At 40.8% G+C, this 144,179-nt stretch overlaps 1 pseudogene; it reads right to left on the reverse strand.

Moving 5' to 3' along the window:
• Window positions 1–34,760: 34,760 nt before the first annotated feature.
• LOC126455863 (dehydrogenase/reductase SDR family member 11-like) lies at window positions 34,761–112,120 on the reverse strand (annotated as a pseudogene).
• Between the last annotated feature and the right edge of the window lie 32,059 nt (window positions 112,121–144,179).

Consider the following 144,179-nt stretch of genomic DNA (forward strand, 5'->3'; position numbering starts at 1 on the left):
GACTGTACATTCTGATGTACAATCTTCAGTGTGTATTTGCAATTTAACTCTGCATCACATTTTTTTCTGATACAGTTTGTTTCCCTATAAAATGTGTTTCACTCTTTTTGTAAGCTATCGCATTTTTCTTTGTGATCCATTTGCCCAAAGTACTTTGGACTGCTTTTATACTATGCCTGTTGTGACTCAAATTTGCTTAACGACAGATTTCTTCAACTAAAAATTGTTTCCCACTGCGATTTAAATGAAGGCCATGGCTGGTATATATGGATCTGTCTAACATGCTTACATTTATTAATGTCACAAATAGAAATTTTTTACATACTTCATATATCTCTTTGTTTACTCTTCCTATTAATTTATTTACACATGACCAAGGAGGTAGGTCTTATCAGTGTGGTTGGTTTACAACTACATTTGTGTTGGCTAGTTTGCCTAGCACACTTTCAAGAACATTTATGAGTTCACAACCTCTGTCTCTGGCAGTATCATTTGCACCTGCACAAACTACGAGACTATTTTTGAGTGAAGCTTTTCACACGATTTCAGCTCTGTTTTTGTCACTTCTGCTATGCCTGCTCCTGGTTTGACAAAGGCGTTGACGATTGTTTTGGTTTGTGTATTTGCCACTTTTTCTACTATGTGACGTCCACGGTTATCGGCAAAAATTAAGATTTTTCGTAATTTCTTGCACACTTGAGGCCAGTCGACTGATTTTTTAATCACATTATGTTGTTTACGATGCGACACGCGCAAAAAATTTACAGTGCACGGCAGCTGTTGCTTGTAATTTTTCTGACTGACGTCGTCTGTGGATGAACGTTTGTCATTATAGCTACTTGATGCACTTACTTTTATATTTCCAAGTTTTGCGCTGGATTACACTGTCGTAGCCGGCCACGGTGGCCGTGCGGTTCTGGCGCTGCAGTCCGGAACCGCGGGACTGCTACGGTTGCAGGTTCGAATCCTGCCTCGGGCATGGGTGTGTGTTATGTCCTTAGGTTAGTTAGGTTTAAGTAGTTCTAAGTTCTAGGGGACTTATGACCTAAGATGTTGGGTCCTATAGTGCTCAGAGCCATTTGAAGCATTTTTACACTGTCGTTCTTCCTTTGTTTATATTACTGGAAGCCGATGTTTCTTTCAGGCTGAGTCGATGCTCCGTTTGTTGGGTTTTACAACCAAGACGTTGCAGGTATTTCTCCAATACGACTACAGTTCTTTTTAGTTCGCCGATTTCACTGTTTTTTTTTTAGATAAAATGTGACGGAAGTCACGAAAGCACAGACAGTGTGACATAGTTTTTTCAGTCAGCACGGTACTTGTATACTGTAACAATCCCATGATTTTTCGATAACGTTTAAGTGCGATAGTATCTTGGTTGGGTAATAGTTTCTCACTGCTTTCCGCATCACTGTGAGGTGGCGATGTATCTGTATATGAAATCTTCTGTGTTAAAACTGCCTTCTTTTCCGTGTCTCCACCAATATTGTCTCTATTGGTAGTTTTTGTATTTCTATTCATTTATGTGGCTTTCTTGCACAGGGCTTGCACTTGTTTTGTGTTTAAAACACATCAGATTATTTTCAATTTTTTGTCTGGGAATTGTTACTGCACGTTTTTATGGAGAGGATAATTTATCTGGGAATGCTATCTGTCTTGATTCTTTCTTTTCGAACCACATGTACAGCCTGCCTCGCTAAAATCTTGAGAAAAAATTACTGATGAGTTTGATAACGTATTTGGTGTGAAGTTTTGTCGAGAAATTACTCGTAGCGATGTTCGTCTAAGGTCATTATCAACCAGAAATCCGTGGTGACGTATGTCACTAGCTTTTTCATTTTCATTCTTACAGATCGTCACACAGCAGTAAGGGACCGGCACTATGTACCGCAGAAACGTAGTATCAACGTAATTTAAGTGCAAGTATTCAGCATTATCTGCAACACACAACCGCAGTACGAATTCAAGGACTACAACAATATTTTCACCTTGATATGGTGTCTCTATTGCTTACCTTGGTTAAAAGATGACTGCAGATTGAGGAAAGTCTTGAAACATAACAAATCCAGCAAATCGTATACAGTAAAAATTCGACCGACAAATATTTATGGGACCATGAAAACGATATTGTTATAACAGGGTTATTGTTATAATAATGGTTTTGTTAATAGTGACTACTACAGCACTGTAGCTTAAAAATCGCTATATTCAGTAAAGAAGCACCTATCTGATGAGAAATGATGTGAAAATAAAAATAATGGAATATATTCAGTTCACTCCATTTATCAGTGCAATACCTTACTTCTGCAAACAGAAAAATTCACTTATTTCCATGGGTTTCCTTTCATTATCAATTCTCTTGAAAATATTGGGTTTATCTCCTCTAAGGCAAGCAATGTTCCACTGCAACACGGGATTGAAGATGCTACTTGCTGAATATTTTCCAATTGACCTATCAGCTGCGTCAGGGGAGATGGATTCACACTTATCACATCACTGTATATCATCAGAACCTTTAACAGAAAAATTACCCTTTAATTCTTCGATGTTAGATTCGTCGGTGTATGCTACAAACACCAAAGCCTCATCGTCCAACGTTACTCAACTACTGATACAGCCATCATGGTTTTATCAGTTACTGCCTGTTCCAGGAACTAGCAATCACATCACAGACCTGCTTCACATTAAACTGTAGCGATTGTCAACTTTTCTTTCAATTTCTGCCATCACGTCTTGAACTAGACGTGCCGGCCGCGGTGGTCTAGCGGTTCTAGGCGCGCAGTCCGGAACCGCGCGGCTGCTACGGTCGCAGGTTCGAATCCTGCCTCGGTCATGGATGTGTGTGATGTCCTTAGGTTAGTTAGGTTTAAGTAGTTCTAAGTTCTAGGGGACTGATGACCACAGATGTTAAGTCCCATAGTGCTCAGAGCCATTTGAACCATTTGAACTAGACGTGAACGGTATTACGTCTTGAAGTTCTTAAGTGTCCCCATGCCCAGCGGTTGAAGGATGAAAGTACAGTTATCCACAAGTAATTAAATTTTCTTATTTTTCTTTACATCTCGTTATCAAGCGAAACCAGCTACTCACTAAAGGAATCAAACATCATCCATGCTTTTCGATGTGCCTTTTAATTGATTGCAATAAAATAAATGATATTTATAACAACGAAAAAATATAAAATTACTGCGCTAAAATAGTGTACTGTTTATAATCTGCATGCATACGCACGGTATTAGAAGTGAAGGTATTGAATCTACTTATAAATTAAAGAAAGGTAAATTAAAATGTATGTACTCTTGCCTGATAAGCTTCCTACGAATTTTAAGCACAAGCAATTTGTCGATCGTCTGGTACCTAGTGGTATCAACTTACGTGTCGCTGACGAGTTGCTGCACCTCAAAAGGCCATCGTCTAGTCTGGCACCAGCTGGTTAAAAACAAATCTCTTCTGCATTGTACATGTATTCAAGACTATATTGTTCCACCTGTTTACTCACGTTGTTATTGCGCCAGCACTCTGCGTCACCTAAAGGTGCCGATTTTTCTTTACCTGAGGTCACTTTAAAAACGACAGCATATCTCTGGTCAGATCTCTGCAACGTTGCGTCACTTGCCTTAAAATTAGAATCGGCAAGTAACTTACCGAAATCTAAGGCTCTTTGACTTATCAACTGGCCATTAATTCGTAGTTCTCTGCATACAACTCATTAAACCTTTAGCAGTAAAGCAGTGTACACATCGTCAACATCATCCGCTTAATTTTGTTGAAACGTTACAATTGCCACCTAGAAAATTTTCTTCAATTTCTTTTCTTTTTAAGGAATGAAGCTAACGTTGAATGTGCTATTCCACACCTTCCTCGACACGTCTAGGTATTTTGTTAGTTTGGCGATGGCTTTGAAAACCTGTATTTCAGTCTCTAACCTTATGTGTGTCCGAGTCCCAGCCAGTGTCCAAGCCTTATTAGCCAAACCAAAAGCGTATCTGCAACAACTTAAAAACATTCACACATTGCAAAAGTCACCGAAATAAACTGCATGTGAGCTCCACACAACATTCACGACTGTAACTCAAGCTCAGGAATGTACAGATCTAAACCTTTACCAGTGGATCAGATACAGCAGCTCTATGACTCTTTGTATTTGAAGCTCAGCACAGCTCGCCAGCGGCTATACGCTGTTCACTACCTGCTTACCGTTAGCGAAGCTTCCGAAAATACAGCGCCGAAGGTCGAGACGTTTAAGAAAAAATACCTGACCTTAGAGAAAATTCTTAGAAGCCGGAAATAGTAAGATCCCAGAAACTTCGACTCGTTATAACGAGGTGTTGGTAAAAATACTTCATTTTTAAAATGAGAGGTAATTAACACGGCAAAGCAGGAAATAGCCGAGACCGTATGAAATTATCTCTGTAGTCTGGTTTATCACTGCATCGGAATTAGTTGTATATGGTTTTGACCATACACTACCATTCGCATCCTACAAAAGCGAATCTGATTTTGACATTAACAATTCCACAACAGTGGAACGCCTAGTAAACCGTCTGTGTGTAGCGCCACGTGCAGAAAAAATTGTAAACTCCACCGACACGCTCACCCTCATTCGAATTCGTGAAGTGCAGCGGCTGTTAGAGCATAACAGTGTCCTTCTGCTAAACGGTACCCGTCTGATATTAAACTTTAAACAACCCACAAACTCAGTTCATCACTCTGATATTACAGTTTAAAGAATTGAATCCCCCACACACCAGCTACCTTAAGTTACAAAATAAAGATCTCACATCTCCTAATTTAAAAATGACGGAAAAATTCACAACATCGACGTCTTGTATGGTTAAAAGGGAGACAAATTCAAAATCTTTGCCCTGTAATGTCAGAGAGATGGGAAGCCCACTGATTATTACATAGCAGCATTTGAGGGAAACCTCACTGGATGTCAGAAGTATGTATCTCATTCATGCAGCCTGTATGGATGTCAAACACAAGTGATTATCGTGTGTAGTGGAGGAAAAGGAACAGGGGAGGTAGTTATTGTGTTGGCAGAAGAGTCAACGCCGTGTTACTAATGGAGGCCGGAATGCACGCGTTTTAGCTCACGCAGGCTGGCGTGAGTAGGGAAGAACTATACTGACGTGAGGTCTGGAACATGACAAGGAATTAGAATTCAGAAAGCGGACAAAATTAGTTTGATACTTACCTTTAATCCATTGATGATGATCGTCGCTCTTGACGGTACATGATTCACAACATTATCTGTTCAGAATAGTAACTGAATATGGCGCCTCGCTAGGTCGTAGCAAATGACTTAGCTGAAGGCTATGCTAAACTGTCGTCTCTGCAAATGAGAGCGTATGTAGACAGTGAACCATCGCTAGTCAGCTGTACAACTGGGGCGAGTGCTAGGGAGTCTCTCTAGACTAGACCTGCCGTGTGGCGGCGCTCGGTCTGCAATCACTGATAGTGGCGAGAAGCGGGTCCGACGTATACTAACGGACCGCGGCCGATTTAAAGGCTACCACCTAGCAAGTGTGATGTCTGGAGGTGACACCACAGTATTCACTTGGGTCTTTATTCAAACACCGCAGCCCCACGCCGTGCAGCACTGTGAGCGATGATCGCGGACACAGGCAGCACCAACCCAGCCACACTGGCAGTGCCGCGTCACGCCGTAGGCCTTGGATAGTTCCACCGCACACGCCGTACTCGTAACCGATCCGTTAGACGCTCCAGCGCCCGTTTTGTCTCCTGTAACCAACTGCTTTCACCCACCCAGTATGAGTCTGAAGTGGCCGGCGCCAGGTCATTTCGGAATGGAGGAAGATATTTGCCCGTCCACTATTTTTCAATACAGTCTGGATACCTCAACATGTTCTCTTCATTATTTCGCACTTAAGAACTGTATGGAGTCCTACTGTGCTTCACGATCATTAAGAGCCACATGCTACGACGATGACTGAGGTGAGTGCTTTGTGCACCCGCCTCTTCCGCTATTCAGAAACGAACAGTACATTCACAATCTATTTATCTTTTATGTGGTAGAGGATTCAGTACATTCAAACACAGTAGACCACGAAGCAGGAACTTAAACAGAGGCTTCCGTAAGGTCATAAACACGCCTCAATTTAGAAAGTTCACAGTAGCTTACGACGTCGAAGACCATCCAAAATGCTGAGACAAGAGTCAAAAGAAGAATAAGCTCCTCTCCAGGTGTAGTCTTATGCTTTTTACAACGTATAATGTAATAACAACACTGTATTTCGGTTGAAAACAACGAATATGGTACCGAAGTCAATTGAATTAATAGCCACTGTTAAGAACAATGTACTGCTTGCTAGAAACTCCTCAATCCAGTCATAAACCCGACATTATATTCCTTATGTTGCTCATGTGGTGAGATCTCGGAGCTATGTTGAACAACAGCCAGAAGTCGGGCTGTTGTTCTTGACTTAATCATCGAAGAGTGTTTTAAGAGATATCTGCCATAGATTGGGTCTCTCCATAGCAACCCATACTGCAGTGCAGGTTCGACGCTCTTGACAGAGAACACCAACACCTAATGCACAAGGGCTCCTAATCGTTCTCCCATTGTTCCATTTGTCAGTGGAAAAGGAAAGGAAACGACTAACAGTGATGTAAGATATACTCCACAATGTGTTGTATGATGGTTTGCAGAACCTACATAAGCGCTTTTTTTAAGGTTCGTAGCTTGAGAGATATGCTCCTAACACGGCGTCTGCGATTTCGTTCGATATCTGTCATGCACAGTACAGCTTATTGTACTACGTTACATTCGCAGTGCGTTGTAATGTACCTTGTTACATCTTTCAGCAGGGCATGTATCTGTAGTACAAGACCAGGAATCATGCTGCGTTGGATTGAGGCTGTATATACACTATGTGATCAAAAGTATCCGGGCACCCCCAAAAACATAGGTTTTTCATATTAGGTGCATTGTGCTGCCTCCGCCGGCCTAAGTGGCCGCACGGTTCTGGCGCTGCAGTCTGGAACCGCGAGACCGCTACGGTCGCAGGTTCGAATCCTGCCTCGGGCATGGATGTGTGTGATGTCCTTAGGTTAGTTAGGTTTAACTAGTTCTAAGTTCTAGGGGACTAATGACCTCAGCAGTTGAGTCCCATAGTGCTTAGAGCCATTTGAACCATTTTTTGTGCTGCCTCCTACTACTAGGTAGTCCATATCGGCGACCTCAGCAGTTATTAGACATCGTGAGAGAGCAGAATGGGGCGCTCCGCGGAACTCACGGACTTCGAACGTGGTCAGGTGACTGGGTGTCACTCGTGTACGCGAGATTTCCACACTCCTAAACATCCCTAGGTCCGCTGTTTCCTATATGATAGTGAAGTGGAAACGTGAAGGGACACGTACAGTACAAACGCGTACACGCTGACCTCGTCTGTTGACTTACAGAGACCGCCGATAGTTGAAGAGAGTCGCAATGTGTAATAGGCAGACATCTATCCAGACCATCACACAGGAATTCAGAACAGTGACCTTCTTGCTTCCCACTGTTGAAGAGCAACTCGGCAATGAAGATTGCTTCTTTCAACACGATCGAGCACCTGTTCATAATGTGGAGGAGTGGTCACACGACGCCGGCCGCGGTGGTCTCGCGGTTCTAGGCGCGCAGTCCGGACCCGCGTGACTGCTACGGTCGCAGGTTCGAATCCTGCCTCGGGCATGGATGTGTGTGATGTCCTTAGGTTGGTTAGGTTTAAGTAGTTCTAAGTTATAGGGGACTGATGACCACAGCTGTTAAGTCCCATAGTGCTCAGAGCCATTTGAACTATTTTTTTTGGTCACACGACAGTAACATCCCTGTAATGGAATGGCCTCCACAGAGTCCTGACCAGAATCCTATAGAACACCTCTGTGGTGTTTTGGAACGCCGACTTCGTGCCAGGCCTCACCAACCGACATCGATACCTCTCCTCAGTGCAGCACTCGCCCAGAAACCTTCCAGCACCTGATTGAACGTATGCCTGCGAGAGTGGAAGCTTTCATTAAGGCTAAGGATTGGCTAACATCACATTAAATTCCAGCATTACTGATGGAGGGCGCCAGGAAATTGTGAGTCATTTGTAGCCAGGTGTCCGGATACTTTTGACCACATGGTGTACTTCACTGCGATGGTAGTATAATGCGTACACCCGTGACATTTCTATCACCTGCTACGTTAACTGTGTGATATTTGGTGACGTTTCAGTTACATGGAGATGAACTGAATGGGATGCCGTACTGTGAAAGACCATATCAAACTTTTAAACAGCGATTCTAAGTCAGTGTCAGGAACTGGTGAGACTCTGACGGCAGAAAGAACACATTTCTCTAACCATGTGCTTGACAGTTATTATGAGAAAGAAATTGAGGTCAGCTAGCATCTTCTTCCGTTCGTGATGTTACTAGAACATCGGTAGCATACTGTTACGGTCAAACCACAAACGTTTTTCTCCTGTGTATGTCTACATCTGTCAGGGATTTCTCTTCATTTCAGTGGTCAGTGAGATGCTTATTCAAATGGTTCAAATGGCTCTGAGCACTATTGGACTTAACATCTAAGATTATTAGTCCCTTAAAACTTAGAACTACTTAAACCTAACTAACCTAAGGACATCACAACATCCATGCCCGAGGCAGGATTCGAACCTGCGACAGTAGTGTTCGCGTGGTTCCAGACTGAAGCGCCTAGAACCGCTCGGCCACACCGGCCGGCAGATGCTTATTCATAACAGCAGTTTTTATAAGAGCAACTGGCAATGGACTGTAACACAAGCATAAGATGATAGCGTACCACTTTCACATTAATGTTTTGTGAAAAGGAAGTTCACACGTCTCTGAATTGTTTCGCTGCCTTCCGTTCGTCCTACTGTATCGTTAGAAACCAACGCTGTATTTATATCATAGGTGATGGTGAAACTATCATACTTGACGTCACATTTTCCGAAAACTGTCATTGTAAAAATATAGTGACAAGTCATTAAATTACTGTCGTCCTTTCAAATTTTTCATTGGTTATAGGTACTGAGAACGAACAGTGTGTGTGTGTGTGTGTGTGTGTGTGTTTTTTTTAATGTAACAAACTGTGCAGTGGTGGCAAATTATTGCAGCCACAACGTCTAGAACATTTATAACGTCGAGTGCAAGTATTCGTATATTGAATTACATTCCAAGTCTACTGTCAAGTAGCTCCGTCTACGTTGCGAGGAAAAACGTCAGATATCTGTACAGCACTCACAAATGAGTGTACAGTTAACGCCAATGCTCGTCAAAAATATATATGAAACATTCAGTTTCAGAGTTATAGCGGTTTTGAGCCTGTGATAAGAGAGTGTACTTAACGTGATAATTTAATGGATAGTACTACCACATGCCAGGACTACACTTACAAATTTCCACATGTTCTGCGAGTCGAAGTTATAGGAAAAATGTACTGTAATGTACTAAGTATGAAATCCGTGAACACTGAGTATAGTGTCATTCTTGGGGCTGCCAGAGAAGGTGTACCAGCAATACGTAAACATAGTGTGCTCGAGAGATTTAGTAGCGCTAAATGTGCGAAATTATGTGAAATATATCATGAAAACCTGTAACAGTTAGAGTTGAGTTAACCTTTGGATCATAAAGTGTAGGAGAAGGTGATTTGCGACTCAGATTTCTTGTAAACATTAACAAGCTATTGTATCACTAGCACCAGTATATTCGAAAATATGTGTGGAACTCTCAGTTATCTTGCGTTTGTGGTTTTGAGTCTGAAGCAGAAATTTTTATCGTGATAATTCAGTGGATAGTACCGCCACAAGATAGAACTACGCATCTCTAACAAATTGCTTAAGAGTTAACGTCTGAGAAAGAAACTGTAATGATCTAGTGTTATGTTCTGTTCTTGTCAAGACATTGGTGCGGGCGTCTGTTTAAGTTCAGTTGTCAGGCGTTGCTGTGCTGCACACGTCTATTTCTGTGAAAGCACTCGCTTTCATTGCGTTGCTTTTATACCTGGTGGAATAACAACATTTAACGATAGTTCATTTGGTTTATAGTGACAAACTTGAATCGTTGTTTGACTTCGTAAAGTATAAGACAAATGGATGGAGGACTTAGATGTGCTGGAAATGACATGTCGTGTGAAGGAGAAATGGTACATAGGAACGTAGAACAATTAGTTGTAGAGTGCCTGACAGATATCGAACATAATCACAGATGCTGTGTTACGCCACGTCGTACGTAAGCGACCGACAGCACGCGACAGCTTCAGAAGACGAAATACCACTGCAGGTATGGTTACGGAAGTGTCTTACGTGGGCGACGTCCGTGGCGCTGCCTGTCCTCTGCTACTACTACCGGCGTTTGAATTCAAACCTGTCTGAATCTTGTCGCTGCAGCATGCGCAACAGTGAAAGCACGCGTCTTCTCGGCAAAGGAAGGGAGCGAGAGTGCCGGCGGTTATGACATACTTATTGACCGTTTTGAAGAAAACTATTCAGTGAAAAAATTAGATTCTTCCGCATCTTATAGCCTGATATCTCTGCTCGATAAAGATCTGAATTTATTTTCGCTATTCGTCATAGTTTCTGTGCTGTATGATACTGAGCACATATCTACACGAAATTTTTAACAGATTGCTGAGGTAAAATCACATTGCCTAGACTTTCCGTATAGTTCATTTTCGACCATACATAATTGTGCATGAAACGTAACAAATGTATCTAAATCGTGTTTAAGTTGAGAACGGAATGATATATCTTTTCATTCTTGAGATGTTGGTTGTAATATGCGCGGACGGGTCGCTGGCGGCGGGTCCGAATCCTATCCTGCGCTTCGGCAATCAAGTGGCCGTAAAAATCGTCGTATCTGTTAAACGGTTCAGGATATCGAAACTACGTCTTTTGGAAATGGTAGCACGCAAAATGGACTATCTTATCGTATAATTAACTCTTGATACGTTTTTGTCAAACGTGTGAGCAGAGCGAAAACAAAACTCCCTATAAATTACACCATGAGGTTTGTCTGAATTTTCATAGCCAAACAATGAGAAAGAAACAGGAAAATGGGGCAACAAAGTTACCAGAGTGAGGTCTAGTTTAGCACGAAAATATTTTTATGCTTGAAAGTAATCAGGGTAATAAAAGAATACTTAATTACAGAGTTAAGGAAAAATTGAAATATTTCACTAAAATCTTCTGCAAAGCTATGTAAATGAAGTGTCAAAAAATTCAACTGTTCTAGACCTAGCTATTTTGCACATAAAAAGATACATTGGTGCGGTATTCAAATGTCAAAAAGGCTTCCTTAGAATCAAGTAACAAAGTTACGATTTTCGAGACCAGAAGACTTTAGGAAGGAAAATGAGATGTCAGTGAGATCATGCTTTCTGAATAAAATTTGAAAATAAAAAATTAAAGACATCGGTCAAATATTTTGTGAAACGGTTTGTGTAAATCAAAGAAACAGATCAGAGAAACATTCTACGTGCCTTTGACTGATGCTCGAAATCGTGAACAGAAAATGAGGTGCATCAAATGTTTCTGTAACATTTTTTATTTCATACGTTTAGACAAATCATTTCACAAAATGATTGACGTACTTTTCAAAAATTTTTATGCAGTAATTTTACAGATTAGCTATATTAACGGGGATTAACACTGACTGCTGATGAATTACGTTCACAACACCAAATATCAGTAAAATTTCATGGTTGTTCATAGCATTTTATTAGAAACTTAATGTGTGTGATATACTGGGATGCGTGTGTATAGATTTAAAGATCAAATATGTTACCAAGACCTTAAAAATATTCTTAGTGATGAAGTGTGAACAGCGTACATAAACTTAGTATACAGAATTGTAGATGAGTCAGTTGAAATATAAGAAGCAGCCAGGACCGAACCCAGTCCCTTGCATTACCTCCAATTTTAAAGAGGGAGTGCTATCGTTGCAGAAAACTAGTTCTCGGAGGATACGCTCATTCTTTTGAATTTAAGATAGCCATATTCCGCATTTATCGGCTGTCAAAAGTGCTTGATCATGTAAAAAACATTCGTCTTTAATTTATTGATGAGTTAGTCGAATGCTCTTCTGCTCATTCATGTGTATTCGAAGAATTTGTCTGCTAGTCTTCGTAGCTGATTATCTAAATTATGAATTTCTCCATGAAGTTCCCCTTCCCCCCCTCTCCGTTTTTAAGTTTCGTGCAAAGCATTCATTTTCGTTTAATTTTCCTGAGGAAAGCTAATTTTGTAGCTTTACTCTCCAGCTACAGCATTTTACAGTTTAGGGGCGCCGTTTTATAGAAGCAGCTGGGAGGTTCTTTTGCCATTTTGTAGCGCGACATGGTCGCTCCCACGCGGAGCACCCGAACTTTTCGCCCGATGCTGCTGCTTGTTGTTAGAGTGTCGCGTATCCAGACGTCACTAATTGTCGGGCGCTTCCGACAGGACATGGCCTAATTAGTGTGTCTGCCAGGATTCAAAACTTAAAGAAGCGATTATGCAGGCTCTGCAAGCCATCATACAACACATTGTGGAGTACATATTACATCACAGTCAGTTATTTCCCTTCCTATTCCACTCACATACGTAGCAACGGGAGAAAGATCAAGTGTCCTTGTGTATTAGGTGTTGGTGTTCTCTGGCAAGTTACTTTAAAGCATACTAGTGCGTTGAACTAGCGCTGGAATATTGATCACTATGGATATAGTGACCGCTCAAAATACCTCACGAAATAAACTTCAAACGAAAAAACTACAAAGAACGAAACTCGTCTAGCTTGAGGGGGAAACCTGATGGCGCTATGGTTGCCCTACTAGATGGCTCTGCAATACGTCAATCGGATATCAACCGCGGTTTTTTAAACAGGAACCCCCATTTTTATTGCATATTCGTGTAGTACGTAAAGAAATATGAATGTTTTAGTTGGACCACTTTTTTCACTTTGTTATATATGGCGCTGTAATAGTCACAAACGTATACGTACGTGGTATCACGTAACATTCCGCCAGTGCGGACGGTATTTGCTTCGTCAAGCACTACCCGCGTTAAAATGGACCGCTTACCAATTGCGGAAAAGGTCGATATCGTGTTGATGTATGGCTATTGTGATGAAAATGCCCAACGGGAGTGTGCTATGTGCGTTGCTCGGTATCCTAGATGACATCATCCAAGTGTCGGGACCGTTCGCCGGATAGTTAAGTTATTTAAGGCAACAGGAAGTGTTCAGCCACATGTGAAACGTCAACCACGACCTGCGTCAAAGACGCTCAAGTAAGTGTTTTAGCTGCTGTCGCGGCTAATCCGCACATCAGTAGCAGACAAATTGCGCGAGAATCGGGAATCTCAAAAACGTCGGTCTTGGGAATGCTACATCAACATCGATTGCACCCGTACCATATTTCTGTCCACTAGAAGTTGCATGGCGACGACTTTGAACGTCGTGTACAGTTCTGCCACTGGGCACAAGAGAAATTACGCGACGATGACATATTCTTTGCACGCCATCTATTTAGCGACGAAGCTTCAGTCACCAACAGCGGTAACGTAAACCGGCATAATATGCACTATCGGACAACGGAAAATCCACGATGGCTGCGAGAAGTGGAGCATCAGCGACCTTGGCGGGTTAATGTATGGTGCGGCATTATGGGAGGAAGCATAAAAAATGGTTCAAATGGCTCTGAGCACTATGGGACTTAACATCTATGGTCATCAGTCCCCTAAAACTTAGAACTACTTAAACCTAACTAACCTAAGGACAGCACACAACACCCAGCCATCACGAGGCACAGAAAATCCCTGACTCCGCCGGGAATCGAACCCGGGAACCCGGGCGTGGGAAGCGAGAACGCTACCGCACGACCACGAGATGCGGGCAAGGAAGCATAATAGGCCCCCATTTTATCGATGGCAATCTAAATGGTGCAATGTATGCTGATTTCCTACGTAATATTCTACCGATGTTACTACAAGATATTTCACTGCACGACAGAATGGCGATGTGCTTCCAACATGATGAATGTCCGGCACATAGATGGCGTGCGGTTGAAGCGGTATTGAATAGCATATTTCATGACAGGTGGATTGGTTGTCGAAACACAATACCATGGTCCGCACGTTCACTGGATCTGACGTCCCCGGATTTCTTTCTGTGGGGAAATTTGAAGGATATTTGCCATCGTGATCCACCGACAACGCCCTACAACAGGCGTCAGCACATTGTCAATGCATGTGCGAACATTACGGAAGGCGAACTACTCGCTGTTGAGAGGAATGTCGTTACACCTATTGCCAAATGCATTGAGGTTGACGGACATCATTTTGAGCATTTATTCCATTAATGTTGTATTTACAGGTAATCACGCTGTAACAGCATGCGTTCTCAGAAATGATAGGTTTTCAAAGGTATGTGTATCATATTCGAACAACCGAAATAAAATGTTCAAACGTACCTACGTTCTGTGTTTTAATTTAAAAAGCTACCTGCTACACAACTGTTCGTCTAAAATTGTGAGCCAGATGTTTGTGACTATTACAGCGCCATCTATCACAAATCGAAGAAAGTGGTCCAACTAAAACATTCATATTTCTTTACGTACTACACGAATATGTAATAAAAATGGGGGTTCCTATTTTAAAAAATGCAGTTGATACCCGCTTGACCTATGGCAGCGCCATCTAGCGGGCCAACCATAGCGCTGTCTGCTTTCCCCCTTCAAGCTGGAGAAGTTTCGTTCTTTTCAGTTTTCTCGTTGACGCTTATTTCGTGAGATATTTGGCCGGGTCGCGATCAATGGACCACCCTGTATAATGCAGATACCCTCTAGAAACATTCTTCGATGATGACGTCAAGTGTGTGTTGGAACATAAAGTTCGTCTTCCCGGCTTCTGGTGATCAGTACAGCTCCGTGATGTAACCACAGGAGCAAAATAAGAAATATTATGTCGTATTTATGACTGGATTGAAGAATTCCTAGCAAGCAGCACTTCGTCCTTAACAGAGGGTATCAGTTCAATTGACTTCGGTATCACATATTGTTCGCTGTGAAGAGGAAAAGACTACATCTGGAGAGGTGCTTATTCTTCTGTTGGCTCCTGTCTCAGCGCTCTGGAAGTTCTTCAACATACTGTGAAACTTCAAAATCGATGAATTTTTAAGACACTACGAAATCCTCTGTTTGATTGCCTCCTAAGTGACGCACTCTGTTGGAATGTACTGCAGGGCCCAACATGTAAGAAATAAATACGACGAGACGATACTGTTACTTGTGAATACGGAAAGAGACGAGAGCACAAAGAACTAAAGGCAGTCACAATCGTAGCGTGTGGCTCTTAATGGCCGTGAAGCCCAAGAGAACGTTGAACAGTTCTTAAGTAAGAAATAATGATGAAGACTGTGTTTATGTATGCAGCCCGTATCGAACAGTAGGAGTTGGGCAAATAGCGGCGCGCACTCCGAAATATTGTGGCACCGGCCAGTACAGACTCATACAAGGCAGGCGAAAGCAGCTGGTTGCACCAGACCAAACGGCCCGCTGCTGCGCCTAGTAGGTCAGTTGCGAGCACGGGGTGTGTAGTGTAACTGTAAAAGGCTTACGGCAAATGGCGTGACGCGGCAATGGCAATGCGGCTGTGGCAGCAGTGTTGTAGCGACCAGCGTCCGCGATCATGCGGCACGATGCTGCACGGTGTGGGGGCTGCCGGATTTGAATAAAGACGCAAGTTAATACCTCCCCTCTACTACACAGGACGGTGGAATGTGGCTGACAACCATACAGGCTGCGTGAGTGAGTTATACATAGTTCTGACATCCAGTAGGGTTCTCCTCAAGTGCTGCTGTGTAACAATCAGTGGGCTGCCTATCTGTTTGAACTTACGGAGCGAAGACTTTGAATTTCTGTCCTTTTTAACCTTAGGAGAAAAGAATTTTGTGAATTTCTCCGTCATTTTAATCTTAGGACATCTGAGATCTTGATTTTGTAACTTACGGTAGTTGATCTGTGGGGGGTTAAATTGTTTAAACCGTAATATGAGAGTGATGAACCGGGGTTGTTCGTTGTTTACATCTACATCTACATCCATACTCCGCAAGCCAACTGACGGTGTGTGGCGGAGGGTACCTTGAGTACCTCTATCGGTTCTCCATTCTATTTCAGTCTCGTATTGTTCGTGGAAAGAACGATTGTCGGTATGCCTCTGTGTGGGCTCTAATCTCTCTGATTTTATCCTCATGATCTCTTCGCCAGATAAACGTAGGAGGGAGCAATATACTTGGTTGGTTGGTTGGTTTGGGGAAGGAGACCAGACAGCGTGGTCATCGGTCTCATCGGATTAGGGAAGGATGGGGAAGGAAGTCGGCCGTGCCCTTTCAGAGGAACCATCCCGGCATTTGCCTGGATTGATTTAGGGAAATCACGGAAAACCTAAGGAGCAATATACTGCTTGACTCTTCGGTGAAGGTATGTTCTCGAAACTTCAACAAAGGCCCGTACCGAGCTACTGAGCGTCTCCTGCAGAGTCTTCCACTGGAGTTTATCTATCATCTCCGTAACGCTTTCGTGATTACTAAATGAAAGTTTAGTGTCAGACGGATACTGTTTAAGCATGGGCCACTGGTATGCTCGAACAGCCTAGCATTTTCCGTAAACCAATGTGGCTGAGCGGGACGGTGGAATTTACGATTTTTTACGTCCGTGACCCTACACACAACGGTTTCCTAGGCATTCCTGGGTTGTAGAACTGTTAATGACAAAATCAGATTTGCTTTTGTAGGCTGCGAATAGTGAATATGTAGCATGGTCAAATCCATATACAATGATTACCGATATAATGATAAACCGGGCTACAGAGATAATTTTTTAATACGGTACTGGCTATTTTCTGTACGTACCGTGTTAATGATCCCTCATTACAACAATGCAGTAATTTTACCAACACCTTGTTACAACGAGATGAAGTTTCGGGGATCTTACTATTTTCAGCTTCTAATAATTTACTATAAGGGTACGTGTTGTTTCTTAAATCTCTCGACCTTCGGCGTTGTATCTTCGGAAGCTTCGCTACATAGTGAGCTGGCGGTGAGACATGAGATCACATTTAAAATGATGTCATGAATAAGAATCGGCACCAGTATGTGATTCCAGAATGTTGGTAATACAAAGGCATGTGCAAACATGTGGAACAATACAGTAAAGGAAAAATGTACAATGCAGATGAGACTGGATTGTTTTACCAGCTGATACCATAGGATGAAATGACTCTTAGAGAACCATAGTGTAAAAGAAGAATCTCATCTGAAGTACGCCTAACGGTTCTTTTCTGCAGCAACGCGTCACGGACACGTAAGTTGATGCCACTGGCGATCAGACGGTCAACAGATATCTGATCTTAAAAAAAAAACGTATGAAGCGCAACAGGTATGTGTGCATATATTTTAATTTCCCTTCCTTCAGTTTATAAGTTGATACAGTACCGGCAGCTGTAATGTTATGCGTGTGGATGAGGACTACAAACAATACAGTACTCTACGAGACAAATTTTATATTTTTCCGTTATTGTAAACGTGATTTATCTTATTGTAGTCAACTGCAAGGCAAATCGAGAAACATGGATGACGACTGCTTTCTTTAGTGACTGGCTGCTTTCGCCTGATAACGAGATGAGAGGAAAAATAAGAAAATTGCATTTCTGGTGGATAATATAGCATGCATATCAAAATGACAGCTTTTAAGAATGTAGAAACATGCTACATTCCCTCCCCTCCCCCCCCCCCCCTCCACCTGTAGCTCCATCCTTGAGACACCAGACATGGGGATGGTTAAGATCTTCAAAATGAAATAACGTTTATTTCTAGTTCAAGGCGTAATCGCAGACATTGTAAGAAAAGTGTACATCCCTAAAAGAATTAAAAATAAATACAAAAATAAATAATGAACATAATTTCCCAATATGAAGATGTTGGTGAGATTGTTGCTGCAGATGAAAAACTGCAGGATGATGTTCTCAGAGATCTTGAGACGTATTCAGCAGTAACTGGTAAAACTACAGGTCTATCAGTAGTTGAATACGTGACATGCATGATGAGGCGTTGGTGTTTGAAGCACTCAGTGATGAATCTATCATCGAAAACGTAAACGGTAATTGTCCTGTTGACGATTCTGAAAATGACAGTGATGTGGTAAGTGAGAATCCTTATCCTGTGATGGAGCCAACACGTCCATGGGAAAGTATTTAGCAAGTATCATTTTCAACCCTTAGTGTTTCAGCGGACAGATGATTGGATAAGCGAAAATAAAGACAATATTTTCAAGAGAATTGTTAAGAAAAAGAACCTCAGGGTGTGAGTTAATTCTTCAGAACACAAAAGTAAGATACTGTACCGATAAATGGAGTGAACAGATTGTATTTCATCATTTTTTTCATTTTATTTCTCATCAGAAAATTGTTACAGTTACTGTACATAAAGACTCTTTAAAGTACAGTACTGTAGTAGTCTTCATTAACAATACTTCATAAAAACAAGAACCCTGTTATAACAGTATCTTTTTTATGGTCTCATGAATACTGTTCTATCGAAGTTTGACTGCATACGTTTGAAGACTGTTCAACGACGTTATGCAACAGAGGAAGTATATCAGTTTGAAAATATTATTTTAGTCTTTGCATTCGTTCTACAGTTGTCTGTTGCTGATACTGTTGAATATTTGCGCTAAAACTACGTTGATAACACGTTTATGCGGTATATAATTGACTGAAATATACTCATTATTCGTTACAGATGCCTTACTGTTGTGTGTCGTTCTGTAAGACTGACAACGGAGAAAATAGTGCCACGGGTTACCACGGATTACTAATTGATAATGACGTAAGAAACACGTGGTTACGAGTGATTTCTCGACAAAATTTCGCACCAAATACACTATCAATTTAATCTGTCGTTTGTGCCGAGGCAGACTATAAATATGGTTCGACAAGAAATAATCTGAAAACAGGTAGCATTCCGAACTAAACTATCCTCTCCATTAAAAACCAGTAGCAGCAGTATCTAGGCGACAAACTGAAAATAATCTAGTGTGTTTTAAATACCTTCATCTATCAGTGCAGACACGGACAAAACAGCAACTTCAGTACAGAAAAATTAGGATACTGAACCATCAACACCTCACAGTGATGGGGAAAACGACAAACTACTTCTCAAAGAAGATATTATTGCACTTGGCCGTTATCGAAAACACGTGGTGATGTTACAGAACACAAGTGCAACATGACTGAGGAAGACGCATCGCATGGTCAGTGTTATCAGGACAGTTGTGTACACACTATCAACTCTCATAACGCGGTGACTGGCAATGAGCCGACCGAAGCGTCCTGACCAAAGTGTACAGTAACAATGTGGTTGACTAATACACCTAGATGCTTATATTGTCGACATACTACATGCAACGCGCGAAATACATGTCAGAATGTTTATAGTAATTGTTGACTACAGTTCCTACCGGTATTAAAAAATGATCCAATACTTCGTTGTCGCCGGTAATTAGCCGAGCGGTCTGAGGCGCTGCAGTCATGGACTATGGGGCTGGTCCCGGCGAAGATTCGAGTGCTCCCTCGGGCATGTGTGTGTGTGTGTGTGTGTGTGTGTGTGTGTGTGTGTGTGTGTGCGTGTTTTTCCTTAGGGTAATTTAGGTTAAGTAGCGTGTAAGCTTATGGACTGATGACCTTAGCAGATGAGTCCCATAGGAATTCACACACACACACTTCGTTCTTATACAGGTAAGATTTACATTTTCCCTAAATAAAACGCTTTTGAAATTATAAATTTTTTCCCCGATACGCATTTTACTGTCAATCTTTCATCAGTCATCTACGTCGGAGGATATGTCGTAATCGAAAAACTAAAGAAAATGTTCCGTTCAACTTGCCAACTCATTATTTCAACATTTCGCATTAACATTCATTAATGGAACTGATATATTGTCCCGTGACATCACAGGAAGTAGGGAGTGTTATCTGCCAGTGGACTTCGTGGATTTGTTAAATACAGTATCGGATTTTGTGGGAAGCGCTCTTTCGTTCTTATAAGCCTTTGGTGTAAGGAAGCTGTTGCAATTGTGTATTGTGTAAGGACTACAAAAAGCGTCATGTTCTTGTTGCAACGGTGGGGAAAACCATCCAACACTTATTAGTGATCTTATGTGTAAATATTTCTTACCAGTTGTGCTTAAGCAGTCACCTGCCTCTGCTTCAAAAGCCTAAGAAAAACCGAAGTTTTTCATGTGCAAACTGCTGAATCGGAAGGTGCTGCGTTTTTAACATCTTAGAATCACCACTCAGTAGCATTTTGAGACAGCCGGGACTCAGCAATTTGCGGCAATAGGCTGAACTACACATCCTGAGAAGCTCCAGTAACAATTGTCAAGGCTGGTAGAGCATACTAGGGGTAGTATGGAAATCTTCCCTTAGAAAAAAGTGACCAGTCATGTTACTTCAATTTGTCCTATCATCTGCATTCTGACGTCACAGAGATTGCTCCAATATCCCAGAGATTTCTACACCTAGGACAAAAGACCTTCGTCCACAGTGACATCAGCGGAAAATCCAGTGGCTATCTTGCAGTCTATATTTAATACAAGTGACCTACGTCCACCAATATGACAATGTACCAGATTGGATTTTTGTATTTCCTTCCAATTTATACTTGGACAACAGCACTGCTTCCAACGTGACGTGACAGGATTGGGGGAAAACATCCACATTTTTTTTGAATTTCCTCCTAATTTTGTAGCCTTTCTATAAAAATTCATCTGTAAATGAAAATACTCATCGCATTCAACTGCTGAGCAACACTGACAGTTGGTTAGCCCAGCGTTGCACGTTTAATCAATATTGTGAAGCAAAACTTTAAACTTAGTGGAATACTGAATTTGAAATAATGAAAACTAATCTAATTAAATGCCAAAATTAGCTAACTGTGTATTTAGCGCAAACTATTTAACTGAAACTCAATACTGAACTGCATTATGAAAGCTACTGAAACGAGGTGAAATTTTTGACTCTAAATGTCCACAAAATGATACCCTACTCAGAAGAAAATAAACTTTTTGAAATTACCTACGCAGTGCGATGTAAATTATCGTGTTGCTTAGCTCAGCATCTGATAATTCTGACCATAAACTGTTTCCTCATAAGAACGTGAAGTGAAATCTTCCCGGAAAGAAAAGTAACTTACCTCTTGCTCACCAAGCTACTTTACGTCTGACGTACTGTATTTCTGGCAATCAAACTGAAATCAGCAGATGGAAGAACAAAGGAACTACTCACCACTAAATTTGTTTTTGCTTGTGAGAAACAATCTATGGCGTCATGTACGGTAAGATGCAATGAACACACTACACAATATTCTAATGAATTTTATCCACAGTGGATGCTGTCGAACTCCGTGATTGTCCATTTATAGGGTGTAGGAAAATATCCGCTACCAGTCAGAATAAAAGGTTATTTATTTGTCACACGACCGGTTTCGGGCTTGCGCCCATCCTCAGTTGTTTACACATTCATTTACATGTTTATACTGTTGGAGATCACTGTATAAATACAAAAAAAATTATTTGCTGGTGACTATACAGATACAAGTGGGACAATTGTAAGTGGTAAGGCAGCATTTGACGAAAATATATATCTGTACTTACATAAAGATGAAGCACCGTTATTACAGGTATGCTGTGGTGACAGTTTTGCCACTTAGTTACACGCTTATTGTCATTTTCACGTCCATATTTCAGTTTTACCAAGTATAGCTTCACGGTTCACTATTATGATGTGCACTCGTGAAATACCCTGTGTTTGAATACAAACATGTGGGCTGTGCTCAAAGAACTTAGATGTAGCAGACGTAAAGATGTTGCTCATACAGAAACTAGTAGGTTACGGTCAGAGAACTTAGCCACAGGAAGTGCAAGAGTGTGGCTTAGTGCCAAAACAGGGTGAGTGGCAACGTAGGTTTACCACTTTGACACGCTGTACGAATTAAAGCAGCTGTCGCTGACGACGTCCACAGTCAGTGTCTGCAAACACTGCCCACTAGCGCAATTTACGAAAAGAGTGTCACTGCTGTGTAATGTAACTTCATATCATTCAGTTTTACACAACAGATTTCCTTCAAGGCAACTTGTTAGTAGAGGGTAATTTTAATATCAAATTTACATGCAAATTTGTTAATTATATTGATCGATTAATTACCAAACCCACCACACCATACCCAACGCACCTCTACCCCCAGATAACACCATCGGTTTTCCGCGGCCAACATATGGGTCCCAACACCCTCCCCCATCCCCCTCTGCCATCATCACTATTGGTGGCAATTTCGAATTTCGAATTTTGACAGGACATTTAAAAAGTGGGGGAATTTAAAAACCCGTGGGAATTTCTTTGACCCAGGGCTGTGCTGACGTCCACCCTACCCCTCACTCGGGGAATGGCCAGAAATTCAAAATGTCGGTGCCTTCTGTGGGACTCGAACCCTGGTCCTGCTGGGTGGAAAGCCCAAGTGCACCCTCCAGCACAGGGGAACTGTCTAGATGCAGGTGAGGAATGGCAGGTTGGTGTACTTTATTTACTTTGTGCGTAAAACTGAAGTAAATATCGGTCCTAATTACATAATTTATCATAAAGATTGGGACTAATTACGCATCTATATACATAGTACTACACAAGGAGCGCCTAAAATCAAAATACACATCAATAATTGATAATGTCATATAACTGGTGTTACCATACTAGGGAAAAAATTCACAATGCCACTCAAAAGTAGTGGCGGACATATTCAGATTCCACATAGGATGACCCCTTTAGCTACCTAGTGGCAGGAAAAAGGCTGGAGTGGAAGGCACTTTCTTTATTTTTGGTGAGTAATGTGCTCAACTGAGGAGATGTTGATGTTGAACAGAGAGGAGTTTAATAAGTGTATTACCTGCACGCATACCGCTGAGGACTGTCTATCACTGTTTGACGTTGGATTTCGCTACAGACGCCTCACGCTGCATTGCTCGACTGTCACCCTGCAGCCTTGGTGCTCGAAATTCAGGAAGGCTAATATACGCTACCAAAACTGATGGAAAATGCTCCAATGTTCAATTTACACATCGAAATTGTTGTGAATAAAGCAGCACTCGTAAACATTCGGTCATATTGCAACACATGTGCTTTGAATTAAGAGGACTAGGAATGGTTTATGAAAGCAATCCGCGACACTCGGACAGACACAGCGTCTGTAGCGAAATCCAACGTCAAACAGTGATAGACAGACCATATGCACTGAATTTGTAGAATATGTGGTTGCATGCGACTGGGTTCATTAAAGTACAGTGCTATACTATACTGTCCGACTAATGCATTGTTCTGTCTCATACATAAGAAAAATACTCGCGAAGGACTGTCTCCCTTCATTCAACAAGCATCTAGCACACAAGGTATCGGAACTGGGATGACATGTGCCATCATCGCGGACCTTTAAGAATATAAAAGAGGTGTGATAGGCACATGCTGTTGCTTTGTCGTTATTACTGGAGAATCTAGACAAATTTGTTACAAAATGTTAGTAATATATCTTGCATGGAAAATGTTACACTGTTTAGCAGGACGAATTTAAATGTGCTTACCTGCCCTCAGAACCGTTTTGCGACGAGTACTTCGCTATTTGCACAGCTGTAGCATTGTCGAAAATAAAATACAAGTGATTGAAATCGAGACTTCGCCATTGGTAATATGCAAGCAAAGTCTCGAAGTGTATGTGCGTGGGGGTGTCAGCGGCGGGCGGTGGCGGTTCGAATGCATAACTTGCTAACTGTTCGTCTAAAAGTAATGCTGCCGGGAAGACGAAATCTGAACATAGAGAGCAGGAAACTCTTATGGTCCAGGATGCTAAGTGTGATGGACGCAATGTCAACGAACGAATAACTTATTGCTAAGTTAAAAAAACTGAAATATACAGTTTGTAGAGGTCCTGACAGGGTTGTGGGAACGTATGAGAGCTGGAAGGTATAAATATAAACAAAAGTCGCGAAGCTCATCTGATAAGCAATTGACCAGATACATCTGAGAAAAACATTAGGGCAACAACAAAAATTAACTCTGTACAGATGTCAAGTTCCTGTTGCAGATAGAGTGGAAGTCAACTGAACATGTAGGACTGTTTCCAGCCTTTGAGTTTCCATCAAGTGAATCCCTACATGAGCCTGCAGACAAACTGATGTGTCTCAGCAGAACGTGGAATTGTTCCAAACTTCTAGCTTCCATTGTATGAACCTCATCTAGATACGAAGCAAGCTTTTCTATACTTTCCATGATCGTCCTATCCAAAACGCATGCATGTATATCCTCGGGAAGAGGAGAATTCTTCGGATTTTTTAGAATAAGACCCGCAAATATCCTAATATTAAACCAAACATCGCATGGGTATGTCAGCAATATGACCCTATACGGACAAAAAACTATCGACAAAAATATGAAAAATGACATAAAATCGGTAAAAACCAAGGAAAACCTTATATAATTATGACAAACTGATGGGATAGGGGAAATACGTCAAAATGTACAAAACTGCAGAAACCTCACAAAATTACGTAAATTGACTGTGTACTTAACATCAGAGAAAAAATACCCTGAAATGGGGGAATTGATTTGGATTACGGTTCAAATGGCTCTGAGCACTATGGGACTCAACTGCTGAGGTCATTAGTCCCCTAGAACTTAGAACTAGTTAAACCTAACTAACCTAAGGACATCACAAACATCCATGCCCGAGGCAGGATTCGAACCTGCGACCGTAGCGGTCTTGCGGTTCCAGAGATTTGGATTACGGGTACGCGATACATCAAGACCGACAAAAGTTTAAAAATTGTGCTCTGTTTGCATTCAGGTTTAATCTTCCCCCTCCTGTAAACTACGTAGGTTTTCGTAACACATACTTCAAGAAAGGCAATATAAGCATTACACAGAAGCGCTATATTAAAGCAGGCGAAATATATGCGTCCCATTTTGGGACAGCAAGATGGCGTAATATTCTGGATCAGAAACAAAGTGCGAATGTTTGGTTTTTCTGTGTATAAAAGCAGCCACATACCATCCAACGAACGTGAGTACACGAATAGCTAAGTAACAGCTCAATACATACCAAACACCTGCTTTCCACAACACTACCACAGCCCCAAGTTCGCTAAGTAAAAAAGCAGCAACAGAACAAAGAGCACAGAAAATACGTCGCAGACAGCGCCAATAATTGCTTAAAATATGCTGTAACATACAATTAAATAAGGTAGTATGAATGTATCAATAGAAAACTATATTTCAAAAGACGAATAGCAAAAATGTAATAATGTTTTACTGTGTTTGTATAACCATGCTATTTTCTGCATGTTTTAGGTTAAAAAAAACACTGATGATGGTGATATTTGTCGCCGAAACTAGTTTGGAATAACAAAGAAATAAAAGAATAACAAGGTGTTTTGCATCAAGGCGGACTCAATTTTTGATATTACTGTTAATCTGGGACAGTATTCTCACACGTGCAGTCGAATATAGATATTACCAAATTACGGTTGACTCTCTCAAGATACGTTATTCCATAAATATTAAGGAGATGAATCAGTATGTTTAATAGACTTGAACGATTACCTAGCGTGTTCTGCAGGAGAGTGGACTGATGCTTCATATACCTGTCTTAATAGTGTGAGAAGGATGCACTCTAGAGATGTGGTACTAGGACGAAATTGATATATTGTACATGAGAAAAACTACGTAGCATCTGTCCATGACTTCTATGTGGAAGAGGAAGGCTACCAAGGCCATGGTGATGTTACATCTCCTTTGGCTACTGATCGTGGTGTTACCTCACTCGTAAGCAGTCGCTGTTTCTTGGTGTGCATCTTTGTGCAACAGGGCGTGAGTAGTAACTCAATGTATCAACTATCGAAACTATTCATGTAGTTTCTCCTGGCTCTATTTCCATGCGAGGCATGGCCGCATTCGTCAAAATCGCTACCAGTACTACTAAACACGGCTGTCATGGGAAATGTGATTGACAATACTTACGTTTCCGACATGAAAAGACGTATAAAATCCTTTAGTTTCCTAAGAGACACAACAGCAGTTTCCCGTCTTCGTTCTACTTCGTTTTCAAGCAGTTCGGGCGGCGGGTGTTCACCGGCAATATCTTCGTAGTGAAGAACAGCTCTGTCAGTTCCTAGGACACCAAAGTAGTGTAGAAGGAAGTAGTTTTGTGATCTTCAAGTTTTCGCTTGAGTGTTTGGGATAGAAACCTTGCAGCACGGTTGTATGTCAGATGTTGGACATGTATGTCCTGCGTTAGTGTGATAAGAGCGTTGCATTCTACACGACGAATACTTTAGAAACCATATGGCTTTAACAATATATCGTTTTTAGTTGCAGAACCGTGTAGCCTTTGGAATGTGTGTGTTTATGCCCTATGATCATTTTTCTGTTGCCGATACCTTCTTGGTACTGACTCCACACAGTGAAATAGTATTATAGAATTGATAGCACGGTTCATTTACGTAAAATGTTTCAAACTCCATGTGTTTGGAGCTCCACCATGCATAAACCAAACGTTTTTTCTTAACCGCTTGTTATGTCGCCACATAACTTTCATATCGTAATATCACAATTAAATATGAACAATTTTATTAGTGAAATAACTGTCGACACTGTCCGATGTATGCAGGAATCTAAGAGGCTACAATCTTGCACAAAGATATGAAAAATACTATCATCTCTGATTTCTACATAATTTTGGTTTTACCTAGAACGTTAATTATTCTGACTATTGTTCTTTGGACTACTGTTCTCGATAATATTATCTTCAAACTACTACAGCTCTATAGATAAATTTTACTGTATCAGAAGACATAAAATAGCTTATCTTGGCTGATTAATAGGTGAGGCAGGAAACTGATTACTCTTACACAGTTACATTCTTATAAATATTTAGAGAGTTCACGATATCTACGTTGGCGTACGTTTGGAGAGACGCTGGAAACATGGCGAACCACGCAATTCCTTGCAGATTCAATAGCTCGCAGTTCAATAGCGTGAACTCTGCTTTACCAACATTTCGTAATTCAACATATTACGCAAACAACTAATTAGTTAACAGTACGTCACTTGAAAGCCAACAGTACAAACCAAAATCTCGTCCAAATAATATTTCAACTCAACATAAAACAATATAAAACTCCACAACAAATAAACTAGTATAATAGTGATCGCCAACAGACAGGACACGACATGATTTTTCATAGAAACACGATCATTATAACGTAATTAATTTTACAAATATTGTTTATACTGCTGTTATAAGGAACTAATATTGTATATCTTTCTCGTGTATGATTGCTCTAGTGCTATTGACGGAGATTCGTACTTAACAGAAGTCTGGAAAGCAAAGAATTGTAACACCACTCCTCTACGCAGCAGTCTGCTAAAAACAGGTGTACATGTCTATGCCTGCTGACTTTTCTGCTGCTTTTGTATTGAAGAAATAGGGGTAGGCAGGCACTTTCCATATTGTAGAGTAGACTTAGTTAGTACCAAACTTTATTTGTGTTATTTACCTGTGCGACATTATCGCTAAGTAAGCGATGTTGGATTCTTTCTGGCATGCTGTTGCCTAACAGCCAAACACGGTATTGCAGCATAGTATTGCGGACGAACCAACTGCCATTAATTTAAGCAATATAAACTGTTTCACACACTCTGTGTAAGATATTAATAATTCTATGGTCGGGACAAGGCAGCAAGCTAAAATGGCAGAACAGAACGAACAAAATGTCCTGTAGGCGAATGTGCAAGAGATTGCTGATCCTAGCACGTTTCTGTTAGCGAGTAATGAAGAAATGTCAGCAAAATTAGAAACAGAATTGAGGACAGAATTGTAGAACAGTCAAACAGCGCTAGAAATAGAAATGCAGAATAGTCAAACAGCTGCAGCGGCACCACCGTTTAGGATAGGGGAAGTTAGTTTTGTGCGATATTCTGAGCACAAGTTACAGCCAGGTGCAGGCCGCATTGCAGTATGTTACGCTGACCAGCAGTTTCGAGGTGGAATGGAGGCCACAGGGCTATCGAATTGCTGAGAAGAGTAAACGCAGCGGTTCGCATGGCTCAAGCTATGGGCAGAAGGGGCCCACTGGCGCAAACGGGGCGTGGTGCGTACATGATGCGAAGTGACACGTTAGTGAAACAGGGGTGTGCAGCCGAGTATAAATATGTGTTGTTTTCTAATGAGATTGATTGAAATGTGGCAGCTCTCCTGGATGGCGGCGTGTGTCACACTGCCGAGCTACACGCAGCAACAGATGGGGCGACAGCATCCCAGTCCATGGTGGGCAGTTGGTTCGGCCCTCTGAGGCATACGCGGGGTCCGCAGCTTGACAGCGGTGGGTCACTCTTCGGCTCGCTACCACGGGCAGTCGTCTAAGCTCCCAATATTCGCAGGAGACTCTCGAGACGAGGGCCACAGAGTCGGACGCCGGATCGCTGGCTGTCGTTACCGCCGCGTTCCCAGCTACACTAGCTGAGGAAGAAGCAGCAGTGGGGCCAGCCTACGGCTCCCAGCAGAGCGGTGCAGAGACAACGAGGACAGTGGTCGCTGAGTCGGCTGCTGGCACAGCCATCCTGATGTAAGCGAAACTCTGCAGCTAGCGAACAAGGCCGGCACGACATGGTGCTGCATTGCACAGGCAGCTGAGGTGCTACCTCAGCAATGCAGTGCTTGTGACACAGGCTGAAGTGAACAGAGCAGTGTTGTGGAGACAAATAAATCATTTGGAAAGTTATCGCTGAGTTTTAATACGGCACCTCCTGGCACCCATCCACTACATTTGGTGTCAATATGCCAGATTTCACGTCCAATACCACAACACAACGCTAAGAACTGCATTGCACAATAGTCATACAACGTTAGGATCTGAATTTCAAACGCAATTCAAAACAGTCAGGCTGAAATAAAAACCGATTTGTAGGGCACTAAAACTGCACTGCAGAATCTCGTAGTATAGTCGAATACTTTATTTAACAGTACTACTCGACAGATTCTTAATGCACAAACGTGTTTAGCCAATGAATTTGGTCACTTCTGAGATCAAGATAAGCTTTGTCAGGCGCATGTAATTCTTTAAAATTGAAATTTGGGATATTAGGTAACAGGCCAAGATGAGCTGTTGAATACTGTTGCTGAGCTGTCACAAGCAGTTGATAATGTGACTTTGGGTCAGAGTGACATCATAAAAGCACAACTCACTCAATAAATGGATCAGTTTACAGACTTTTTCCAGCAATGGTTAGGTGAGCAAGACACACAGCTGACTAATATTGTTGAACCAAAGGTTGAGTGTGTGGTAAAAGACGTCATATCAGACAGAGATTTAGCCTATCAGGTATTTGTGATCAGAGGCTTTCCCGGCATATGTGTTGTCTCCAGGGCTCTCAGGTGTTCAGTTAGATGCGTTCGGTGAAGTACCACGATATTTCAGCGAATAACCTTACCGCCATCGTCAGGTGGTTCCTTCACAAGCATCTGATGATGGAAGAAAGATTATTCGCCGAAATATCGTGGGACTTCAACTATCGCATCCGGCTGGACATCCGAGAGTCCTGGAATCACTCAGGAATTTGCTAGAAATTTTCACGAACTTTTCAAGCAGGCCGGAGATGTAAGCAAGCAAGTAAATGATTTATGCATCACGTTTGCCAGGATAATTATTCAACTGGCTTGAGCAATGATTCTGAACGAAAGATCTAGTCTACACGTACCGCAGTAAGCTCTTAGATCCAAAGAACAGTTCCATACACAAACGTTACCACTGGCTGCTGTTGATTACCACATATTGACTGACTGATACCACTTGTCTGAGAAGGAGAGTGCCTTGGCGAAACACTGGATATACTTGTCGCTTTGCAACATGGGTTTAGATGTGGAGGTAATTACCTTCAGATAGGTGTTTGGAGAAGTTCCTCATTGTTGCTGATTCATCCTATTTCAATATAGTGCGCGTTCCTCCACATTTTTAACCAGTAAGATAACAGCACTTCTGTTTTTTATTTCTACAATCCTATGCATGTTGTAAACAGCACCTTCAAGGGATGGCCAACAACGGAACAGTGATCACGTACAAGACTTCACAATGAGGAAACACTGCTCTTGGTCGCTTCAAAATGGAACACCGAGACCTCTGCTACCATGTCACAGTGGAAGATGAGATTAAATGTATAGGTCATCACCAGACAGCTATTTACAAACGCTCCACAATTCCGCAAACTCTTCCAGTGACCACATGTTGCGATGTCTTCCACATTTCTGAAATATAAGACTCGTCACCGCTATGTTTCACTTCAGCCATCCTGTGTGTTATGAGAGCAGCATAGTTTTCACCATGCTATGTCCAGCTTTCTGTGAGAGCCTGTGGACTCAAACGTGTTAATGTCGTTTTAGCATTGGACACAAACCGTGCAGTCATGGTTGGAAAACAAAATGTATATTTGTATACAAACCTTAATCACACACTGCTTAGATGTGTTACAGCTGAAAATCAATGTATAACGTGCTTATGAAAAAATAACACAGGGATCCTCTCTTGTGACTGATAGTCTGTGGGATATGGTCTTTGTTCAGTACTGGCGACAAAACTATATACACATTTATGTGCAGGCGACTTCGGTCACTGGTCACCTGCTGTTATGGACTAGTACATGTATATGTAATATGCTATATGTCAACACACAGACAGTATTTGTTTACCGATATATTGGTATATTGGCAGAGCGAGATGCGGTAAAACCTTATAGGGTGATAGTAGGTGGTTCTATTACAAGGAGTGGTATGACTGGTTAGAGTTTGAATGCATATAGGTCGTATTTTTTTTTTACCTGCTCTGGATGTTACAAAATAAGGATGAGGAGTGCTCCTTAATGTAATAAATGAAGTATAGATGCTGATCTGTATCTGTACTTCATACCTCTAAAATGAATGAATATATGTTACTGCCGGCCTGTGTCATTTCATACTTCATAACATCTGATTTTAAAGTACACACAACATGAATTATACTTCATTGTAAAACCTAGTAGTGATGGTGTTTTTCCGACATGTGAGTGCATCTGCTGCAATTCCGATTGCTGATCTGCTAGGTGACATTGGCTTTACAAAGGTCGTTACAGGCTACAATGTCAGATGACAGCACGTATATGGAATCTGTTTTCGATGTATCAGTGAAATGTTATAGGTTTTTCTAATAGGTGATAGGTGGTTCTGTTACAAGGCATGTTCTCACGATTTGTTTCTACATTTCGCAAACGCCAGCATGAAACACCTTTGCACTGGTAAAGAAGACCTGCTGTAGTAAACAAACCAGCAACATCCTCTTTAATTACATATTCTTGTTTCTGAACAAAAAATGATTGTGACATTTGAGTAGATAGCGTGAAGGACTCTATCCTGTAATGTTATTTCACATGTCTTAAATGCTTGCAATACACATGTGCATGACAGTTTACTTACTGAGACTGATTTGAAGCCCACGGATGCTCCCAAATCATGTACTGTGAAGTTTCAATTCTGGATTTTTCTTCACTCCAATGAAAGTTTCGAAGTAATGAAGATATTTTGTAGTGATCAGTACTTTTTGCAGTAAATAGTTCAAGTTTATTTTCGATTTTATGGAAGGTGGACATGTACAGGAGATGTGAGATAAGTAAAATCACATGTCAGATGTATCACTATAGAGCTTCGATCTGTGCAGTTTGATCATTTGTAACTGGAGACAGTGCTATAGTCTTTTCTTCACTGTGTCAGACATCACAAAATAATGGGTAGCAGGGAGAGAGATTGAATTGTATCCTGCATTCGAATGTAGGAGAATGACTATAATGATAGTTCAGTCACCATAAATGAATGTAAAGCCATCATGCATGACAATTTATAATTTGGATGAAAGCTCTCAAACTACATCGATTTTGCTCATTAAACTAAAAGAAAAGGGAAGGCACCATTTCTGTGGAAAGAACACTGTTTTTTATGGTCATCGCTATTGTGTTTTTTAATAAATGCTTGCTTATAATAGCTAAACACAACTCATCCAATGAAGTGTTTCCTCTCTCATAACAGCGAGTGCTTGTGGGGGCAGCTGTAGTGAACTAAAATGTCAAACAGTGGTAGACACAGTCCTCAGCTGTACACTTACAGGTAATACACTTATTAAACTCCTCTCTGTCCAATATCAACATCTCGTCAGTCGAACACATTTCACCTCCAATATAAAGATAGTACCTTCCACCCCAGCCTTTTTCCCGCCACCTTTTACATGAAGGGATTATCTTATGCAGAGTTCTAGTACGTCTGCCGCTAGTTGCGAGTGGTATTGTGAATCTTTTTCCAAGTAGGAAACACTGACATTGTCAACTTTTGATCTGTATTGCGATTTTAGGCACTCCATGTGTAGCACTCTGGATATAGATGTGTAATTAGGCCCTATATACACGATTAATTATGTAATTAGGACCGATATTTACTTCAGTCTCCCATCCAAAACAAAGAACACTAACCTAATCTTCACCTCGTGCAAGTGGTTAGTTTTCCTGTGCTACATGCGCATTCAGGCTTTCTGCCCAGAGAGACCAGGGTTTGACTCCCAGAAAGGGCACTGATGTTTTGAATTTACCGCCAGTTCCCAGTTTTGGGGTGGAGTGTGCTGTCAGCACAGCCCTGGGACAAAGAAACTCCCACCATTTTTTAAATTCCTATCATTTTTTGAATTTCCCGCCATAATTGGAAATTCTCTCTGATAGGGCAGGTGGGGAGGGGGTCAGGTGGTGAGCAGTGGCGAAGGAGAGGGTGGGTGCCTATATACCGGCTGGAGAAATACATGATGGCATCAGGGATGGTGATGGGATGGGGTGGGCTGGGTGGTGTTATTAATTTGATCAATTTAATTAATTAGCATATCATGTTGATATCAAAATTGGGGCAGTGCCACCATTACCCCACTACTCATGTTCCAGTCAAAAACTAGCTGTGTTTAGTTGTAAGGATTTATATTTCATGATTGGACTGCATCTAAAACGCCCTCATGTTGGACTAGACTAATTTGATATCCATAGCTAATGATAACTTCATATGAAATACATTTTGAACTATTATATTTATGTATATGTTTGGTTTTTATGTTCTTTCTGCAGTGCATGGAAGTCGTTCAAGAGTTATAGATAATTAGGGGAACAGCGTGGATAAGTATCCAAATCATAACTGGTTTGGATTGTAATGATCTTGGTTAGGAAATAAAAAGAAAGTCTTGAGAGTTTTTCTGTATGAAGCTTGCAACATGGCTGTTAAGTGGGACAGTCAATGTCTGTTACGTGATTTGTAACTACGTTCAGGCGAAGAAGAGCTGCATTGAGGCATCTCGCTGCAGATATTGCTTTAGGAAGAGCACAGGTCTGTTTGTAGAGTGGGTCATTTAAAAGCGGAGGTGTTTCCCCCGATAAGGTCGACAACCTAAAGAACTATATTTTCGGCCATGCTACTCCTGTTTTGAGAAATAAAAACTTTAAATGAATGTTAAGAGTGTGTAAATTGTTTTTTCGGCAACTGACCTCTTAAAAAGCTTCTAATACATATTTGTCAATACATTAATTATTTCTTAATGTTTTACTTATATTCGACATAATGTTTCTGTCGAGTACACAGGACAATTTATGCAAATATAGATTTGTTAGACATCACCAAATTACATTTCGTTTGAACATCAACTATCACATGAAAGGAGAAGTGGGAAACATTGTAAGTGCCTAATAACTCATTTTTCAGGAGGGTAAAAAAAGAATCACTTTTTTGTACATAACTTACTTCTATTCTCTCTCTCTCTTTTTGTTAGAAGGAAATAACAGAATTAAGTTCATTATAAAGTCCCTCGGTGCTGACTTCTGTTGCTTCGGTTATTGCGATCTTTCACAAGCAAACTCCCTGTGCTGTTGAGGAAGAAATGACAACTTAGTCAGCTGCAACTGATAAACTTGGCTGGTCCTTCACGTAAAGTACGGCATGGAATGGATCTGCCATGGTCTTTCTTCTTTTGAAATCTATGACATTTTTCTATTCTTCTATGTCAGAGTAAGAATTTTTAATATTGTTTCAGATTTATATGAAACACCTCGATGAGAGTGCATTTGGGCATCCTACCGCCTGCACTGACAACAAAGTTTCAGCAACGTCATTATATTTAAAGAAGTAAGTTATGACGATCCACTTCATAAAGGAGACTGGTGTTTATAAAGTTTTTTGATATACATCTGAGTAATTAACCCATGACCTTCTGAAAATTCACAGGCCTGTTTTACTCAGACAGACTGCTTCTATTTTCCGTGATGTAGTGTGTGCGAAGTTTAATTTGCACTGTGTACTTTTTTACTGTGTTACTGATGATACAATAGATGTAGTTTCCCGCTCGGGAGCTCTCTGTGGTTTTTCCAATCTTACCATTGTTGTTGATGAAAGCTGAACGTTTAACAACAAGCTACGATCTGTAGGAGTCCATTACCAAATACGACCCAGATAAACTATTTTCTTGGCTCTTTGCACAGGTGTTACGCACTTGGATTTTCTATTACGTTTTGTCTCTTATACTCGAGTATGGCGCCTGTAAGAGAACTCCTAGTTTCCTCCGTATATTTTATGAAGCACTTAAATTTTCATCAGCAAAATAAATCTCCTGTTGGACGAAGGATAATATCGCAGACCTGCAACAGAAAAAAGGTTAATTATTATTATTCGCAAATGTACAAGCAGACAGACAAGAAGACACACACGCAAACCACTGAGAAATGAAAGTGCACCAAAGCAATGATATAACACAACATTTTAATAGAATAATTTTGGGGTGCAATGTTAATCAAGTGCAACAGTTTGTCATTGAGTCCAGTCCCAAATAAATACTTTCTAAACTCAAGAAGGTACTTATTGCAGTGCATTACGGATATTGTGAGTCCATCATCAGTAGCTTCCTGTTGCCTCAGCTTTAGCGCTCGGTTCAGTATTTCGTCAATCTACCCTGTGGCCTATCAGTAACAGTAAAAGTTAAGAACGTTGTATAAGTTTGCTTCTAATTTGGCAATGACCTGAGACTATTACAGCACGGCAGGACGTGTGATGTCATGCCCGATGTCAAGAAGTTAGTATCGTTGCAGCAATATAGTATGCAATAATTCGTTCAATATAAGAGAGTAAAAGATTCGCTCCTATCTTGGTTGCTACAACTGTACAGTGAACGAAAAATCTGCAGGCAGTATCAGTAAGTTTATGGTCATTTATAAAGTTTAATTTAGTTTCAATTTGTGGAGTGTACATCATCTTATGCAGGTGAGTAACTACATAAATATAGCAAACACAGTAACTATCAAATATGTCCGTCATAGGCAGTAAATAGTAAAGAAACATATTTAAAATGCTTCATTAGAAGCAAATACGTATTACTGTATGAGCACAGGTACCAAGGGGAAGGTCGCTGTAACCTTGGCCGAGAAGTCGCTTATATCCTCTCGCGAAAGTTCATTTAAAACACACTGGACAAAAAAGTTAGCCTCGCCCAGAAGACGCGGTGACGCCCATACCGAGTAACGCTTCCTACGGCCTTAATATCAGCCTCACCTACCCTGACATGGATGCGTTCACAGATTCATTTAGGAAGTGTATCACAAAAACGTAACCTACCCTGAAGCAAGCAGGCCCACAACCGTTGTAACGGGTACTCGATACCATAGGAACTCGCACTGAGACGAAGTTTACGACTGAGCTGGCCCCACACGTGTTCTATGCAGGACAGATCTAGCGATCTTGCTGGCCACAAGACTAACTCAGTATCCCCTAGACACTTCAAGGACAGATGCCAGGTGTGGAAGAGCAGTGTCGCATTAAAAATGTCATTACGATTCTGTTGCGTCAGAGGAAACCCTTCAGGACGCGCGACGTCTCTTACATATCGATCTGTTGTCATGGTTTCCTCGGTGTCTTGACTTCAATTCAAATCCAATGGCCTGTAACACCAAGAGGTCAGATGTAAAACAACTATGCCTCTCTGAATCGCTGAAAAAAGTGGGACCTCTCCCCAGGTAGCCGCCATATCAGCCGACGATGGTCGTCAGGGGTCGTGGAGAACTACGTTTTATCGCTCAGCACAGTGCGACGCCGTTCACCAGCAGCCAACGCTCTCTAGTCACGTTATCACTCCAGACACACCCTTCTGTGTCGTGTTGGCGACGTCATGCTACGCAGGGGACGGTAATTCCCTAGTCTACCAGCTGGTAGTCTCTGACCAGTGAGTGTCCAGTACATTTCTTGAATGGTAGGCGCGGAAGTTAAGAGGTAGTATGCACATAGTTCAATGATCTTCCCTTTTCGTGGTCAGAAGTAGAGGACCAGAATCTTGATAATAAGTATGCTTGATCACACGTTCCCGCGCATTCCAGCATAACGCCGAGTCGCATATCTGAATATTGCACAATTCGACCTAGCCGCCAAACGGAGAAATTGCACACGGTGTCAAGTGCTGATAACGCTGTCTCAGTCGAGTACGTCGTATCTCTTTGTCCTTCATAGTGATCACTGAACATCTGAAACTGTTCTAGCCCTTTGAATAGCATATGAGGACTGGTGACAACACTGATCATGAACAACACTAGTGGAATCCAGTGCCCATTCTACCGCTTAAAAACAGTACTCTTACTGTGTGCACAGCCACACGTGATAGATTGTCAGTATCGTGGATATATAGAGTATCCCGACTAGATTTCTGCAAAGAAGAGTGAGTCTGGCTTCGGTACGTCAACCAAACGAAAGGTTGTACCGAGTGGAATACATAACCAGCTTTCGCTTTGATCGGACAGATAAGTCTATATCGAGAATGAACACACCGAAGGGGACAACATATTCTGCTTTAAATGAGTTGAAGATTTATTGGGATATAAATATTCAACGAGTTGCTTTTTAGGATTTTTGATATGGCTTACTGTACTATTAATCAGTTTTCGAGCAATTGGAGGCTCATTATCAGATGTAGGTGTTACAGAAACATTATATCAAGGACCATGTGTATCTAGACACTGTGGTGATGGTGCTGGCAAATATAACGGAGATTCTGTAATCGGTAACGACACGTTGCTATGTTTGCTATGTTAGGGTACTTACAGTGCACTGCTAGTAATTCCGTTCTCATAATGCATATAATCTTATACACACAGTACTTACTTATCTACACCTAGTTTTACACTTATTCACAGGAGGAAAACACTGGATGTAATTATAAAGAATTCGAAAATGACAAATGTCAGACTTTGCTACATCATGATCTTTCTCGCAGAATGCACTGCATTAACGAATACATTTTAGCAAGTGCGGATAAAATATTTAAGTCAATCTTCCTAGCTGCAGGTGTGTTTCTAAACTGGCAATGTACATCTACTATGTATTAAAGAGCTACAAAAGAAGTACACAATGTGAAATACTTAGTACGTAATTAAAGTGCAAACAGGTTACAGAATGCCATATTTGTTATCTGACTAGGAGAATATAATTCATGCAAGAGGGTGAACTGTTTTGGCGCCGAGATATCATAGCTAATTCTGCATTGAATGACTTTGTTGGTTAAGGATATTTTTGAGTTGCTTTTAGCTTATGAATGCAAATCTCTCATTGTTCAAGGAGACCCACCTGTAATCCTTTGTGTGCAATGTGCAGAAGACAAATTATCATTGATATCACTAATGGAGTAATCATGGTGGGCAATAGATGACTTAAATCTGGACATATATAAGTTTTCGAGTCGAAAGGCATCCATATGTTCTTTGTAGTATGTTGCAAAATTTTTCCCCGTTTGTCCTATAAAGTAACAAGGAAAGGTTCATGTCAGTTTATATCAGCCAGGCTTTAGCTCCCACTCTCCAGTGGATTATTGTGAACAGTTTTTATTATTAAGTTTACTGTCTGTTGAAGCGGTATTTTTAATTATGTGGTCTGAAAGGATTTGTATGCTTGTATGACACATTGCCAAGGAATTGAAGACTCGCCAATTTTGTCATTTATTTCTTGGCTTTTAGTTGTGAGGGTAGTTGCTTCAGTTTACTTTGGATTTCTTAACTAGAGTGTTTATGAGGGAATTATTACGTATTTGGGGCTATAATTTAAGTACGGCATTTATTTACACTCATGTGCTTTGCTGACAGTAATGCATATCACCCACTTAAAAGATAACGTGAATAAAGAAACATTATGTTGGTTTAGGTGGGATGATGTATTGTTAATTGCAGTATTAGTGGTAGTGGATTTTCTATATATTTCGAAAGTAAGCTTGTTCTTGTGACTATGAATACTGCATACAGGCATATTAAGGAAATAAATTCCTTCATTTAGCTGATGTTCAACTGTGACACTGATATATATGTGCCTTTCATTTATGTGATCAACTAAGTTACTTAGTTCTTCTTTTGGACCATTCAAAAGCATTATTGCGTAATTCGTATATCTCTTATAATATACGATTTTGTCGTTAAATTGTGGATGAGTTAATGACTATTGTTCTACGTTATGCACAAATACGTGAGCAGGCAAGTCTACGATGTTACTGTCTATTGCCAGACCAGTGTTTTCTGCATCATACTTACACTGATTAAAAAATTGTTATGTAATAATATTAATTCAAGCAACATCTTGAGTTCACAAATTTCTGTGCTGATTGACTTTTCTGTATTTGATTAAATTCTCTCGTATTTCTGAGAGACTGTCTTTGAAAGGCATATTTTTGTAAGGGTTTATCATGTCATGGGAGGAAAATATGGCTGTCTCTAGAATTATTAGACCTTTAATGTTGCTGATTAACAAAAACGTTGTTAACAGAAAAGCAATTCGCAAAGGTGTAATGTTTCTTCATTATATTATTAAGGTTTCTGGTAATTTTATGTTCTGGGTTGTATATGACCTCTACATTTGGACATATAGGATAACCTGGAGGTCTGTGGTTTCATAACAATGCAGTACTAGGCTTCATTAATGGTTAGTAGAAAATTTATATTTTAAGAAGTTTTTTCAGCTTATCTTAATTGAGCCATGGATGGCTCATGTTATGCATTGGATTAAACCTTGGTTGCTATTCTCTGTTTCATTTCCCATGGTTATCGCGATTATGCTGTTATCCTCTCTCTCTCCACGAGTGGTAGCAGTGGTGTGTATCGATATTCGCACCTTGTACTATATTTGGCCTGGCGCTGATAGTTTCCAGTTGTGTTGTGTGCGACCGGTTGGCCGGTTGGCGTGGAGCAGTGAGGAAATCTCCACAGTGCGTAGTTTGGCCGGGGCCGCTGGCGGCGTCTAGGCACGGTCACAGTGTGTGGTCCTGTTCCCATTGATAAGAGGTCTGTGGCTAACCGATCCTCGACACGAAAGTTGACTTCTGACTTAATCTACCAACAAGTCACGACTGTTCACGTTGTGTCGTCTGCATTTCGTTATCGGCTGCTGGGACATTCCTGAGAGCAACAACGTTTGTTTCAAGTTGGCAAGTTTTAGCCAACCTCCAGAGGAGTTTAACTGTACTTGGTTATTTTGAATTGAAGTGCACCAGGAGAATCTTCTGCCTTGTGGCCGTTAACGTTCCGGTTACCTGCCCCGGCTATTGACGTAAATTCAGACAGTGTATTTCCCTCATTGTATTGTCACTGTCCATCATGATGTGTAGTTTGACAGCTCAATGTGTAATTGGTTGTGGGCGCCAACACTATCTAAATTGTTCCATTGAACTCATTGTTGTGTGCTGGTCAGTTGGCGTGAAAGTTACCTTGCTGGTAGGTCCATTGACTGTCTGTCGGTTGGGTTGTCGTCAGATTGAGAATGGTTGGGTCAACTGCCTGTCTGACCTAAGTGAACATTAGTGTTTGAATTACAGGCTGGCCCTCGGAAACTTCTGAGCGCTGTTGGGTATACCACCTTTTCTTATTTTTTCTTGCTGTTTGTATTTGTATGGTTTCTAGCCGATTTTTAAATTAAGGTTACTTCGCCCTTAAGGCGTAAGAATGTTTGGCCCTTAAGCCTAATTTAAAGAGTTGTTTTAAGTTGGCCTTTTGAGTTTTAAAAGTTTAATTTTGGTTTGAGTCTTAAGAGGTGGGCCTTCAGCTGATTTTGTTTTAAATTAAAGTTGTTTTGCTCATAAGGTGAGTGATGGTTTGGGCCTTCAGCCTAATTGAAATAACTGATTTAAGATAAGGCCATTAAATTTCTGATTTTGGTTTGAGTTTTAAGTTATTGGCTTTCAGCCGATTTAAAAAAAAGTGGTGTTGCCCTTAAGGCATGAGATTGTATGGCGTGATCAGCCAGTTATTAAGTTCCAAAAATTAATGCTGTGTTTTTTTGTTAATTTTCTGTAATGTTTGGTCAAATAAATAAAGTTGTATGTTTGAGTGTAACTGACCGTCGCTTATTTTGTCCCCTTTCCACAGTTTAAACTACCTGTCCTATCCTGCAGGTTGAGCAGGGCGTCTCACTAATAATTTTGGAGTTCAGTATATACATACATTAATCCCTGTTCCATAGATCATGAATACGTCATTTCATAATGATTTGGAGCATGTCACTTCAACATAAATTTTCTTTAGACAAATTAATTAATTAATTTTTTTAAAGTTACTACTTCATATTGAAGAACTCCTCTATTGAGTAGAAGGAGTTGTGATTGAGAAATTCATTTAATATGCTTTTAAATGTTGGTTGGCTATCTGTCAGACTTTTAATACTATTTGGCAAATGACCAAATATTTTTGAGGCAGCGTTATTCACCCCTTTCTGTGCCAAAGTGAGATTTAATCTAGAATAGTGTTTATCATCATTTCTCCTAGTGTTGTAGCTATGCACTTCGCTGTTATTTTTGAATTGGGATGGATTATTAATGACAAATTTCGTAAGTGATATATGTATTGCGAAGGTACTGTGAATATCCTGAATTCCTTAAATAAATGGTTGCAAGGTGATTTTGGGTGGGCTAAAGCTATTATTCTGATTACACGCTTTTATGCAATGAATACTTTCTCTCTTAATGACGAATTGCCCCAAAATATGATGTGATATGAAAGCAATGAATGAAAATAGGCATATTAGGCTAATTTACTGATATGTTTCTCCCCAAAATTTGCAATAACCCTAATAGCATAAGAAGCTGAACCTAACTGTTTCAGCAGATCATCAATGTGTTTCTTCCAATTCAATTTCTCATCAAAGCACACACCCAGAAATTTTGAGTATTCTACCATAGCAACAGACTTCAGTTCATAGTCTGTATTTACTAATGGTGTTACGCCATTTACTGTACAGAATTGTATAAATGGTGTTTTCTCAAAATTTTGTGAGAGTCCATCTGCAGAGAACCATTTAATGATTTTCTGAAAGACATTATTTGCAATTTCCTCAGCTGATTACTGCTTGTTGTGTGTGATTTCTATACTTGTACCATCAGCAAAAAGAACTAACTTTGTATCTTCATGAATATAGAGTGGCAAGTCGTTAATATATATTAAGAACAATAAAGGACCCGAGACTGAACCCTGTGGGACACCATTCTTGATACCTCCCCATATAGAGGACTCTGCTGGTTTTTGTCGACTATCTGTACTGTTAATTTCAACCTTCTGCATTCTTCCACTTAAGTATGTATTAACCAATTGGTGCACTGCCTCACTCATACAATACTTAAGCTTATCTGAAAGAATTTCATGGATCACACAATCAAAAGCCTTTGAGAGATCACAAAATATCCCAATGAGTGATGTTCAGTTATCATTTCATTTAATATTTGGTCAGTGAAAGCATATATAGCTTTTTCTATTGAAAAGCCTTTCTGAAAACCAAATTGACTTTTTTTAGTACTTCATTCTTACAAATATGTGATGCTACTCTTAAACAGACACTGAAGAAACTGCAAAAAGGTGGGAATTTAAGGAGATGGGACCTGGATAAACTAAAAGAACCAGAGGTTGTACAGAGTTTCAGGGTGAGCATAAGGGAGTAATTGACAGGAATGGGGGAAAGAAATACAGTAGACGAAGAATGGGTATCTTTGAGGGATGAAGTTGAAGTAGTGAAGGCAGCAGAGAATCAAGTAGGTAAAAAGACGAGGGCTAGTAGAAATCCTTGGGTAACAGAAGAAATATTGAATTTAACTGATGAAAGGAGAAAATATAAAAATGCAGTAAATGAAGCAGGCAAAAAGGAATACAAATGTCTCAAAAATGAGATCGACAGGAAGCGCAAAATAACTAAGCAGGGATGGCTAGAGGACAAATGTAAGGATGTAGAGGCTTATCTCACTAGGGGTAAGATAGATACTGCCTGCAGGAAAATTAAAGAGACCTTTGGAGATAAGAGAACCACTTGTATGAATATCAAGAGCTCAGATGGAAACCCAGTTCTAAGCAAAGAAGGGAAAACAGAAAGGTGGAAGGAGTATATAGAGGGTCTATACAAGGGCGATGTACTTGAGGACAATATTATGGAAATGGAAGAAGATGTAGATCAAGATGAAATGGGAGATACGATACTGCATGAAGAGTTTGACAGAGCACTGAAAGGCCTGAGTCGAAACAAGGCCCCCGGAGTAGACAACATTCCATTGGGACTACTGACGGCGTTGGGTGAGCCAGTCCTGACAAAACTCTACCATCTGGTGAGAAAGATGTATGAAACAGGCGAAATACCCTCAGACTTCAAGAAAAATATAATAATTCCAAACCCAAAGAAAGCAGGTGTTGACAGATGGGAAAATTACCGAACTATCAGTTTAATAAGTCACAGCTGCAAAATACTAACGCGAATTCTTTACAGACGAATGGAAAATCTAGTAGAAGCCGACCACAGGGAAGATCAGTCTGGATTCCGTAGAAATGTTGGAACACGTGAGGCAATACTGACCCTACGACTTATCTTAGAAAATAGATTAAGGAAAGGCAAACCTACGTTTCTAGCATTTGTAGACTTAGAGAAAGCTTTTGACAATGTTGACTGGAATACTCTCTTTCAAATTCTGAAGGTGGCAGGGGTAAAATACAGGGAGCGAAAGGCTATTTACAATTTGTACAGAAACCAGATGGCAGTTATAAGAGTCGAGGGACATGAAAGGGAAGCAGTGGTTGGGAAGGGAGTGAGACAGGGATGTAGTCTGTCCCCGATGTTACTCAATCTGTATACTGAGCAAGCAGTGAAGGAAACAAAAGAAAAATTCGGGGTAGGTATTAAAATCCATGGAGAAGAAATAAAAACTTTGAGGTTCGCCGATGACATTGTAATTCTGTCAGAGACAGCAAAGGACTTGGAAGAACAGTTGAATGGAATGGACAGTGTCTTGAAAGGAGGATATAAGATGAACATCAACAAAAGCAAAACAAGGATAATGGAATGTAATCGAATTAAGTCGAGTGATGCTGAGGGAATTAGATTAGGAAATAAGACACTTAAAGTAGTAAAGGAGTTTTGCTATTTGGGGAGCAAAATAACTGATGATGGTCGAAGTAGAGAGGATATAAAATGTAGACTGGCAATGGCAAGGAAAGCGTTTCTGAAGAAGAGTAATGTGTTAACATCGAGTATGGATTTAAGTGTCAGGAGGTCATTTCTGAAAGTATTTGTATGGAGTGTAGGAATGTATGGAAGTGAAACATGGACGATAACTAGTTTGGACAAGAAGAGAATAGAAGCTTTCGAAATGTGGTGCTACAGAAGAATGCTGAAGATTAGATGGGTAGATCACATAACTAATGAGGAAGTATTGAATAGGATTGGGGAGAAGAGAAGTTTGTGGCACAACTTGATCAGAAGAAGGGATCGGTTGGTAGAACATGTTCTGAGGCATCATGGGATCACCAATTTAGTATTGGAAGGCAGCGTGGAGGGTAAAAATCGTAGAGGGAGACCAAGAGATCAATACACTAAGCAGATTCAGAAGGATGTAGGTTGTAGTAGGTACTGGGAGATGAAGAAGCTTGCACAGGATAGAGTAGCATGGAAAGCTGCATCAAACCAGTCTCAGGACTGAAGACCAAAACAACAACAACTCTTGAATACATTACTTTTTCAACAAATTTGGATAATGCTGTCAGAAATGATATTGGTTGGTAGCTATCCCGTTTTTATGCAATGGTTTAACAATAGCATATTTCAGTCTATCTGTAAAAACTCCCTGTTTCAGTGAGCTACTACATATGTGGCTGAGAATCCTACTTATTTGTTGGGAAGAAGCTTTTAGTACTCTGTTGGAAATGCCATCAATTCCATGTGACCTTCTACTTTTGAGTGAATTTATTATTTTCCTGATATCATTAGGAGAGGTGGGGTGAATTTCAATTTTATCAAATTGCGTAGGTACTGCCTCTTCCATATACTGCCTTGCATTTTCTAATGAATAGTTGGAACCTATTTTCTCTACAACACTTAAAAATGGTTATTAAAAATATTTTCTACTTCTGACTTCTTGCTAACAAACTTCTCATTGTGTTTGAAAGAAACACAGTCTTCCTGTGCTTTCAGTTGCCCAGTTTCCCTTTTCACAATATTCCAAATTGTTTTAATTTTGTTACCAGATGTGCTAATCTCAGACATAATGTACATACTTCTGGGCATTTTAATAAGTTTTCTCAATACAGTGCAGTAGTTTTTATACTGTTTCATTGATTCAGGGTCATTACTCCTAGCTATAAGATACATTTCCCTTTTCTATTTTCAAGATATTTTTATCCCTTTAGTAAGCTAGCTTTTTTTTACATACTTTCTTAGAATTATATTTCACCGTTTTCTTAGGGAAACTGTTTTAGCTCAATGATACTATTCAAAATATTCAAGAATTATGCTACTGTAGGGAATTGTACAAGATTAACTCAAAGAACATCCAAATTGGAAGAAGCAAAGACAACATAAGGTTAAATTGTCTAGGATGTGCTGATGACCTCGCTCTCGTGTCCAACAGTATTCAGGAAACCAAACAGGAAGTTATCTCAATACAGAAAATAGCACAGAAAATTGATCTTGGAATATCCTTTGAACAAACAGACATCATGTTAACTGACCCACCACTCATAAACAAAATTTCCATAGGAAACCAAGAAATCAAAATTGTAGATAAATTGTAAATATCTGGGAGAAATCATAACATGTAACATCAATGAAAAGTCAACACGGCATAATAGAATAAACAAACTGACTAAAGCACAATATATCACCAAGAACACCTACAGCAAAAACAGCCTCTCAGTAGCAAGAAAACTAATACACTACAAAACAGTCACTCAACCAGAAATAACATATGTAAGTGAAACCATATTCAGAACATCTAAGACTGCACGAACAGACAAAATTCTCAAAATAGAGAGAAGAATCGTCAGAACATGCACCAAGAAATCGTACCACAAAGTTGGACACTGGAGAGTAGCTACAAATGAAAAAGTCTAGAAAGAAATAGAACCAGTATTGCGTAAAATCAGGAAGAAACGCATTTCATTTTTTGGACATCTAATCATAACAGCAGAGAATAGGATCATCAGGAGAATAATAGAAAAATTGGGGAATGGTAAGTGCAGCATTAAGTGCATTACAGAAATCAGGGAAGGTATGAATGAGTACAGATTGCATTGGAACACCTAAGAAACAAACTGACAAAATCAGAAAACTCACAGACAAAGAAACCAGATTGCAAACGAGAATCAACAAACAGAAAATAGGAAGGGTGATTTCCAATGAAGAAAGAAGGATGAGACCTGTGAGAATGAAGAAGTACTGGGCTGACAGCATACGAAAAAATTCTTTCTATAAAGTTGGCTAGAGTAGTCCCATGAAGGCTATAAAATGTAAATAATAAATAAATAAATAAATAATTGTAGTCTCTTTGATACATAATAATTTGTTGTGGTGCTTTTTCAGAAGGACCTCATACCTGTCCAGTTTCTTATTGATGCCTTTATTATCTGTTTACTTTGGATTGATACTGAAAATTTGATTTTCTTTAATGATTTCATCTGCTTTTTGAGCCACAGCGTTCTGTGGATTGTGGTTAAATTTTGCTGTGGCCCAGGGTATTTTGGTGATAATAATTAAGTTATTGATATTATCGAGTAAATCGTCTGGTTATTTTCCCTAAGCTATAGCCTAGGGTGAGCCCTAGACAGCTTATAATATTGCTATTTGTTCAAGGACTGTAATTCAGGAAACCACGAAAAACCGTGTTGTTATGTAATTAGATTACCAGTTGTAGGGCTGGCCACTTCCGTTATTTCTGTTTATGGTGAATTGTCAAAATTGTACCCATATGTCCCTAAGATAATATTCTCCACGAACTTATAACCGTTTCTCAATGTCATTATCTGTTACAGAGATCCAGAGGTTCAAATTAACTGTACTCATTCATGTGAAATATTCACGTAATATCTGGACTGATGGGTAACTGTAGTTTCAACTGAAGTAGTGTACAAATGTCAAGGATTCTGGAGTCATTGCAATGTTTCTGAGGTCACTGGTCACTTGACACGTCTACTGGTTGTCTTGACCTGGAAAGTATTTGATGGTGCAACCTGAAAGCCTATGCACCTTACAAAAAATTATTTATCATACAACATTTTTTGTACTTGTAAATCGAACAACACATGGTTTGGTACACGGTAAGTGTAGCGTAAGCATTTTGTGCATTTATATGTAAAGCAGTACAAAATGAACTTACTTTGGACAGGAGACGATTTTGTTTTATCCTTGCATTAAGTGTACTTAACTTTGTTTGAATATGTAAAAGTATGTAAATATGTCATAGTATATATATAAACTATCAATACTTTACTGAGCTACAGAATTCGTCTTATGTAAGGAGCGGAATCCACTGTAACACGAGAAAGAATGCAGCTAGCTGAAAAATGCTCCTGTCGCAAGAGAGAGAGAGAGAGAGAGAGAGAGAGAGAGAGAGAGAGAGAGAGGTAGCTGGGGGAGGATGTGGCAGCAAAAAAGAATGAGATCGACAAAGATAATAAAAGTTGGAACCAAGTATAGAGGAGTCAGTGGAAACGAAAAATAGAGATGAATGGGTCCATATATATATATATATATATATAGGCTTGGGGGTGTGGAACCTGCCCACACCCCCTCCTGATCAGCGAAAGTTAACATGAAAAAAATTTGTCCCGTCCACCCACGATTTAAGGTTTCCTGATCTGGAGACTAATGCCCCACGGAAACCAACCTCAAGGACACATGTGAAGAGGAGACAATGGGGGTTGAAGAGAAAGATAGCATATCGTAAGCGAGAAAGAAAGAGACTTTGACATGGGAGAGAAAAAGGGGGGAACAAAAAAATGGCAGTCGTACAGAGAGAGTCTCTGAAAGCCAGAGAAGGAAACAGTCATTAACAAGAGCGAGAGAAAGGCATGAAGAAAATGACAGTTGGAGAGAGACACATAGGAGAAGGTCAAATGGGAGAAGAACTAGACATTGGGAAGGAAGCATACATATGCAGCCAACAGCAGTGAGAGGGGGATGATGCATGTGATGGCATCGGCACTTCTCACGCAAAGTCTTTTAAAGAGGAACATAATCGCCTTCTCTGTGCCCAAAACAGTGGTGTTTTCCAGCTGGTGCACACATTCTGCATTTAACAAGAAGTAGAAGTGTTTCCTATATGATCACTGGTAATGTCGTCGAGTAAAGTATTGTTTTCATACGTAACCACAAGAAAATTCTAATATCTTATTGCTCATATCCTTGTTATACCCTCCTTTATTTCATTTCAATTACCTAAACTAAATTTACTACTACTATTTCGTAGCAACCACTTGTTTCCAATTACATCAATAACATCTGTGTCATATAAATTCTTCGTGCCCATTACTACACAGCCAATATTCGAAAGCCTACTATCGTACTTCAAGGTGACTATTCAGTTATTATTATTTCTATTATTACAATATAAATTTAATATTTCTGTAAAATGGGGTATGTACGTTTGCATCCACCAATGTTTTATTATTAACATTAAAATACGTAATGAAACCTTTATGACACTTCTAACATCTATTTTTTTAATGTGCAAAATCTGTGCGACCAGTGATAGAAACCATATCAGCAATTTTCCTAGGAGAAAGAAATGTCTAATTAAATGATATTTTATACACAGAAAAGACTATATGCATCTTTTATGATGGTTATTTGTACGTACTTGAACACGTGGAGGTTGCGATAGCATATAGATAACTGCATCCGCCATGTCCTCAGATTCCATCATTGGCAATCGCATATTTTCCAGCGCTTCTGTCGAATGCTTTTGTAAGGTATTGAATATTCCTGTTTTCACAAGTCCTGGTGATATTTGCTAAAACAAAAGTCATACGTTAATAAACATGTTTCCGATTTTCCAACTTGTTTTATTTCCCCTTTGAAATCTATTATTTATATAAGGAACATTTATATAATTCTCGAACTTATTATCCTAGTTCAACTATTTTACATGTACGAGGTCTATTCGGCAAGTAAGAAACGATCAGTCACCAAATGGAAACAACAGTGAAAATAAAAAATGTTCTATTTGCAACAGATAGCTACATCTCTACATAGTCGCAGCTCCGAAGTAGACATCTGTCCTAGCGTTGTGCCAGCTCTACAATACCCTCGTCATGGAAGGCAGCCTCCTGTGCTTTCCGTAATTTTCTGTGCTGGACTGCAGCTCGTTGTCTGTGCCAAAATGTTGTCTTCATAACCGGCGGTTCGTTTGGGCCGAGATGAAAAACAGAGGGAGCAAGTCGAGGCTATATGATGAGTGATCAAACACTTGCCATCGAAAACGCTACAGGATCGTCCTAACCGCCCCTGCAGTGTACGGAAGAGAATTGTCGTGATGACGGAAATGCGTGGCAGTTACTTTATGTGGAATTGCATTAAGTCAGGCGAAACCTCCAGACAGGCAGCTACATATTGCGAGAGAGAATATTTTCTAGGCGTTTTGCACCATCACAGCGCCCTCAGAACTAAAATGATCGACGTGACGCTATATGCCGGCATATTAGGCACACTGTGCAACACATCTGAGACTTTCACTGTGGTTTCCATTCGCGACTGATTGCTCCTTACTTTCTGAATAGCTTTCATACAATGAGCGATAAAGGTTTTATAGCTACGTTACAGGACTTGTACAGTCTACAAAATATAACATAGACTTGTTAGTAATTTTCACTGTTCAAATAATATGAAACTCATAAATCAAGAACAATTTCTATGACATAATTCATTTAGTGTTCCCTAAACTTCTTACATAGGACGCCATCGAAAGTATGCAGTTAAATTCACTAACTGTCTTCATTTGGGTGATGGTGTCAGTCTAGAGAAGTTCTTGGATAAGTTTGACAAGTACAACGTGTAAATTCTTGTTTGACCTTCCTTAGAGTCGCCTATGTTTGTCATATGAACACTACAGTTCAAGGCTGGACTCACTCACTCACATTAAGAAGCCAACTATTTTTCTAACCGTACATAAGTGATTTGAGACAGATGCTTCCCCCTAGTTGTGTAACGAATTTATAGAATGGCGTGTGGTCCTAGATAATGGAAAAACTTACATACACATTACTCAGCCGGAAGTCATCAGAAGTTCGTATTTACTGGTTATGTAAAGTTACATGAAGCCTCTTTTTGCTAACTTTAGACACTTGAACTCTCAATGTCAGTTTCCCATTACGTTCTGTTACACTGAAGAGAAGGATCTTTGTTAGCTCTCAGTCAAACATTTTGAAAATTTCTACGAGTATCCTTTGGATAGCTGATCTGGCAAGAGAGTGAAATGGAAATAAGGGGACAGACCTTTATGCACTCGTGTGCACACACACACACACACACACACACACACACACTCACACACACACAAACACACACACACACACACACACACACACACACACAGTCTCCCAGGAACACTCCAACCACCTTCGTGGGTGGGGGTGGGGGGGGGGGGTTGGGTTGCTGAAAGTGTCTTCAAGAACAAAACGAGGATAGGAACCTCTGTCCAGAAACAACAGCAGTAGCTGAATGCAGTAGTGTAAAAACTAAATCAGTACTTTTTAAAATCTTAATGTGGATACAAAATTCAGTACAAAATCATATGTTTCCATCTATCAGCAAATTAAAATTCTTCTCTTCCTGATTTCTTTTCTCTTCAAAATTATACTGCATAAGTTCAACAAAATCTGTTTGAAATTCTGTCTGGAGACAATGAATCAAATCTGGAAGACCATCTAGTTGGACACAGTTTCTTCAGAGTCTAACACTTCTGTCAGTTCATGAATTTGTTTTATTTATCACCACTGAACAAGACAACCACTAAGGAACACGTAAGAGCAAGATCTTCTCTCGTAAAATTGTCGCAGTTCCAATACATTAATTCTGTAATCATTTAGGTCAAAGTTTTGTTGTGTGATGAACAACAATGTACGCCCGTGCTTCGTTTCATGATTACAAACCTTAGTATTTGCCATTCACAGATACTGCATGATTATATCCTTGACCACTGCATTTATCCAGCTATATTTTCATGTGAGATAAATAATTTTGTTATTTACTTTTTAATACTCTCAGCATCATAGCCCCTTACCTCACGGAATTGTAAAAACGATTTCAAACTCATTACTATTTGAGTTACTTAAATGTAGATGCAAACATCTTAACGACACTAAATTTAAATGCCGCCCAACAGCGGTCAATCTTACTGCCTTTCGAATCGCGAGAGCTAGGGCAAGCCATGTCATTAAAGAGAGCAAATAAAAGGTCATGTCAGGAGTTCCTGGATTCCGTCGACAGTTCCACTTGTTCCACAAAAGTATGGGAAGCCATCCGGGGGATTACCGGTACACGCAGCCGTTTACCGATTGCAGCAGTACTGACACAGGGGTGCCTCCAAACGGCGCCCAGAGACATTGCTCAGACGCTGGCAGAGCATTTTGCGCAAACTACTGCCAATGCAAGCCAGGATCCCGCGTTTTATCGCTACCGTGCAACTGTAGGGAGGCAAAAGTTGGACTTCAGGTCCAGCGGTTCTGAGGCCTACAACTCCCCTTTCTAGATGTGAGAGCCGAGACTGCTGACACTGCACCCGCTCACGACCACATCCGGTATTGCATGCTTCGTCATTTGCCAACAGCGTCCCAGGAAATCCTCCTCGACTGTTTTAATCTAATATGACAGACAGATAACTTCCCCAACTCGTGGAGGGAGGCAATTGTGGTCCCTATGCTCAAACCAGGAAAGTATCGCCCGTCTCCAAGTAGTTATCGGAGCATCGCCCTAACGAACTGTATAGGGAAGACCCTGGAACGGATGGTTAACCGTCGTCTGGTCTGGCTTTTGGAGACCAGGCAACTTCTTAGCCGCTCTCAGTGTGGATTCTGCAAATATCGGCCCACGGTCGACAACCTGACTCTCCTAGAGGCGGCTGTTCAGCACGCTTTCCTCCGTCAACATCACTGTATCGGCATATTCTTTGATATCAGTAACGCATATGATATTACTTGGAGACACTGTATTCTTGCACAACGGCATGAATGGTGCTTTCGTGGGCACCTCCCCATTTTCATTCGGTCTTTCCTGTCTCAGCGGCTTTTTCCGACCAGAGTTGGTAACACACTGTCTGATAGATTTGAGCAGGAGAATGGTGTCCCCTAGGGCAGTGTTTTAAGTGTTGCCATAGCCATCAACAGTAACGTCTACAGTGAGGAGTTCAGCACAGTGCTCCTTATTTGTGGACGATTTTGCTGTTTTCTGTTCCTCCTACAGTGTTGCAATAGTAAGCCATCAGTGGCAACTAACAGTGCGGCGGTTAGAGGAGTGGGCTGCAAAGACGGGTTTTCAGTTTTCTGCCGATAAGTGTGTTTGTGTTCATTTTAATCGTTCTCGTCGACCTTTTATTTTGTCTGCCTTGCATGTAGGGGATACTGTCCTACATTTTAGAGACACAGTGCGGTATCTGGGCCTAATTTTTGACTCCAGGTTGTCATGGCTGCCACATCTACGAGACTTGAAAGCCAGAATCCTGAAGGCACTGAACATCCTCAAGTGCCCCAGACATTGAGGAGCGGACAGGGCGCGTCTCTTCCAATTTTATCGGGCTTTTGTGCGTTCACGGCTGGACTACGGGTGCACAGTGTATGGGTGAGCGAGGCATTATTATTTGCGAATCCTTGACGCTGTCCACCATCCAGGGATTCGACTGGCCACGGGTGCCTATAGGACCAGTCCCATACCCAGCCTCTGTGCTGAGGCCGGGGAACCGCCACTTACCATCCGGCGGCAGCTCCTACTGGTGCGCCAGGCTTGTAATTTTCTTGCAACTTCAACCTCGCCTGCTCATGATATTGTTGCTCATCCGCCTCTGGACCGCCTGTTTTCCCGCCGCCCCAGGCTACGTTGCCGTTTGGGATCCGTGTGCAACGTCTGCTTGCTAGTGACCCTTTGTGTGCAGTCTGTACGACCCCAAATCCAGGGTTTTAACCGCCTGCCACCCTGGTTACTGGAGAGGCCCCAATTTGATTTTGGATTTGGTGCGGTACAGAAAAGATAGCACTCCTGCTTCCGTGTTTAATCGGGTCTTTTGTGCCGTTTTATATGAGCACGACGACCATGCAGCTGTTTTTATGAATGGGTCTAAGCAGGGTGACTGGGTTGCTTTGTCGTCTTCCCGGATCGTGTCCTCAAGGTCATACTGCCTCCTGATTTACCATCTTTGATGCAGAATTGTATGCCATCTTGCGGGCACTGGAGCAGATGAGACTTTCTCCCAGTATTAGATTTCTCGTCTGTTCAGATTCTTTGAGCGCGCTTTACTCTCTCCAGCGTTTGTATCCAGCAGATAAAGGAACCCACATTATCCACGACGCCCTCCTCCAACTAGAGGGACTGGGGAAGCAGGTGTCTTTGTGCTGGGTACCAGGGCACGCGCCGGCCGGAGTGGCCGAGCGGCTCTAGGCGCTCCAGTCTGGAACCGCGCGACCGCTACGATCGCAGGTTCGAATCCTGCGTCGGGCATTGATGTGTGTGATGTCCTTAGGTTAGTTATGTTTAAGTAGGTCTAAGTTCTAGGGGACTTATGACCTCAGATGTTATGTGCCATAGTGCTCAGGGCCACTTGCACCATTTGAACCAGGGCACGCGGGAATTCTGGGGAATGAAAGTGCTGATCAAGCAGCCAAGGAGGCGTGTCATGACCGTCAGGTCTTTAAGTGTGCTATCCCACTGCATGCCCTCACCTCGCTGTTGAGGTATAAAGTCCTGTGTCGATTGGAACATCAGTGGCTCGAAGTGACCGACAACAAGCTCCGTGTTATCAAGCCCAAAACTCGGCCATGGCGTACTTCCTTACTCGTCTTTGCATCGGCCACAGCCCTATGACGCATGGATTTTTACTCCGGCGAGAGGACCGTAAGATGTGTGGTGCTTGTGGCGTGCAGTTCACGGTGCACTACCTTTTATTGGACTGCATTTTATTTGCTGACCAGCGGACTGCAGCGGATTTGCCGGCGGATCTACAGTCTATTTTATGCAATGCTCAAATGAATGTGGTTCGGGTTTTAAAGTTCTGTGAATTGTTCCACATTTTAACAAGATTTTGGGGAGGTATTTTTAATGTGTCAACGGGGTGGCTGGCTCACCCAAATTTTTTCGTAAATGGTCAACCAGTTTCATTTCCCTGTGCTGTTCTTTTAGATCTTTTGTGGTTTGTTTCCCCTGTTTTACTTTCTTAATTAGCTATCTTGCCTCCTCATTGGTTTTAATACATGTGAGAGTGTCTGTGCGATAGTCATTGTGTGGTCGTTTCGTGTGCATGCGTGTACGTCAGTTTTCGTTCTTATCCACCTTTGTTTGTTTTAATCGATGTCAGGGCGCTGATATCCTCGGCGTTGGGCGCTCATACGTTCCCAAACCACACACACAGACACACACACACACACACACACACACACACACACACACACACACACACGACGCTAAATTGGTCCTTTCTAGAAGTAGTAGCGCAAGGACAGAACGAGACAACCTTGAACCCAACCTAGAAATCATTATGGAAAATCACATGCAATTGTTCATGTCATATTTTACTGATGCCATCATCAGGATTTCCTAATCCCCGGCCATTTGAGGACTCACGACATCCTGCCATGTGCCAAGGTCGAGGATGGGAGAGCCTCCTCATCCCCACTGCAATTGTGCAGATTTTGCATTAAGGCCCCACACCCTGAGCACCCACTGAATTCGTGGGTGCGAATTTCACATGCTTGCCATATTTCGTTGATATCAGCACAGCTACGCACCCCCCAGTAGTTCTACAGATTTTGCATGTAGCACCCCCCACCCTGCGCCCCAACACTACCGCGAACCTTGTGCTTCCACTCTGCAGATATTTTTGCAATACTAACTCCAAATGTTCGTTTAAGGACTTACTAATTAGTCCTCACATTGGTAACTTTGATTTGAAGCTATATATCATGCGACATGAATACTGGAACGAGTAAATTGCATATTTCTCAATATACAATTAAAAAACAACATTTGCTATAAAATATAAGTGACGAAGTAGGAATTCTTATTCACTAAAAATTAGTTTTGTACCATAAACACCTTCTCACAAGCTCTGAAAACGTAAATAGACGCAAGTCCACTTTCTCTTCCTTGCTCCTGTCACTATCAGATGGCTGCACTGGAAAATCAACATTTCTCTATAAATAGTTAAAAACCAACATTTGCTTTACCTTAAATGCCATCCCACAAACCCAGAAAACGCGAAATAATAGCAAATCACGGTTTCTCCAGTCGCCAGCAGATTACTACACAGTTGATCTCTGTACCTCACCTGTAGATGGGTCCAGTACCAATTAAAACCCACAGCAGATCGTAACTCAATTATTTTATGAATCTAAAATGTGGCAGATATTCTAAAATGTCTGTAAAATATGGCAGCAACAGCATCAGCAGCACAAAAAAGGCGAAGTTTGCATTGCTATTTGAGGTTAACACATGGAAATCGCTGTCTGATGTCACAAAATCTCAAGAAAAGTCGGCACTGTAAAAATTAGCGTCGGTTAACTTACACATGTACACATAGTCGTCAAAGTAGTTGCCAAATGCTGAAATATGTACCCCAATGCTAGAATTCAACAATTCAGATTTTAGATATTAGGCCATAAAATTCGTTGTTATATGACTACCCTGAGCAAACTTATTACTGCAGAAAAATGTGTTAGCTAAGCATTCAAAGAGAGAGGCGGAATCTAACTACCCACAATGTACCCTCAAAGTACATATTTTAACATTTTTGATTAGCTATAAGTCACCGATCTTGGAGAGACAGCGATAATGCATCGGGTTATATACCAGAAAAATATAAACGAAGTCACTACTAAATTCTATGTAAATAACTGGAGTTTGCAATCAGAGGGCTTTCTGAAAGCTTTATAGACCGTATTTGCTCGATATTATTGTCCGCAACTTCTAAAAACTACGCCTACAGCACTTTTCACGTTGTTAAATACTTACTTTGAATATTCGATCTGAGCAGTTCCATTTCCGCAACATAAGCTTTGCGAATATAGATACCATTAATTCTCCACCACAAACACGAGCATAACATAACTGTCTTATTAGAAAAGAAAGAAAGAATAAGTTGTTTTTCATTACCAAAACTCTTACTTAGACAATAGAAGAATATACAAAAACGCAGCCGAAGGGTGTGTGCGCGTGTAAATTCCTGAGGGACCAAACTGCCGAGGTCGTCGGTCCCCAGACTCACACACTAGTTAAACTATTTTCAACTAACTTATGCTAAGAACAACACACATACCCGTGCCAGAGGCAGGACTCAAACCTCCCGCGGGAGGGGCCACGCAATCCGTAACATGGCGCCTCAAATCTCGCGGTCACTCCACGCGGAAACCAAAGAAGGTAGCACTGGAATATGAGACAGTTCCAAAGACAACGTCAGAGTTGATACCTCGGAAAAAAACTGTACACGATAATATACCGCGAGATGTCTCACACTTTGTAAGCGCAAATTAAATATTGCCGCATCTTAATTGACTGTGTAGTTCATTAAAGTACATGATTATCGTAACACAAACAAAATCACCAGGAAAATTTGCTTTACTACTCGTTACAGAGATAAAGAGGTATCATAATACACCTAATGCAAGGCTTTGTGTGTCTATTCTAGATTGATGTAAGGCCTCAACAAATGCCACACGTCTTGATGTGATGCTATTCTCTTTAACATACAGATATATAGATGTGGAAGCCGTCGTGTTCTATAAAAAAAATTGCGAATCACAACCGGAAATGATGTTAGAGAGTCTACGAGACCATGAAACTGCCTCAGCTAGAATATACGCTTAATATCGTGCCTTCAACCACTTATCCATATCAGGACTTCACATACGCAAATTTTAAACAAAATAGCTGCAAATATTACGAGGTATGACCCTCAACATTGGAGTATGGCAGCATGGCAGTGCCAGCGTGCAGGGACGAAGATATCAATGCCGTGGTACACGAAAAATAATGTGATTACAGTGTTCAAAAGTAGAATAGGATAGACGATTCGAAATCAGAAAATGTAATATGAATTTTAAAACATTTGTCAGAGATTTTGTGATATACACACACACACGTACAGTTTACCAATTACGGAGCGGAAGCATAAAACGACAAAGAATAGAGATTTGGCAGGCAGGAGCAGAGTTGGAAAAGGCCATTAGAATACAGCAAAGTGGGATGTAAATTACGTGAATCTATGCTGTTTACAGTTGGATACGATTTGATGTCGAGTACAAAAAACGCATTTAGCCAGACTTCATTAACTAAAAGTTGTTTGATCATTATCGTTCGACAAAGTATTTAGCTTTGAAGATGACTTGACAACTACTGTCAACAATATGTATCCTTTTTATTCTATGTAAGATATTCTGTATGTGACTGCAGAGAAGTACATTTGAACATCCCGAAAGTAACGTTCAAATGGTTCAAATGGCTCTAAGCACTACGAGACTCAACAACTGAGGACATCAGTACCCTAGACTTAGAACTACGTAAACCTAACTAACCTAAGGACATCACACAGATCCATGCCCGAGGGAGGACTCGATTCAAACCCGCGACCGTAGCAGCCGCGTGGTTCCGGACTGAAGGGCCTAGAACCGCTCGGTCACAGCGGTCGGCCTGAAATAACGTCTTTCGATGTGTACTAAAAAGTAGACAACGCTCTGAACAGTAGGGTTCCAGTTAAGCCACACTTTGTTATCCTCAGACCTCCCCGGCAGTCACTGAAAACAGGTAATGGCGCTCTGCTTCACACTGAAAGGAGTGTCCTGTTAAAAGGCTGACTGACAGTTAGTTAATGGACGCCATCGAGTTTCGAAGTACCTGAGAAACTTGAGGGGGAAGCTTAGTGGCCTTTCCAGTACAAACGTACGGACGTTCTGTTGAGCCGTTGTCCCCTAGGCGACTCTGCAATGCAAAATACGTATATCTGGAGGCATTCAGGAAAATCTGTCTTGTGAGCGTATAGGGAACTTGGTGCTGACAGTGACTGGTGCCTCGAGTTAGGCTGCCATGAGAACACCGTTAGAGGTCTTATCTCCATACTGCTCGCCGTGCAGGGATTCTTCAGAGTGGAATCGAAGTGTCTGGAAGTTTGTAACCAAGACTGTCATGGGGGAACTAACAGTTTTGACCAATCGTTCTGGTATAGTGGAAACTGAGTCTATCAATGACAGGATGCTACTATGAGAAATTCTGTGCCATGAAGAAGAGTATTGGGGGGAAGGAGAAGAAAACTGAGTACAGGCCTTCGAGGGGTTGCATTTGGTTCATTTGAGGACATTGTAAGTGATGAGGTGATACTCTTTCTGAGTGGGAATTCTGATTTGGCACTCATGGGTCATTTCAGTCTGTCTTCTGTTCAGTGTTCAGACTGAATGAGAATTGTATTCATCTCAAGGTCATTTTGTGACTTCATCAGCTTCCTTATCGCATGATTTTTCGTTCAGAAGAATATTACGATTGTGTTCTTGCTATCTTACCTACAACTGCAAAAATGTAACTTGAAAGCAACCTTAGCAGTGAAATTATTGCAGATAAAAGAAATGACACGAGCAATGAGTGACAGCAAACGGCCGATGTGAATGGGAAAACAGCTCTTTGGTACCTATCGCGTGACGGTTTTTACCTGCAGAACGATTAAGAGGGAAACAGCGGACATGAAGTGGATTAAACTGTTCTGGGTGTCGCCTATAAAGCAGCGGGTACACAGAAATGCGAAGATAAAAGCCACCATCTGTCTGTCAACAGCCACACGGCACCATGCTATCTCAACTGCAAACTGGCGAGTCATGTCAGGACACTTTTGACTTCCTGTATCACTGATTTCGTCATGGGAGATTAAATGATTAATTACCCGCTTCAAGTCTAATTGCTGAGCAGAGTCTACATCATACCAGTCCCGGAAATTCGTATTATTTGTGGAATACAAGCAAGGAGTAAACAATTACTGTCACACGTTTTTATTGTCTGATTATTTTACTACATATTAGCGCCCAACATATGTCGTTTCATTTCATTTCTTGACAGTATTCATTCTTTCAGGTAGGTCAGTCAAGCAAGGTACCCCTAGGGAGCTTCTGTCAAGGTTGGATAGCGGGAGGGGATTGAAGGGTGAAGCGAAGGCGTGAGGTAGTGGGATTGTGGAACAAAGGAGACGGGTTCCGTATGTGAAACTCGGCCAGTAAGAGCTTTGCTGCAGAGGTCAATTTTCTGGGTGAGATCCTGAGATCGAAAGTCTGAGCAATTTATCAGAGGGACAGTAAGTTTTAGACGTTCACGCAGTCTGCTGCATGGTGGATGATTCGTCTGTGGAATTGTGTTAGCGGTGGTTTCTTTAATTAACCTCCTATTTCTATCACGACGCCTGAATTCCTATGACGTGTTCTTTAACGTTGTCTTATCTGTAGAACCATATGCCGTCTTGACATAAATCAAATTTATAATTAGATTTTTCGTGTGTAATAACTATTAGTTTTTTAAACCACTCAGTTTCCTTTTCTGAAATTTCCATGCCCTTGCTTGAGCAGTGCATGTACCTGCTTAGAAAATTCTGTATGATTGAAAAGTATATTTGCTTAACCACAACATCTACACCATCATTTCTGCTCAGAGTCTTTGAAATGTAGTAACGTAATGCATATGAAACTTACCCCACATCGTATCTTGCTATTCCTGGCAACCAAGTCTTTCCGCAGCCCTTCAAGCAGAGTCTTGACAGCATGCTTGCTGGCAAAGTACATCGAAATCAATGGATCGAATGGCATAATGTGGCTAGATATACTGGAAACAAGAAAAAGAACTTTTAGATACAGATTATATACTGTGCAAGTCGGCAAGATTTAGACACCAAACATGAGTAATTACGACAATTCATGTTTCATTTCCTTAGTAGGCAGATGCTGGGCTATCGAAATATTAATCATTTATTGGTTGATACTGGGTAGCTTTATCTGACATTTCTATACACCACTTTCTGTAGACCACTATGAGTGTAATTTTGCGAATGTAGGACTTCACGGTCCCCGTGATCAACATAGAACAAATGCTGCAGGGAGGGCAATTTTACCGCTCTGAAAAGAGAACGCAGGACGTTTACCACTTAATGGTGCCTCCCCGCCGTGAAGCCGGTGGAAAGACTTCTCGAGACTGGCCTGTGGTTACTTGGGAGTCGGGGACGAGATAATGCTGGAAGCGTGTGTTCGTAGTGATAGCATCTTACAAAGCCACGTACAGACTTTTTTAACACGAGAAATGCAAATGGAATGCCTGCCGCAAATGCGGGCTAGCGGTCGCAAGAAGTTCCCATGCGAAGTGCAAAGCCGTGTTCCTACCAAAAGACAAAAGATACGGAAACGAATTTGGTTGGCTGCATTGTAGGTGGAGGTGGGGTCACAATTTGTTCTAGAAATTTCTACTGGACTGAATATGAGCTGCAGGTGGTATTCCAATTTTAAAGGGGACTGTGATTGGCTGTAACGAGAGTTCACGCTTATGAGACGAGGTTTGCTCTAAAGTGGACTCTTCGCGCCAAGGGGACATTGGTGTCGGTAGGACACAGTTGGCAAGACAGATATTTTGAGAGCTCTCTGGCGGCTGTAAATAGGATCCACGTCGCTAGATAGCGTTCTTAGACATTGCTAGGAAGGTGTCGGTAAGTCACACTTTGCTGGACAGCGTTTTGAGACATTGCTGGATGATGTGAGTTAACAGTCTCAGAATTAAATTCGAAAGTGCGGATGTCGCCATTAGAAATGGCATCATTCGTGTCCCTATGAACAGAGAGGCAACCTGTGCTTCTTTGTGGTGCTTCTTTACTACCGCACACTTAAGACAAGTCTCTGCTCCTGGCTTATGAGCATGCTGAATTTTTAATTCGTGTCCAGTATTGTACGGAAGTAGCTTCCATCCCAGCAGTTTTAGCGCCCTTTCTGTAGTCAGAACATTCAGCTACGCAACGCACTTCGTCTGCACGACCAATGGAAGCAGTGCCCAGATCACCGCTGTAGAATTGCTCTTCGCTGCACTGAATTTGGCGATATACGCGCCACGGGTCGGCAGATAGGTACTCTTTTAGGGTACATGTGTTAAGCTCCATTTGCTTGACCGCAGAAGTCTTTACTCTGAGTGCCCGTAAGTGCAGAAGCTTTCTTGAATTCGATCTTAGTCAGTACCAACCACTTAAATGTTTCCGTTGTATAATGGGGTACGCGATTTAGAGTCACGTCAAACGTTTTGCAAATCTCAAATTTATACTAATGACTGGGATTTAACGTTCTATGTCAATAATGAAATTATAATGAAATCCAGATCATGAGCTGCTTACAGGCGTCGATAAATACGTATCAATGGCGACAGTTGAAAACTGTGTGGCCCGACCAAGAGTCGAACCCGGGACCTCCAGCTTACAGGGCAGACGCTCTAACCGATTTTTTATCTCATTTTGTTCTAAGTTGTTCGTTGAATTTGTTCGGAGCGGACGGCCGATGACACCCGTTCAGGTTCTTCATTGATACGTTCACTCAGTTTTTTATTACAGAGGGTAGCTAACCCTCTGGCCGAACACGCCGAGCTACCGTGCCGGTAACTGAGCCACCGAGGACACAGAAAGTGCTGCGAGTGCAGGGACGTATCTCCGGCACGCCCCCCGTGAGTGGTCACTTTGTTTTGTTTCTTTGAGAGTGATTTTTATAATAAAAGTATTATCAGTACCCAGTTGTTCTACCTTTCCTAGAATTACAGTCTAAGTATTGATATTGATCAAGTTAGAGGGGAGTATTGTCACGGGTACTAACGCAAGCGTTACTTCTGGCTGCAGATTGTCAATGTAGGGCTAATGTAAGTCACATTTTAGGCCCGAACAGGTAGTTGCGATCACGACATTGACAGCCATCACACATAAACACGCGCACATAGAAGGGCAGTGTTGGAAACGAAATGACAGCACCTTTATCAGCACAGGTATGTATCAATAATTAATTCCTATTCTTAAAATACATAAAGTTCAGTGTGATATTGAACGAGTTCCAGAATTCTTCCCTATTAACCATGGGAACGAAACGGAGTATTAAGTGTGATAGTGCTTTTGATAGTGCTTCTGATAGATTCTACACGCAGTTACACCAGTTCTGCCGTAGATTCAGTTCGTCCTTGGAAGTTTTACGTTGCCTAATCTTACGAAAGTTAGTTTGAACCCTGCAGCATGCTGTTAGTCACAACAGTGAGCTACTCATAGTTTTTCGTACTACTGGGCAATGGTTTTCGCAATCGTCACGTCAGTACACAGATATAACAAAATGCATGGTGTTGTTCAGAGATAAGGTAATGAAGTTCTGAAGGTTGAAATAATAACTCGCCTCCGTTTCTATAGTTCGACGAATACGAAAGATTGTGTTCCGTGTTTTGTCATGCTGAATGGGCCAATATAGGACAGCGAAGGTGCCCTGTATTAATCTCTTCTCTATGTATTGGACTTGATACCTTCTGTCATGACCGAGCGATGTGGCGCAGTAGTTAGCACACTGCACTCGCGTTCGGGAGAACGACGGTCCAAACCCGCTTATGGTCATCCTGATTTAGGTTTTCCGTGATTTTCCTAAATAGCTACAGGCAAATGCCGGGATGGTTCCTTTGAGAGGGCACAGTCGACTTCCTTTCCCATCCTTCCCTTATCCGATGGGACCGATCACGTCGCTGTTTTATCTCTTGCCCCTAATCAAGCAACTATCAAGTTCCGTCATGCACTTCGCCGGATGACAACTTTCGAAGTGAAAGAACTTTTAAAGCCTCGTCGATATCAGGGTTACTAGGGACAGAACACTTGATCAATTTAATATGGATTATATTTGGAAACCTGCGGTGACCTTGAAGGAATCATTGTGAGCTGAGAATTAAAATAAAGCAATAAACCACAGGAAATTTTCATGGGGATCGCTGAACAGGGGTCTAAAATCCACAACTCTGGCATCTCGCTCAATACGAATTTTTCCGTTTCGGCAGATGTATGAGAATTCGACATGGTAGCAGGATGCTATATTACTTTCACAGACGCTGTCTTTTAAAAGGGAGTGGAAGTGGAACGTTTTAACTATTCCCTCATTCGGGAAAACCACATATATTGCACCAAATGTTTTTCTGGCAATGAAACGTCTTATCTAGACTGTCGAGCAGAGCGTCGGTTTTCATGTTCGTTAATAAAACTAACCGTAAACTAGAGCATGTACATGTGATTCGAACTTTTGGTTAAAAAAGGAAAACTGTTTTCAGCAATACACGCACAAATTCATGAACTCTTAGCCATTCTCGAAACATGAAACGTTGATTGGAAATTGAGAACGAAAACGCCCAGCAACAATAAAATATACTCTTAACGGATCTTTTCTAAATTGCGCAGTTGTTTAACTTTCCATCAAGTGCAAAAAGAGCTAAAGTTCAGACAAGGTTGACTACCATAGACAGCATATCACACATCGTGTCACACACACACACTTATACACAAACGCGCACACACATACACACATACACACACACACACACACACACACACACACACACACACACACACACACACCGCCGACGGCGACGTCGCCACCGCCGCTGCCACCACCTCCACCACCACGACTATCATTGATCACCACAACCAACAGCAACAACAATAACACCAGCAGATTAACAGTAATGATTAACACGGATGTCGATCCTTAAGTGAAAATGAAGGCTATAAACATTAAAAATAAAACATCAATTGCAAACTTTGAAGTAAAATCTTAACACAGTAAACATTATGTTGCTTATGTAAAGTGAGGTAAAATGCGTTGTTTTGGCAGCTGTAAATACGTACCAATACCTCGAGAAATAGGTATTCAAAAATCGGAAGTTAATTTACGCACATCGAAACAAGTTTTGCATCACCTCGATTTCGATAGTTCCAGAACCTGTACAGAAAACTGGAATCAAAAAAATGGTTCAAATGGCTCTGAGCAGCATCAGGTCATCAGTTCCCTAGAACTTAGAACTACTTAAACCTAACTACCCTAAGGACATCACACACATCCATACCCGAGGCAGGATTCGAACCTGCGACCGTAGTGATCGCGAGGTTCCAGACTATAGCGCCTAGGACCGCTCGGGCACTCCGGCCGGCACTGGAATAGAGATCAACATAAACATCATATCCGAGCTTTTTATTGCTCACGAAAATCAGACATTGCATGTTGTACCACCATACAGCGAGACCTTCAGAAGTTGCGGTCGAGAATGCTGTACACACTAGTACCTCTTGCACTGATGCATGCCTGTATTCGTCGTGGAATACTATCCACAAGTTCATCAAGGCACTGTTGGTCCAGATTGTCCCACTCCTCAGAGCGATTGGTGGGTCACGTCGTGCATAAACAGCCCTTTTCTATCTATCCTAGGCATGTTCGAAAGGGTTCATGTCTGGAGAACATGCTGGCCACTTAAGTTGAGCGATGGCGTTATCCTGAAGGATGGGGGCGCGAATTGTCGTCCATGAAGACGAATGCTTCGCCAATATGCTATTGATGTGGTTGCACTATCGGTCGGAGAATGGCATTCACGTCTCGTACAGCCGTTATGGCGCCTTCCATGACCACCAGCCGCGTACGTCTGCCCCACATAATGCCACCCCAAAACATCAGGGAACCTTCACCTTGCTGCACTCGCTGGACAATGTGTCTAAGACGTTCAGCCTGACAGGGTTGCCTCAAAACACGTCTCAGACGATTGTCTGGTTGAAGGCATAAACAACAAACATCGGTGAAGAGAACGTGTTGCAAATCCTGAGCGGTCCATTCGGCATGTTGTTGGACCCATTTGTACCGCGCTGCATAGTGTCGTGGTTGCAAAGATGGACCTCCCCATAGACTTCGGGAGTGAGGTTGCGCATCATGCAGCCTAAAGCACACAGTTTGAGTCGTAACGTCCTGTGGCTGCACGAAAAGCACTATTGAATATGGTGGCGTTGCTGTCAGGGTTCCTCTGAGCCATAATCCGTAGGTAGCGGTCATCCACTGCAGTAGTAGCCCTTGGGCGGCCTGAGAGAGACATGTCATCGACAGTTCCTATCTCCTCCATGTCCGAACAGCATCGCTTTAGTTCACTCCGAGACGCCTGGACGATTCTCTTGTTGTTCTTCCCGGCACAAAGAAACAATGCGGAAGCGATCGAACCGCGGTACTGACCGTATAGGCACGACTGAACTGTAGTTCAGTCGTGCCTAACACGAGTCATGTACCTCCTTCCTGGTAGAATGACTGGAACTGATCGACTGTGGGACCCCCTGTGTCTAATAGGTGCTGCTCATGCATGATTGTTTAGATATTTAGGCGCGCTTAGTGAACACTTCTTAACAGTCAAAGGGACTGTGTCTGTTATACAATATCCACAGTCAATGTCTACGTTTAGGAGTTCTGGGAACTGGGGTGATGCAAAACTTTGTTTGATGTGTGTATTACCCTTCAATGGCAATACACAGTCATTTGATCACCTGTAATTGTACTATCCGGATTGTGAGGAAAGTAGCTAGTTTTCTACCAATGACAACTGAATGCGGTGTAATGTCAAGCCTAACAGTAAAAGAATCGAGCATGTTTACAACCCTGTAAGTAAATATGTAAGATTGTATTTACGAGATCACGTTCCTCTGTTTTTTCAAACCAAAATTCAATTTTTATATGACGATAAAAGCATTTCTAGGTCTGTAACTAGCTAGATAATCCAAGTATCCTGAAAATAAATAGTTTTAAATATGTCCTACTTTTCTGCTCTGAGAATTTGATGAACGTGCCTTCGGAAATAGTTATGACGGTCATCGCAAAACAAGAGTGAAAAACAACGTACTAGACTCCATGATTGCAACCTAACAACTAAAGCCAAATTAGGCGTAGTGGAAACAATAGATTTTAAACTGTTTGGAAATAGTAAGGTGGTTTAATATGTCTCGCAAGAAAACATGGAAAAAACTTTGCTAGGTAAACAGCTCACCTTACTTCTCGACGTTGTCTCCTTTGAGGCAGTGACCTTCCAGCTTTTTCATCCCATCCGAGGAAGAGCCTCTGTCAACCTCTGCGAAATATTCGTTGACTGAATATAATGTTTTCATTTAATGAAAATTTCTTCCCAGCAAGGTAAAGTTTCAAGTTAAGGAACAGGAAGCAGTAACCTGGGGGTGACGCCACTAGGAACTGATGAATAAAGTAGGTGATGAACCAGTTCAGAGCTCAGTTCAGTCTATTGTTATCGCTTATGTGTGGGATGGTACATTATACTGGTGAGAGAGCACTTTTTGTGCGCCACAAGTTTCAAGCGATCCAATAATAAAGCATAATGGCGTCCAGGTATGGTTCTACCATTTTCCAAGTAATCTATGAGGATTATTACTTGAGAATCCCAAAAAACGGTAGCTGACACCTTATCAGCAGAAAAATAATATTTTAATGTGGTTAAAGGGAGTATAAAAAAGTATCATCAAAATAAAATGTTGGTTCACTACCAGAACATCATTGTCATAATCTCGGATTTTAACATTTCTGGAGATTTATTTCACAACGATGGCCCTACGCATGTTTTGCAGCAGCTCCGGCATGTAGTGTGTATACACAGAATGCATTCGTGTACATACGATAGTAAAAATATATATTTCAGAAATAAAGGAATCAATCAGAAGCCAGAGATAGAAATATAGCCAGTTGCGAAAATTAGCAAATAATAGTTGATAGCCAGCCGCTGTGGCCGAACGGTTCCAGGCGCTTCAGTCCGGAACCGCGATGCTGCTACGGTCGCAGGTTCGAATCCTGCCTCGGGCATGGATGTGAGATACATCCTTAGGTTAGTTAGGTCTAAGTAGTTCTAAGTCTAGGGGAATGATGACCTCAGGCGTTAAGTCCCATAGTGCTTAGAGCCATTTGAACAATTTGAATAGTTCATATTCCTGTTTATGACGAGAAAAGATGTCATTCTGCTAAATGGATGAGAAAATTAGATAACAGACATTATCAAGAAGCAGAAAGAAAAGCAATACTGTCTCAACTTACTGTTATTTGTAACATCGTTGTTGGGATGAACTGATATAAATGTAGCAGGCACCCATATGGAGCAGTCTATTTATTTTTACTGGGTGTTAAAATCCTAACAGTGCTTGTCTAAAACATTCTGAGTCGTCGTGTCTAATATCTACTTCATGATCCTAAACAATGAAGCAGCACTCAAGAATAATTAGTCGGACTAGCTTTCCACCATCACCAGCCAGCCATCCACAATCACCACAATTCGCCCCTCTGTATATACAGCGACGAACCAAAACGTTATGACCACCTGCTTAATAGCTAGTTTGTCCGTCTTTGGAGCGAAATACATCTCTGAATCCGTGCATGAGAGATCCGATAGTTTGTTGGTAGGTTTGTGGACGTATGTGGCATTCGTAGATTTGCGTAGGTGGTGATGGCACCCGATAGCGACCCAGATGATTTCAATAGGATCTACATCAGGCGCATTTGGTCGCCGATACATAAACTATAATGCTGCTCAAACCACTGCAGCAATGTTCTGGCTCGGAGACATGGACAATTATACTGCTGAAAGATAACATTGCCGTCTGGAAAGACAAGCATGATGGGATCCAGGTTGCTCGCAGCTGTCGGAATCTCTTCGATTACTAGCACATATACCATGAAACCTAAGGAGACTGTCTCCAATAGCATAATACCATTCCCGGCAGCTTGCGCCCGTAGCGCGCTACACGTCTAGAGCCGCCGTAACCTTGATGACGATGTTTGTGGAAACGATCAGCGAAATAACGTAGCAAAAATACGATTCAGCCGAGAATCCCATACGTCTTCTTTGATGGAATCCAGACTGTCTCGTGCCCACAGCGATAGTAATTGAAGTTGAGACAACATGTCAACACGTAGGAGAGGTTTGCTGCGGAGCTCCATGTTCAATAATGTACGATGTGCGGTGGGCTCCGAAACACTTGTACATGCTTCAGCATTGTGCTCTTCCGGCAGAGATGGAACAGATCACCATCTTCCCTAATTTACAGAGCAGACAAGCCACCAAACCCCCCGTGCTGTGAAGAGTCATTGAGGTCCAAAAATTAAGAGCCTAGTGGTAATTTCACCGTCATTCTACCTCACTCCGTAGGTGCCCACGACAATAGCACGCTTCCGGGATACTCGTTCACAGGCTCTGCGTAATAATAGTCTGCCTTTTGTCAAGATCACTTACCTCAATGTATTTCCCCATTTGCAGCCCATATCTTCAGTGGGGTGATTCCCCATACCTGCCTGCTCCGCGTAAAGTCTTTTGTTTCCGCGTCACGTGCCCGCAACGCCACAGGTCGGTATCCAATGTCGCGATGGGAAGTGGTCATAGTGTTTTGTCTGATCAGTCTCTGATTGTGCTTCCAAAGCTATCTATGGTGAAAAGTATCACAAGCAGCTAGCGGTAAAAAAGACTAATTCCAGCCTGTAATTCACTAGAGGAATCCGAAGGCAATGGCCCAACCACTGAAAAACGTAACTTACGAAGACGTCCACCGGTTCTTGGGTATTGCTTGTCTGTCCAATACGACTCTTACCAGTTTCGTTAAATGAAAAGCAAAGAAAAAACTAAAAAGAGTGTCTCCTCTAGACATCAGTGAATTTAGTCAGCACGGCAAAGGAGAATTCTGATCCAGACTCACTGTTGTACATAGCCACATATATTTAGCACATGATGAAGAGAAGCGCTGTAACCCGGGAAGAGTCAAGAAACTTACTACTTCCTGCCTAAGCTATCTCACGAAATGATCTACACGTCAGATCTATTGCAGGTTTGAGTGCAGAATTCAGGCTTAGGTCGGTTCAGAGTCACCAGAGGTAATCATTCTCGCGCAGTGACTAATGTCGACGTTTATCGGAAGCTCAGAAGCCTAACAAAGCACTTCATTTTCAGATGCTACATGGCCGTATTTTGAAGAATGCATATATACAGTATCATAAGACGAAAAAAAAGTATCGCTATAAACGCTTCGAAGCGTACCTGCATATGTGGATGATGAAGCCGTCGTCGACTCCCCTGTCCAGCATGCTCTGGACGGCCTCCCTGGTGCAGATGGACAGCCCCAGCACGTTGACGTCCAGTATGCGCTTCCACTCGGCTGTCTGTCCAGCTGGTGTAACATCCACGAGATAAATTTTTGGCTACAGTGCGACGAGAGGAATTTATGTCTCTGACGGATATAAACATTATGTATTCGACGTATGAAAAAACAGTGAAAACTTATAAATATTAATTATTTATATAATATACTATGATGTAATTAGACATATCGATGTGTATCATACAAAGACAATGATAATTGTAAATTCCTTTTATGATCTGCGTTTGTCTTCCTTTGTTTTTACCTTTTATTGGTTGGCTTATGTAAGTTGCGGACGCATATCAAACTGAGGTCTGTTAAGAAATTGTAATTATTTGTTAATTATTACTCGAAAATAGAGTTCATTATTATTATAAATATGAATGAATAATTATTTGTAACTTTAATTCCTGTCTCAGTAAGCATTATCTGTGTTAATTATTTCTTTCCACTGCAACGAGCGCAGCCATTGATGATAGCGATATGTATCGCGTTTTTGTCTGTGTTTTCCTTAGAAACAAATCAAATGTTTGCTTGATGAAGTCTAAATAGTGAACAATACGAAAGTAGAGTTTCTGTAAAGTTTAATAAGCATTTAAAATACTTATTTGCTCTAAAAATAGAAAGTCTCTATCAATTGTCTGCCGCCATCTTAACAATTGTCTCAGCGGCAAATTCAAATTACGCAACTCTGCAGACATAAATGCCGAACGTAATACAAATGTGTAAAAATAAATGTGCACCCGTGGTCCCGAACTCATTCGAATGAAAATAATTCGAGTCAGATTGGTTCTTTAAAAATAGTGCTCATAGCACAATCGTTATAACAAACTTTTCTAGCTGATGTATGGAGCCGAAATTAATTACGCACGAGTTGCGAAGAATATTGTTTCAGGTAACATACGTCAGTGTTGTGCGCGGCTGATATTCGGTGGTTTTAATGATCATTTTGCTGAAGATAACTGCTTCGATCTTAATAAATAGTTGTAAGGAATCTGTTGTATGAACTGTGATTTAGTGACACTTACACAACTTACAGACAACACTTTAACACGACGTTAAGTTGGAGTTCTTTAGCAACTTGATCAAATCTTTAGCCGACAGAAAAATTATTTAGTAATTACTCAATGTAATGAAATAAGATTATCATTTCCATTTACAAATTAGTTAAATACCAAACCACCCAATAACCCAGCGAAGGCCACACTGGGAACAGAGTATCCCACCACGATCAGTCAGCAACAAAGCGAAGGACTATTACTGTACTGAAACCCTGTTCACTGACACAACATTCGAAGTGCTTGTGTCATTAAAGTTACTGTGCCTGAATGCAATGTTGCTATGCACCACAGTCAACATTTTAAATGTAGTGACTGATTACCACCGTTGAAGCTTATTCCGTGATTGTCGTTTAAAGAACTCTACTTCTTCACAGCCACTTCACCGCGCCAACATTATCAAATCGCGGACGTTGAAGACTGTCTGCCATAGGATATAACATGTAGAAGTTGGAGGGTTCACATTTGGACTGTGCGATGGATAACTGACGTTGATCCAGTCCAAGAAGGTGCCAGTTTCGTTGCCAACGATTCTTGCGGTTGACCATTATCAATATAAATTTTGATCACTATCGTGTTCGTGTGTAATCTCTTCCTTCTAATGACGTCTTTTATGCTTGTGAAAGGTAAATGTATCTGTCACTATTTATGAACAGCTGCGATTAAGAAAATCCAGAACCGTGTTCTTCTCATTTCAAAAATAGTCACAATGTGTTTTTCTTCCGCTGGCTGATTCTTAAACTTGTTTAGCATTCGGAAGTAAATACGTCGCTGGCACCTGCACTTTCATCATATATGTGGTGCTTAGAAACAGTCCGAAAAACTTGCAGGGTAGGCTGAGGCGAGAAATAACTGATAAGAAAAGGACTCGATACGTTGTGCCGTCTCCGAAATAATAAGCATTGAAGTAAGCGAATCAGGCCGCGAGCGCGCAACGTCGAGCAGCCCGCCAGATACAGTTTGTGTCAGTTGTTGTAGCATAGATGATAACTTACGAGACTGCTCAGCCTTTGACTCGGGTTCGAACATTACCACCGTCCCATGTCCAGCTGTTGTGCCGCTCTCTTTTTCTGTATTAGGGAGCCACACGTAGAACACGTTTGGTGACACTGTCTCTAGCGGGCCTCTTGATTTGCGCGCTGGAGTCGCAACGGCCTGACTTGCTAACTTCCATTTTACTTTACTCACACAAGGCGCAACGTATAGCATTATTTCGCAGCACAACGTACCCTGCAGCATTACCAACTATTCACACTTTTTCTGACCATTCTGTACGTCCACCGGCCACTGGATGGGGTGCAACGATGTCTTTATTGGTTTCCAACAGTTCCAAACCTCTCTTTACCAATTTCACACCAGTAGGTTCAGACTTTCCAATATTACATATTTTATTCCATTCCATGTATTGCTTCTGAAATGCAGACCTTGTTTTTAGAAAGCTCTCAGGTTTATAAACCATTGTCAGCGTAAATAGACATTTCCTCTCGCTGAGGATTTGTATCAATGATTCTATTTTAAGGTGTGCCACTTTTTACACTGTAAAACTATAACATTATAATTCTTTTACTGGCAAAAAAATAAAGTTCATCATTTTTCATTCCGTGATTTTTAATTTTTCAGTTTCAATGTTGCATAAACGTTTTAAATGAATCATCATAAATGAATTTGTAACTGGTGTATTATCAGAAACATGCCTAATAAATAAACGAACGTGCAACAAATTTGTGAATTTAAATTACAAAGCCCACAGGTAAAACAAAAAAAAAAAAACAAATAATACACTTCTAATTAGAAGCTCGAAGAAAAATAATTCATAGATGAACGCTGTAGACTTGTGTCGTACTGCAGGGATGGAAGGTGCTGCCTAACTGAAACGACTCACCTTAAACCAAAATTACTGAAACAAGCTCTGTAGGTGTAAAATATCTATGCAACGCCGGCCGATGTGGTTCAAATGGCTCTGAGCACTATGTGACTTAACTGCTGAGGTCATCAGTCCCCTAGAACTTAGAACTACTTAAACCTAACAAACCTAAGGACATCACACACATCCATGCCCGATTCAGGATTCGAACCTGCGACCGTAGCGGTCGCGCGGCTCCAGACTGTAGCGCATAGAACCGCTCGGCCACTTCGGCCGGCTAACTAACTTAAGGACATCACACACATGGATGTGTGTGATGTCCTTAGGTTCGCTAGGTTTAAGTAGTTCTAAGTTCTAGGGGACTGATGACCTCAGATGTTAAGTCCCATAATGCTCAGACCCATTTGAACCATCTATACAACAACAAAGGTATGCATAATTGCTATGTTAGAGAATGGTAAATAGAAACAATATTAATGAAAGAAGTTAACCAATGCCGTATCATAGTGGTGAACTGCTAGCACACAACCTGAACATCCAGATGTTTGACCCGCCTTTGTCCACTGTCTGGTAGGTGAAATTTCGTTCGCCTCACTATTTACAAACAGCGTTTGAGAATCAGGGAGGTTGTACCAGGCTTATTCTACTGAATGCGGCAGGGAATGATTTCATGGTGTAACACTGGTAAAAAAGAATAAAAGTTGGAGGTTAGATGGACAAGCCTTACCTCGCACTCTGGAATCAATCCAGGCAAGTAAAACGGTACTAACTTCGTCTCTAGTCTCTCTCTCTCTCTCTCTCTCTCTCCCTCTCTCTCTCTCTCTTTCTCTCTCTCTTTCCATTTGCTTAGATGTTTCCGACTCTCGGTAGACCATGAACTAAAGCACGCTTACTTCTTTTGCCCTGCATCTTTTCTTCTGCAGACTTCCCAGGTTGGAATCTATCACTGCTGAGATGCCATCGATCTATGTCATCCTTAGTCGCCCTCTTTTCCTTCTGCCTTCGATCTTGCCCAGCATTAACGACTTTTCCAGCAAATTATGTTTTATCGTTATGTGCCCAAAGTGGGTCTGTTTCTGCTTCAGTGTAGTCGTCAAATGTGAGGTGTCTAGGAAACCTGCTTTCTCGGATCGCTAGACAGCTTACAAACAAATCGTATTAACGAATTTTATTATAAAATGAAATTTAAAGATACTTAACTTAGATTACACAGATATGTCGCAAGCAAAGGGCAACAAGCAAAATAGTGTTCTTCAGTATAGACGATCCTAAGTGTCTGCGTCCTCTTCACCTGGGGCCGCTTCTGTCACGTTGTCGTCCTGGAGGGAGGTTCGCTAAGCGTGCGATTGATTGACTTCTTCTTACAGTCTTCTCTGTTCTGTCCTTCCCGAATGACGTGGCAGCTCTTGGCTTTACGCCATGAAATATCTCGTAAGGAACAGTCTGGTTTTATTTGCTGTATTCGTTCTCTTTGCAGTTCATGAAACTGTAAGAAGTTTCCAGCAATAGCACAATTCAGAGGAGTCTATTCTACGCCCTTCAGCCTTTCTTTCGGTCCAGGTCTTATATCCGTACATCACAATTGGAATGACCATAGCCCTTACAACACGGATTTTTGTTTTTAAAGTAGCGTCTCTACTACTTAAAACATTGTTAGGGTTGTACGTCACCTTTCCGCTAAGTGACATCAGACTCTTGACTTATTGGCAGCATTCATCATCACAGAAACTACCTACTTTCCTTCTCCTCCCGTATGCCATGAAGTGATAGGTGTAGTTGCATAGTTTTCGTTTACTTTACGTTCACCCTCGACTAGCATTTCTACTTTCTTCTTTCACCCCCAGTAAAAGGATGTTCAACTCTTTCTCACCTTCTGCGATCAGTACGGTGTCATTTGCATAAGTGAGGTTATTTATATTTATCTCAGCTACTTTAATTCCAGTTTCTTTTTCATCTAGCCCTGCATTCCTCATAATGTCCACTGTTGAGACAAGTGACTTTGATCCTTGGCCCACTGCGAGAGTGAATTCCGCCTGGTAGTATTGCTGGCACGTGACACTGTAAGTAGTGTGTAGAACTGGAGCAGAGACCAATGAAGAGTCATTGCAGCGAAGGTGGCAACGCCTGGGCACGAGATTAATCCCGGCCCTTAAAATGTTAACGGTAAGGGCCGGCAGCTGGAATAAGCGCCATCTACTCCGCACGTAAGCGGCTACCACAATGACTAAAATCTTATTTAACACGTTAATTATCTTTCAACTTTCTTATTCTTTATTATGTCAAATTTTTTTATTATGATATTCCACTAACAATAACTGCGAAAATGAACTTATTTTCAAAATTACGCTCAGACAATGCAAAATACTCAAGTATTTTGTAGTGTAGCAGTTCCTTTTATTATGCTAATGACTGAATTTCAAATAAAGTGCATCCCTTACGTATAGCAGAAATTACAAGTTTCTCTCGGATGAGCTGCCACTTTTAAGGGCCAAACTTAAAAACCCACTGCCTTATGAATTAACTAGCACAAAAATCATTACTGGGTGCCTACATCATTACACGATTGTATGTGAAATATACGTATGAAGCACTCGAATACGTAAAATAAATGTATATGCGTACCTGTAATTTACTTCGTTACATAAAATTTCTTCTTTTCTCCGTTATGAAATAACCTGGACTGTCAAACCGAATAATCTTATTGTATCGTGGCCACACCTCTGGAAGTATCCGCAAGTCATATCTAAATTTTTTTAACAAATGAAACTAGCTGTCTCCATTTCTTTCTTCCTCATATTTTCACCTTTTTCTTGTCTGATCTCGAGCTGTGAACAGGTAATCGGCATTCAGGGAGGGAGGGGGTGGGAAAGTGATCCGGTGATCTATGGTGCTGTCCAGGCGGCAAATTTTTGAGAGCGGCAAAATCGAAAGTTTTAATATGGCTCTACAAGGATGACTTAAACCAGACAGTGAAAGTTTTACACATATGAATAAATGTGAGGGTAACATGGTAATATAAATCATTCACAAAATCTAATGTTTCACTATAAATTATCTACGTAAACAAAAAACTAATGAAGCGCTTAGCTGATCACCATGGGTGCGTCTTTTAAAATAGCAAATATTGCTAGTGCCAATGTTGCGTGCTTTGTTTCTCCCATGTCACTGCAAAACATCTGAAATGTACCTACGTCAGCTTGAAAGCCACTATAGAACCACCCATAGCAACATCGCTGAGGAAAGCACTTTGTAGTAAATAAATAAGGAATAACTTACAAATGCTGTGCCCGTGACATACTATAGTCATTTGAATAAATACATCCTAATTAAGTGGTGTTTACACGGGAATGATGCGTGGCAACCTTCCCCTATCTCTCCATCATCTTTAGATTGCCATGTATACCATTTACATTAATCTTCCTCTTACCACGGTGCTCAAAAGAAGTTTGCAAACAAAGCAGGAAAATATAATTTAAAATTTTCCCTCATTCCCTTTTCCTTTTCGATTATGAATCCAGAAGCAGCAGATAATGTTAATATAATACGGAAGAAGCGTATAAAATGTTGTTCTGGAGCTAAACTGCTTTGCACAGATTGTTTATATAGTTTCGTCGTGTTTCATACTGTTCGCATTCAGACAACTTCATTTAAGATTTTACTCGTATTTTCATTACAGTAAATGAAAGTGCTTTCGACACTTCTGGTTTTGAGTCATAAATCGAGGACGAGTATGTCGCAAAGCACTCCTTCGCGATATCCGATTATAGCCGTTTTTCCTTTATGTGCTACGGAGATACTAAATGGGCACTGAAGATTTATACACTTTGCTTCAACAAGTAAAGCATTTATATACAAGCCGCTGTCCTATGTCCTCACATTTTGCATAGCAGAAGCAACAATGCAGTACTCAGCTCTTCTGGTTGCCACCTGTCTCGCGATGTGGTTGTCTACGGTACTACCCCTGCTTCCCCACGGCAGTTTGCAAGGGTGCAGTCGTTCTGAGAAAATGGTTAATTTATTCAAAAATTTCAGATTATGCTTCTGTTTCTGTTACAAACATTTTCCGAAGATTAAAAATGTTATTCACTACAGGTGCCTACAATAACTGGCGGCAGATTTCTCAGATATTAGTCAGCTGCGGTAGGTCCTAAGTGCACTCAGAATCGCACAATAAGTGGGTGGAGCTCTCCAGAAAATTGAAATCTGCCAAAAATATTGCTGTGGGAGTCCTGCAGATATTAACTGAGAAAATCCCACATCGGAAGACCGTAATAAAAATCCTTAGAGCTACTGTTCACTTTCCTTTCTCTTTTCCTTTTTTGGAGAGGAAGAGTCTTCCTTTAAGAGAAAAATCAAACTTTTTACTCACAGCTACGAGAGTTTCTTTAAGTTGGTCGAATTCTTTCGAAAACTTGATTCAGATTATTTGGAAAACTTGATTCAGTTCTGGACAAACATACAAGGAAAACAAAACCTGGTGAGAATAAGTCTTGTCATTATCTCGGGAAAGTCACACAAAGCGACACAATTCCCACCTTCCCTTAAAAAACTAAAAACAAAATTTGGTATTGCTAAATATTACAGTATTGGTTTGGGCTGTACGCCGGATATTTCTAGTCCTGACCAAAGGACAATGATAGTTTGTGTATGCTGATGACATTTGTGATATGAATATTGTAAACGTTTTCTTAGCACAGTACCGGAATGGTGGGATACATCATTTTGGAGCTTACAGAGGTACTCTTAAAACACAAAGAAATGAAAATATCTCTGGCGGACGCGAAGCAGCAAGGCAATGATACCGGCTGTAATACGAAAGGCAAGAACATAGGAATGCAAACTCGAATTTTAGATAAATTCTCAAGCATTTCATGTTAACTGCAGTAGTCTTTCTCTAATACTAATAGTGAAGGATGCTGCAAACGCATCGGAATAGCAGTTTCATTCCTTTGTTTGGTGAGAAAAATATTTGTTTGCTTTTATCCGTCAAAGCGACGCTGAGCAGTCTTGGATGGTCACAGACGATGGGCGTTCAATAGGTAATGCAACCTTTTTTCTAAAATCAGGTCGCTTTTATTCAGGATTCCAATAAACCTTATTATTCCCCACTCTATTGGGTACAAACCCGTATCTTTCAACATTATCTCCGTTCAATGCGACCGTCTCAAACCTTACGGGGAAAGTCTGTATACTGACATGGTGCCATTCTCTGGATAACGTCGGTACCGACGTCTTGCTGCTTCAATAACTTCCCCATCATCAGCTTATTGCATCCCGCGGAATGCATTCCTTAATGGGCCAGAAAGACGTCGGAAAGGGCCAGGTCCGGGCTGCAGGTGGATGAGGAAGAAGAGTGCAATGAGGTTTTGTGAGTTCTCTAGGGTGTGCATACTTATGTAAGGCTCTGGGCTGTCTTGGATGAGCACCTCGTTTGTACTTTTGTGGCGACGAACACACTGAAATCGTTTCTTCAATTTCCTGAAGGTAGCACAATGCAGTACAAAGCTGGTCGTAGCACAATGAGGGAGGACTGGTAACAGAGTCCCAGTCATGATTTCACCGCCTGGAGATGCGTCTTGAACGTCTTCTTCGGAAGACAGGTAGTGTGACGTCACTCCATGGATTGACGCCCTGTTTCCGTTACGAAGTGATGGACCCATGCTTCATCGACTGTCAGGATGTTCAAGAAATAATTCTCACGATCAACCTTATAACGCGCAAGCAATTCTGCACAAACGATTCTTTGTTGCTATTTTTTGGTCTTCTGTTACTTGTCAAGGAACCCAACGGCCACACATCTTTCAGTATCCAAACTGGACGACGAGTGTGTTAGCACTACCTACAGAAACGTCTAATTGAGCAGCGAGGTGTTTGATTGTGATCCGGCGATCACGTCGAATGAGAGTGGCCACAAGTTATAACACATGAAGAGTGCGCCGTGCGGCCGGCAGGAACGCAGGAGCTAGGACGATTTGCTGGACCTCAACCAACGACTCATTAAACTTTTGTTCACTGTCACGTCTTCATGTACATTCTGCAAGCCACTATAAATACCTGCCATATTCTGGTTTCCCGCCAAAAGAACCCCAACAACAACTCTCTGCTTGGAACACACCCCTCCTTACAGACGCCATTTTGAATGCTACATATAGCGTCGTCACCTACTGAAACTTCTTGAAACTACAAGGGCAGAAGCGGGAATATTCCACCATGTCCCGTATCAAATTCCGCATTTTCTTAATCGCAAATGACTGAGCAAAAATGGTGTTGCATTACTTATTGAATGACCCTCGCATCAGTCCTAACGTTGAAGCTACTGAGTACTGAAAGATGGGGAAGGCGATATGACAAAGACGTTCATATTTACTATGAGAGGCCTAAGAAGCACGGATTGAAATAAGCGAAGACGAAAGTACGAACATAACGGCTGCAGGTGAGGCTGGAGTTCGGCAGTTTCGTGCCTTTTGCAACTTCTACCAAAGTATACCATCTACCAGTGTTCAGCGGTGCAGTAACAGTCGTTCAGTGGGCAACTAACAGGTGTGCGTTCGTTTCTTTGTCTTTGTGGTGTGATACGAATATGTACCACATGTGAAGATAAACGTCTACGTAAATAGTGCTTTCACAAAAATTTTCTCTTCCTCGCATCGTTTGCATCACAGCAAGGAATCGGTTGGAAATGCCGACCGTGCGCTTTGTAGGTAATACGAGAATTCTTCTCACCTCTACTCTCCGCAAATTCCCCCCCCCCCCCCTCCCTCCACAACAGCAGGCGTGGTGCTGCTCCCTCCACACTGCATGGTCGCCTTTGCTCAGGCAACGAGAAAAAGTGAACAGGTTTTAGTTACACGCATTTCAAGTGACATAACTTAAGTCTGATTGACATAGTAAATTTTGGAGTAAATGTAATGTAAACATTGCAATTCTGTTTCAGGGACTGGTGCTCCATAGTTGGATCTGTTCTGAAATACGTATTCACATCAGAAAGATCTATGATTGAGTGTGGCATGTGGAACGAAAACGTCAAGGAAGAATGACATCGTGAAATATGTTGCCTACTCCTGGAAATAGAGGGCGGGGCGCCTTGTCTCTTGTTCCTTGGCCACTGTTCCGCGCCTCGACCACGTATACAGGGGTATCACATAGTCCCAATACCCCATATGTATTACAGATACGTCAATCAACTGTTATCTAATTGCTGTAGATGCTGATATCTATCCAAATCATAACAGATTAGTCCACTTACGCCGTGAAGGGACAGATCGCAATGGGCACGTGAGTTCACGAACGATCCCATACAGCAAAATCAATGAGAACTGTTCGGCTTAATTTCATTGAAATGCTTCATAAATCTTCCCCACTAAAACCAAAATTTTCACGGTGGGAGAAAAAGCTATGTTCAGCTGAATGCATAAAAGGTAAGTCCCACTGAGGACGGCCATCAACACGACTGGAAACCTGTGTGCAGAATGCAGCCTCTGTCGAAGGTTCGCCAAAAGGAGTCGATGCGCTCGGATGTGGTTACTGGAATTGTATGTTCCGTACTCGACATCACAAAAACATATAAAGTATAATTTCAAGCTACAGGCATGTAAACCTTCGTTTGCGAACGAACTGATTGACAAAGACATGCAAAAAGTCATCAAGCTTGAGTGGACGGATGATCGATGTCTTCATAAATTTTCCTTCAAGGGAAAAAGGATTTTTTCGGACAAATGGGCAATATATCGCAGTGCTAAACCAGAAACTTTTCTAGATTAAAGAAAACTCACATTTATGGCGATCGTGAACACAACCTACCATGAACTTAGCTGCAATGTCAGGAAACCCACTTGATAGCTCCATATTTCTTCATGGGTGCTGTGAATCACATTGCATATGTCACCATATAAGGTGACTGGTTTCTTCCACATCTGCAAGATCGGGAACAGCTCGATCGTATATGATTCCAGCAGGATGGGGCGCCAGTCCATTCTGGTATCGCCGTTAAAGAATGCCTCAATGAGGTATTTCTTTATAAATGGACAGGATGTTACTATGTCCATTTGCTTGCAACTCTTGGAGTAGCCACTCCCAAGCCCTGATCTGTCATCTTGCGAAAATGCGTTTTGGAGTGTTCATTAAACGGAAGGTTGTTGCCACACGTCGCAAGACAGATGTACGTAATGATTCTGTTCGAGGTGCATTTACTGCCATCATGCCAGCAGTGTTGAGGAGAACTTCACATGGTACATGCAGTAGAACCATACTCTTTTGTGAAAACGATAGCGTATGCAGACACTCTGGAATCAACAATTAATAACAGTAACACATCTTCATAGTTGTCGTCTGTCTTGTTCACATGTTAATGCAACCATATACGAAGATGTGGACACGGCATGGAGGGTAATGGGACTTTGTGATCACTCACTGGTCGTCCAGATACTCCATGCCCCAGAATTCGTGGCTGAAGGATGGCTCGGAAGTTCTTTGTTGATGAGAAAGAGAAACATTTGTACAGGAATCATTACTAAAAAGTATTTTCGTTCACTTGTGAACTTCTACAATCACGAAGCAACAATTTGGAATTAATATTTTTCTTCACGTATGCTAGAAAATAATAGTTGAGCGGGGAAAACCTCTGGAAATTTATCATGGGCTCGTACAATACATTGCAGGCAGAATCGCTTCTATATTGCCTTATGAATGTAGACCAACAGGCTTTTAAGTAATCGATCATTATGTTTTGCCTCATCAGTGTAAATAAAATACGTGATTTTTATTTAATGATTTTAACAACTGTTGGGGAGGAATCGAGGAAAGCAATACCTATCTGAGATCAGAGATAATCAAAACTAAAATGAGATTATTCTGGCTATAGTAACGCTATATTAGTCGGTGTAGTCTCACAGCCAGACCACAGTCAGGTCATCCCAATGTCGCGCTGCTACTCGCTGTTGAACAACGGTCGTCAGTCTTCAGTATCTCGAAATGTATTCGCAATTTCGAATATGGACAACCATCATTTGTCTAATGGAATGACTAAACTGTCGTAGTTACGGAACTATTACAGATCAAAACAAAACATACTAGCAGAAATTCTTGCTCTTTATTTTTCGTTCAATTCCGCGAGCTATGAACAACAGTTACGTGTCCTATAGCTAGTCTCAACAGCTGGCTTATCTCGCATTGTGTTTGCCGTTTCAACATGGCACTGCTTAATCTGCCGGCCTGTGAACAGCTATGGCTGTTGGTTTGCTTTGGAAACGTGATCTGTAGCTGGTCTTATGATCTGGCTTATCACGCACTCTCTGTGCTGTTTCATCATGAAACTGCCTCATCGGCTATAGACTACAGGTTTGACTTCGCCATTTTCACAAGGCGGCCTTTGATTAATTGTTGTATCATCTGCCTCTTTTGTTCTTTCTAGATTGACTGAGCATTTCATACTTTGTGAACTAAACGACGCTTTATCGAAAATGGCGTCAATATTTTTTAACAACTTTGCTTCTTGTGCTACACGCAGTTCTTACAAGAACATATTACACGAGACAAACAAGACATCCAACAGTGGCAAGAGAAAAACAGTAAGTGTACAAGAAGTCTTTTCAACGCGGGCTATGTCCGCAATTTACCATCTGTCCATATAAACGTTAAATCTCTTTTCCGGTTCTTTGTGCATCATGACTTGTCATGTATATTACTTCAATGGAGGTGAACTGTGGTTCACTTACTTGTGGGAAGGCTCTCTCCACAAACGCCAGCGCTGTTGATAAGAACATCGACTCCTCCTAAATTCTCCTTTATCCACTTGAAGGCGCATAAAATACTCTCCTCGCTGCTGACGTCACCTTGCAATGGATACAGCGTTCCTGGAGCGTCCTTCTGTTCTTGAGCCTGCAAGAAATAAACGACAGATTTGTAGAATCTGCACGGGACAGCAGGACAAAAATCTTTCTCATAACGAGAAAGGTCAAGTTTGCCATTTAACTAACTTCCATTCTGCACATCGGAGTGTCGTAATTACATGAACAAAGAAGGTGTTGCCACGAAAGGTAATAATATTTTTGTTTCTTTCCCGAGAACCGTGAAATTTATGAGCACAGTTTGCCACTCATAACTTTATCGTGTATATCAAGAAACTTAACGCAGTCATACAATTTTAAACTTTTAACACAAACTATTCGAATTAAAGCACCAGGCATGTACGAACCAAAAGCTTATCTTTTCGGAATTCTTCAAAGACCGTAAATCAAATGAAAATGAGAAACCAAGAATTTTGAGAACTTCTACAGCTACATCTACATCCATACTCCGCAAGCCACCTGACGGTGTGTGGCGGAGGGTAACTTGAGTACCTCTATCGGTTCTCCCTTCTGTTCCTGTCTCGTATTGTTTGTGGAAAGAAAGATTGTCGGTATGCCTCTGTGTGGGCTCTAATCTCTCTGATTTTATCCTCACGGTCTCTTCGCGAGATATACGTCGGAGGGATCAATATACTGCTTGACTCCTCGGTTAAGGTATGTTCTCGAAACTTCAACAAAAGCCCGTACCGAGCTAGTGTGCGTCTCTCTTGCAGAGTCTTCCACTGGAGTTTATCATCTCCGTAACGCTTGCGCGATTACTAAATGATCCTGTAACGAAGCGCGCTATTCTCCGTTGGATCTTCTCTATCTCTTCTATCAAGCCTATCTGGTATGGATCCCACACCGGTGAGCAGTATTCAAACAGTGGGCGAACAGTTTTACTGTAACCTACTTCCTTTGTTTTCGGACTGCATTTCCTTAGGATTCTTCCAGTGAACCTCAGAACACTCCTATTGCCTACTCCCAGATAATTTATGGAATTAACTGCTTCCAGCTGATGACCTGCTATATTGTAGCTAAATGATAAAGGATCTTCCTTTTTATGTATTCGAACCACATTACACTTGTCTACATTGAGATTCAATTGCCAATCGCTGGACCATGCGTCAATTCGTTGCAGATCCTCCTGCATTTCAGCACAATTTTCCATTGTTACAACCTCTCGATATACTATAGCATCATCCGCTAAAAGCCTCAGTGAACTTCCGATGTTATCCACAAGGTCACTTATATATATTGTGAATAGCAACGGTCCTACGATACTCCCCTGCGGCACACCCGAAATCACTTTGCGTTCTGCTCCTTGTTGTGTCTTACGTATTTATTCTTCATACTGCAGACATGTACACAATCGGTGCTAGGCATCCTCAGACGGTGTTGCTCCCACCAAGTCTCAACAACAAAAAAGTGGTATCCACGCCAGTGGACTGATAGGATGGAAAAGAGATTGTCGATGTGGGATGATGCACCGTAAAAAGCACCACAGTTGATGGTGCGACCAATTTTTGCAATTTTACCAGTTTTCCAGTAATTTCAAAGCCAACCAATAACATGGCAGCATGCTTCCCAATCTTTGTATCATCGATAAACCACCGTTCCACTACTTTGAGAGTACCATGTACTATTTTGAGAATGTAGAGACTGCAGTACGTCCATTTATGATTAGTTCTCGGACATAAATACTAAAGTATACAAGAGAGCGTCCTATACCAACGCAGTTAGATTAAGTACATACTTCTAGCACTTGCATCATAGTGCAGAATATACGGTTACGAGTGTCCATCTTTCCGTATGTGAGTGGTAGTCACAGAGTATTCTCACATTCATAACGTAAATTTGGAGAGTGAAACCCGCACATTGTCTTCAACCAACCCTTCCTGCAACAATATCGCCAATTTAATTTGCAACTGACCAGGAGGGTACTGTACCCATGACATTCCGCAACTGCTGTAACTGCTGTTCAGCGAAGACTGTTCCACACCAATCTTACTCGCGGCACCTACCCAAGTGCTTAAGATCTCTCCACGTGCGTGCATGTTGAGGAGGTTGGCAGCCCTTATCGACGTATGGTAGATATGAGAGTGTTAGAGTGATATAACACACAGCTAAGAAGAAAATTATGGTTTATGCATGCTAGAGCTCCAGACAGACGAAGTTTGAAGCATTTTACGTAAATCACTTGTGCTACAACTCTGAGGTATTTTTCTAGTATCTGGAGTCAGTAAAAAAATGGTTCAAATTGCTCTGAGCACTATGGGACTCAACTTCTGAGGTCATCAGTCCCCTAGAACTTAGATCTACTTAAACCTAAGTAACCTAAGAACATTAACACATCCAAGCCCGAGGCAGGATTCGAACCTGCGACCGTAGCTGTCGCGTGGTTCCAGACTGAAGCGTCTAGAACCGCTCGGCCACCCCGGCCGGCCTGAAGTCAGTAGCAAGAAGGTACTGGCAAGAGAGAAATCATCATGGAACATAAACAATTGCACACCTAACGCTACACAGTTCTGCACTTAAACACACTATAATGTTACAACTATGTGATTTCCGAAATATTAGCCATGTGGTGTGCAAAGCACTTAATACTCTAACGCAAGACATATATGTCCAACATACATCTGTGTGATATAGGTCCACCCTGAAAATTTCTTATTTCACTGGCTATGGTGACAAACTGTAAGGTGACAGAACTAATTCCTTCTGCATCAGAGAAAAATATAGTCTGTGATACATGCAAAATATTCAAAGGTGAATAGCGCGCAGTGCGCACACCTGGTTGCGGTCAGAAATTATGCTAGGCTCGCATCAGGCCGATAAAATGTTCGCCAGCAATAGAAAATATGTCTTATGGGAAACATACAAATTCATAGCAGCGGTGTTTAACGTGTGAAAGTACACATCAAACTTCACTGATCTCGTAAACAGGTCAACTGTAAAGCAAAAGTACCCACACAAGGTTTGCAGTACCACAGAAACCTCTGTCAATGACCGAGATAAAGAGTTTGAAACATTTTACGTAAATCACTTGTGCAGACAATTGGTTCAAAATGGTTAAAATGGCTCTGACCACTATGGGACTTAACATCTGAGGTCACCAGTCCCCTAGAACTTAGAACTACTTAAACCTAACGAACCTAAGGACATCACACACATCCATGCCCGAGGCAGGATTCGAACATGAGACCGTAGCGGTCGCGCGGCTCCGCACTGTAGTGCCTAGAACCGCTCGGCCACTCCGGCCGGCTGCTGACAATTCTGAACTATTTTTCCACTGTGTGGTATCCGCACGTGAAGCAATCGGAAAGAGGGAAATGATCGTGGAACATAAACACATTCCAAAGGCTGCACGGTTCTGCACTTAAACAAGCAAAATGCTACAGCTGTGCGGTTTCCGACCAATTAGTCATGTGAAATACAATATAAGAAATGTATTCCCAGCGTGTGACACACATTCTTCCTGCAAGTTTCCCTCCTTACGATCATAAAACAACTACCATAAACACCTTCTTTGTAACACAAACACTACACAGTTTTCCCGAGGTATACGACACCTGCTGTTTAAGAAATTCAATCCTAATTACGGTTCAGAAGCTAAGATATGTTCACAACAGTCCCATAAAATGATTCTCAGCAGCTGAAAATGCTTACGAAGAAATAACGACATCTTACAAGGAAATAAACACAACGATCAGTAGCCAGGAAGATGTAACAGTCGTATCGCAGTTTACAATCGCCCCTGGTAACTTTCCTCTTGCACACTGATGTCATGCTCCGATGTTAGGTTGAACTGCTCATGGGCGGGATACTATGGGCATTTCACCTTGACACCACGTCTCTAGAATGCCTCCTGTTTCCAATATTATGGCCCGTATATGTACCATCAGTCCACTCTCTTCCAGAACACGAAGTTATATTGGTTTCAGTCGGTACTCATTTCATGATATTTTTTCTCTAATTTTATATATTCTCAGTTAGTTTGCGTGTTGTTTCTGTTTTCTTATTTTTGTCAGGTGTAATTTTAATAATATTAAATTTCATTTTTAGCTTATAACATCAAACCGCATCTTAATTATTTCTGCATCCAGTAATTTGACAAATACAAAGAACATATACTCTCGAATTCTAATACATATCAAATTATCTTCCTACTGAAACACGTATGTAACGCAGCAGCGATGGCGAGGCATTGTAGCATCTGTGACCAGAGAGTATGCGCTTGACCGCGCGAGTGTTGCGAGCGGTTCTCAGTCAGTAGTAGTCTTGGCGAGTTAGTTGTCGCTATGCAGAGTAGCAGTCAGTCAGTCGTTGCGAGTCTGTAGCTCTGTCTCGTTGAGAGCAGTACTCAGTCTGTAGTCGTCATGCAGAGCGGTCGGTCAGTAGTAGCAGCCCAGTGCGGTTGTGTGATGTAGGCGGTCGGCAACAATGGTCAAGATGAGGAATAAGGTATACTGTTAATTAATATAATCATTAGATAATGAAAAATTTTATTTATTGTAATTATTCTCCAACAAGTCTCCCAATAATAATTTTTATTTCAAAAGCATTTTCTCAAAAATTTAATTTTTTATTGAACTCAAGATTTCGTCGCACTTCCCATTTCATTCCACTTCTTTTGAAGAAAAATTCCACTAAAATCACAAAAAAAGAGAATATTATTATTGGCAATGCAGTTCCTCCAAGCGGTGCGCAACAACAAGAGCAGATATGTGACATCCATTTATTCTGAGGTAAGACTTTAATTCTGATTGTTTTACACAGGGCCAAAGACCGATATTTCGGTTTAATTGTATTTTCTTGTCACTGAACGGACTTTAAATTTTGTGAAGAAATTATATTTGAGTCAGATTGCGAATTTCACATTTTTGTTGCCATTGTCAGTACATTTGATTGTGGGCAGGTTACGCTTAGAGCAATGTCCATCAGCATTTCTAATTAGTATCGTTATTTTCTTTTAAAATTTTTGTAGGGAGGTTACACTTGGCTCCCATTTCTATTAAGTATTGCAATATTTTCTTTCTTTAAAAAAATTACGGTGGGGAGGTTACACTTGGCGACACCCAGTCCAGGATCGTATTTCGTTGAGAGTCTTTTGAGCAACAGTCAGATATCTGCTCTTATTTGCTTAAGTATAATTAGGATTTAGCGCAACGCTTTTAATAATATTGTGACTTTCTCTCTACAGGTCAACGGCAGTTTGTTGCTTTGTTGTATTTGTGTTGTTTTTGCACTGTGTCGATTTGTTTTGTGAAAAATTTTGACTATTGTAAAAATGCCGCGAAAGACTGTGAATAGCGTATCGCGAAGTATTGTGAATGAAATTACCGACTTAAACAATGTGACCGATAGTAATTGTGATACGCAACGTAAAGATGATAATCCTGCGTTCACTAACAATCAGTGCATTCCAACCACTAATGATGACTTTCACCTTAATGATGAACAAACGAACTCAATTGTCTCGTCTGTTAACTTGACGACAATTGATGACGCAGAACGCTCTATTGTAATGAGCGCTGCAGAGCTTAACACACCCGATTTGGAAAACCCAAGTAACGAACAGACAAATTTGTCTAATGAAAATGAACAGGATACACAAAGTACGACGGATTTATTTAATTCCGAAATAGTGAGTGACAGTGTAGGTCCGACTGATAAACCTTTCTGTAAATTACAGAATGACCAAATGGTCACGCAAAACGAGAAAATTCCAGATCCACCACTAAACAGCACAGAGAATATAAACGCTAGTTTTGACTTGGTACGAATTATGAGAAGTTTGCTACAACAGCAAAGTGAGAAAATAAACAACAGTAATAAAGATCTCAAACAACAACTTAGTGCAGATATCAAACAACAGAGTGAGAAAACAGACAACAATTTCAGACAACAGAGTGAAGATTTTAAACAACTTAGGGAACAAAACAGACAGCTTAGTGAGCAAATTAGAGACGTTGCCGCGCAGTGCCATGACACTAAGGAACAGTTGCGCGTGGAAATTGAGGCTTGTTCTCAAAAAAATAGCGAAGAAATTAAGACTGTAGCGCAAGAATTAAGGGAAATGCAGACAGCCGCAACAGAAACACTCAGAGACGAAATTAGCGGAGTCGCCAAACAGTGCTCTGAAAAAGCTACACAATTACGGGACGAGTTTAGAGCAATGACGGTAGAACTTTCGCGCACTATGGACGCAAAGATAGACGCGAAATTCGAACAGCAGAACACTCAGATTAACGAGCGCTTTAGTCAGCACATACAGAACAGTAATACGCGTTTCCGCAGATTTATTCAAGATCAAAACAAAGTAAAACGACAAGTCATGGAAACAATCACTGCACAGAGACAAGAGGACAAACGTAAAATATTCGCGAAAGCGAAGACGTATGTAGACAATAATATTACTACAGTGTCCGACAAAATTAATACCATAGAACAATTGAACGCGGAATTACGGGATGAAATTTCTGATCTTAAAGCAAAAACGGATACACACACAGTAAATATTCAAACAGTGACAGATAGATTCGAACAACTAGATCTAACACAGGATTGCGATGTCATCAAAGCTGATGTTAAAAAACTGAGCGAAACTACGCGCAAGTTGCAAAAACAGATTAATGCGTCTGATTCTAAAACCGATGATCAGGTTAAAATACTGACTGAAAAATGTGATGAATTGGCCAGTCGTATTGATGTTATCGAAAATACTAATGACAATAAATCAGACGATACTGCACCGGTTTCTTTTATCCAAACACCTGAATTTCAAAATTTACAGCTGACAATTAATGAAATCGATTCATCTAACAACACGTTACGTCGGAAGTTATCAAATTTACAACAAGAAGTAACAGAGATGAAAAACATGTCAGTTAATAACATACCACAACAGACGCCACTTTATGAACATGTGTCAGACTCACGCAGCGCGTATAATTTGGGTAATCTACAGAGAGTACGGGACTTAGATTCCGATCAACCGCAGTTCAATAGATTCTCTTACGATCCTGAACCTGTTTCATTACACAGAGATGATAATTTCGACTATAAACATTTTCTGTCAGTAAGAAAGTTCAAAATATTTAAAAACGATAGAACGCAGATTCACCCACTGGATTGGATTCAACAGTTTAGCTTTGCTCTTCCACCGACTTGGCCTGTAACACATAAACTTGAATTTATTTGCAGTTTTTTGGAAGGCGAACCGGCAACTCGTATGAGACCGATCGCGAGACAGTGTTACTCGGTAGAGGAATTTCAGAATGCTTTTCTGTCAGCGTACTGGTCGAAGACGACACAGCGCGGAATTAAAGATCAACTAATTAGTTTGCCAAACTATGAAAACTCAAATTTTCCCAGTGTAACGCAATTTTTTGAGCACATGGTACAACAAAACCAGTACCTAAGTGAACCGTACAGTGAATCCGCACTTATACAACTATGCATCTCTAAATTACCACGGTCATTACGAGTGTCACTTCTAACGGGCCAGCAAAAAGAAAACATTTCAGCATTCAGAGATCTTTTACAGCTCTTGGAAGTACAGCAATCCGATTATTCTTTTGTAAACAAAAACTTTTCGAGTAACAACCAAGGTCAACAACAGTACTGCAATTATGATCAGGGACGTAATTTCAATCGGAAAGATAACAGACGCTTTAGGAACGATAACTACCAGAAATTTAATAACAGGCAAAATTCTAATTATCAATACCGTCAAAATTTTCAGCAACAGGAACAACACTTTAGTAACAATAGAGGTGTTTCACAACAACAACATCAAAACCAGCCGATTAGGATACCTAACCAACAATGGAATACACAAGGTCAACCAGGCTTTAATGTTTCGCCGCGTGGACGCATAGTCCCTGGTCCAACAAATAGTAACGTACGTCAGCAAGGAAACAACTACGTACAAAGAAGACAGTATTTCAATTCCTATCGTAATGCACCGTATAGGAATGACTATTACGACAGACGTAAAAATAATGAAGACAATTTTCAGCGAACGCCTAACAACAGTCGGTCATACCAACAGCAAAATCATACGCAAGAACATATTCTCATGAATGAACCCGACAGTAGGTACCATCCAGAGCGTAACACGCCTGGAAGAAGTAATAGGACAGTTCAAATAGTCGAAATGCCACAGAATCCTCCTAATAATAATAACACGTCAGATAGAATCTGACTAGATAATGTACAGGACGCATCTTGCAATAATACAAGCACTACCTTAGACACGCAAAATGTTGTTCACGAAAATGTAATTACTTTTGACGACATCAGAGACACTCTTTTACAGGAAAGACCAGTTATTCAGAAAACCATTTCACATCCTGTTATCGAAATTAAAATTGGTTCATCGAAATTCTCAGCAGTAATTGATTCCGGATCACCTATATCAGCAATAAATGAGGAGACTTTTAATGAGTGCAACAAAGAGAATACTTATCCGACATTACCTTTAGGCAAAACAAAAGTGAAAGGAGCAGTATCGAGTAAAGGAGTAGACGTTAAATTACAGACACATTTATCATTTTGTATCGCAGGTCACACGTTTCACTCTAATTTTTGGATTGTTCCTTTATTGACAACAGACGTTATTTTAGGCACGAATTTTCTGGTACAACACGAAGCAGTCATTGATTTTCAGAATTCTTATTTAATGTTAAAGGATGAAAATGTACAACTTGCTTTAGAATTTCAGCACTCATTATCTGCGGAAGAACAAACAATTAACCGCACAGAGGTCATTTCCGCAACACGTGACATAGACTGTAATCCCACATTGTTAACGGATACGTACGTACACAACTATAATACTCCAGACGAGATGGACTACGACGTAATACAAATGATTTCCGATAAAGTTAAAGAGAGTAGTGCAATTACAGACGACGAACGAACGCAATTACACAAAATTCTTTTACAGCAAGCTCCAGTTTTTGACAACATTCCTGGTACTATGTCCGGCTTTATGTATGAATTTCAAGTCAAACCGCATGACACATTTAAAGGAAAGCATTATCCTATTCCATACATTCACAGAGAACAGGTTAAAAAAGAATTGCAGGATATGCTCGACCAAGGAATTATAGAACCAGCAGTTAGTCCGTACATAAACCCGCTACATATTGTTAAGAAAAAAGATGGCTCACTTCGCCTTGTACTTGATTCACGTCACATTAATGACATTATTATTAATGAAACAGATCGACCACAGACATTAGAAGAACTTTTACAGAAATTTCACGGTACAGCTATTTATTCCACATTAGATTTGAAATCGGGATTTTGGCAAATTCAACTTCATCCGAATTGTAGAAAATATACAGCTTTTCTCTGTTTCGGCGACTGTTATCAATTTTGCAAACTACCGTTCGGCTTAACTATTTCTTCTGCAGCTTTTATTCGCGGTTTGAACACAATACTTCCGACAGAACTTAAAGACAGAATTACGACGTATGTAGACGATATTCTTATCGCAGAAGCTAACTGGTCTGAACACAATATGATTCTTGAACAACTGTTACAAACCTTTCATGCACAAGGACTTACAGTTAATCTTAGTAAATCGCACTTTGGCAAAACTTCTATAAAATTTCTTGGACACGTAATTTCAGCAAAAGGCATTGCACCTGATCCGGAAAAACTTCAAGCTCTACGTGACATTAGTGTTCCTACGACGAAGAAGCAATTACGCAGTTTTTTGGGCTTAATTAACTTTTTTCGTAAATTTATTCATCACTCTGCTTTAGACACGCCTAGACTATGCCAATTAACGGGTAAAAACAATATTTGGTCTTGGGATAAGCAAGCACATTCTGAATTTATGAACCTGAAATATGCTCTGTTGAATGCACCACTTTTATCGCACCCAGATCTTACTAGAAATTTTTCCATTGCCACCGACAGTTCCAACACCGCTTTAGGTGTACATATTTTCCAGGAAATAGAAGAAGATGGTTCTATAGTAATTAAAAACATTGCATTTGCAAGTCGCATTTTGTCACCTGCTGAGCGAAATTATTCTGTTACAGAACTTGAAACATTATGTGTTGTATGGGCTTTTACGAGATTTCGGCACTTTCTTTATGGCAGACATACCACCGTTTACACAGACCACAGAGCGATACAATTTTTACTTTCGGCCAAATTCACGCACGATAGATTAAGCAGATGGAAACTTTATTTACAGGAATTTAATTTTACAATAGTTCACATTCCCGGCACACAAAATGTTATAGCAGACGCACTATCGCGTTCTCTCGGCAACAATCAGCAAGACGTAGCAACCAACTTCTGCAAAACAAATTTCAGTGTCATGTACATTCAGCAAGTTGCATTTGAAAACTTTATTTCATCGTCATTACAGGACATAGCACAAGAACAAAATAAAGACAACGTGTGGAAAGAAATTAAACACCTTTGGCTAGATAAGAATAATGTTACGATTAGAAACCACTACACTGTACGCAATGACATTCTGTTTCGCCGTTCTCATCCTGACAGCAACAATTGGTTATTATGCATTCCTGACGAACTGGTTAACAAATTAATTTGGTACACTCATTTAAGCTACGCACATTACGGAGCACGAAAATGTTTCCTTATACTGAGACAGAACTGTTATTTTGCCAACATGGAGAAACGTATACGACGAGTTTTAGCGTCTTGTAAAATTTGCCAGAAAGCTAAATCAGACACCACTTCACATATTCCTCCATTATATCCCATTATACCTGTTAAACTAAGACACATGGCCGCAGTAGATATTTTTGGTCCGATTCCGAGAACTAACAGAGGTTTTTGCTACATTTTTGTCGCTGTTGAGCTCACTTCAAAATTTGTTACTTTCACTCCGTTACGCAAAGCTACTGCTAAAACTGTTTCTAAAGCATTTGTAAAACATTTTCTATTTCATGTAGGGCATGTAATGAAAGTAATTTCTGACAATGGATCTCAATTTCGTAGTAGTGTATGGACACGCATGTTACGAGCTAGAAACATTTCTCCGATTTATATATCCAAGTACCACGCTTCTTCGAACCCCTGTGAAAGATTAATGAAGGAAATTGGTAAGCTGTGCAGAATATACTGCCACAAAAGACATATTGATTGGGATACACACATACTCTCATTCCAAGATGTAATTAATTCCATTCCAAATGAATCCACTATGCTATCTCCGACTGTTATACTGAAAAACGTTGAACCACCGAACAAAATTAAAGAATTAATAGAATTCCCCAAAAATCGTCGCCTACGACACCACGAAATAATTGACATTGCGCTGAACAACATCAAACGTGCCGCAGAGCGCCGGAGAAGACAGCAAAAACAGGTTTGTACACGCCGCGACTTTCACGTTGGACAGAAGATACTAGTACGTACACACTATTTATCCAGTAAATTAAAAGGTAAGTGCAGTAAATTTGAACTTCTATACGCAGGTCCGTATCGGATTCGTAGCATCCCTCACCCCAATGTTGTACACGTCGAAACTTTGAGAACCAGAAAATCGAAAGGCAATCACCATATATCAAACATTAAACCGTTTATTGAGTGAAACCACTGTATGATTCAACACACTATGATGCCATTTACTAATGCAATTATTTCACGTGACTAATTACTGATGATTATCGTATTTTTTCTTGGCAAGTGCCCGGCAAGGTAAGGTTAGCAGGTCGCTCTTCTTGTCGTTACACATCAGACCATGCATATTTTTCCAGATGAATTTACACATTTATGACTATTTCTGCAATTATATTTATGTGACTAATTATTGATGATTATCGTATTTTTTCTTGGCAAGTGCCCGGCAAGGTAAGGTTAGCAGGTCGCTCTTCTTGTCGTTACACATCAGACCATGCATATTTTTCCAGATGAATTTACACATTTATGACTATTTCTGCAATTATATTTATGTGACTACTTATTGATGATTATCGTATTTTTTTCTTGGCAAGTGCCCGGCAAGGTAAGGTTAGCAGGTCGCTTTTCTTGTCGTTACACATCAGACCGTGCACATTTTCCATTTTTTTGTGTATATGACTGTACTCCAGTTTTGTTTGTATGCACTATGAAATAGTTAAGATATAACACACACCAGCCGACTTTGACATTTTTTTTTTTTTGCCTTATGACATCTCAACATCGTGACTGTTTCACATTTTTTTTGCTACTACATTGTATTATTCTGTGTACATTTTTTCGCATCCGAACACTGTCAATGTCTTGGACATATTACGTTTTCTGTCATGTTATGCTGTATGGTTAATTGTGTCACCATAAACCAGTCATTATTTAGTGGGTATAGGATTTAAATGCAAGACATTAATCTTTGTTCATCAATTTCAGAAAGGAATGATGATTCTAAGAAATAAATTTAACATAAATGGGAATTTCACCTACGGAATAAACGAAAGGAGATGCAATAACTTTATGAGGAAGAGTAAAGGGATCAGGATTAACAAGCATTAACAAGACTATACTATACTCATCACAGAATAGCAGTCTTAACTAATTTTTTCTTTCAGAATACAAGGTGATTGATGCAGGCTGTCAGAGAGAACTACACATCTTAGTTTTAGTGATGAAATATGCTAGAGATAAGGAATAGTTAGGTAATGAGTAATGAAGTGATTTTTTGCAGATGATAGTGAATACTGATGAATAATGATGAAGGAAATGGTATTATGAATAATGAAGTTTTTCTTTACAGGTGATGATAATGGTGAAGTTATGATGATATGGATAATGAAGTTTTTTTCTTTATGCCACGTAGTTATTTAAGTATTTGTTGCGGTTTGCTTTGACAGCAGGTGTTACATTGCATAGTAGGATGACGGAAAGTTTTGGAAAGGACAGCTATGGAACACATTTTATACACATTTCACTACTTGTTAATTCGAAGTTCACTACTTTTCAGCATAGTGTGCGTTTCTTCTTTCAGGTCAATAATCCGTTTTTGTATTTTTTCCAGGAGAAGTTTTTCATGACACTTACTAAACCTGTTACTTATTATACCTGTTCTAGTACTTGCATTTTTATATTTTTTACCCATTTGTGTTTATCATTTATAAATGTGATCACATGTACCGCCTTGTTACATAATCTTGCTACAGCTGACTCATGACGAACGACGTTACCTATCCTCATTTGCAGCAATAGGTCAAAAGCAAAAAGTATTATGCCTCAGCAATTAATTATCGATCCCAACGCAATGCATTGCTACCAAAAAAAAATGTATTACCAGTCCCACATAATGTCACTAGTTTATGATAATTCTGAATAATACTGATCAACTCTGAATAGCATGTCACTCGAGTAATGACCTCTTAATGAGACTATATTCAAAATAATGCTTTGTCACTAGCTAATAACTGCCACTGTTTATTGTAATGCCTGTGATTACTAATGATTTGACTGTAATTAACTGATTTTTAATAATGACTTTGTAATGATCTGAATAATACTGAATGATGAACTATGTTTTATTCTATTCAATACTTGATGGCCACTGAGTGCCAATAATTAATGTCACTCCACGAATTGTTATTAATTATGCCATTGATTAGCTCTTGTTTCCAATGTTGATACTTTGTTGTTGGAAATGAATGTGACTGTTTCATAATGCTTTGTAATTAGGAAAAGACTAATGATTCTTAATAGATTGGAATGACACATAATTAATTAACTATGGTACTGTTTAATAATGCTTTGTAATTAATTAAGGCTAATAATTCTTAGTATATTGAAATGACAAATGATTAATTAATTAACTGTAATTAGACAAATGATTAATTAACGACAAATGATTAATTAACTGTAATTAGACAAATGATTAATTAACGACAAATGATTAATTAACTGTAATTATACAAATGATTAATTAACTGTAATTAGACAAATGATTAATTAAAGACAAATGATTAATTAACTGTAATTAGGAGAAGGTTAATGATTCTTGATTATACTCTGTAACTGAAAAGAATGCGATTATTTCATAATATTTTGTAACCAGGAAAAGAAGGCTACTGATTCTATGTAAAACAATTAATGAACATTTTTCTGTAATACTACATACTTGGTACAGAAATGTTCAATAACTGGGCTATGAATGCCACGAACTATCAATGAAGACTGTAATTGTCAATATTATGTGACTTGATGTCCTTCACCTCATAAGCTGACTACCCTGAATTACTGCAATGTCCATTTGTCCTGTTTATCCCAGTGATCATGGAGCACTATATTTGGTTTTGCACTAATTCTACGTTGGTGTGCCTTGTAAGAGTGTGGTGTTGACACGACATGCTGTCCACCACCATGAGCGATGAAGACATTACTATGGTCCCACTGTTTGGTGTACCTAATGTACTGCCAAAATGAAAACATGGAACATTACTACGACAGTTCAGTGTCTTGGCTACACTGATAAATTCTGATGGGAAAAGAACTTCAAGTTGTGTCACTTGGTGTTGTACTACTGTGGAAAGATATGGACTTTCAGAGCAGCTGTGTGCAATCTAAAGTGCTACAACCATGATGCAATCCTTCCCTTTCCTATCCTGATTCTTGTCACATAAAGAAAAAATTTTTTTTTGGTAACATCATTTATGTTCATAGGTTATACATTTTTCGATTCGCTAAACTCCAGTGTGAGTACACTTATGTCACTGGTCGACATGATGTTTGCCATTATGTTTATTTGTTGTGAAAATACTAAAGACATTTTTCAGTGCATGTGCACTTTGGACATGAATTTTTTTTTTGCCATTATGTTTATTTGTTGTGAAAATACTAAAGACATTTTTCAGTGCATGTGCACTTTGGACATGAATTTTTTTTTTGCCATTACGTTTATTTGTTGTGAAAATGCTAAAGACATTTTTCAGTGCATGTACACTTGTCAACATAATATTTTTTGCCAGTCTGTTTATTTGAAAAAGAATTTTTTCAGTGCCTGTGCACTTTATCTGTCAAAAAGTTTGTATATACTTTTTTCTGATTTGCTACTATGTTTAGTATTCACATTTTGTCCTTGTCTGATATATTTTGTACTTAGTGCGTGTGCACAACATTTAAATATTCTGTAAGTTGTAGGATTTTGTTAATTAAAGAAAAATTTTGCCGCGCTTGGCAAGTCCAAATGACTCACCATCGCTGCCAAATTTTTGCCCCCCGAGTGGAGGGTTATGAAACACGTATGTAACGCAGCAGCGATGGCGAGGCATTGTAGCATCTGTGACCAGAGAGTATGCGCTTGACCGCGCGAGTGTTGCGAGCGGTTCTCAGTCAGTAGTAGTCTTGGCGAGTTAGTTGTCGCTATGCAGAGTAGCAGTCAGTCAGTCGTTGCGAGTCTGTAGCTCTGTCTCGTTGAGAGCAGTACTCAGTCTGTAGTCGTCATGCAGAGCGGTCGGTCAGTAGTAGCAGCCCAGTGCGGTTGTGTGATGTAGGCGGTCGGCAACAATGGTCAAGATGAGGAATAAGGTATACTGTTAATTAATATAATCATTAGATAATGAAAAATTTTATTTATTGTAATTATTCTCCAACAAGTCTCCCAATAATAATTTTTATTTCAAAAGCATTTTCTCAAAAATTTAATTTTTTATTGAACTCAAGATTTCGTCGCACTTCCCATTTCATTCCACTTCTTTTGAAGAAAAATTCCACTAAAATCACAAAAAAAGAGAATATTATTATTGGCAATGCAGTTCCTCCAAGCGGTGCGCAACAACAAGAGCAGATATGTGACATCCATTTATTCTGAGGTAAGACTTTAATTCTGATTGTTTTACACAGGGCCAAAGACCGATATTTCGGTTTAATTGTATTTTCTTGTCACTGAACGGACTTTAAATTTTGTGAAGAAATTATATTTGAGTCAGATTGCGAATTTCACATTTTTGTTGCCATTGTCAGTACATTTGATTGTGGGCAGGTTACGCTTAGAGCAATGTCCATCAGCATTTCTAATTAGTATCGTTATTTTCTTTTAAAATTTTTGTAGGGAGGTTACACTTGGCTCCCATTTCTATTAAGTATTGCAATATTTTCTTTCTTTAAAAAAATTACGGTGGGGAGGTTACACTACAAAATACTTGTTTTATGGTTTCAACTATCAGCTCTGTTCCTTCCTTCAGTTCTTCTAGGCGAGAGCATTCAGGGATTTTACCTTTTCCTATTACCTCCTACATGACTGATGTTAAAGCATTTAACATGTGTGTATATGGACAACTTTTCTGCTCCACATTGTTGCGAAATTTCTGTACAGAACATTAGTAATGGGGTGACCTTAGTTATGACACACATTTGATATGAAAATTAATTAAATTATGACAGCTTATTGATTTATGACTTTGACCTATTGTTCTGCTAGGTGGTTTTTCATGTAACCTGTTCCCCCTCCCCTTATCCTGTTGTTCTGTTAACTGATTTATGATCCCTCAGGGTTGTTTTATGGCCCTTCTATCCTTCTGAGAAACCCGCATCTCTCCCCCTTCCCCTCCTCCTCCCCCGCCCCTCTGGTACCTCCCTTAGCAGTACAAACCCAGATTTAATACTAAATTAATTAACTAATTTATTAAATTGAACAATTAATTAACCCTTCCTCCTCTGTGAAATCTTCCAGATTCGTCCGCTTCCCCACTTCCCATCATCTCCCCCATCTGGAATTGCCAGAAAAAGGACTCAGTTGATTGGATTTTTGTTATTTGATGGGGAATTGATTGGGGTGTATGGGATATTGTTTAAATAATTTATGGTAAACAGGGGAATGTGTGGAATATAATTTATTTGTTTATTTAAAGATTTTGTCTGGAAATTGACTGCAGTGCATGGAATACTGTTTATTTAAACAATTAGTGGGTGATAAGGCCATATGGAAAATTTAAAGAGCTTTGGCATTTTTTTGTTCCGATCATGTCACTGACTGGCGGACTGATCACTCTTCCCAGTGCAGGTCACTACAAACAAACTATCAGGTAGTGGCATCCTTATCATACTTGATACAAGACTAACTTCCTGCATCTCTCTCTCTTTCTCTTCCTCTCTCATACCAAGATGTCTTTCCCACCCCTCCTCCCTTCCATCCCCCTGTTCCCCTCCTCACTTATGCTTACCTGAAACTGGTTGTCACTATATCCTTTTCTTCTCACAATTTCACTTCTATGGAAACCTGTGCCATATGGAGAAAGACAGTCAGAAGAACAAAGTAATGGATAGGTGATAAACCCCCAGGTTTGCATGGTTTGGAAATACTCTCTCATTCTATCTGATTGATTGACTAATTAGTTAAATCGATACTCTTCGTGAGTAGTCAGTTTTTCCTTGCATGCTATGGTGGATACTAGGATTAGTATATTTAATGCGATTAGATCCCACAACTGCCCAGTTCCCAAATCTTTCTGGTTTTTTTTCTGTTGCTTTCTATTGGTGTGCCAGCCGGGGTGGCCAAGCGGTTAAAGGCGCTACAGTCTGGAACCGCGCGACCGATACGGTCGTAGGTTCGAATCCTGCCTCGGGCATGGATGTGTATGATGTCCTTAGGTTAGTTAGATTTAAGTAGTTCTAATGACAGTCTGATGACAGAAAGCATGGGTCACATTTCATTGGTGTCAGTGGAGTCTATCAGCAGGACGGGTTTCACTAGACATGGCCTGCACCTCAACAGGTATGGGAAGGGGAGGTTGGCAAAGCTTATAAGTGGGGTTGGTGGGATCACTCATGGGAAAATTCCTGCAGTAGTGGGTGTTAGAGCTGCACCTTTTTTAGACTGAAGTCAGCTGATAGGTATTCCTGCTTAAGGGAAGTCTCTCTAACAAGGGAATAACTTTTGACAAAGCTTAGGTATCCGAGTAATGAGGGAATTAGTATATTTCATCAAAATATACAAGGTATTAGAGATAAAGTTAGTGAACTGCTTATAGATGTTGACTCTGAAATTATTGGTATATCTGAACACTTCTTAAATACGGAGATAATTCAGAGGCTTCCTTTACCAGGATACAGGTTGGCTGGTAGCTTTTCGAGGAGCTCTTTGCGGTGTTGGGGAGTAGCCATGTATGTGAAAAATGGCATCCCATTTGAGTCAATTGATGTTTCAAAGTACTGCACTGAAAAGGTGTTTGAACGTTGTGCAGGTGTGGTTAAATTTAACGGAGCTAAACTTCTAACTATTGTTATTTATAGATACCCAGACTCCGATTTCACAACATTTTTGTTAAAGCTAGAGGAGGCTCTTGGTTCACTTTATAGGAAATACAAAAAGTTAGTTATATGTGGTGACTTCAATATTAATTGTATAAGTGATTGTGCAAGGAAGAGGATGCTGGTAGACCTCTTTAATTCATATAATCTTATGCAAACCGTATTCTTTCCAACGAGAGTGCAAGGGAACAGTAGAACAACCATAGACAACATTTTTGTTCATTCCTCATTACTAGAAGGGCATTCTGTTAGCAAAAAGGTGAATGGCCTTTCAGATCATGATGCACAAATTTTAACTTCAAAAGATTTTTGTGCTGCAACACGTGTTAAATATAGTCATCAGCTGTTCAGGAAAGCTGATCCAGTTGCTGTAGAGACCTTTGTAAACCTTATAAAGGAACAAGAGTGGCAAGATATTTATAGTGCTGATACAGTAGACGATAAATATAATGCTTTTCTCAAGACTTTTCTCATGCTCTTTGAAAGTTGCTTTCCGTTAGAAGGTTTAAAACAGGGTACTAGCACAAACACGCAGCCTGGGTGGCTGACTAGAGGGATAAGAATATCTTGTAGAACAAAGTGGGAACTATATCAAAACGTTAGAAACAGTCAAAATCTAAATGCAGCAGCCTATTAAAAACAGTATTGTAAGGTGCTTAAAAATGTTAGGAAGGCAAAAAGTATGTTGTACGCAGATAGAATAGCTAAGTCTCAGGATAAAATTAAAACCATATGGTCAGTCGTAAAGGAAGTTGCTGGTCTGCAGAGACAGGTCGAGGATATAGAATCAGTGCGTAGTGGGAATGTCCGTGTTACTGATAAGTCGCATATATGTACAGTATTTAATAATCACTTTCTGAATATAGCAGGTGAACTAAATAAAAACCTAGTCCCAACAGGGAATCATATAGCGCTCTTAGAAAAAAGTGTTCCGAGACTGTTACCTGAAATGCTTCTCCATGATACTGACAAGAGGGAGATTGAGTTAATAATTAAATCACTAAAGACCAAGAACTCTCATGGATATGACGGGATTTCTAGCAGAATACTGAATTATTGTTCTATGTATGTTAGCCCAGTTCTCAGCCATATCTGTAACTTTTCCTTTAGGAGTGATCGGTTTCCTGACCGATTAAAGTACTCGGTAGTGAAGCCACTTTATAAAAAGGGAGACATTGATAATGTTGACAATTTTAGACCTATTTCTATGCCATCGGTGTTTGCTAAAGTTATCGAGAAGGTTGTACATACAAGGTTACTGGAGCATTTAAATTCACATAATTTGCTGTCAAATGTTCAGTTTGGTTTTAGAAATGGCTTAACAACTGAAAATGCTATATTCTCTTTTCTCTGTGAGGTTTTGGACGGATTAAATAAAAGGTTGCGAACGCTAGGTGTTTTCTTTGGTTTAACGAAGGCTTTTGACTGTGTTGACCACAAAATATTACTGCAGAAGTTGGCCCATTATGGAGTAAGGGGAGTAGCTTACAATTGATTCGCCTCTTACTTTAAGAACAGAAAGCAGAGGGTAATTCTCCGCAATACTGAGAGTGGTAGTGATGTTCAGTCCCAATGGGGCACTGTTAAGTGGGGCGTTCTGCAAGGGTCGGTGCTGGGGCCACTGCTGTTTCTTATTTATATAAATGATATGCCTTCTAGTATTACAGGTGATTCAAAAATATTTCTGTTTGCTGATGACACCAGCTTGATAGTGAAGGATCTTGTGTGTAATATTGAAACAGTAACAAATAATGTGGTTCATGGAATAAGTTCGTGGCTTGTGAAAAATAATTTGATGCTAAATCACAGTAAGACTCAGTTTTTACAGTTTCTAACTCACAATTCAACAAGAACCGATATTTTGATCAGACAGAACAGGCATATTATAAGCGAGAAGGAACAGTTCAAGTTCCTAGGCGTTCGGATAGATAGTAAGCTGTTGTGGAAAGCCCATGTCCAGGATCTTGTTCAGAAGCTAAATGCTGCTTTATTTACCATTAGAACAGTATCTGAAATAAGTGACACTTCAACACGAAAAGTAGTCTACTTCGCATATTTTCATACACTTATGTTGTATGGTATTATTTTTTGGGGTAATTCTTCTCATTCAAAAAGGGTATTTTTGGCTCAAAAACGGGCTGTTCGAGCTATATGTGGTGTAAGTTCGAGAACGTCTTGTCGACCCCTACTCAAAAATCTGGGAATTCTGACATTGCCCTCACAGTATATATTTTCTTTAATGTCGTTTGTTGTTAGCAATATTAGCCTATTCCCAGCTTTCATTCAGTTAATGCTAGGCAGAAATCAAATCTGCATGTAGAATGCACTTCCTTGACTCTTGTGCAGAAAGGAGTGCGGTATTCTGCTGCATCCATTTTCAATAAGCTACCACAAGAACTCAAAAATCTGAGCAGTAGCCCAAACTCTTTTAAGTCTAAACTGAAGAGTTTCCTCATGGCTCACTCCTTCTATTCTGTCGAGGAGCTACTGGAAGAGCTAAAAAATTAAGCAAATTCCAGCGTTACATTGTTGATTTTCTTCATTTAAACTTACGACTTGTCACCTGAATATGTTTTTTTATATTTCATTTTATCTGTTTCTAATATTGTGTTATAATTTCATGTATTGACTCGTTCCATGACCATGGAGACTTCTCCTTAATTTGGTCCCACGGAACAATAAATAAATAAATAAAATAACAAATAAAATAAAAAAAGTTCTAGGGGACTGATGACCTTAGAAGTTAAGTCCCATAGTGCTCAGAGCCATTTGAACCTATTGGTGTGTACTGGTATGGTTGGGTCATTTGGTAGAAAGTCCACTACATTGAAGTTAGCTGAAAATTTCACATTTCAGCTCAGTTGCATGCTATGTCCCTAAACAATCTGTGGAGGGTTTTCAATGGTGTGCATGCTTGCAATACCACTATCGGAATCAATAAATCGCACAATGGGGAATTTAGAGTTGTGATTGGGTTTTTAAAGCAATAATCCCTAAAATGAGTCTCTCAGCTACAACAGGGTGAAGGAGGAGGAGAAAGTGTCTACCACATGAGGGGTAGTAACAACAACGAATACCACTCCCAACTTTCCCCTGTAAGACAGAGTTCACTGGACAACACTTAGAAGCAGTGAACATCACCCATTTAAACCAAGTTCTAGCCCCAAGTAGCAGTTGTCACTGTTAGATGCCAGATATCACTGAAACACTCATACATACAGTGTGCTCAGATGTGGATGTATACATGCAGTGCGTCAGGCCATAGAAATGCGCAGCACTAGATTGGTAGAGGGGAAGGGGGAATGCCGGCCCGTGTGGCTGAGAAGTTCTAGGCGCTTCAGTCTGGAACCGCGCGACCATTACGGTTGCAGGTTTGAATCCAGCCTCGGGCATGGATGTGTGTGATGTCCTTAGGTTACTTAGGTTTAAGTAGTTCTAAGTTCTAGAGTACTGATGACCTCAGATGTTATGTCCCATAGTGCTCAGAGCCATATAAACCATTTTTGGATGGATAATGGAAGAGAGGTGCGGAGTGGACATCTCAGTCTATGTGTTTTTGTGCACGTTGGTTCACACAAACAGGAAGTAATTACTTGAGACCGAGAGAGGGAAAGAGAGTGAGGGAGTGATGGAGTGGGGGAGTGGGGGAGTGGGGGAGTGGGGGAGTGTGGGAGTGAGGGAGGGAGGGAGGCAGGAAGTGAGTCTGGTATCAGACTTGAAAGGGGTGCCGCTACCTAATGCTTTATTTTTGCAGGGTTAGCCTGGTCTGGCAGTCAGCAACACAATGGGGAGTTTTTTCTACAGATGTGTAGGGCGATCTGTGACAGTATGTTTACATGTGGTGAGTGTTTCAAGACAGTATTCCTTGCGCGATCGGAATAAAGAAGCGCTACAGTTGTTTATTTTTCCATACTGCCTTGTCATCCGCAAATTGTTTAAATAAACGGTATTCTGCGCACCGCAATGAATTCACAACCACTTCTTTAAATAAATAAATCAATCAACTATATTCCAAACATAGCCTTGTATCCCATAAATTTTTCAAAGAAACAATATTCCACACATTGCCTTGTCTACCAGAAATTGTTTAGACAATATTCCATACAATGGAATCGATTTCCCACCAAATTCTCTAAATAAATAAATAAACAAACTACATTCCATACACTGCCTTGTATCCCATAAACAGCTAAAATAAATTATATTCCACACATTGGCTTGTCTAACAGATGTTGTGTAAGCAATATTCCATACACCACCATCAATATCCCTTCAAATCAACTGAGCCTTCTCCCTTCCAGTTTACAGGTGGGTGAGGGGTGGGGAGGGGAGTGACGGAGTGGAAGGAGGACTGGAATATTTCCTAGAGGGGGAGGGATAGTTAATTGATCAATTTAGTTAATTAGTCAATTAATTTGATACCAATGGTGTGCTTGTATTGGTGAGGGGAATTGCTAGAGGGGTTGAGAAGGATGAAGATGAAAAGGTGGAGGAGCGAAGGGTGGGGATTTCTCAGAAGAACGGATTGTCCTCAGTTAGTCATAGATCAGCCCCCAGGGTGTCACAGATCAATTAACAGAACAACAGGTTAAGGGGATGTAGAAGGGGAGGAGTTACATGAAAAACCACTTAGCAGAACATTAGGTCAACGTCATAAATCAATCAGCTGTTACAATTTCACTAATTTACACCTCAATTTGATATCAAAAGTGCACTATAATGAAGGCTGCCGAACTACCGCTGTAACCTGTAACATCACCTGTTCACCAACTATTTACAGCTTCTGGTGTCTCACGTGGGAGCAATCTCTTCTAACATGACTCTAATTTTTACACAGTATGTTGATGCATTTGTTTCTTCACTACTTAGAGGTCCACTCCAATCTGCAGCACACAGTTTTAATGGGGCATAATTAACCTGTGGTCTAGGGGTAGCATCTTTGATTAGTAAACAAAACGTCCTCAGTCCCAGGTACAAATACCGCCACTACTTAAATTCTAATTAATAATCAGTGCTGAAGGCCCATGACATCCAGCATAAGAGGTCACCCTCATTCTGCCAAATGCTTTGTCAAGAGGGCAGAGGAGGGGACAGAGGTTCAGGGCACTCTCCTGTCCTTGGGGTGGGAAACTGCCCTGAAGGCGGAAGAATCTTCAATGATCAATGTTACGAGGATTCGGGAGGCAATGGAAACCACTGCACTAAAAACACGTAATGTGTATCCACAGGAAATGTCTCCTGTAATTGAATGAATTGTCATGATGTTCTCTCCATTGGCTAAAGATTCCGGAATAGTCCCTCATTTGGATCTCCAGGAGGGGACAGTCAAGTGGAAGGTGGCCATTACAAAAAGACTGAATAATCAACGAAAGGATAAGTTCCCTGAGTCAGTGCATTCAATGTCACGAGCTTGTATGTGGCAGGGAAACCAGAAAATCTGAAAAGAGAAATGCAAAGGCTCAATCTAGATATAGTAGGGGCCACTAAAGTGAAATGGAAGAAAGATGAAGATTTCTGGTCAGATGAGTATAGGGTAATATCAACAGCAGCATAAAATAGGATAATTGGAGTAGGATTCTTTATAAACAGGAAGGTGGGGCAAAGGGAATGCTACTGTGAGCAGGCCAGTGATAGTGTAGTTCTTGTCACAATCGACAGCAAACCAACAGCGCCAATGATAAATCAGGTATACATGCCAACTTTGCAAGCTGAAGATGAAGAAATAGCGAAAGTATATGAGGATGTTGGAAGGGTAACATAGTATGTAAAGGGATATGAAAATATAATAGTCATAGGGGACTGGAAGGAATAGAAGGAAAGTTACAGAAGAATATTTGCTTGGGACAAGGAATGAGAGAGGAGAAAGACTAATTGAGTTCCGTAATAAACTTCAACTAATACTACCGAATACTCTGCTCAAGAATTAAAAGAGGACTAGGTATACTTGGAAAAGGCCAGGTGATACGGGTAGATTTCAGTTAGATTACATCATGGTCAGACACAGACACCCAAATCAGATACTGGATTCTGAGGTACCCATGAGCATGTATAGACTCAGATCACAATATAGAAGCGAGGAAGAGTAGGCTGAAGTTTAAGTCACTTGAAGTTCCTTAAGGCTACAGATACAGCATTAAGGAATAGCTCAGTAGGCAGTACTGTTGAAGAGGAATGGATATCTCTAAAAAGGACAATCATAGAAGTTGGAAACAAAAACATAGGTACAAATAAGGTAACTGTGAAAAAACTAAGGGTAACAGAAGAAGTGCTTAAGTTGAGCGATGAAAAATGTTCTGGATAACTCAGGAATACAGATATACAAATCGCTCAGAAATGAAATAAATAGGAAGAGCAGGGAAGCTAAGGTGAAATGCAGAGAAATGGAAAACGACTGTAGGAAGGACAGACTCAGCATACAGGAAAGCCAAAACGACCATCGGTGACATCAAAAGCAAGGGTGATATCATTAAGAGCACAATAGGAATTCCACTGTTAAAGGCAGAGGAGAAAGTGGATTGATGGAAATAACACATTTAAAGCCTCTATGAGGGGGAAGATTTGTCTAATGTGATAGAAGAGGAAACAGGGGTTGATTTAGAAGAGATAGATGATCCAGTATTATTAAAGCCAGGTTAGCCAAGAGTACGAACGCGCTGCTTCCTAGACTCAGGTAAGCGCGCCGGCCCCAGATCGAATTCGCCTGGCGGTTACCAAATAAGGCTGGTGTGGCGGCCAGCCTGGATGTGGTTTTTAGGTGGTTTTCCACATCCCACTGGGTGAATACTGAGGTGCTCCCCACAACCTGCCTCTGTTACAGGACTCACTGACATCTGAAAACGTTCGCAGTATTCCATCGATTTCACTAGACACCGACAGCTGCGGCACACGAATACGTACAGAATACGAGTAAAGGTTGTGTTGCAACAACGACGACATACGGAAGATTAGGTCTGGCTGTGAGTCGTGCATGGAAAGGAAAGCGGTTAACGTGACTACTCATGTAAAGCTCGAAGTTTGGGTTCGACTCACGCGCTGGCACAAATTTTCTCTGTCATTCTTCTCTTATTCAGCTGATGGTTGTTCGTATTCACAACTTTGAATACGTTCTATGTATATGATAACAGCTGTAGTCGCCAGAGTGCCTGACATGCATACAAGTTCGAAGCAGCATTGTTCTTGTTAACAACAGGACACTGCTGTATCATAAAACTGGAAAAGGTGTCAATCATGTAGACTGAGGCACAAATTTCGTGTTACAAACAGTAGCTACAAACCTGTGCTGACAGATCACACCTGTCATCAGAAACAAGAATCAAAAATTCTACTCCTTTTCTGTGCTCCCCCTGCTGGTCTTTGCATTTATTGCAAGAATAGTGTACAATACCATACCTAGGAGAAGTATCAAAAGATGTAGCGGAAACACTGACATCTTTCCACTATAGAATTTCCCTCCATGTGAAGAACACAAAGCCCAATGTATAGCAAAGGCAAGACCCAGGCGCTGACAAAAATGAGATATACAAAACTATTTGTCCTGATTCTGATTAATTTTATATTAGCCAATCAGGTAAAGAAGTTGCAACTTGGCTGGTAGAGCATAAAATCAGCTGAAGATCGTAGAATGATGAGTCCACGTTACCTGAGCGTGTACTGATAAGATCACAGCTACCACTGAGAGTCCCATGGCGCTTTGCAGACTAAGGCCACAAACTCAGTCTATTGGAGGGCCTGGAAATCAACAAGTATGTGGCCAACAATTCTGATTTAATATTCAATGACAGAACCCAGCTCAGTACTTCTCCTCCTCTAAACATCTCTTAATTCTCTCAGGTTTCCGTTCTATCTCACGCTGCCTGGTCTTTTCCGCTCGTCCAGTTTCCTGTATTTATTTCTATTTTATTGTGATTGTTTACGTACATCATAAATTCTGTTGTTACAGTTGCCCAATTTATCTTTAACTCTGTTTCTGTCTCACTTTCCATATGTAAAACCTCTTCAAGCTACTTTTTATTAGCCTTGTAAAAGTACTAACGTTATTGGGATTGTTAATTTAATGTAAATTGTATATATTCAGACTAAAGTGACGAATGAAAATTTGTACTACGGCCGGAATTCGAATCTGGGTTTATATGCCTTTAGAGTTAAGATCATATATCTAGTGGGCCAGGGAACGAATGGGAGTTTGGTAGAGGAGGCGTGGCGTAATGGTTAGCACATCTACATAGTGAGCAGGAGAACTGCGTTTGAATCCCAGTCATGGTAGAAAATATCGTCCGTTACGTCTGTCTGCATATATACATCACAGATGTATGAGACTTGAAAAAAATTTCTTTGACACCATAATGTTTCATTTCATTAATGTATATTGTTACATAGGCAGTGCTCTCGAGTTTAGTGTTAACGTTTTTCCTCGATTTCTCCATTTATATCTATTTACTGTTCAAATTTTTACCTTTTTATCTGTGTTACCACCGCACTGTAAAAAATTACATGTACTATGTGTTTTTGCCCCAGTCTGGATGAGTAACAGATTATCGAATATTGTTTACAAATATTGTAACACCTTTGTCGGCGATAGTGGCTTAACGTATCATGATGGCCTTGTACACCGGCTGACTATATAAATTAATCCTGTAAATCATACACAATATTGTGTTTTTCATGTGTTATATTGTACTTCAAGGAAACGACAAGGATCAGTTAATGTAACAGGCTGCTGATTAGGGCGAATGTTCCATTTCTCGGTTATCGTCTTTCTAAATGTTTTTCGTATGAGTGACCACGTTCGTTGGTTATTTCTTGGGACTGCAAATTTGTCAGTGTTAATAACATCGCCGTTATAGCAACACGATCCAAGCCACATCCACAATAACGGAAGAATTTGTTAACAAAACACACGAACGACATCTACAACTGAGACTTACAAATAAAAATATTGAAGACGTCAATTAGGCAACACATAGCATCACACTAAAAAGCTTTTTACTGTTGGTTCCCGCTGTTCACTACACAGCAAACCTGTCACCTTACAATCTTAACCAAGACATCGCAGCGCGCTATAGGTCAGTCTGTCACCACAGCAAACCTAGCCACCTACTGAGTGGATTAGGGACAGACAAGAGCCACTCTGGTTTAATAACAAAATTCGGAAAATTCCGAGGAAGCAGCGAATTCTGCACTTGGTTCAAAAAGGGAAACGGAACAGACGCCAGGCAAAAGTTAGCAGAAACCCATGTATCTATAAGTAGACACAAGAAGCACACAACTTCTACCTCCATACAATAGCAGATCTTGACTAGACGTGGAGAAAATTTTGGCCGTACATAAAATCAGTAACTGAGTAGAAGGCTTCTATTCAGTCGGTCATGGACCAGTCCAGTCTGGTGAGACAATAGAAGGCAGTAATATGAACAATAGCTTTAATTTCGCGTTTAAAAAGTAATTCACGCAGGAAGATAGTAAGACATCATCGTCCGACCGTCGCACAGTCTCTCGTATAAAAGACAATCTAATAGCCATCTTTGTTATACAGGAGCAACTGAAAAAGCTGAAAACATATATGACGTCAGGTGGGTATGGAATCCCTGTTCGGTGTTACGGAGAGTACTCTTTGGCACTGGTCCGTTACGTAGTTTGCATAGCCTCTCGCCCAAAGCGAAGTCCCAAGCGAGTGGAAAAATGCGCAGGTGACTCCTGTGTATAAGAAGAGCGAAAGAACGGATCCGCAATGGTACAGACCAATATCATTGAAGTAGCTTCGCTGGAGAATTGATGAACATATTCTGAGTTCAAAAGAATGAATTACTTTTGCACAGAAAAGTTTCTGTCCGCAAATCAGCAGAGACATAGAAAACATCGCTCGTGGAAAATTCAGCTTGTCCTTTTCGCGTACGATAACCTGCGAATCACGGACGAAAGGCAACAGGCAAATTTTATTTTCCTAGTTTTAAAGAATTCATTCGAGATTGTGCTCTATTGCGTACTTAACGAAGGTTTGAGAACATGGAATAGGTTCCCAGATATTGAGTGACTCGATGAGTTTTAAGTAATACTACCTAGTAGATTTCCTCAGACGACAAATGAGACCAGATTGTCGTCGGGAGCACACCAGGGACGAGTGACGGGACCGGTCTTATTCTCTATATGTTGATAAACGATGTAACGCATAGGGCGGCTGTTTGCTGACGAGACTGCAGTGTAAGGAATAGTTCTTTCGTTGAGTTTCTTAGAGGCTACAGGATAAGTTGGAGATAATTTCAGTTTGGTGTTATGAATGACACGTTGCACAAAGAATGTCTGTTAATGCGGATGAGTAGGAAAAACAACCCTGTAATATTCGGACACCGTATTGGTGTTGTACTGCTTGACACAGGCACGCTATTATACAGGTTGTAACAGGTTTAGGTGCAGATATTTTTATACAAGACACCTTAATATGTTCACACAACATTTGGTTGTTTTTTCTTTGTGTGGAAAAGTCTTCTCAAAAACACATCAGAAACTTCACGACCTGATGTTTTCTGCATGGGCACACCGCACTACTAAGTGGACTACGCCTGTCAATATACACTAACCGTTTTGCAGCCTGACTTTGATACTTCACACCAGACCTGCTGTCCAGGAGAAATGCAGGCATTCACGATTTGCTCTTGAATCATGTGCCTGAAAGCGCAATCCAGCCTTATAACGTATGATTTGTATTGTCTATAATTTTTAGTCTGCAGTGACACAATACTGATGTAATGTTCAGTGCACCGTCCTCAGCCACCAATAGAAATATCTGTACATACGCCCGTTATGCTCACTGTATCTACGTGTAACGTTGCAAAACAATATGAAATGAAACGAGCACATGTGGAAGGCGTATTGTCGATTAAAATTTTTTGGGAGGATTCGAATGAAAAGTTAGTTCGTATGTGAAGGAGACCATGACCACAATTCTTGTGAGAGGGATTCTTGAATAGTGTTGCAGTATTTGGGATCCCTAGCATGTCACATTAAAGAAAGATGTAGAAGCAACTCCGAGGCGGTCTACTTGATTTGTCAGCATAGGTTCGAGCAACGCGCGTGTATCACGGAGATGCTTCGTGAAAGTACATGGGAATCCATCGACAGAAGACGATTTCCATTTCAGTAAACACTACTGAGAAAATTCGAAGACCATTTGTGGCTGACTTCCAAACGTTTCTGCTGCTGCCAAAGTACGTTTAACGATGGGCCACGAAGGTAGCGCAAATTAGGGAGCGTATGGAGGCACGTAGACAGTCGTTTTCCCCTCTATCCATTTTCGAGTGGAACACAAAATGGAAATACTGGTGATGGTACAAGATACCATCCGTCATGCACCGTACGGTGGCTTGCGGATATGTATAAAGATGCAGAATTACACATTAAAGAAAAAAAAGAAAGAGAGAGAAAAAGCTTCGACTCGAGACTGATTCGTTGGTTTCCCAGTCTCACAAACAAACAATCATCTACAAACTGTCGTCTATCAATCAAACCTAGACCACGAGCTACTCTGCAGTTTGTTATCACAATCTAATATTATTTAATCTCTAACTAGTGAAGGGTTTCACAAATGTAAATGTATAAGCCACACGCAACGTTAGGGAAAGTCTTAGTTTCTTTGTTTGCCGACATGAGATCGCGCGTTTTGAATCTCTGTGAATACATCGACAAGTTCCAACACTACTTTTTACAGTGTTACAGTCTTACAGTCGCGGTTTTTTAGCAGCAAGAATTGTTAATACATTTTTGGAAAAACGACAGCCGTTTGTAGGAACGGTGATGAGCACTTGTTCATCAAATGCCGCCCACAGGTGTGAACTATATGCATTGTTGTAGCACATTACTAAGCTCCCAAGTAAACCCAGTGAACGTAATTCCACCTTTTTCAGGTCTTATTTTAAGGTTTTCTATTCTCTATTGTAGCATTTGAGGTTGGTCTTTGAAGACCGAAAACCAGTTACGACTGTACCATAAAAAAGTGATTGACTCAAAAGTAGAAAGAAACAATACCTTATCCGTCCACATCAACTGATTTTTCTTTAGCACTGACAACCTTAGTACTTCTATTAAAGCTAGCTAAACAATGCTAGAAACATAAGTATTGGCGCAGTTTTTGAAACTGTACTGTTTTCAGTTGGTGCGCCGAGGCTGCTGGTTAATTAATTACCTTGATCATGTCGATCCTCTTGTCGAGACCGACGACCTTGAGCCCCTTCTGGAGCAGCGCCCGTGCAGTGGCGGCACCGATACCAGAGTTGGCGCCTGTAACCAGGGCAACGCGACCTGCGTACCGCTCCATCCTGACAGCAAGTGGCGCGGCGCAGCCACTAGCGCGGCGGATCTTTGCCTTCAGTGGGCAGGCTGCCCGCGTGAAGTCCGGCAGGGCAGCTCGTTATCGCCCCGTCGCAGTCCATATCCCTCTCCGCCGGGGCGCAAACAGATCTGTTTTTCCGATGGACACGTTCAGTGAAACGATGCGGACAGGCGCATTACTGTCCAGCAGGTTTCATCCTTAACGAGTAGCTTCTAAAACCTGGAAAAAGAACAAGTGCAGTTTTGGTTTTATTCACAACGACATTCGTCCTAACTGCACTATAACTAAATAAATAAACACGTATCAGCATTTGTTCTAAACATAACGCGGGCGGAGCAAACTCCACATTCGAAATGAAGGCATCATTCCACGAGGGGCGTTCAATGAGCAATGTAACACTTTTTTTTTTCCTTTGTCAGTTTCGGTTCAAAACATTAAGAATTATTGAGGGTCATTGTGGAATATTCCCGCTTCACCTACTATAGTTCCACGAAGTTCCGTTATGTGACGGCGTTATACGTAGGCTTCGAAGTGTCATCTCTAACGGAAATGCATTCCAAGGAGAGCGCTGTCATTATGTTTGTTTTGGAGGAAATCCAGAGCTTCGAAGATATTCATAAGCGCTTGCAGACCGTCTGCAGAAGCCTGGCAGTGAACAAAAGTACAAACCTGACCGATATCCCACCTGCTGGTTCGGTGCAAGTGGATGTGACTCATGCAGTGTTGAAACGTGCCGACATTCTCATTCGACGAATCACAGTCAAACACCTCGCTCCACAACTGAACATATCTGTTGTTAGTGTGGACACTTTGTTGCCCTCCCTCATGGTGCAACGATCAACACTGAAGTTTATTGCCGGCCAGGGTGGCCGAGCGGTTCTAGGCGCTACAGTTGGGAACCGCGCGACCGCTGCGGGCCTCGGGCATGGATGTGTGCGATGTCCTTAGGTTAGATAGGTTTAAGTAGTTCTAAGTTCTAGGGGACTGATGACCTCAGAAGTAAAGTCCCATAGTGCTCAGAGCCATTTGAACCATTTTTTTAAGTTTATTGTGCTGCCCTCAGGAAATTGAAGGAACGACTTCAACGTTTTATTGCCACAAAAGTGCAAACGACTTTCACCTTGTCCATGACAACACAAAACGTCATACAAATCTGCGCACACAAGAGCAGCTCACAAAACTTCACTAAACTCTTCTTCCTCATCCACCCTAAAGCATGGATCTGTTTGGTCGAATGAAGAATGCTCTCTGCAGGATGCAGTTAAGTGGATGATGGAGAGATTAATGATACTGCAAAACGTTGACTCCGACGTTGATCAGTAGGTGATACCATGCGGGCATACAGACCCTCCCAGTAGGGTGGCGTAAGGCTCTTGCATTGGATGGAGATTATAGTCCGAAATGGGATTTTATATCCAAAAGAGAGGGAAACAGCGTGATGTGCTGGAATGCTAAAGAAAACTAAGCTGCCTTCAGATATATGTGTTGCATTACATACTGAACGTTTCTCGTATTATTATCTCCTTTGAAACAGCTTCAGCACTGGTCCATACAGCCAAGTACTAAATGTGTAAACACGAAACAAATTAATTTACAGGGTGTCCCAGGAGGAATTCTCACTTTTCAGGGATGTGACAGGAACGAACATTTGCAGGGAAAAACTTTATATGGACAAACGCCCTATTCCGAATGGTTTACGAGATAGAACTGTTTAATGTACAGTACTATTCTGCTTATGTGTTAGTCAGTAAAATGTTGGGTTTACACGTGGACTCGTATACAGCAGTTTGTGAACGTTACAACGTGATCTTTTCGGAGTATCAACTGATACGGAGCATCAGTTACGTATTTTTAACAGACTGACGTTAAGCGGTATCGTACTCGTCACATTAAAAGTGTTGTACAGTTGACAATAAATTATAGGATATCTCAACGTCGGTTTGGTTCAAATGGCTCTGAGCACTATAGGACTTAACTTCTGAGGTCATCAGTCCCGTAGAGCTTAGAACTACTTAAACCTAACTAACCTAAGGACATCACACACACCCATGCCCGAGGCAGGATTCGAACCTGCGACCGTAGCTGTCACGCGGTTCCTAGAACCTCTCGGCCACTCCGGACGGACAACGTCGGTTTCATTATATATGTGCACTCTTCGGAGGACATGTTGAGTTGGTTGTCCGAATGCCTATCAACGTTCCCTAATGAGCGCAGGAGCGACCATGAAGCGACGAAGCAGTTCATCTCTCTTATTGACCCTTCGTTTGTACGCCTCACACCCCATCTAACCTCATAAACAAAGGTAATTCGCAATATCCCTGAATCTTAACCACTCATTCTTTTAAAAATAATATCTGTATACTTTCCTTCTCCCTCTGCTTCGTCTTCGTCTTCCTCGTCGTTTGCTGTTCCTCTTTAGGTCGGCACTGAAAAAATATTTGGTGGTAAGTTCCTATGGGACCAAAGTGCTGAGGTCATTAGTCACTAGGCTTACACACTACTTAATCTAACATAAACTAATTTACGATAAGGACAACACACACACATTGCCGAGGAAGAAGTCGAAACTGGGGGGAGCAGCGCGAGCCGTGACAAGGCGCCCAAGACCGCGCGGGTACCCCGCTCGGCACTATAACTCGGGTTTTGGTAGCGTTACTTTTTGTTTGTAATTTCCGTCGCTTGCTCGTGACAGTTATTTTGAATAGTAAATTTTATAGTGCTTACGCTAGAAAAATCGTGCCAGAGAGCATTTACAAACGTTTTTCTGATCTTAAATGCGCATATGATTTTCCGTGGTAAATGTAGCTTACCCTTTGTTTCTACACCTCTGCTAACCAAGAAGTGAACCTATGATATGAAAAGAATGCTTTCGTAATCCATTTAAATCCCCTTTCACTTTAACTCCGAATTCAATGCTTCTTTCTTATTGCTACTGATTCTTACTCGTTGCTTTTTTAACTTTCAAGTCATATGCACATCATTTTTATGCTCACGTTTGCAAAAAACTTAGCAACGTTTTCTTTGTTAGCCCACAAATGTGTGTCTCCTCACTGTCCGTTCAGCGAATGTTGCTTCGCATGCACCTCCGCAACAGGCGCCTGGATCATGTAACCATGCTGACAGCTGTTGATCGGAGATGGAGGCTGGAATTTGCACGCCAAAACCGCAACTGAACGTCAGCAGAATGGCGACAGGCGCTCTTTTCATGTGAATCATGTTTTATGCTTCTTCGTAGAAATGGTGGTTGGCCCTGCAACAATCGTCGGAATTGTACAGGATGAAGGAGCGAGCGGCATAGTCTGGTGAATGTTTTCGTGGCATTCTTTGGGTAACATTATTTTCAAACGCAAAATGGATCAACACAAGTATGCATCTATCCTCGGGGCCATGTCCACTCCTGCTTGCAGTTTGATTCTTCCTCGGCGCAACTGCGTCTACAGCAGGTAAATGCTGTACCCTCATGTCACCAAACTCCCCATATTTAAGCCGATCAAAATCTGTGGAACTGCTTCAATCGTGCCGTTCGCGCCATTCATCTTCAACCGAAGAACATAGAGCAGCTGGCCACGGCACAGAAGTCGGCATGGCTCCACAGCCTTTGTCGATACCTTCCACAGAACCATTGACTCTAGCTGCACGTTTGCGCCTCAAAAGGTGCTTATTCAGCTTTCTGAAAGGTGGTCACATAAATGTGAATGGATCGTCTATAGTCGTAAATATAAAGCGTATGCAAACTGTGTCATTCAGATTAGACTTTACCATAAAATAATAAAATTAAAGGACAAGGTAATAAGTGTAAACATTAATTACTGTGAAAGATACCTTTTACAATAACTAATTTACAGATCTGACCAAAGAAATTAGAATTTCATTGAGTGAGAAGTAATAAATTTTTCTTTCGTATAGTATTTCCCCCCTTTTGTCTCTTTTCCCGAGCGAGGTAGCGCAGTGGTTAGCACACTGGACTCTCATGTTTGAGAATGCCTACTCAAACCCGTGTCTGGCCATCCAGATTTAGGTTTCCGTGATTCTCCTAAATCTTTTCAGGCAAATGTCGGGATGGTCCCTTTGAAAGGGCACGAGCGATTTCCTTCACCATTCCTAAGAGAAGCCCAGCTTGTACTCTGTTTCTAATAACGTCGACGGAAAGTTAAACACAATCTTCCCAACTTCCCTTCGTTTCTTTTTCTGTGTTTCACACACTCAAGTAAAAAATGCAGATGTCATCTTCAACTGTACTTTGCATTTGCCTTAACTGCAAGCCTTTGACACTAATCTCAATACGGAAGGGATATTAGAGTGAGTGTTGTTGCACAGGAGTTGGACAAAAATAAAGAAACATCGCGAAAAAATGCATGCTTTAACATGAATTCAGATCCTAGGTTAGGCTGCAAGTTGTGCCGCTCTATTTGACCACGGATGGGCACCTGTGCAATGTCCGCAGTACGTGCAGTACGTCGCAAATGTGAGTCAGTGGTCAGAACAGTGTTCTATGTAGTTGTGAGGGCATTACGTCCTAGTGAAGTGTATTCTGTAGTGGTTGCGCGAAATAGTGTATCTAAACAGACCGAGTGTGTCAGTTGTCCACGTTCTTTTTTTGGTTGTATTCATCGGATACTCGATCGTGATCGTACCAGTTACGCGGACCGTTTAATTCCACAATGCTATATCCAGTCGGTCCAGATACCTTTCAAGATAATCTACATTACTTATGTCTTCGATGTACAGTTCGAAGAAATCAACATGCGTAATAGCGTGCAAGCCTTCATCCTTAAGCACAACAGCTGTCTTTCCTCGAGAAAGTTTATTACCGGTCCTATATACAAAGCGAGCAAAGGAAACAGACCCTTATAATACCATTCATTGGAGTATTCTTTTAGTATCTCATGTGAATTTTATGTAATATAACTTCATTGTTATCTGTTGCTAGCTCTCCATAGAGCCTTCACTAAATGTCGAAATCGGTATAGTTCGCCACTTCTATTGTAAACTCCCTGATTTATTCATAACCTTAGAATATTTTTAAACACATTTCATCTAATCCAGGAGAGTATTTGAACTAATATATTCACTATGTCGTTTAAGGATTCTGTATCAAATATCTTGATACGACAAAATGGAATCAACTAAATCGAAGCTAATACATAACAATAATCAAAATCACATGAACAAGGATTTCAAGTGGATAAAGACTGATAGGTATAAAAATGAAAGCAAATCATGTATTTCATACGATGATTAATACGATTTGAGAAAGGAACAGCAAAAATTAGATTTCAACCACATAACGGATAAAAAGACTGATCAAAGTCATTGCGATAAAGATTTTTTTTTAAAAATAGGTAGCACTCATCAAACTTCGAAGCCACATCCTTTTACATATGAATTCAGTACCTTAACCATTATACCTATTTGTCCGTAAAGTGTTACCATTTTTTGCTCGTCCATTACTCGCAAACGGGGGCCCGCCAGTGTCAACGGTTGCACGGTATGATTCGTTGGACCTTAATCTACATCATTGTATACATTGTTTCAAAAAGTCGGTCCCGACGCTGGGGACCTCTCCTTGTTAGCTTTATATATTTTCCACAATTTTGCGCATTTTACCCAATTACAGAGTTTTTTGTCTACATTGCATCTGTTGTGTTGGCAGAAGAGCCAACACCGGGTTACGAGTGGAGGCCGAAATGCACGCGTTTTAGCTCAAGCAGGCTAGCGTGAGGAGGGAAGAACTATACTGACGTGAGGTCTGGAACATGACAAGGAATGAGAATTCTGAAAGCGGACGTAATCAGTTTGATACTAAACTTTAATCCTTTAATGATGAACATCGCTCTTAACGGTACATGATTCACAATATTATCTGTTCAGAAAACATTCATAGTAACTGAATATGGCGCCTTGCTAGGTCGTAGCAAATGACGTAGCTGAAGGCTATGCTAAACTGTCGTCTCTGCAAATGAGAGCGTATGTAGACGGTGAACCATAGCTAGCAGAGTCGGCTGTACAACTAGGGCGAGTGCTAGGGAGTCTCTCTAGACTAGACCTGCCGTGTGACGGCGCTCGATCTGCAATTACTGATAGTGGCGACACGCGGGTCCGACGTATACTAACGGACCGCCGTTAAGAGCGATGTTCATCATTAAAGGATTAAAGTTTAGTATCAAACTGATTACGTCCGCTTTCAGAATTCTCATTCCTTGTCATGTTCCAGACCTCACGTCAGTATAGTTCTTCCCTCCTCACGCTAGCCTGCTTGAGCTAAAACGCGTGCATTTCGGCCTCCACTCGTAACCCGGTGTTGGCTCTTCTGCCAACACAACAGATGCAATGTAGACAAAAAACTCTGTAATTGGGTAAAATGCGCAAAATTGTGGAAAACATATAAAGCTAACAAGGAGAGGTCCCCAGCGTCGGGACCGACTTTTTGAAACAATGTATACAATGATGTAGATTAAGGTCCAACGAATCATACCGTGCAACCGTTGACACTGGCGGGCCCCCGTTTGCGAGTAATGGACGAGCAAAAAATGGTAACACTTTACGGACAAATAGGTATAATGGTTAAGGTACTGAATTCATATGTAAAAGGATGTGGCTTCGAAGTTTGATGAGTGCTACCTATTTAAAAAAAAAAATCTTTATCGCAATGACTTTGATCAGTCTTTTTATCCGTTATGTGGTTGAAATCTAATATTTGCTGTTCCTATACAAAATTAATAAAATAAAATAAAATATTAATTATGTATTATTGTATGATAGTGATTGGTTGTAATTAATATTTACGTGACGTTTAATTATTCGGTATCAGACGCTTGACAATGGCTTTTTCGTAAATGTAATGTTATTCGTAGTTGACCGTGAAATAAGACTCAAATAATCGGACTTCGTATTTAAATCGTTTCCAAAGACTGCTGCGGTAGGTGCGGACTCAAATCTAAATCTCAATATTAGAATAATTTGCCAGCCATGTCAATATGTCGTACAGAGGTGACTGTCTACTAAACATAAAAAGTTTACACAGTTAGTTAAATCAGATATATTCAACGAATAAGCCTACAGTTAAATAATTCTACTTACTTTCATAAATATAAATTCTTTACAGATTCGAGTGCCTAGTAAGATTGCAACTCGCAGTGATCTTATATAACATTAAATATGGCGGTGTGCCAGTCAATAAAATATACGTGCTTCCCGCACCACTTATCCAAGTCCTCTCTCTCCTTAATCAAACATAAGAGTATCGTAATTGTGTTTTTGTTTTATCAGCGACACAGCGCTGCAGTTCTGTGCCATAGGCTTTATTTATTTCTCACAGATTAATTATTTAATTAAGATTTCGCGTTTCCGAGGAAACTCACGCGGCATGCAAATGTGCCTTTATATTGCCCCCTGAATTGCGAGGCGAAAGGACACACCTGCAGGCGAGCAATTCACCTAAAGGCACAAGAAAATCTAAGTTATCTACAACTATTTACATGACTTACATTGTACTGTATATTATATACAAAATTTGAATGACGCGCGTGCGCCGAAAAAGTTCTTATGTTGTCAAAACAGTGTGCGCGCATGCGCAGAAGCGTCTGTGTAAGTACGGCACTGCCGTTATTTCGTAAATTTAGATCACGCGGCACAGTATTGCAGTTCATATTGTTCGTGTGCGCGCGCATTTCTTAGTCGTTGCACAAAGCAAATATTCCACCAAGATTACATATGAAGACTACATTCTATGACAGGTAACTTAGTTTTAAAATTACAATATTTGTTATAATACAATACAACTTTAGATTGTTGAATGTTCTTAGTTACATAGCATTGCAATGAAATGCTTCAACGAAAAATGTTCTGTTGTTTCAGGTGCGTTGACCTATACACATCGTGTCGTTATTACAGTTTATATTCATCTACTGCACAGTACTGTTTCACAGGTTAGTGTCGTCGTGGTAAAGTTTTTTGATCACAGTAACATCGCTGTATAACAACGTGATTAATACATAAGCATGTCCATTTCCTATTTCCATTATAGTCGTTGTGATGCAGTTCGTTGTGACAAAAAGCATTGTTTATTACAGATCAGACGTGACCCGTCGAGTAATTAGTCCATATGCAGTTCGTTTTCGATATTCCGTGGAAGCTTGGTTGCAGAACCTCGGACGGCACATAGCTGGCGTCGATCCTTGGACAGTCCAGGTAAGAGTGTCCGTCACATTTCGAGAACATTTCATTCCCTGAAGTTCCAACCAGAATTCTTCCACCCGTCGTGTTGTTTTCTGGACAGGCACTTTGTGTCCATTTAATCCAGTTAACATTTTGAAGTTGGGTACTGTAGTAATGTCACTAGACGATGCACGAATTATGCACTTCACATATTCAGTTTTTTTTTTTTTTTTTTTTTTTTTTAAATATAGCTCACCTAAATGTTCGTAGTTACTCATCGCGTTTACAAAGGTACGATGCATCATGAATGTCATTAACAGTTTCTTTCACATAGGTTTCTGCGTAGTTGCAGACTTAGTAATGTACGTTAATGTCCGTGAACAGTGGTTCACTACGCATTTTTTTTTTAAAAAAGTTTTTCACATTTTGGCACTCGTTATCGTTCAAATTTTCACACAGTAACAGTTACATTATACATCAGTTAAAAAAAAACATAAGTAATCATACATATACACGTCACATATTTTCTTAGCATAAACATAATACAGTTACACATAAACATGTTTTCATCATTATTACATAGCTGTAAATTATTACATTGTGTCACATTTGATTACATGGATTGCAGATATTTACGTCCTCTTTAACGGTTTTGCTGGGATTTTATCGATGTTTTTTGTGATGTCATCTGAAATTAAGATAGGTTAGACACAACATTCATTACATCAGTAGGCAAGACCAGGCGTTTTCACTACTCAATAAATATTCAAAATAATAAGAGACGGAAAGCTGTTAGATTCCTCGCGTTTTGTGCGTGTGTGTATAGTGTCTGTGTGGCCTTGGCTACTGGTAGATGCTTTTCTTGCTGAGAGATGTGCGTCTAATCTATTTCTCGAAGTAAAAGATCGCTTCACAGATGACGTCTGTCGGTTCGTCAGGTGTCATACCAAGTCAGTGGTACCTACAGTCACAAATGTTCCGTGAAAAATTTATATATCATTCACTGCTACGTAATCATAAATTTTACTTTAATATTCAGTCTTCTCGGTGGTGCCGCGGCGTTGAAAGAAAAGTTCTTCTGTCTTCAACTGCGTCACTGGAACCGCTGAAATGAAAATTTCTATACTACTTATAATCTATGTTGTAACAACAGAGTTTTTCGAGTTGCTTAGCAATATTTTGATGGGTATGACTTTGACATTATTCAGCATGAAATGCTCTAAGATCTCGGTGTGCGTATAGCCCAATAATTTTGTTAGTTCTAGGATGTTGTAACAGATACGCACCAGGATGCGGTATGTTAACAATTATATAAGGTCCTTCATATAGCAGACGCCACTTAGCATTGCGTCGTTTGAGTGCTACAGATTTATGATGAGTACGAAGTAGTACAAGCATTCCTACCTCGAATTTTTGTTTTCTTTTTATTATGTTTCTGTGATGTTTGTTTCGTATCTGTGCGTGATGTGTCAGTGTAGTCAATACTTCTTTTATTTTCTGTTCAGGTGTGATTTCCTTGTCTGACAACTTAGGTAATGGTTCTATCCATTGATCGTTCTGTTTGCAACTGAACATGATCTCGTTAGGTGTGTAATTTGTATTGTAAATATTTAAGTTATTGTGTACGTCTTCGAAAAGACTTAGGTAGGACACCCAATTAGTATGTTTTGATGAAATATAGGTCCTCATGAATCGGTTTAGTTCTCGGAAAAGTCTCTCAGTCGCGTTGCATTGTGGACTAAACTTTGAAATAAATATACTTTTAATGTTATTGTCCTTCAAGAAATTTCTCCATTTGTACCCAGAGTAGTATGCTGCATTATCTGACAGAATTGCTTTAGGTTTTCCCACGTGCGTCAGGTAATCACTTGAGAATCTTCGTATTATAGCATTTGCAGTGGCGGATTTTAAAGCATAAAGTTTTACATGTTTAGAAAATATATCGTAAAAAGCTAAGATATATTTGACGCCTCCAGAGCTTGCTGGATGCGGTCCACTGATGTCAGTACACAGAATTTCCAGGGGTTTACTAGGTAAAATAGAATGTAAATCTGTTTTTGTGGATAAATTCTGAGGTTTTGATTTTTGACATATGACACATGTTTTTAGTTCCCTATAAATTTTTCTTCTCATATTGCTAAAATAACAGTATGTACTGAGCTTTGCCAAACACTTTTTCGTCCCATAATGACCCCAAACTAAGTGTGTGTGCCAAATTAGATTACGTTCAGACTCTTTGGGAATGCATACACACCAGTTAGTAGCATTTGGATGTTGGCGGTAAAATAACACATCTTTGTGTAACTTGTAATACTTAGTCAAAGGATGGTTGTGTTTTTCTACCAGTAATGTTATTATCTTATACCAGTGAGGATCAGATTTTTGTAATTCAGCCATGTTTCTGCACATATCAATATAATATTGGTGATACTGCTTGTCTTGCATTAAGAGAATCCTGTAGTCATTTATATTTTCTAAGTCACTGTTGGTATCATTCATACCTTGTGGAAGTCTAGACAAAGTGTCTGCAATGGTGTTGTCCTTACCTCTTATGTACTTAATTTCAAAACAGTAGTTCTGAAGTGTAACTGCCCATCGTGATAGTCTAGGATGTACAAGTTTACAAGTTAACAAAAATGTCAGGGCCTGGTGATCGGTGTAAATTACCGTATGTTTTCCAAATAAATAATAATTGAATTTCTTGAATGCCCATACTATGGAAAGTGTTTCTAACTCAGTAGTGGAGTATGTACGCTCACATTCAGTTAGAGTGCGACTCGCAAACCCAATAATTCTTATCTGTTCCTCCTCTTTATTCTTTACAACTTGAAATAAGCAACAGCCCAAGCCAGTACGTGAAGCGTCACAAGTCATACAAAAATCTAAATTGAAATCTGGATGGCTCAAAATGTTAGCATTCACTAAAGCACGTTTAATCGTATTAAAGTCATTCTGGCACTGTTCCGACCAGATCCAAACTTGATTCTTTCTGAGTAGATTTAGCAGATGTTTACTGTTCAAAACTGGTTGTGGCAAAAAACGTCTGAAAAATGAACATAGCCCAAGGAATGATTTTAACTGCTTTTTAGTTCGAGGGCTAGGAAAGTTTCTGATAGCATCTAATTTACTGGGATCCGGACGTATGCCCTGTGAATTAATGATATGTCCTAAATACTTTATCTCACTGCAACCAAATTTTGATTTTCTTAGGTTGGCTGTGACTCCAGCTTGTGCAAATTTGTTTAAAATTCTTTGAAGAGTGTCAACGTGTTCATTCCAAGATTGTGTAGCTATCAGTATATCATCTACATAGTGTGTGACTGTCTCAACTAAATCGTCGCCAAGCACGGTATCCAGGGCTGTAATGAATACCCCAGAGCTGACATTCAGTCCGAAGGGTAGAACACAAAACTGATAGGTTCGCCCCCCGAACATAAATGCAGTATATTTCCGAGAATCAGGAGTGATACCCACCTGCCAAAACGAATTAGCGAGATCTATTGTGGAAAAATATTTTGCATCTAGAAATTTCTGTAATTGCTCTTCTAAATTTTCAGGTTTTGTGTGAACCGGTAAAATTATTTCATTAATATCTCGTGCGTCTAACCCTAACCTAATGCTTCCATTTGATTTTTTGACAACAAGTAGAGGACTACAATAAGGTGAGGTGGATGGTTCAATGACCTTCCAGTCTAACATTTGTTTTAATTCTTGCCACACAGCAGGTCGTTGAGATAACGGTACGTTATATGTCTTATGGTAGAAGATCTTGTGAGGCTTAACTTCAATCTTGTACACATACGTGTTGATAACACCTAATCGTTTGGTAAAAACTTGTAAATATTTGGATAACACTTCCTGTAGTTTTATACGTTCATGTACACTGAGAGCTGTAGCTTCACTTATCTTATGATCAAGCAATGTTTTCAAGTCAATTAGCTCTGTGTCAGATGAGTGTGTTTGCATATCTTGAATGTCTTTGTCAAGTACTAACTGAACCTTGTACCCTGTACAGTGTTTGTCATGCTTTAGAGTTCTCCTGTCCAAATCAATAATAATTACCCTGCCTTTATCATTTAAAATACATTTACCTTTGGAGAAGTCTATAATGCAGTCCTTCTCGCTCATAATATCTATTCCTAATATGCAATTTGTCACAAGGTTTTGTACAACCAGGAATGGCCATTGTACGGTTCCATTACCTATTTTAACGTTTACAAAAACTTGCTTCGTAACCCTACATGACTTATTACCTAGTGCAGTAGTTATTTTACAGTTTTGGGCAGGAAACTCAGGCACAGGTTCCAATTCACACATCTTTTTATAGAAATTAAAAGACAAAACGCTCACAGCTGCATCTGTATCTAAGATAATAGTAGTTGGAATCCCACCTACTACACCAGTAGTAGATGCTAAAACAATTTCATTTGTGTTTAAACGACATTGTGTACTGTCTTGTAAAAGTTCATCTGATATATTGTCATTGTGGTTGTATCTTATAAATAAAACAGGTAGCTTTTGTTTAGAATTATTAGGCACATCAATATTTTGTTGTTCAATTGTGGTGTCAAATAACTGATTAACATTGAAGTCGCCCCCCAAGAATTCTTCAGCCACGACCTGGGGCAAAGTAGCGACTGTTTCTAGTTTGTTGGATTATCATTTGTACTAGGTACTGACACAGATTGGGGTTGTGCATCAGGTGTCATTTCTATTATATTCACATTCGGATATTGCCTATTATGATCTCCAAACTTTTGCGGTTGTTGTTGCTGTTGCGCATTATAACTTACCTGTCGGTCGTAAGGTATGCTCCAATTTTGTCCTGGTGGCTGCTGTGGTAAAGCAGTATTTGAATGAAAGTATTGATCGCTACGAGTCCAGCCTTGATGCTGTCTTGGCTCGTAGTTATTATTATTTGTATTTCTGTTTGTGTTTTTGTTGTTACATTTGTATCCGTTGTTACCGTTGTTGTTATTACCGCGGTGCCTTTTGTATGGATTGCCGCATGAAGTGTTATTACTGTTGTAATTGTTGTTTCTATTGGAATACGCGTGTTGATTTTGATTTCCGTATTGAGACGGCATGTGAGTTTGCTGTTTTTGCTGTACCGCGTATCCAACTGTGGGCGCGCCAGAATTGTGTTGGCAAGCCTGCATGTTTTGCATACCACTAGTGTAAACATTGTGGCTGCTGTTTTGCCGCGCGAAGCGCTGATCTTCAAGTAACATGTCAACCGAATCTAAAGCTGTTAAAAAATAATCTGAATCGTCATCCGGGATATGTAGAAGTTTTTCCTTAATGTTGAAAGGCAATTTGGCCTTCAACGCTCGGAGTATATCACGCGTTGCGACTGGTTCGTCTAAAAAATGTCCCATGTTCAAGTATTTTTCAAAATATCTGCGTAAGTTACCATTTTTACTGTTAAAAGTTTCAGGTTCTAAAATTTGTCTTCTGAATCGCTCCTGGACGGATTGCGACCAGAATTTGTTCAGAAAAGCACGCTCAAACTCACTGTACGTGGTACATACGTCAGCTTGACTGTATGCCCAGACAGCTGCATCGCCTTGGATGTAACCGACAATATATGAAATCTTTTTCCGGTCACTCCAAGTGCGTGGAAATGCGTTACTAAAAGATTTAAGAAAAATCACCGGATGAATGGTTCGTTTTTCTGGGATAAAAGCCTGAAATTGCCTGTGTTTTATTAAGCTTTCTTCTTCCTTTGCATTATGATATGGATTTGTTCCACTGTAATTACTGCAATGCTCAGCTGGCGAGTAATTACGATAATGTTGCTGTGGTTTACCATGATAATAGCTTGTGTTTGTGGTTGCACGTCGTGGTATGTGTTGTAGTCGTGGTGTGTTTTGTTCTTGTGTGTTTGTCGTGTGCGGTATGTGTGCGTCATACTCGAATGTATATTGATTTCTGAACTGTACATTTTGACTGATATTTTCGTTACATTCAGACTGTGGTTGATCGGTGAATTGTCTCATGGGTGCAGTGACGGATTGTACTGCGTCACTAATCAGCTGTTTGTTATTAGTGATGTATTCCGCTACGGAGTCGTGCACAATTGTTGGTAAATTTTCACGTATGCATCTATCAAAATGTTTGTCTTTGTTCTCTACCCAATCATGAAATTCTTTATTAATATTTTGAAAATGAGCTGTGGCATCAGATTGTAAGATGTCAGTCAGGTGTTGTTCAACATCGTCAAATTTATTCTGCACGTCAGTAATTCGTTTTTCAAGGTTGTCGTGTACTGAAGGATATGTTTGAATTTGTTCAGTAAGAGCTTCAAACGTGACATTAAGGTTTTTTAATTGTGTCTGTAAAAGTGCTACGTCATTTGTAGTCTTTTCTTGTCTCGTATTAAGCTTGGAAAATTTCGTACTGAGTTCAGTCATCTGTTTGGTCAGTGTGGCGTCTATAAGTTCCACACGTTTACACAAAGTGTCATTACATGCCTTGATTGCTATGAGGTCAGATTTAATTTCGTTATTTTGTGTCTTTAAGGTTGCCATGTTTGCCGCGTTCTGTTTCATTAGCATTTGTAACATGTTGGCAATGTTTACTGTTTGCAAGGTCTCTGCCCCCGCCGCGTCATTAGACGTGACGTCATGTATTAACATGGGCTCTGACTGAGACTTTGAAATTTTTGTGGTGAACGGCCTATTGTCAAAACTTCCGTTAACACTTGCGTCAATATTTGATGAATCGTCACTACCGGTTGCTGTCGTAAAGTCATTTTCTAACACTTGTCTCTCGTCCGAGTCGGATTGCGTCTGAATAGTATGTCTTTGCTGTTCCATCTTTGCGTATTGTTTTCTAGTTATGATCATGCCACACGTGATATATATTTCAAGAAATTAATGTTTGACACTGGTTTTAAAATAAAATGCAGTTGAGCATGAATCGCTCGTAGCAACAATGGGTGTTTGTTAATTTAAAAATGTAAACTGAATATGGGATTATTGTTAATGGCTGCTGTCCATGTTACAACGTATCGTACAGAAGTCGGCCATATTGTACACTCGTGTATTGGTATTGTTGCAGAAGTTATTGTTTAAGGAAAAATACTGAGAATGAAATTTATCACTGAAAACTGCTACGCGCGAAAGAAATACTACAGAATCTACTGAAGAGCTAATACACTGAATTATGCGTCTGGTCAAGCCTGCCAATGCAAAGATGCTGCGTCTTACCTTATTTTGCTGGAAGCTTCATTGCGTCTTCCCGCAAAATTTTATAATTGGCAAATATCTTCAGATCTTTGTTATTTCTCATACATTCACGTCCAGGTTTTCATATGAAACAAAGAGAACAATGTAACAAATGACAAAATAACAAGTCCGACACGCAGTCGCCAATATAAAATAGATAAAATAAAATAAAATATTAATTATGTGTTATTGTATGATAGTGATTGGTTGTAATTAATATTTACGTGACGTTTAATTATTCGGTATCAGACGCTTGACAATGGCTTTTTCGTAAATGTAATGTTATTCGTAGTTGACCGTGAAATAAGACTCAAATAATCGGACTTCGTATTTAAATCGTTTCCAAAGACTGCTGCGGTAGGTGCGGACTCAAAACTAAATCTCAATATTAGAATAATTTGCCAGCCATGTCAATATGTCGTACAGAGGTGACTGTCTACTAAACATAAAAAGTTTACACAGTTAGTTAAATCAGATATATTCAACGAATAAGCCTACAGTTAAATAATTCTACTTACTTTCATAAATATAAATTCTTTACAGATTCGAGTGCCTAGTAAGATTGCAACTCCCAGTGATCTTATATAACATTAAATATGGCGGTGTGCCAGTCAATAAAATATACGTGCTTCCCGCACCACTTATCCAAGTCCTCTCTCTCCTTAATCAAACATAAGAGTATCGTAATTGTGTTTTTGTTTTATCAGCGACACAGCGCTGCAGTTCTGTGCCATAGGCTTTATTTATTTCTCACAGATTAATTATTTAATTAAGATTTCGCGTTTCCGAGGAAACTCACGCACGGCATGCAAATGTGCCTTTATATAATCCAGGAGAGTATTTGAACTAATATTTTCACTATGTCGTTTAAGGATTCTGTATCAAATATCTTGATACGACAAAATGGAATCAACTAAATCGAAGCTAATACATAACAATAATCAAAATCACATGAACAAGGATTTCAAGTGGATAAAGACTGATAGGTATAAAAATGAAAGCAAATCATGTATTTCATACGATGACTAATACGATTTGAGAAAGGAACAGCAAAAATTAGATTTCAACCACATAACGGATAAAAAGACTGATCAAAGTCATTGCGATAAAGATTTTTTTTTAAAAATAGGTAGCACTCATCAAACTTCGAAGCCACATCCTTTTACATATGAATTCAGTACCTTAACCATTATACCTATTTGTCCGTAAAGTGTTACCATTTTTTGCTCGTCCATTACTCGCAAACGGGGGCCCGCCAGTGTCAACGGTTGCACGGTATGATTCGTTGGACCTTAATCTACATCATTGTATACATTGTTTCAAAAAGTCGGTCCCGACGCTGGGGACCTCTCCTTGTTAGCTTTATATGTTTTCCACAATTTTGCGCATTTTACCCAATTACAGAGTTTTTTGTCTACATTGCATCTGTTGTGTTGGCAGAAGAGCCAACACCGGGTTACGAGTGGAGGCCGAAATGCACGCGTTTTAGCTCAAGCAGGCTAGCGTGAGGAGGGAAGAACTATACTGACGTGAGGTCTGGAACATGACAAGGAATGAGAATTCTGAAAGCGGACGTAATCAGTTTGATACTAAACTTTAATCCTTTAATGATGAACATCGCTCTTAACGGTACATGATTCACAATATTATCTGTTCAGAAAACATTCATAGTAACTGAATATGGCGCCTTGCTAGGTCGTAGCAAATGACGTAGCTGACGGCTATGCTAAACTATCGTCTCTGCAAATGAGAGCGTATGTAGACGGTGAACCATAGATAGCAGAGTCGGCTGTACAACTAGGGCGAGTGCTAGGGAGTCTCTCTAGACTAGACCTGCCGTGTGACGGCGCTCGATCTGCAATTACTGATAGTGGCGACACGCGGGTCCGACGTATATTAACGGACCGCGGCCGATTTAAAGGCTACCACCTAGCAAGTGTGGTGTCTGGCGGTGACACCACAGCATCGCATCACGTCACGACGCCGAGTCGATGCCATGATGCCCTCAGCGTGCCCCCGATCTGTGTATCATTCCTAAGCCGCAGGTCTATTGCGTCGCTCACGTCGTAGAGAATTCTATAATCACTACCGAATTCTAACCTACGATATTGTATAAGAAGTACCACACTACATGCCTACCTTAACTGCCGTCACAGTAAATTTCTGACGCCTCCAATAATACTTATAGCCAGTGTCAGCGACAGCCCCAGCGAAAGTCATGTCATCTGCTTTAGGGTAGATCACTTTTCAAGCTTCGCCGTCTGGCTGTGTAGTGCTAACACCGATGATCAATGATACAGTGCCCAGAAAATGCCGAAAAATTTTCGATTAGTGTCTAACATGGCTGCTCTACACTGATGAACCACCTTATTTGTCCGTCTTTGACACAAATACCTCACTGATTCTTCATATCAGGGAACAGACAGGTAGTTGTTAGGTTTGTGGATATACATGGCATTACATTCTACGTACAGCTCATAGAATTCGCGTAAATAACGGGCAGTTGATTTGCGTACACGGCGATGGCACCCGATAGCGAACCACATGGGTTCTATGGATTTACCTCTGGCAAATTTGGTCGCCGAGACATCAGCGTGAGTTCACTACAATGCTCCTCAAACTACTGTAGCACGGTTGTGGCCCCGAGACACGGATAAATATACTGCTGGAAGATGACATCACCGTTGAGGAAGGCCGGCCGGGATGGCCGAGCGGTTCTAGGCGCTACAGTCTGGAACCGCGCTACCGCTACGGTCGCAGGTTCGAATCCTGCCTCGGGAATGGATGTGTGTGATCTCCTTAGGTTAGTTAGGTTTAAGTAGTTCTAAGTTCTAGGGGACTGATGACCTCAGAAGTTGAGTCCCATAGTGCTCAGAGCCAGAGCCCGTTGAGGAAGACATCAAGTATGAAGGAATGCAGATAGTTCGCTGTTGTCATTGTGTCTTCGATTACAATCATATGTCACACGGAAGCGCAGGAGAATGTCTCCCATAGCATAATACTGCTCCCATAGCCTGCGGCCGCGGCGCTCTGCACGTTTCGAGCCGCCGTTTGCCTCGATGTCGTGTTTGTTCAGACTACCAGCGACCTCGTGTAGCAAAAATGTGATTCACCAGAAGACACGATACGTTTTCATTGATCGGCGGTCGAATACCGATGGTCTCGTGCCCACTGCAATTGTAATTGACGATGTCATTGGGTCAGCATATGAACACGTAGGGGTGGTCTCCTGCGGAGCTCCTTGTTCAACAATGTACGATGAACGGTGTTCTCCGAAATATTTGTGCGTGCACCAGCATTGTGCTCTATCAGCAGCGATTCCACAAATCACCATCTATTGTACCTTACAGAGCAGACAAGGCTCCGAAGCTCACGTTCTGTGAAGAGTCCGGACATCCAACCATTTAGTGCCTAGTGGTAGTTTCACTCCCTTTCTACCTCTTTTCGTAGATCCTCACGACAGTAGCTCGTCAATATCCGACCAGCTTCGCCGATTTCGTGACACTTGTTCAAGGGCTCTCTGTAATAATAATCCGTCCTTTGTCAAAGTTGCCTACCTGAGTAGATTTCCCGATTTGCAGCCTACATCTGTCTGTGTCTGCTCCGCTTACATTCTTCTGTTACCGCATCACGTGCCCTCAACGCCACGACGAGGCGCAACGTCGCGGTGGGCATAGTGGTAATGTTTTGACTTACCAACGTATCACATCTGGCCGGGAGATCTACCGCTCGCAGTAATAACGGCAAACAGAACCCAAGACGTAGTTGGAAATATGAAAGACTGTTACACAACTCGATTATGAGATTCTCCTCCCCTGAATTCGCCGGATAACCCCGATACGGTATGGTACTCCTCGTAGAATCGTAGTCACAATGTCGTGAACGGGAGAGATCCACGGGTCTATCAAACACCAGGCCATCTCCCCAAGTGTGACAGAGAAATGTGTACAACGTACGTTTAATCACCTCCGACCTAGTGCTTGTCAGAAATGGCGCTCAATCGTCCAAGGAGAGAGGGTCTCACACAGAAAAACCTGCCGTAACTCGTCGACGCTTTTGCAGATAAATGTCGCTAACAGTTTAAACTCCACCCCCTCCCCCCCCCCCCCCCGGCCCCTCCATCCTTCTTTCTCTCTTTGGAACACCACATAGGCAAACCAGACTCGGAGACACCTGCATGAGCACCAGAGGAGATCTGTAAAACCCTTTGCGGATAAACGTTTCTAACAGTTTAAGCTCGAAGCACATCCCTCCCCACCACCGTTTCTTTCTCGACCAGTGAGAAACGTATTTCCCTCCTCCTCCTTCCAACTGTCACACTTCTGAAACTAGTGTGGGTGACTCCATTTTCAGGTAGGCGGCCTGCCACGTGGAGTGAAGACTAGTAACAAAATAAACCCTGCAAATATAAGCGACATTACTATAAGCCTTGACTACTAACCGCGGGAAAATCCACGTGTGGTATGTAATTTCGACAGATCCATAAAATTCCAGAGACACATGGTGCACAGCCAATACACTGATGTATTTGCTACGAAAACTTTTATCTGCATTAGTAATGAGTACCCTCAAACGCGAGTGGGACTGGTGCAACAGACATATCCTCGCACTAAGCGTGACAAATGCCTGGTACATCGGGGAAAAATTTAGAGACAAAATACAGTCTTAGGACGAAGTCGACGCTAGACTAGATCTGTCAGACATGTAACTCTAGCAACATTACAGCGTGACATCCCTATAAGACTCCCAAACAGATGCGGAAATAATCACATACGATGTTGTCACACGCGTTCGAGACTATTAAATGGTTAGACTGCACCAAAAAGGAGAAAAAAAAGAATCTATTCTTACGTACAAAGTAGTGGAGTCGCACAGGTCACGGTATTATAAAATGTGACTTTAGAGTTTGAGCAAAGTATACCAAAGACTAATCACCCACATGACGAAAAAAAGTGTGAACAACACCAGCAGAATGACCGCTGGTATAGCAAGTTGCACATATCTGATAGCAGTGCAATTTGCATCATATATGCCGGACGGTGTGGCCGTGCGGTTCTAGGCGCTTCAGTCTGGAACCGCGCTACTGCTACGGTCGCAGGTTCGAATCCTGCCTCGGGTATGGATGTGTGTGATATCCTTAGGTTAGTTAGTTTAAGTAGTTCTAAGTTCTAGGGGACTGATGACCACAGATGTTAAGTCCCATAGTGCTTAGAGCCATTTTTTTGCATCATATTTATCACGAGATGCTGCTCGTATGTGTTGCGCTACAGGGACAGAAATAGTGAAGACCAACATCGCCACTGTGAATCTGCAGGCAGCCCAGGGAATGCAGCCACGCTCAACATCTATCTCGCTCGTTCCAGAGATTATCCACCTCACTGGCTCCAAGTAACCATGGGATGCATCTTAAACACAGTGAGAGATTGGGGTGATCACAGATTTGCGTGTGACTAAGAGTAACGGTCCACAAGTAATGGCTTTCGTCTGACAACTAGCGCGACTTCCGGTTGCAATGCAGCGGTTGATAAATTCTAGTCCAGGATAGCCGCCGCACTGTTGCTAATCCCCGGAGGACTGTTTGATAAAGCTACCAGCGTTTTGCCTATAGACCTTGAAACAGACAGCAAAGACTGTGAGCATAAAAACTTTGTAAAATTAATTTATGTTAGATTTTTGTGAGCTGCTGCCTATGCTCTTATTAACAAAAATGCGTTATTTAGTAGCAAAAACAATCCGTACTTGTGCTGGTCACAATAATATCTGCAGATGTTGAACATATAGATCTTACCACGAATCCGTCTCTCTCATGTCGTTAGAGCTCCGACAACCCAATGCTGTCCATGACGAAGTCTAAATCGGGTAATATCGGGGCCTAATACTCCTGAGAGGGACTTAAATCGAATAGGGCACGTGCAGTGTTGGGCTGGGGATACATACTGCAGCACGTCCACATGCGCCAACGACCATCCATCAGTTGTCAACAGCGCTGGTGATGGAATGGGAATTCGTTACCACAGGAATTTCTTACCGAACTTGTGGCCAGCATGGGAGCATCTTGCAGAGCACGCACTGCCCTCATAGTCTGCTTTAGTATTCGTAGAAGTGTGGGACAATCACTGGATGGCGTCACAGCATGGCAATATAATCACCAACAACAAATGCTTCTTACTAACGATTTAGCAGCAAAAAACTATTAGGTATATCATGATGGTGACGCTCCCAGTCACATAGTTCTTCCTATGAATCTCACTCTGACAGTTGTTTCTCCTGCTATATGATTTATCTTGTCATTTCACATAAAGTCGCTCGGGATAGTTACTCCTAAACTTTTATGTGTTTCCGGCATTTTGTCATCAATCATGTAGTTGTAGACTAGTGGGTTTCTTTTCCTACTGTCACGCAACATGTTACATTTATTTACGTTCAGGGTCAACTGCTATATCTTAAACCATTTATCAGTTGTCTGCAGGTCATTCTGGAAATCGATAATGCCATCTGGCGTTGCTACTTCCTTTTAGGCAACAGCATCATCTGCGAACAGTCTTAAAGAGCTACCTACGCTTTCTACTAGCTCATTGATATAGATTATAAACAGTAACGGTTCTATGACACTTCCTTTTGGTACTCTGTGAATCATCTTTGCATCTGTCGATTTTGTTCCGTTAAGAGCGACGTGTTCAGATCTATTTCCAAGTAAGTATTGAATCAAGTCGAAAATCTGGTCCAATATTCGATAAGCTCATAGTTTCTTCACTAGGCGGCATTGCAGTACTGTGTCAAATGCCTTCCTGAAGCCAAGGAACGTGGCGTCAACCTTAGCGCCGTTGTCTGTTGCGCTATGTATCTCATGAAGGAATAGCACGAGCTAAGTTTTGCAAGACCTTTGCGAAATTCAGGCTGATTTTTATAGAGGAGCTATTCTTTCTATATAATTGTCATAATTCTTGAGCATTAAACATGTTCCGTAATTCTACAACAGATTGACGCTAACTATATGGATCTATAATCGTCTGCATCTGACGTGCGTCCCTTTGTGAAAACGAGAACGACCTGTGCTTTCTTCCAGTTGCTAGGTGCCCTTAGTAGCTCCAATGGTCTACGATAAATTGCTGCTATATAGCGAGAAAGTTCTTTCGCTTAACGTCTATAGAATATTACAGGTACATTATCTGGTCCAAATGCCTTTCCACTACTAAGCGATTGTAGTTGCTTTTCTCTTCGACCATTGGTTATCTCAGTATTTGCCATTTCGACGTTCGTACACCAGTGTGTAATATAACTACAATTTTCCCTGATAAACTTACGACCAAGGTCTAATTTAATAAAACAAGTAATATCCACAAAATAAGACTATCAAAATGGTTCAAGTGGCTCTGAGCACTATGGGACTTAACTTCTGAGGTTATCAGTCCCCTAGAACTTACAACTACTTAAACCTAACGAACCTAAGGGCATCACACACATCCATGACCGAGGAAGGATTCGAACCTGTGACCTTAGCGGTCGCGCGGTTCCAGACTGTTGCGCCTAGAACCCCCGGCCACCCCGGCCGGCACAAGACTACCAAACATTCACGAATTAGCAATATATTATGCTCTTTAGATCACAATATGATCTGTGGTAATGTTAAGTCATGTGTATTACACAAGAAGCATTTAGGGACTACCACGAAAATATGTAATTCTGGCAGAGAAAGTAGATCGAGAGAAAAACACAGTTAAGCAACTATTCTTTGTTCACATAAGAAAAAAAGCAAACAAGACTCATGCTTAAGGACTTCAGCCCGTTCCAACTCAACGATCGCTGCCTACAAGGCAGTACGAGGAGCAATCTATGATGGTGGTACATTTGATTAGCATGTCGATAACCCCTGCTGCCTTTGTTGCCAGTAGACGAATCCTGATGCCACTGCATCTTAATTCAAGAAGCTCCTCACTGGGTCTCACAAGGGCTGCATGGACCTCATACCAGTCCCCACTACCACAGAAAAAGTTTCAGGAGTCAACAGGATGTGAGCCCCAGTCCTTGTGCTTGACAAGAAGTAACGCGAACTATTCGCCTATGGAAGCCGCTCAGCATAAACCACTCAAGTTGTGTAGAAAACTAAAAATTATGTCGGTTAAGGAAGAAAGATATAAGTCTTAAGAAGCGTATAATGTCGCAATTTCTTAAATTTTTTACCTTTAGATCTGTGTTGTTGTTGTTGTGGTCTTCAGTCCTGAGACTGATTTGATGCAGCTCTCCATGCTACTCTGTGCTGTGCAATCTTCTTCATCTCCCAGTACGTACTGCAGCCTACATCCTTCTGAATTTGCTTAGTGAAGTCATCTCTTGGTCTCCCTCTACGATTTTTACCCTGCACGCTGCCCTCCAGCACTAAATTGGTGATCCCTTGATGCCTCAGAACATGTTCTAACAACCGATCCCTTCTTCTAGTTACGTTGTGCCACAAACTCCTCTTATCCCCAATTCTATTCATTACTTCCTCATTAATAGGTGATCTACCCATCTAATCTTCAGCATTCTTCTGTAGGACCACATTTCGTAAGTTTCTATTCTCTTCTTGCCTAAACTATTTATCGTCCACGTTTCACTTACATACATGGCTACACTCCATAGAAATACTTTCAGAACCGACTTCATGACACTTAAATCTATACTCGACGTTAACAAATTTCTCTTGTTCAGAAACGCTTTCCTTGCCATTGCCAGTCTACATTTTATATCCTCTCTACTCCCATTTCATCTTCATCTACATCCTCTTCCATTTCCATGATATTGTCTTCAAGAACATCGCCCCTGTATAGACCCTCTGTACACTCCTTCCACCTTTCTGCTTACCCTACTTTGCTTGGAACTGGGTTTCCATCTGAGCTCTTGATATTCATGCAAGTGGTTCTCTTTTCTCCAAAGGTCTCTTTAATTTTCCTGTAGGCAGTATCTATCTTACCCCTCGTGAGATAAGCCTCTACATCCTTACATTCGTCCTCTAGCCATCGTTGCTTAGCCATTTTGCACTTCCTGTCGATCTCATTTTAGATCTAGGGGGAACTAAATCAAGGACACAAGAAGTAATAAGATAGATAACTTAAGATATCTCTATCGATTATAGACCTGGTAGCCTGTAGCTCGGTGACATGAGAGGTAAAAATATAACAGCGAGACTGGAACAAAGAGCTACTGGATATTTCGCTTCACGAAGTGGCACGGAACCATTTAACTAGGAGCCAATACTGCACGCAGTAAGCACTAACTCCTACAGTGACTGATAATGCAGATAATTTAGAACATAAATTGTGAGATTAGTTATAGATTCTGTTTGCGACCACCTTCTTCGAAGCAAATCATTAATTTAATTACCCAGTGTGACGCCTTTAGAGAGGTTCATCCAGATAATTTACTATGGCAATAATTTATCGAATGAACTCAGAGCCTAATACTGTAACATTCCAGGAGGTAAATCTACTGCCACGTACAGAGTTGTCTAACGTATTCTAGTGTTGCCAAGTCTCCACTGAACAAGCGACGTGGGTACACATTTGCATAACCGAGGCCGGCCAGTGTGGCCGAGCGGTTCTAGGCGCTTCAGTCTGGAACCGCGCGACCGCTACGGTCGCACGTTCGAATCCTGGCTCGGGCATGGATGTGTGTGATGTCCCTAGGTTAGTTAGGTTTACGTAGTTCTAAGTTCTAGGGGACTGATGACCTCAGCTGTTAAGTCCCATAGTGCTGAGAGCCATTTTTTTGCATAGCCGATGTGTTTCTTGAGCTAGTTAGTACTTGATAAGTTTCACTGTGAGCCAATATACGTGAAGTATGAGCCAATGAGTTCTATATGCATTCCTGTAACTATTATTTGCGAATAACTTTTAGTCACAATTAATATCCAGATGCACCGAATGCATCTAGAACATGATAGATTAAGAACAGCGAGAATCAATTAGTTAGAGAGCCATCCCGCTGGAATCAATACCTCACCGTATGGTCTTTATGTCCGTAGCCGCTCTGTCAGCGAGCTACTACTGACAGCAGGTGTGCAGGCTCTAGGCGAGGTCTGTTAGCCGCCGGCCATACGGTGCAGGAGACAACTTGCTAATAGCGCTGAATGAGGAAAGCGACTGCCTACGCGTGTGAAACGTCGCCTTGCTGCTCTGAGGCCCGGGGATCGCCGTCGATGGAGGGCAAGCAGCCTGGTTAGTTATGATGAGACTATGTGACCGATCCGGGTGACATGGGGCCGACCGAAGAGATTAAACCGCCTTCACGGGCAGCTAATACGTGCAGTCATCGTCTCGTCTGCAAACATACGGCCTGAACTTGCTCCACGGTGTGGTCAGCACATTTGAGTCTGGGGGGCACTCATTCATTCATCTGCCTCTGTCCTATCAGGTATTTACTGGAGCTAGTGTGGGCAGAAGACCGCGGAAGAAGAGGCCGTCCGCCACCGGATGATAACAGTCACTCAAGTCAACTACCACCGACACATCCCTGACCGCAAGTATGATATTAAATTGACCAAATTGTGACTGTGGGTGCTAGTGTACAATCCATTGAGCCTCGGTTATCGTCTGGTGACCTGCTCTGGGGCTCGACGAAATACCAGTACCCAAAGACTCGAATGCTGCACAGGTTACACCAACGTTCAAGAAAGGCAGTAAGAGTAATCCACTAAATTACAAGTTCACATCATTAACACTGCTCTGCAACAATTTCGAACATATGTTGTGTTCGAACATTACGAAATACCTGGAAGACAACAGGCTATTAACACACAATCAACACTGATTTAGACAACACGGTTCTGCTTAAACACAAATAGTTTTTTACTCATCAAGTGCTGAGTGCTATCGACAAGGGATTTCAAATTGATTCTGTATTTCTAGGTTTCCATAAGGCCTTTGATACCGTACCTCACAAGCGGCTTGTAAACAAACTGCTTGCTTACAGAGTATCGTTTAAATTATGTGATTGGGCTCGTGATGTCCTGCCAGAGAGGCCACAGTTCGTGATAATTGATGGAAAGTCATCGAATGAAACAGAAGTGATTTCTGGCGTTTCCAAAGGTTGTGTTCTGGGCCCACTGCTGTTCCTTATTTTTATAAACGATTTAGGGAACTATCTGAGAGGCCGTCTCAGGTTGTTTACAGATGTTGCTGTCGTTTATCGTCCAATAAAGTCATCAGAAGATCAAAACTAATTGCAAAATGATTTAGATATGTGCATGGTGCTAAAATTGGCAGCTAACCCGTAATCAGGAATTGTGAGGTAACCCACATGAAAGCTAAAAGCAATCAGTTACACTAGGTTTGCGCGAGTCAATCAGATCGAAGGGCTGTACATTCAGTTAAATACCTATGAATTACATTTACGAACAACTTTAATTGGAAAGAACACACACGTTATGTGGTTATTGGCAGAACACGTACACAATGCAACAGATCTAATAAAGAGACTGCCTATACTACGCTTGTCGTTCCTCTTTTAGAGTCCTGCTGCGCGGTGTGTGATGCTTACCAGATAGGAGTAACGAAGTACGTCGAGAAAGTTAAAAGAAGGGGTAAACGCTTTGTATTATCGAGGACGTGATACTGGATCTGGAATGGAAATCATTAAAATATTTTTCGTTGAGGCAGGTTATTCTCAGGAAATTTCAGTCACCAACTTTCACCTCCTAATTCGAAAATATTTTATAGATGACGATCTACATAGGGAGAAGCGACAGTCAAAATAAAATAAGGGAAATCAGAGCTCACAAGGAATGATTTAGGTGTTCTTTTCTTTACTACTCTGTTCAAGAGTGGAATAATAGAGAATTAGTGTGAAAATGGTTCGATGAACCATTTGCCAGGCACTTACACTGAAACGTAAAAGAAACTGGTATAGGCATGTTTATTGAAACATAGAAGTATGTAAACAGGCAGAATACGGCGCTGCGGTCGCCAATGCTTATATAAGACGACAACTGTTAGATCGGTTAACCCTGCTACAACGACAGGTTATCAAGATTTAAGTGAGTTTGAACGTGGTGTTACAGTCGGCGCACAAGGTATGGAACACAGCATCTCCGAAGTAGCGATGAAGTGGGTATTTTCCCGTACGCCCGTTTCACGAATGTGCTGTAAATATCAGGAATCCGGTAAAACATAAAATCTTCGACATTGCTGGGGCTGGAAAAAGATCCTTCAAGAATGGGACCAGCGACGACTGAAGAGAATCGTTCAACGTAATAGAAGTGCAACTCCTCAGCAAATTGGTGCAGATTTCAATGTTGGGCCATCATCAACTGTCACCGTGCGAACTAACAAATTGCTCTGAGCACTATGGGACTTAACATGTATGGTCATCAGTCCCCTAGAACTTAGAAATACTTAAACCCAACTAACCTAAGGACATCACACAACACCCAGTCATCACGAGGCAGAGAAAATCCCTGACCCCGCCCGGGAATCGAACCCGGGGCCCACTAACAGCTAAATATCATTGACATAGGCTTTCGGAGCAGAAGGCTCCCTCTTGTGCCCTTCACCACTACACGGCACAAAGCTTTACGCCGCGCCTGGGCACGTCAACACCTACATTGGACAGTAGACAACTGGGAACATATTGCCTGGTTGGACAAGTCTCGTTTCAAATTGTGCGGATGAACGTGTGCGGGTATGGAGACAACCTCATGAATCCACGGAGCCTTCATGTCAGCAAGGGACTGTTCAAGCTGGTGGGTGATCTGTAATGGTTTGGGGCGAGTACTATTGGAGTAAAGTGGGACCCCTGATACGACTGGATACGACTCTGACAGGTGACAAATACGTAAGCTTCCTGTCTGATAACCTCCATCCATTCATGTCCATTGTGCATTCTGACGGACTTGGGAAATTCCAGGAGGACAGTGCGACACCCCACAAGTCCAGAATTGCTACAGAGTGGCTCCAGGAACACTCTTCTGACTTTAAACACTTCCTGTGGCCCCCACACTCCTCAGACGTGAACATTATTGTTCATGTCTGGGGTGCCTTGTAACGCGCTGTTCAGAAGGGATCTCTACTCCCTAGCACTCCTACGGATTTATGGATAGCCCTGCACGGTTCATGTTGTCAGTTCTCTCCAGCACTACTTCAGACAGTCGAGTTCATGCCATAGCGTGTTGCGGCACATCCGCGTGCTCGTAGGGGCTCTACACGATATTAGGCAGGTGTACCACTTTCTCTGGCTCTTCAGTGTATGTGTGATTTGCAGAGTTGTTATGCAGAAGTAAAGGTTATTGGTGTTCTGGATAAGGCTTTGTTCCCCACCTTCGGGTTTATGTTCTGTTCTGCAGTTCAGACGCTGAATTTTTTCCTTCCGCTTTAATTAAGTGTTTTGGATATTATTTATCCCTTTCATTGACTGCAAATCGGCCGGTGGACAGATTGTTCTTCTAGGTGTGACTGGTTTTGTTAATGAGCAAAAATTCCTATATGAAGAGGTTTTAAAGTATGTAGCAGTTGTGACTTTTATAGTGATCGGCTGCGGCCACGCATAAATTCTGCAGGAATTATTGTCTCTTCTTTCCGACTGTGGTACGTTATTATAAAGAGGAGAGTTTAGACAGCTCAGCATTTCCCAAGGAACATTACGTGGAGTTTAGATTGTTCTAATCTTACTTCTTGTAACTTAGCTTGTGCGTAAGTTGTTTAAATTTCTTTTTTTGAAGTAAATGACTTGTGATTTAACTGCCTTAATCTCATTAGTCCTACTGAAAATTTCCTTATACGTAGACTTGTTGGATCTTTCATTTTTAAAGGATTTTAGCTTGTGCCTGAGCTGATTATTAACTGGCCGAATCGACTAATATTTGTTTCTTTTTAAAATTTTATTTGTTGAAATTTGTTTCCTGAAAACCCTGTTTATATGTCCTATAAGGATCCAGTGTTGGCGTTGGAGTTGGTGTTGGCATCAGCGCATATGTATTGTCGCCTCCTGACTGCTACCGAGCGAGGTGAAGCAGTGGTTAGCACACTGGACTCGCATTCGGGAGGACGACGGTTCAATCCCGCGTCCGGCCATCCTGATTTAGGTTTTCCGTGATTTCCATAAATCGCTCCAGGCAAATGCCGGGATGGTTCCTTTGAAAGGGCACGGCCGGCTTCCTTCCCCTTCCTTCGATAATCCGATGAGACCGATGACCTCGCAGTTTGGTCTCTTCCCCCAAACAACCCAACCCAATCCTGACTGCTGGGCGTCGCTCGGGTTTGAGTCCTGTCCCAAGAGCTGCCACTAATCATCAGTCTCACGGGTGTGGGCTTGATCATTTTGTACGTACTCTTATATTACAGAACCTTTCGTTTTGTTGTTAATGGCACATCGGAGGACCAACAAATTGTTTGCTCTTGGTGAATGACAGTAAATTTCCCTGGTCTCGTCGTTCCCTCCCCAAGTAACCACCAAAGGCTGGCTCCGTATGAGGGGGCTCTCTTCTTCCGTAGCTGCCACAACAGTTTTCGTTTTTCTTTCTTAGGCATACAGCAAACTTAAAACCTCATCCACTTGAAGCGATTCTCTTTTCTAGCATCACTGGACACTTTTAACGTTATGAGTAAATAACATTTTTATATTATACACTGAAAAACAGTTTTCCTTAAGAATGCTTTCATTAGCGGTAACTCTAACACATAGCAAAAGTGAGAAGACTGCATAGTACTGATGTGTTCAAATGTGTGTGAAATCTTATGGGACTTAACTGCTAAGGTCATCAGTCCCTAAGCTTACACACTACTTAACCTAAATTATCCTAAGGACAAACACACACACCCATGTCCGAGGGAGGACTCGAACCTCCGCCGGGACCAGCCTCACTGACTGCAGCGACTTAAACCGCTCGGATAATCCCGCGCGGCAGTGCTGATTACTAAACGAGAGCATTCACGAATAAAATTTCGTAAGCTGCGGGAAACATTGAGTTTCAAATCAGAAAATCAAAGTGTGTAAGGAAATCTTCCACAGTGATCGAGTAATAGGATTGAAATAGCTGTAAATAGAAATAAACAAGCGAATGAGTGCTGTGCAGTTTTGGTTTCAGCGTCTGATAATATGAAGGGTTAGGCAGCTGTGATGAGAATGCGGGACAAGGAAAACTAAACGCAATCAGTAATGTCTGGAATATGTAATCCTTAAAGAAAACAATAAATAAAAATCAAAGAAACGAAGTGAATCATCTGGTAATAACGATTGGAAAGTAGCTGCTCGTGATGCCATGCCAACAAAAGCGAAAAGCGCCAGATGATCGTGCATTTGAATTTTAGGTCAGTTTAAGACAGCGAGAAACCAACGTAACTGGCAAAAATTCATTTATATGTACAAAGAATAAAACCAGTATACCACTACTCTCAGGTGGTTCATTTTTTTCGTAGTTTATTCCCTGGCTGTTCCACATTCGGGGCGCCCCTACCCTATCAGATCATTCGTATGAGAATTATCGAAGCGTCTTGAAAGATAAGCCCTGTACACAGCAGCTCGTCTCATAACTACTACTTATCGGGTCTTGTTTAACTAAAAATACGGATAACATAAACAGTATAAAGGAACAACACCAAATACATATATGGACTAGATACCTTGAAATCACTGTGGAATAATCTGGAAAAGTAGAAAATTTGAGTGGCTTCTTATCTACATAATATGAATTGACGAAATAAGTTAAACGTTCCGAGACCAACAATAATTGCTTGCTTCTATAAGCGACTGACTGAACGGATGCACATCTACCACTTACTGTTGTTATTAGAAGCTGGCACTTTTGTCACTGCACTGACGCGACGCTACGAATAAAATCAGTCACGGAACTTTATGGATGGATGGTGTACTGTACATCACGGCTAACCAAGAAGCTGGCTAATTACTTTGTTAAAAGTGAATCTTAATTAGTGCTTGGAGAGCCATATTCCTAGTATACGATGGAAGAGTAAAGATTCCAAAATGTTGACCGGTAGTTCCGCCAAAAGTATTTCTCCAGGAAGCACATCTGAATTGTAAATCAGTTCTCTCCTTTTTGACACTGTATGAATTATTAATATTTTTGTGGTCACATGGGAAATACCTATAGCTTGACGTAGATATAACACGTTTAAAGAATATCCGTCGCCTACGAACAGCACGTAAAATATCAGTTTAGGCAAAAACGACACTTGTATTGAGGAGGTGCGGTTTTTACTCTCAACTTGTGCTTGATGTACCAGGAAAGGAAGCTTTTACTGCAGGCAGCTACCCAATAACATATTTAATATTCACAACAGGAGGGGCAATAATGCGAAATTTTATGTATATCATGAGTGGGAGGTTAAGAAATATTCGGATGAAGTTTGCTCTTTTATCTTACGCTACGTTAATAGTGGTTTATAAAGTTCTGCGACAATATAAATTTTTTCAGATGGATGTCCAGGACGGAATAAATATAGCACAGTTTTCAGATTTTTTCCAGATCCTCATTGCTATTAAAAGATTATAAAACCTACACCGTTATTTTCTTGTGTGTGAACATTCTTTCATGTCACGTCACCGTGATTTAGTTGTTATTTAGAGAAAGTTTCGTACATCACCTAGTATTTATCCACTGCTTGAATACGTAGATTTAATAGCAACTTCAGGCAATAACAACCGTCTTACTGTTAAAATGTTACAGACAG

This window comes from Schistocerca serialis, chromosome 2 (genome assembly GCF_023864345.2).
Source record: "Schistocerca serialis cubense isolate TAMUIC-IGC-003099 chromosome 2, iqSchSeri2.2, whole genome shotgun sequence".
Lineage (NCBI taxonomy): Eukaryota > Metazoa > Arthropoda > Insecta > Orthoptera > Acrididae > Schistocerca > Schistocerca serialis.